The sequence below is a fragment of the Pholis gunnellus genome (assembly GCF_910591455.1).
Source record: "Pholis gunnellus genome assembly, chromosome: 19".
Lineage (NCBI taxonomy): Eukaryota > Metazoa > Chordata > Actinopteri > Perciformes > Pholidae > Pholis > Pholis gunnellus.
In genome coordinates this window covers 16298981-16428352 of record NC_136546.1, presented here as the reverse complement: position 1 = coordinate 16428352, position 129372 = coordinate 16298981, and the positions used below count along the sequence as shown (strand labels likewise).

Genomic DNA, 129372 nt, shown 5'->3' with positions numbered 1-129372 from the left:
GAGGTAGCTCTCCCTAGAGGAGGTATGGCATCACTGCAATATGGTGAGGATGTAGTTTAATGTTTTATTTAGTTTACTCACGTTTAGTCTGGACTTTTAACAGGAAATTGCTGATCTAAAGAGCAGGTTACATTTTTTTTTTTCATTTAGTTTTTAAAATCAGTGTCCTCCAATTGATTTCATGCCAGAATAAAGCCAAAATGATGTTTTAACAGAATTTCCAGGTGTCTTTGATCTCCTGTTCAAGACATGTTTCCTCTCTAAAAATCTTAAAATTTATTTTTAATTTTTTTCATTCATATTTTACTTGCATTTAGCATTGATAGAGGTTGATTAAGCTCATCTGTTTTTTCTTTGTTTGTTCGTTTTTGTCTGCTTTGACTTAACGATATTTTCTCAGCCAGTTCAGAACTTCCAATTCCTCTCTCACCGCTCACGCCAGACACATTGCCGATTAATATACAACACAAACAATTTAATCCAAACGTGGTGCTAAGCCAGCATTTGATAAACACTGCAGTGCAGTGACATGAATATTTATGGTCGGTTGTCAGCCGTGACCCCTTGATGAAGCTACCTTTGGAAACCGTCTGGTGTTCTGTAAGTCACACAGTACAGAGACATTTTAAGTTTGGAGCACCTATCTGTCTCTTTAAATGCACACTTGACGATGGACACATTACCTGACTATGTTAATTACTTCTCACACTTATTCTTTCTCTTTTGAACTCATTCTTACTCACACGCAAAGGACACACTTGTCATTGCATTACAAACAAACACACACACACACACACCTCTTACTGTATACCAACAACCCCCACAGATTAGCTCGAGTAATTGGCTTATAGTGTACAGCAGCGTGGAGATTTGGCATCTATAAAAGCGGTGGAGTAAACAACCGCATAGAAACATCATCTATAGACTAATACGAACAACTATAGGAGAGAGTGAGTGAAATACTAATAATACGTACTCATTAAAATCTTTTGAGACAAAAACTGGCAACAGAAAAGGACAATTTGATTGTAAGCTGAAAGAATCACATTGTGCAGCAGGTAGCGTGTGTTTCAGTGGACTCACCATTAGTAGAGCAGCATGGATCCAGCAGAGGAGCACAGCCGGCCAATGGAGCGAGCGCACACACACACACACACACACACACACAGAGGAAAACAGAATATCAGACGTTTATTTGAACCCTGAACACGTTTACATGTTTATTTTATGAGCGGCATCTGCTACAGTTGTAAACCTCACATTTTTATTAAAAAACGAATGACGGATTTTGATATAATTTCCCGCAATTACATTACAGAGATCAAACCGTTTGGCTGCAGTTACGTGATCCCTGCATCCTTAAGAGAATGAGGCATGAAGTGACACATCTGACTCCCGTCTACCTGTGAGTCTGAGCATCCAGACCAGCCACGAGATGAAGACAAAGAAAACAAACACGCAGCACATCTCCTCTGTGGCGTGACAACAAACAGCCAGGTATCAGTCTAACGTTATTGACACAAGGTCCACATGTTAGGAGGGTGAAAGGAAACACACCCACACTGGTGGATTTAATCACACAAATAACACAGGGCTGATTGAATTAAGGTCTCCTCCCTCTGTCCCTGAAGCCATCGACCCTTTTGGCCTCGCAAGTCCTTAAATTGAATTGCAACCTTCTGAGGAGGAAGCGCAACAGAACAGCTTGACCTTTATCAGTCAGTTTCATGATCAAATCAACACCGGCTGCCTGGAGGCTTGCATCACTTCATCAACAGACCACACAACCACGCAGATTTAACTGTAGAGCACTGACGTCATCATCTTGGTCGTCCTGCACTTTATTTTACCGCCCAGTCACAAGCTATAACATTTAGAAACAAGGTCACAGTGAAGACACAAAAGCCAGACATATAAGGCCACCACAGAGCTACTGCATGCTGTTCCAGATCTCTATGATGTAGGAAAATAAAAGTAGAGAAAGTCAGAAAGGTGTACCTGATCAAAAGTCCCATATTGCAGAAATAGTTCCCACACTGAGATTAAGTCTTGACCTAATCAGCCTTATCTAAGATCTCTGCTGCTCTCTCTCTCTCTCTCTCTCTCTTTCTTCTCAGCTATGTCTCTCCACCTCCTGTGTCGCCCCAGCAGAAACCCCTCAGCGCACACAACAGTTGCCTCTTTGCCTCACGCTGAACGCCTGGTCTCTCTCAGAGCGGAGCTGATTTAAAACCCTCGCCGTCAACCAAACAGATTGACCATCAGTGTCGATAGGCGTAACAGGCTTGGCTGTCAGAAAGGCATGTGTCCTACAGCCAGAGAGCTATACAGTAGGGCCGGCCGTGCGGTTTTCTCCTGCAGGCATGAGATCAAGCCAGCGCAGATTCTCCAGAGGATTAGTGGCGAGCCCTTCTGAGGGGAATTACCACGACACAGCCATCTGGACAGCAACACATTGCCCACTGCACCAACTATCGAGCCAAGTCTGTGCCCAGATTGTTCTATACCCTGACCTGAGAACCCTTTACCCTGGTTTTTAGAAACGTGGGTGTTCGTGCTTGAAGCAAGTGGCTTAAAGCTGCATTTCATGTGTGAATTGCACAATTTTATTTTTTTACGTTTTATGTTGCTTGTAGCCAAAAAGTTATATCATTTTTTGTTTTTCTTTCAGAGATTGTGATTGAGTTAAATCATTCACAAATGGAATATAAAATAGTAATTCATAATCAGTCTGAGCTTTGTGACACGAGATCAAGGAGACATTGGTATAATAATTGAAGGTTATAAAGTTATGTTTCTCTCGTTTGGATACCAAACTTGAGAACGTCCTTGCATGTATTTTCATGAAAAACTGCTAGTGTGCAGGAATGTTGTTCTCCAGAGTGCCTAACAACCCACAAACTGTAATGCAAGACAGCCTGGTCAGTATTTTGTGGGCTGCCTTGATCACAAAACGTTATGTGATTCAACAAGTCATTCAGATTTGGCTCCTCTTCGTCTCTTGCAAGCTCATTATAATACACCATCCCCATCTGAGTATCTCCACCCACAGCCTGAGAACTACCATATTTTTCTCGCAAGCCAATCAGAGCAGACCGGGCTTTTTTCAGGAGGAGGCTCTTAAAGAGACAGGCGCTAAAACAGAGCGTTTCAGACAGAGGGTAAAAACAGGTATATTCAGACAGACGGTATAAGAAAAATATGTTTTTTTTTAAACATTAAAGTATGCAAACATGATCAAGTTGAAACCCAAAATACAAGTGTGGACCTGAAAATGAGTGTGATGTGTCCCCTTTAAGGCTTTTGTGAAACATCAGCTGACGAGATATTCAGCCAGGGGATGCTACAAATTTACAAACTTCATTATTGAAGTGAACATGCAACCAGTACAGTTCACATGCTCCATACGAAGTTAGCTGACTTCATTAAGATGCCATTAGATAACTCCGCTAATGCCACCACACCCTCACTGCCCATTAGCCAGTTCACTTGAGTGAAGTCTATTTTTTACTTTGTATTCGGTGTATCAAAGGAAAAAACATATATTTTCTTTTACTATTAATACTGGGAAAGTTCCAAAAGCTTATTTTTACTCTGCACAAATGATGCACAAATAAACACATATCGGGATAATCATTTTCAACAAATTTACAAATTTAGACACCCTGCACACACACTTTCAAACCCTGCGCTCAAAACATACGAATACAACACACAAGCATCAAACTGTAGTTTACCTGATTACCACTTTATAATCAGCTGGAACAAGCTGCTTCACTGGATTGAGCATTTCCTCGCCTGACTCCGCTTCCCTCACTCGCTCTGTCTTCTCGTGTGTCACGCAAATAACACAAGACACTGAACAAATACTTCTCTCTCAATTCACACCTGTTTGTTTTATGTAAAGTCAACCATGACTACCTCCCTCCCTCTCCCTCTCCCTCTCTCTCTCTCTCTCTTTGTCTCTTCCTCCTGCATGTCTCTGTGTTTGTTGTAACTCTACACTCCAGGATCAGGTGTCAGCCAAGGAAGAGAGAGAAAGAACTTATTAAAGTGAAGCAACCTGGTCAGAAAGATAAAGGATGTTGAGAGAAGAGTGGGCACGCAATAGAGAGATGGAGCTTTTTGCAGGGTGCACCCATGGGTGGCACCTCTTCTTTATCCCTTACTTGTATTAATCAGGTTGAGGAAGCAGAGTGAAGCTTAAGGGAATTAATTTAAGGTTGTTCAATGTCCTCCTATGTGACAAAAGAATGTGTGTGTGTGTGTGTGTGTGTGTTTGTGTGATGGAGTAAACAGTAATAGGTGTGTCTTGATTTAAGAAAAGCTTAAGCAGAAAAATACACAAAAGTGTGTTTGTTTTGCACGATCACAAGTTTGAGTACGGCAACTGTCCAGCACCTCAAACCAACAAACCACGAGCTGCCTCTCAATAGAAGCTCTGTGTTGTCCTGTGTTGTGCCGTGTCAACATGCATGAGAAGCCTGTAATTGCGAGCATATTAGGTTTCAACATAATTACACATTAATTAAGCGTCGACTAAAATGAAGTCAACCACGTTTCTCTATCTCGTAACCTTGTGACCATGTTGTGACCTGAATGCACCGCGACAGAAGAGGTAGTACTCATATCATCTACAAGTATGTAGTAGTATAGAGTAGTATGTAAATGCACAAAAGTTTTAACGTCAAACTTTACTTAAAGTATAAAAAAATACAAGTGCTCATTATGCCGTATGGCCCATTTTGGAACAACACACATGATATTATTGGAATATGTTTATTTTAGGGGTTAGTGTGAGTGTTTGTATAAAATATTTGTGTAACACCTGCTCTATCCAATTCAATATGTGCTTTATTGGCACAAATGTAACAAAAACAATATTGCCAAATTGTCAAGTAAGTTTATAATAATGAGTTTATTAAAAGGTATACATCCTAAAATGAAGAACATAGCAGTGTGCCAGTACCTTTACAGGGTCTGGGTAGTTGTATATTTAGCTCCTATACATTCAACCCCCGACATAATCGTATACAGCAACCTCGTTATAATAGCAAAATGTGATCATTAAATTATCTACAAATCAAATAATGTATAAGTCAGGTTTTAATAAACTAGATTCATTTAAGGCCTGTAGCCATCTGTATGTTTTATTGTATAATGCTGATTATTTTTACTTTAAAAATGGAATGATTTGTCACAGTTTCTTTCTTTATCTCAAGGCCCTGTTGACCGTCCTGTGCTGAAGAAGAGCGGCGGTGCGGCCTCACTGACAGCCTGTATAATCTATAACACTGACAGACCACTAGAGGTCAGCAGCTCCTCTTTACAGCTTGAGTCTCATCTGAATCCATGACAGAAAAGTGGAGGAAAAACCTCTAATAAACACAGTGATGTATGTCCTGAAGAGAGCAGATTCTCTTCATTTAAGAACAAAGACTTGAATTCATTTGTCTGTGAGAAGAGCCTCGTTTTCCTCAAGTGGAAGACCACTGGATGTGGTTTGCTTTTTCATTCTTTCACACTCTACACAAAGTCACACAGTCAAGCCTTCCCAGACAAATATTTGAGCAATTTTGTGTATTTCATACCAAGAGAGTTCAGAGGAAACACATCTCATACATAGCTGATCATGCTTGTGAGACACCCGGCTCATGTCACAAGATGTCCCTGTTACTGACTTAATGAAATGCAAACTGAAGAACAGTTATGTTGTTATTGTTAAACTGGTTAAAACGACGCTATTATGTTACTTGACTTTGACTCTTCATGTAATAACGCCACTGACCAGTACATAATACATAACCCATCCCATATGTATTCAAACTTCATGACCCATTTAATAAACTGACATCTTTGAATAACATCTTTTAAAACATTATCTTGATTAAATTAATCACAGTTAAAAATTCAATTTCTCTGAACGTTTCCATCACTTTCAGTTTTATTTCGTTATTGCTTTGCTTTTATTCTGCAAACAGATGCAACACAAATCTTTAAACTTATAGACGTAATTATCGCAATCTTTACTTTGATGATGAAGAAAGATTAAGAACATTGAGCAATGCTGTTTGTTTCAGCTGGAGGATATTTCCAGTAGTTTACTTTTACTTTTACATCCGAGCTCTCCAGACCCGTCGTCCAGACTCTGCCCCCACACGTCTCTCACACACGCAGAGTGTTTCTGGTCTCAAATGGAAACAGTGGAGAGAACCTCATCCTCCTGTATCCATGGATACAAACTCATCCACAGTTACAACTTTCACAACCAGGATTGATTTTTTGACTCCGGGGTTTTTAATAGTCTTTAATAGTCCCATGAGGAGACCGCAGTGTGATCTCCCGACACTCAGAAGGACGTTTTCTTGACATCCTTTAAAATAAAAAGGTGAAACACTCTACCAGTCACTATCGCCCATATCTACAGACGCTACACGATATTGAAGGGGAGTGTGCTTCCTTTAAGTGTTCCTTGAATCAGAGGACTACATCCACACCTGTGGTCAACACTACTCCACCCCTGATAAAACCAGCCTGGGCAAAGCCATAACCTCGCCCTCCTGACTTGTCCATCGGTGTGCCTGGACTCAAATGAGGCCAAAGTCCTTTCACGTTGGCGTTCTCAACCTATCTCCAGCCGTTCTTTATACCGGCACACAAAACACTGAGTAGATATTAAATCATGGACACGTGGCCACCAACACACAACATAAATTCAATGAATGCCTGCTTTAGTATGTTTAAGGTAAATATTGTAAATTAGATGATTAGTAATACAACAAACTGATCTGTGCTTCTGTTAGTGACTGTTTTCTATATTGATTACATTTTCGGGTTTGAATATCTATTGGATAAACAATTAAAAGAGGGAATACAGCAGACTAAACAAGAAACCGTAAAACAAGCTCCTTCCAAATCGGCCTTCTCCTACTTTACTATTACATTCAAGTTGTCGTATATTTTCTTCAATTGATTGTCTGTCATGATTTTGCCCTCGGGCAAAAACTGAGCAAATCTGAACCTGACTCGAGGTCTAATTAGCCGGAGTACTTGAAACACCTGTGTGGGTGTGCGGCCTTTCCACTTAAGTTGCTATTAATCACTTCACCACAAACAGCTTGCCACTCAGTGACCCAGCCTTGATTGTGTAGTTGTATAGTCTCGTAGCTTTTAGTGTGTGCTGTATTCCTGTATATAAAGTGGTAATATACGGACCATGTGTTGTCTTTTGTTGTCACTCAAGTGTACTTGTACTTTATCTGAGTATAAATGTATGTTTCATTTCGGAGGGTATTTGACGAGTGTAGTTATTTGTTGCTTTTCAGATTACAATGTTACACATTAAATACAAATCAGTTTATGAAATATGATCAAATATTGTAGATTTAAAGGAACAGTGTGTAGCATTTGTGGGGTCTATTCAAATGGAATATAATTTGTATAATTATGTTTTCTTGAGTGTATAATCACCTGAAAATAAGAATTGTTTAGTTTTTGTTACCTTAGAATGAGTTGTTTGTATCGACATACAGAGCGGGTCCTCTCTCCAAATAAACCCATATGTGTTTTCACGTCAGCCACCGTAGTTCTCCTACATGCTTGGCACGTGGGAAAAGTTTCAGCTGGTTGCAATCTGCAGCCTCACCACTAGATGACGCCGCATCCTACACACTGCACCCTTAAACTACTAACGACATCAAAAAACAACAACAAACAACATCAAATTAGTGTTACATGTTAATAAAGCTGTACGAATCCAATAACATTATACAGCTAGGCCAAATATACATATAGTAATTAAACACAATCTGCATAGTGAGCACGTTTTGATACTTACATTACATGCTGAAGTGAATTCTACCTATAATAGCCGACTTGTAATAAAGTATTTGGTGTATCGCCGTTGGTAGAAGTACTCAGATCTCAGTTTCAGAATGCCACATCACTGGATTATAATTAATTAGCGATGCATTAATGGGCACCTGGGAAGTAGCACAGCTTTAAGTCTGCAGAATCCCTACCAAGTACCTCGCGCGCTTGTGCACACATAGCCTTTTCTGAGGGCTTCCCCGCACTGCACGTGCGTGTTGAAACTGGCGACAACAAACCAACGCGCGCACGGTTTTCCAGTTTCAGTGAGTGAACCAGAGAGAGAGAGAGAGAGAGAGAGCGAGAGCGACAGAGAGAGAGAGAGAGAGAGAGAGAGAGAGAGAGAGCGAGAGAGAGAGAGAGAGAGAGAGAGAGAGAGAGAGAGAGAGAGAGAGAGAGAGAGAGAGAGAGAGAGGCTGTCTTGTCGCTTCCGGCTTCAAACTCACAGACAAACAGCGCTTTACTACGCGCACAGTGGTGTCGAGCAGCACACATGACTGACAACAGAAACCTCCCAAGAAACTATGTATGCAAACTGAGAGAGGACTCCACTGTTCGGCACGAAAGGCTTTGAAGTTCTTCCTAAAATAACCAGAGAGAAAACATTCTCTTCTTCTATCTTCTTCTTCTGTGGAGGAGGATTTTTTCTTTTTGGGTGAAAAGGTGAAGAAAAAAGGTCCCGCGGCAGCGTCGAAGAAGTTCGTTTATGGAAAAAGAAACACACACACACACACGCGCAACCCAAGAGGAGCAGATCATACGTTTGTTTTTTTGGTGCACGAGGAGCCGTGTCTTTGTGGGAGTCAGACACACAGACTGAGAAGAGCCATCCTCGGTTTACAGCTTTTGGTGTCTGTCTGCAATATCACTCCAGACCAATAAAAGTGTCCCGGAGAAAAGCGTCGGAGAGGACGGCCCAGCGCTGAGGTAAGGTACCAGGACCTCCATCCGAGGAGGTTATTGTTTATTACACTTTAATAACACCACCTCTGCTGTAGATGGAGAGGCAACTTGGTCAGGATTACAGGCCTACCCGATCAGTAGGGGAGAAAATCAAACTAATTAAGTAGTTTTAAAAACATTTGTGTTCTTATTTTCAATTAAAAATGTGCATTAAGTAGGCTACACGCAGAGGTATGTAGGCTTCTCGGGACTTACTTCTTAATATATGTTTTGTGATTACAGATGAAATACATTCATGTTTAGCTTCTAACACTGTTGCAAATGTTATCTCAAATATTGACATCCAAACAACTGAAACTCAGCTTTTTACAGATTTTGTACACATTTGCTCTTCAGCTACACCTGAATGTTTTGTACATCACTGTTTGATGATAAAAACACAGCTGGAGGAGACAACACACATTTGTCACACCTGGGGCTTAATTGATTATTTTACCAGTTTGCAACCAGATCCACAATGGGACCAGCTACAGGAACCCACTTGCTTCACATTAGCATTAGATCATTAGCATTTGGTTAGAGGTTATTTCTTGGGATGCAACTTTCATTATCGTTTAGTCTACTGAGTATTTTCTCCATTGATCGATTAATGGTCAATAAAACAACAGACGATAGTGACATTTTTTTCCAAATGTCATCTCGTTAAAAAGAAATCTTCACATTGGAAAAGATGGATCTGTCAATGTTTTGCTTAAAAGAAGTAATTAAACAAATAATAATCTATTATCAAAATAGTTGCCAATTAATTTTCTGGAAAACTCTATTGAAGAAATACTGTATTAAATAGCAGACAGGAGAGCATCTTTTGGGGGGCTAATTTAGGAAGTTAAATACCAGACTAATAAGGTTACATTATAATGTTGCAAAACGTCATTTAAAAAGCCAACATTACCACAGATTAGTCCTGAGAGATATAAAATGGATTTCAATAGCATAAACAGGATGGCAAAATATAGGACCGGGTGATAATTCAATATGATCATTTATCATTTATCTTTATTTGGATGAAATGTCCTATATTGAGATATCGTGATACACAATTACCTTGTTGATAATAACAAGCACATACCAACTGAAATTTCTCAGAAAATCTGATTGTTTTGCATTAAAGTTCTTATTAAAATGAGAAAATACTTAAATTTATTACAGAAGTATATATAAAAAAACATTTATTATTTATTATTAATTTAATTATTGAATTACCAGAAAACCTGCTATATTGTGGCATATATTGCTACAGAGATATCAAATTATTATATTGTGATAGAAAACTTTATAAAAATATCTGACTCATTATTATATCATCATACTGCCATCTGCGTTTGAATTTCAAGGAACTGTCGGCCTCAGCATCTTTTAAAACCTTTTCTGCACTGCGTTGCGCTCAGACGTCTGTGCGTAGGTTTAGTGCCCACTTGTGTAGGCGAGTGGGCAGTTTGAATGCTCAAGCAGTCCCACTCAACCTGACATGAGGCCGCGCTGAAACACGGACAGCGTTCAGAAGGTATACGTGCGGTTAAAACAGACTCATCAACACCGGAGTCTGTTACCTTTTAGAGTGCTAAATGCTGCATTTCTATAATATCATTATGGCAAAATAAGTCATAAGTCATCTCCAGAGCCTTGATTTGCTTCACTACCCCGCTTCATTGCTGTTGTTAATTGGTACTAATATGACATCTGGAGCTGTTTGTATAGTGTCAATATGGTGAATCATGAATACCCGAGCGTATTTTCTGCTGACACATGTATCTTTTTGGACATATTATGCGTGAGAGAGACGGAGACAAGTGGGCGTCAGAGAGGGATCCAGGAGACAACATGTGTTTTATGTAGGCTGTAGGAGACATCCTCTGTTACATGTTGTCCTTCTGTTGAGGCCTTCTCTCTTGTGAAGCAACTTTAAACGTGAGACCGACCACACCTGAGAGTCGAATCAGCTCAGGGTTTAATTATTTCATACTTTCATATTGAAAACTTTTGACGATTCCCGAGCACAGAATTCAGAGAAGTCTGAGCCTGAGCTGAGAAAAAGTCTTTGGGATGCAGCTAACCATGTTCAACATGCACTGTGATGTGTGTTCCCGGTGCCCAGTGCCGCTGCTTCATTACTGAAAGTAAATCCGCTACTTCTGCATGAAAGATTCAGAATAGACGACGGAACCAAAATAGCCCGTGAACACCTCTCTCTTTCCCTCCTCGCTCCTCTGTCTCTTGGTCCTTGTCCTGCACTGTGTTCTCTCTTCCCCCCCCCCCCCCCCCCCCCCCCCCCCCCCCTCTCATTTTATCTACTCGTGAGGCCTAACTCGTGTTGTTCTCACTGACACATAGGGGATATAAGTGTAGTAAACTACTCAAGAGAGAAGCCATCAAGATTGTTTCCTGCCTCTCTCTAACTGCGTCACTCCCCAACAAGGAAATCCCTTGTTTACCCTCTAGTTCATGACCTGATGTCTTAACTTATCTGGAGTCAAAAACACACCCCCAGGGCAGTTTTTGGCAGCTCAGCACACGATGACAACAATACCTGTGTGCTTGAATGAGCCCAAGAACAGCATTCCTTTTCCCAGATGTCGGAGCTTCAGTTTAGTTTTGCGGGTGATCACATGGTGCAAAAAAACATGTCAAATGTGTTTCTGTTCTCTGCAAACGCACACGTCGCGTTTAAGATGAGATAGAACTTTGTTCATGAAAGGAAAAATGACTTAACATCTCATCAATTTCTGTGTAAAACGCTCACTTGGCATTTGAAATACATAAAGGAAAAAAAAAAAGATTTGCCTGTAGTCCAGACACCAGTAATGGGCGCTCATGCTTATCTCACATGTTATACAAAGCAGACTGTAAGTCAGCCGGCTCTGGGTCATCACTCGTCCGTCTGAATCAAATACGAGGCGCTGGAGTTGTGGACGTCGCCGCATTTGGCATTTTTTAAGCTTGAAAATGATAATAAGTTAAAAACACATTCGGTGAATCCGTTGTGAAATTGGGCATTTCTGCAAAGTGTTGCGCAGCTTCGACAACACCACTCGTCGACTCCAGTGAAGCTTATTTGCATAGCTTGTTTCAGCTGTCTCTACCTGTTTGGGAGCAGGACGTGATGCTACATGTCGCTCCGGTTCCGAGTGTGGACTCGATAAATGATGATCGACATCTGGCAGTGTGGTGAGTGGGGCCCCCGAGGGTCCATCTAAATCACCCTTAAAACAGCAGACGTCAGAGCAGCTCACCGTCCAACCCTCCTGATTCAGGAGCTACTACGACCTCTTTTGGTTCGTGAAGGAGTTTCCTACCAGAGTACTAGACCCCGGTTGCCGTGTTGCACAGCTAAATAATGCTCTAGTCTGTCTTTTGCGGAGAAAAAAGAAGAGAAGCACTCATTCATCGACATGTCTCTCCACACGTCTTTATCTACGTCAAAGAGATTCCTACAGCTGTTGCCTTTCCTCCATGTTTTCCCCACTTTCAAGCTCTCCTTCTTCTTCTGTGTTTAAATCTGCTGCCACTTTTTGATCTGTTTGCCTCTCTCTCTCTCTCTCTCTCTCTCTCTCTCTTTCTACCTTCTGCCCTTTCTTATTCCCCCTTTCTGCATGTGTCACCATAGCTCCATCTTTTCTGCCCTTTTCCACGCCACGCCCTCATTTTCTCCCTGAAAGAATGTCACTTTTAGAACAAAGATGAGTTGGGCGCAGCTGTGAAAAGGTTCCTACAGTTAAATGTGTGGAACTCTTGAAGACATTCTAGTGTAGATTTACTAGATGGAGAGGTGGATTGTAATAAAACTGCTGTTTGATTCAAATTAGCCTTCTAAAAATCTCAGCCTCTATGAAACATTAACAGGAGAAAAGGCAAATTATTTGAGTGCGTGGAACATGTCCATTCCTTTCACTTTCTTTCTGTCATTTAGTTTGAATCCCAGCTGGAACAATGATATATTTTGTCTTGAGTTAACAACAGCACGACATGAATAATCTTCTTTGTCCATGATGACGTGGTTAGGGATGGAAAATTGAATTTCCAGCGTCTGTCCTTTTTTGAAACGGGGCTTTTATTTAGCTGTTTCCCATAATAACCCTTTGATTATTATGAATCTAAAAGGTTAGACTCAGTAAAATGAACTCTCTCCACTTGTTTTCTTTCTCCAGCAGTGTGGAGCTGCCGACTGCCGACTGAATGCAGACGAAACACTGAGCGCTCTCCTCCAGACCTCCAGACCTGCATCTTCAGGGGACATCGTCCGATGTGTACCCAGCACTCCAAGCCCCTGGCCTGGCCGCGGGGATGGCAGCCTCTGCCCTGAACCTGAACGGCCTTGGAGTCATGAACAGGTCCGTGTTTTTGTTTCTGTCACATTTATTGGCTGTTATTGCTTTTAGACCGCACTGTTTTCTGCATACTTAAAACATGTCAGGTTGGTATTGTTGTGTTGCAGCTGGGAACCTGTCAGACCGGACGGTTAATCAGATTACCCATAGTTACCTTCCAGTCCTAGTGCTGAAATGTGTAGCTTTGTTACGTCATACTAGCATTATGTAAGTGTTTGATACATAACCAGCTACTGAATTATATTTCTGGGTGTGTTTTTTTCTGTAAAGAGGCCACAAAATGCAAAACTTATGATAGTTATAGCCTGAACACACAGAAACCAACCAGCCCTCTCCTCTCCGCAGCAGTAATCAGTTTCACACCCAGCCAGGCTCCTCTAGTACCACCTCTCGATCTAGAACCAGTCCAGTCGGTCGACCTGTGCTGCCGGTTCCAGATCGCAGCACCTACTGTCCGTTACTGGGTGGGGGAGCGCCGGGTGGAGGTCTCTACAGCCCAACCAGCCCTAAGGTAACTAAATCTGAAAACACTCATCGTGTTTTTTTAGATTGTTTTCTAAAAGTTCTGATGGTAGTTACATGAGGACAGTGCCCTTTAAAGAAAGACGTTATCACTTTTGAAAGAAGAAATATCACATATATTCTCTTACAAATGATGCAGTTGAACTCATTATTAGGTTAAAGGTTCGGTTCGTTTGTGGTTTGAACCAACGGCAGGATTTTATGATTTTATGGTCAAAGGCTGCTGTGTGTGACAGCGATCTCTACAACTCGTGCACATGTCCATGCACTAGTCATCTGGGAGCCCACAAAGGTTCTTTTGTACAGTCTCTACTATTATTCATCATAACATGCAGTCTAATAATATAATTATTTTTTATAATCAGTTATTAATCAAAGAACAACAATAACAAAAGTACTGGTCATTTTTGCAGTATAGTGGCAAATAACCGCGGATCATTTTCTCGCAATTCATTTAAATTCACTAGAACTTTATTAATTCACAAAGGCAATTTTGGGCAAGTAAAAACAAACATGTACAAGCAAAGGAGCTGTTTAAGACCATGTTGGGCTGATGGTGCATAATATATATGTTTTTAAAAAACAAATATGAAATAAAAGTCATAATTAAAGTATAAAAATGATGATCCACATGGCATTTCCACCGGTAAATTACCATCACTTGATAATCCCGTCTTGTGTGTCCGCTCCTAGACGAGCCCTCGGACCCTGGGTCGCACCTTTGTCTTCCCCCCTTCATCCTCGCTCTCCCCCGGCCCCCACGCCCGCTCCCCCTCCCCGCGTAGCCCGGAGCTCCTAGGAGTCAATGTGGGCCAGCGGGTCCGACGGCTGAGCTCGCCCGGCGGTGAGGAGAGAGGGGAAGGAGAGGGGCAGGAGGAGAGGGGAGGGGAGACGGCTGAAGGAGAGAGGAGGGAGGAAAGGAGACGCCAGGCACAGCTGCTGCAGATACACCGAGAGCTGCAGAACGTCGAGGTGATTTTACATGTGCAGCTCTTCTTGTCTTCTGTCTTTATCTAGGAATGCTGGAGCCACCGTGTATCCAAACTGAAGAATTTATGGCCTAATTACAAATTTGTTGGGCAAGTCAGAACAATGCCAGTAAGCACTACTCTCACTCTGCTTCGTTGATCCTAAAACGCTGCAGTTACTCAATCTTTGAAAGCTGAGCAGGGCAAAAGCAGAAGAGGGAAACACCACACGAGTGTTTGAACGGATGTTCACACAGTAATCGGTTTTTCTTTGTTGTTGTTACGATACGGAAAGCTGGAAACTCGGACTTCCAGTCTTTGTCATTCCGAGAAAGGGCTTTTAACTCGATATTGTCATTTTAAATAATGTTTCTCAGCTTCATCTCAAATTAGCATCTCCTACCGTCATCATCCATCCTCCCTGAACTCAGATTACAATCTCTCCAGTAATCAAGTTTGTGAGTCCATGTGACTAGTCGGCTTTTGTTTTGCTTTGGACTGTTTGTATCTCCTAATGTAAATGAATATGCATTGATTCAACTAAAGATAGACCAGAATGTGATTATCAGGTTCAGACTACTTGGACTTTAAATTTGATGATCAATGTACAGTGTAGAGCATTACAACATTATACATTTAGTTCCTTATTTGTCCTCTTTTTTTCTTTTTTGAAAGCCAACCCACATTTGGCACTCACGCACTTATTTTGAGAAACTCTAGAGTTAGCTTTTTTCTTTTCCATTTTCATAACATTGGTAGGAGATTGTGATGATATTTTGTTATATTTTGTCACGTTGTTGATCAGTGCACCTGTGAAATGACCCAAATGTGAAAAAATGCATCAGAGTAAACTTGCTTATAGTTAAACCAAGGAAACCAAACCGTAGTTGCATTTAAACCTTTAGTTTCTCTGTCTTCTGCGTCTTCCAGGTCCGGGGAAAAGTGGGCATTTTTGAGGCCCACATTTCCGGAATTCGTGCCCAAGTGCTCAACACTGAGCTCCAGCGCAGCCCTCGCTCTCCAAGGCGGAACACAGCCCCTGAATGCCCAATGACCCACCCGCTAGAGAGTAAAGGTCTCTGTGTTGTGCAAAATGGAAGAGAAAGGGAGGAAGAAACCATAGAGGGAGAAAGGAGAGGAGTAGGAAGGAAACAAGTTGAAAAGGACAACAGTGCTACAAAAACAAACGCAGAAAACAAGACACTGATCGGTCAAAATGGCTGCCATTCAGAAACGACAACGCAAACTACCAGTTTAGACGGACCGTCTGCCGTTCAGGGTTTCCTTGAGACATTAAACCCAGATGCAACAACAGACGGAGAGAAAAAAGAGGGAGGGGAGGAAAACAAACAGATGTTGGGAGACGAAAGAGAACGGACAGAGAGAGAAGTGAGAGATGAGAGAGAGGGCCGGTCGTGTCTTGAGATGCCGCTCCAGACAGAGGCAAACATGTCGGAGGTTAACCCAGAAATCAATGCTTTTCCTCTGACACAAAGCATGGAGAGCCCCCCTTGTTTGCCGGACGCTGATCACACCTCAAACCACTCTCCTTGCATCCCTCCCTCCATCCCCGCAGTCATCATAACTGACCACGGTTTGGAAAGCCAGCCTCAAACTTCTGAAGGCCCTGGCTCAGACCAGGGACTCGGCTGCAGCCCTAGCCCCGGTTCTAGCCCCGTCCCGGGGCCAAACTTCTCCACCCACTCCCTCAGGAAGCTGTCGTCCTCCTCCGCCTCCTCGGCCGGTTTCTCCTCGTCCTGGGAAGAGTCGGAGGAGGATATTTCCAGTGATACCGAGAAAGGGGAGCAGCTTCTCGACCCTGCAGTCCTCACGTCTCAACAGAGAGCAGTAAGTAGAGCCAAGTCAGCTAGTGTGTGTGTGTGTGTGTTCAGTGGAGACCTTTTGTAGTTGTGAATGGCGATGACCTTTGGAAACTGCATTCGCCTGGATTGCCAAATATCATTCACAAAGGAAAAGTCAGACAAATAGAATTGTCAAGGGATATCTTTACAGGAATATTCCAAAATGTTCTTAGACAATGGCAAAGTCGTTCGGTTCACCATTCTGGTCCAGACTGAAATATCTCAACAACTATCTGATGGATTGACCTGGAATTCTGTGCAGACATTCATGGTCCTCAGAGGATAAAGCCCTCTGACTTTGGTAATCTCCAGACCTTTCCTCTAGCGCCACCAACAGGTCAAATGGTTTATCTATCCTCTGAAATATCTCTTTAGATTAATTTAAAGTAGATTTAATTTGGTACAGTGTTAATTAGCCAGTTTAGCATGATGCTAAACTAAGATGGTGGACGTGGTACTTGATAAACATCAACATGTTTAGAATTTGAAATAATCAAATGTTGACAAAGACTAGTGAACTGGCGATTTTGCAACTAATCTTGCCAGATCTGGTTAAGAGTCTGTCTGTGGGTCTCTGTTAACGATTGTGCCTCAAAAGGTGTGTGTGTGTGTGTGTGTGTGTGTGTGTGTGTGTGTGTGTGTGTGTGTGTGTGTTGTGTGTTCGAATGTGCCCGTGCATGTTGCTGGGTGCTCCTGTGTCAAATTGGCCAGAGCTCTCTGCCTGAGTAATGGTTGACATTCAATGTAACAAAGCTAGCTCTGTGCCCCAACCTGTGTGTGTGTGTGTGTGCAGGGGTGTTATTAGTGTGAGGGTAACATGAGGGTGTGTGTGTGTGTGTGTGTGTGTGTGTGTGTGTGTCTGTGTGTGTGTGTGTGTGTGTGTGTAAGAGAGAGAGAGCGCACGGGTGATTGAAACAAGGGAAAGCAAGAGAATTTGCCAGTCACACACACTTAGGCTTTGCCTGCATTTGGAGGACGTTCAAAGAGGAGGCTGAGGCCTGTTTGGGTTTGTGTGCGTGTGTGTGTGTGTGTGTGTGTGTGTGTGTGTGTGTGTGTGTGTGTGTGTGTGTGTGTGCATGTGAGTAAGTGTGAGTGTGTGTAGGTGGGTGGGTGGATGTCTTTTTGTTTGTAGCCAGGATGAGTTCACGGGGCCATTTCACTTCTGCTTTGAAACACGATCTAACGAAGGATTATATAACAGATTTTTTACCAGTGTTTCTGAAACAATGTCCCAAACGTGTCGCTTTATTTAGGGACTTCAAACTGTGGCTTCAGGAGGGATGTGCTCATCATGTTTACTTCCTACCAGTCGAACCATCATGAATCATCCATGAGCTCTAAAACGAAGAGGTGTCCCCCATGTGACTGAATACTCGTCACCCTGCGATCAATGCAGCATCTGCATATTTCCAGACATATTTTGGAGAGATGCTAATCATTCAAACCTAATTTTCCACGTTTGCTCTCATTATGAGAGGCAGCAGCAGAGAGAAATGTAATGTTCTTGTTATGATTTTCAAGACTTCCAGCTTAGGTATTGCATATTTAATCAAATGACCCCTCCCTAAACTAATGACCCAGCTCTCCCCATTCCAAACGATTTGTTTAAATGAATTTGGCTGATGGAATTTGAATAGTGTTTGTATCGCTCTTTGCATATTTGTGGTCACTCCTCGATCCAGGCGCTCCTGCTGGAAGTCAAAGCTGACTGAGGGGGCGGGGCTTACTGTTGCTATAGCAAAAGTATGGGGAACCCCCCCCCCCCCCACACACACAAAGATGTCAAACATGCGGCTTATTCGTGCTCTTTGTCCGTAGATTTTGAAGGAAACCTGGTGTATGTATGCAGGAGGCAAACATGCAGAAACACATAGAGCTTGTGTGGGAGGTGTGTAGGAAAGAGGAGAGGAGACGGAGAGAAGAGGAGCGATACTGAGAGAGGAAGACTGGCAGAAGAAAAGAGAAGCATGAAAGGAAAAGTTGTTACAATATGTGCTGCAGATTAGCCAGGTTGAAGTCTTCTTCTCATTGCTATTTATTGCAGGAGTGACACGGCTTTATTTGGCATTTATCATTAAACACTTAAAGGACAGTGTTCATACTCAGATACACACAGATAAGTGTAGCTCTGGTGACACTACACACACACAAGAGTAAGACCAGAATACATGTATCAGAGTTAAAGGGTTACATCGATTCCCCCTCCACCGTAGCTTTAATTCATTAGTGCTCCTTTGTGTTATTCACTCAAGTAAGCGTGACATTTTAATTTCCTGTACAAACACTGTTCAGCTGTGGTCATCAGCTTTTGGATCATATCAACTCATTTCTGAGTGTACACGCTTAACAAGTCGAGGCTGGAAGCTGAGCAGAGCCATATATAGACACCGTCTGGATGATCTTTTGACGGCTGGGCATCTCTCCAAGGTTAGAAGGCACAAATGTACTGGCGGTATATTTTCCTAGTAAATTGGCAGCAAAAAGGGGCACCTGCAAAAGATTGGCATCTGTTGTTTTTTTCTTTAGTTGTTTTCAAAATTTCAGTTGAGTTGTGAGGAATGAGAAGAGAAGAATCTGCCAGCAGCAGAGTTACTTCTTTGCTGAGGTGCTTTCATGTGCACTTCTCTTCTTTAAGCATCAGCTCCACGCCCATCACAGCAGTTTCACACTAAACAGCTACACATCAGACCTCACGGACATACATGAAAAAGCAAAACGCTCGAAAATTGACTTTGCTAAGAAGATATCCCAAGACTGTTTTTCTTAATTACAGGATTTGACTACAAAATGACGAGTTCTTAAACACAACTTGCCTAATAGCATTAAGACTAAAGATAATGCCCATGAATACTTGCTAACACTTACAGAAGATTACTGCTAGCTTTGGTAATGGGTCAATTGTTTGAATTATTTATCAAACACAAAAGGCCAAACATTCGCAGGCTCTTGTCTCCCAATTATGAAGATTAACTGCTGTTATCTGACTTATATCACAATGAGATGAATGTCTTTGTTGATGGACTGTTAAACAAAGAAAAGGCTCTGGGTAACTGTTATTGGCTTTTTTTCCACATCTTTTATGACATTTTATATTCTAAAAGAAAAAAAGATAATTTGCAGCATTTTTCTTCACCCTCTTCAACTGCAATTTAATTACATTTTTTTGTATCATACTTGCTGTGAAAACTTGTCGGGGAGCTGCTCTTAAAGCTGCACATTGTACAGAAAACCCCACCGTCATGTTTCAGCTCTTCACAGAGATTGATGAAAGGAACTTCAGCTAGCGGAGCAGAAGCTGCAGCACAGCGGAAGTGGGGCCGGACTCGTGAAGGCCTCACCGTGAACATAAACAGAAGGTGTGGTGATACTCCGTACTGTCAGAAGAGCTCGGGAAGCGTTCCGATACACGTGTTGTTCTTCATAACGTGCTGCCATTATATAAACAGATGCGTCTTTTGGAATGCGGACTGCACCCATGCTGTGAAACACACACACACACACACACACACAAACGGCTGCTAACGCCGACACACCCTCTGCAGACACATAGTTGCACAGTCATGGATGTTCTTTACAGCCACACTGTCACTAATGTCGCTCAAATTCCCTTTTTCATCACCCAAACATGAATCTTCACCTGCACTTGTTTATCCAACTGTGAATGTGAGCTCACCTCCAACCAACACAATAAAAGAGTGTTTGTTTTGGACTGGAAGAAAACTCATTCTTTGTGTCCTGAACTAGACCTCGAGCACAAAAAAAATAATTCAGCTCACACACACACACACACACACACACACACTTAGACACACACCGTGTTTGCACTGCAGTGGAAAATCTTCGCTACCACAGCGGCCGGTTGCCTAGCAAAGCTGTGACGTCAAACTGAGTTTCCCTCTCACAGCTGTGTGTGTGTGTGTGTGTGTGTATGTGTGACAGAGAGTCTGTAAATGTATGGGTGTGTGTCCAACTCTTGTTTGTGCGTGTGTGTGTGTGTGTGTGTTACAGAGTGCCTGCTTGGTTTATTGTGAGAGGGGGGGAAACACCGGTCAATTCTTCGTTTGGTGTTTCTGTGAGAGTTTGCTGGTGAGAGTGAGTGTATGTTCAAGCCCCCCCCCCCCAGTTAATGAGGAGTCGGGTCGGCCTGCAGCGCCTGAAGCTGACATTTTGGGTGAAGGAGTGTCTATTAGTAGCACGGGATCCAGGGCAGACGTGAAGTGTGGTTTCACATGCTGTCACACTCACTGGGGAAACCCTGCTTTATGCATGAATGCAAGTGTTAGTGCAGAGAAAAGGGATGTGTAGTTCACACACTGGAGGTTGCATTTCTAAATGTAATGGACGATATTGACAGAATTGTTTTCTAGACCTCCTGGTTAATTTGTATACATCAGATTCGCTGCATATGAACACGAGCGCTCGTTTACAGGTTATTCTGCTCGTTAGTGAGCAAGAGAAGAAACCTCCCAAAGTGTTTCATTTAGAGTGTTTCAGAGCTGCGGCTTGATCTAAAGTCAGAAGTGCTCTTTAATGTTCCATAGAGTGACCTCAATTTGGAAACAAGTCATCCTTATCGCACTACAGTACGTAGCGACGGCGTAACTGAACAGCCACATCACGTCTAACCACCGTTTCCTTATTTTAGGTGTCCATTTCTCGCCTTTATGTAGCCGTCACTTTTCTTTTTGCAAAGCTATTTTTCCACTCGCCAGCCTTGGTTGCTAAGATATTTATCGTGCACTCTCCAAGCATCTAACACACACACACACACACACAAACATGGTTTAGCCTGCATCACACTCCTTGCAGTTTAATTTTGTCTGCATGTGTCTGTGTGTGTGTGTGTGTGTGTGTGTGTGCTTCTCAGTCTAAACGTTGCAAACTCAAGACAGTTGCATTATTTGTATCTGCAAGGGGACCTTGTGGTGAGAGATATCAGGCTTGTTGTTTCCTCAGCACTTCTCCGTTGAAAACAGAAGCGTGCATCAGTGTTTCCCCTTCTACACACATTACACATGTGTAACCCAGAGTTACCCTTTGCCCCAAATTGTTGTTTTTTCTACCATTCTCACCAATCTCCACTCTCTTCTCCTACATGCAAATGTGTTATGTGATATCGGTTTGCCCTTCGTCGCAGCAGATCTCTTGGTGAAAAAAAACAAAAGAAAGATCTGTAAGTGTCCTTACTTCTACAACTTGTCTTGTGCAAATGCACGTTGCGTTAAAATGTATCTGCAGACGTTGAAGAACATGATGCACATAATATTCAAGGGGCCGATATAAACTCTTTGCCTCAGTGCTTCTTTTTTTCCCTCCGTGCTCTTTCTGTTGTTTACAGAGGGCAAGGCCTTCTTTCTTTCTTTCTTTTGTTTGTAGTCAGCGGCGGATGTGGAAAATACTGTCGCTGAGGCAAGCGGCAACCCCCCCCACTTCCTGTCTGCAAGAAGTTCCTTCTCTTACCGTTTCCTCTCTCTCTCTCTCTCTCTCTCTCTCTCTCTCTCTCTGTCTCTCTCTCTCTCTCTCTCTCTATCTCAATGGAAACTTCACTGTTTTTCCTGCTCTCCTCTTGTCATCCAACTGGTCTGGGATTAGCGATAGGAGACACAGAGAGGACGTCGGAGAGCAACGAGCCAGAAAAAAAGATGAGAGGCTGACTTTTTTCTAGGCAGAGATAGAGAGAAAGAGAGAGAGAGAGGATTTTTTTGAATTGTATCCCAGTTTTGGGTTCATGCATGTTTGCTCATTGAAAAAAAATTCAAATCTTTCTATCATTTTAAGTCCATTTCAAGAAATGAAATAAAAATGAGCTCCCTTACAAAGAAACCGAGGTGACTGACTGAATCGTAAGACGTGTCTGACTGTTAAACACTCTGTGAAGCTGAAGAGTTCTGAGGGATTATTTCCTGGTGGAGACCCACATACTGTAACTTCCTGTCCTTATCCAACGACTGAGAGCCAGCTCAGCGTAAAATAATGCACGCACTGATATGGAAAAACACTGGAACACAGACTCTGGCAATACCAAATTACGGCTTCATGTTTGTTCGGATGGATTATCTAGAAAAGCCATTTTTGTTTTCATGCTGCACAGGAATGAACAGCAGCAAATGACTCCTGTAATGGTAGGAGTGTCTCCAAGGAGACTATACTGTATGTTGATTGTTTGCATAGACCTAATGTAAATGACAACAAGTCAGAAGATTATTTAACGGAAATAGTAGTATATTCCCTTCAATTCAATCAGGTAAAAAAGCTCAAAATGGCAGAAAGGTGGAGTTACCTGTAAGGAATTATTCCCCCCGGACACAACTGCACATATTGACTTTAACTGGACGGTAACACTTGATTTTTAACGGGATATTTAGTTATCTCATTGGCCAGCTGTCTGGATTGCTTTCACACATGGTTTCCTGCTTTGCATCTCAGATATTTATAAAAGTGTATCTTTTTTTGTCTTCAATCTTTTGAGCACCCGAACCTCACGGCTGAAATAAGTGTTACACATTCCTGAAATGTTCCGACGATCGCAAATGTTTCCGACACAAATCACCTCTGTGAGCACAATTTGAGCACATTTCAAAACTTTCCACGAGTCTCTTGTTATCTACATGTCACACGTTTGGACACGCTCATGCTCAAGGTTTTTATTTTCACACACTATTTATCGAGTCATCCAGCCAGCTGTGAAATTATTGTTTCACAAGCTGAGAATCCAGATGTATTTATGTGCTTGGCTCATTTTTTACTTGATAAGAAGCCAGATGTGACGCTTCATAAACTCACCATGAAGCTGTTTAGGACGTTTCCTTTTGTCTGTTGCTGCTCGTGTTGTAACTTCTGTCACAACCTTTCTGTTTCTGCACATTCGAGACAAACGCGAACAGGCTCTCGTACGCGCGAGCTCAGAAGTACATGAGCAGAAAAAACGTGTATGAAAGTTATTGCTATATTGTTTTCCTCGCAGCCTCTCCATTTTCCCAGTACTCTGTGTGCATTCACACTCACACACCCACTCACACACACACACACACTTAGCTCCGTCTGTGTCTTTCCAATGCTCTGACCTGTGTGGAGATTTGCATGTTCAGATTATGTTTGTCCTCTGTTTTGCCAATCAAATGATGCACAATTGTTTATCTCTGCACAGACACACACACACACACACACACACACAAATGCGTGTAAATCTCGTGGGGCATAGAAAGAGGAGCATGCGAGCCTGAGGTGCTTGGCTTTTTAAAAGCAGGAGGGTTTTGGTTGCGCTGCAGGACAGTTGAACAGATTATCCGTCTGACAGAAAACCCATCGGCCATGATGGGGCCTGCGTGGCTGTATTCAGTGTGGAGTGTTGTTGTGTCTGTGGGAGCCATCTTTATCATTACCGTCATCCACCTCCGCACCAGCCACCTTCAGGTACTGTCGCCCGTACAGTCAGTGTTTCTTTTATTCCAGCTGTGCGTTGACTGTCACAGGAGGCCGCTTATCCCTGGATTTAGTCCTTGTTTAGGGATGTTTGACAGCCCGACTTTTGGAGTTGAGATTTTATTGAGCAATAATATATCTGGTAATGGTTGTAGTCACTTTTTATTTCATTACATACAAACCAAACCTCTCCTCCTGCTCCACCTGATTGCATTTTAATGTCTCTAGTTCCTAAATCTTCACACGTTGACAACTTCTGTTATTACTCACACATGAGATAGACCAGACTTCTTGTCTCTTTCTGTCTCTTGCCCTCCACAGCTCTCTCTCTCTCTCTCTGTCACACACACACACATACACACACACACACAGCAGCTGTAAGTGGGCAATGTCGGAGATGGATGACAGTCTGAGTTGACAGAGAAAGCGCAGATCCTGGCTACTTACCAAGCTGTAGTCTGATACTCTTGCGCTCTCTGCTAAACTGGCCAAAGATGGTAGAAAAAAGGAGTCGGGGGTCAACAGTCAGCTTGACTTTGTCTTCCCTTTCTGGTGGCCTAGAAGGCTTCATCTGTATTGTATTTATCGATAAGAAGAAGCCAGAGCCTTCTGATGTACTGACAGTGGATCAGAAAGCTAAATATAACGGCAGGAGTTTCATTTCAACCTTTACTCAGTGAAAACTGCAAATGTTTCTAGTCATAACTACACATTGACACGTGGAGATTGTTGTTCTGTCCTCCTGCAAAAAAAAACATTTTAATCTACAGTTTCTCCACAAAGTGTCACATATTGGCACCACTTAAACTCTTAATTTCTTGGAAATATGTCATGCAGCATGAAAAAATCCTAAAAAACTAATAATCGACTAAAGAAATCGTAGTGGACTGACTAAGCTGATCGATAGGTTGACTAATCGACCAAGAGGGAGCAGATTATCTGTACCAGCTTCTCCTTCGTGTTTCCTTTTGCCTTCGTCATCCTACGTTAAACCACGTCGACTCTTCTGTCATTTTCTGAATTTGCAAAGACATCCTTCCGTTTTTGTCTGAGCAAATGACAAGAAATCTATTCAGTCGACTTCTAGAACTATTGAACTTTGCTACCAAACTTTCCGTTGTTGCACAAATGCCAGCGATTCTGATAATATCAGTTTCAAGCTCTCTCTGAGACTCATTGCAGCTGACCCTTCAGTTAGTTTCCACCATGTGATCTGCTCTCATGTGTGTTTGTGTTTTACTTTTTGCAGAGTTCTCTCTCTCTCTCGCTCTCGCTCTCCTTCAGTGGTGCAGAGAAAAAACCTTTCATGTGACTCTTCACCCCCTCAGAGAGAAAGAGAGAGAGAGAGAGAGAGAGAGAGAGTGTGTTTCTGAAGGTGTGTGTGTGTGTGTGTGTCTAACCATAGATAGTCATGCTATCAGCAGATGGATTTTCATCAGGTCCAGATTCTGTGACATGGGTTATATATCTCCTTCTATGGTCCTCCTCTCTCTTATCTTATCCGTCCTCTCCTCCTCCTCTCATCTCTCTTCTTCTCTGGTTATTTGTAGACATAATATTATGTCTCCTGATATTTGCAGACCAGAGGAAACCTTCTACGTGTGTGAGCCGACACCGTTAACATTCACACCTTGATATGGAATTTCAGTACACAAGATGATCACTAACCAGGTGTGATCCTTTAAAAGTGGATGTACACATCCATCATAGAGTAAAATGATGTCCATGTCCATCTAATGTGTTTTTAAGAGGAAACTCTTTCTCCTATTCTTTTAGTCCTGCTGCATCCACTTGTATCTCCGTCCCAATGTTGCACAGCCAAGCATTGTTTAAACCCACAGAACAAGACATCTGGAGTTTTTTCCATCTGATGTAATGCTGCAGACATAAAGACCATGTCTTTGAACACGTTATTCAATACCAGCGTGATTTATTGTAGCTTCAATGAGGTGGAATCTACTAACGGGATCATTTAGGAGAATCAAGAAAAGTTACTTTTGTCTTGTGTTTTTGCTCTTCTCAATGTTTCACTTGTGTTAAACTTCTCTTGTCTCAGTAAACACTACAGGTAACATACAATTCAGAGAGTTTAACAGTCAGATATTAAAATGTCTTTTCTTCACAAAGACAGAGAACTGCACTAAACCTGAATCGGTCCGTCGCCACTGAGATGAAAACTGTTGATGTTGAAAACAACTAGCAGTGTGTGTTTGTGTGTCGGAGACAGCGTGTGTCCCAGTTTGTCAATTAGTTTGTTTGTGTATGTGTGTGTGTGTGTGTGTGTGTGTGGCAGCATTCCCACGGTTCAATGCCTCTGCCAGGGACAGGGAGAGCCCTTGGAGAAAGTGTGTGTGTTTGTGTTACCAGGGGAAACCCCGGTTTGATCCTGCGGAGTTTAGTTAAAATGTCCTTTAACAGCGGGGGGGGGGGGAGTGTCAGGGATGCCCCACAGTGTGTGTGTGTGTGTGTGTGTGTGTGTGTGTGTGTGTGTGTGTGTGTGTGTGTGTGTGTGTGTGTGTGTGTGTGTGTGTGTGTGTGTGTGTGTGTGCATGTTTTAAAGACTTGTGTTTTGTTCTCAAGGCTATTTAACTAAACAGTAAAAAAAAGAGCAAGGTCAGCCAAAAGTTTCAGAGGAGAACTTGATCTCTGGGTGATTTTAAACAGACTGCACACTGCCATCTGAGGGAGTAATCATTTAGGACACTTCCTTAAATTCATCTTTCATGTTTGCATGGAGCTGGTAAACTCTGCACCATACCATCATCATGTGTCAGTTCAGTTTATTAAACACGCTCATGGACGGTGAACCGAAGGCCAACGATCGTAAATATCATAAATGAAATAAAACGCTAACACTTCTGGTGGAGCGTAAAAAAAAAGCACATCGTTGGCGAAACCTGATTCTGAAGGATGATCACTGATGTTTGTGTTTGTGTTTGTAGCACAAGTCTTGGAAGAAGATTAAGAACATGGTCCACTGGTCGCCGTTTGTCATGTCCTTCAAGAAGAAATATCCCTGGATACAACTGGCTGGGCATGCAGGTGTGTGGACACATTACAGATGACATAATTCATAAGAATACATAAAGAAGATGTGAGTCAATGTATTAGCCGGTCTTTGTTGGTGCTCTTTCTTTGAGGTGAGGGCCTGAAGGGGAAGTGTGTGTGTGTTTGGATGGTAAGCATCGGGGTGGGGAAACATCAGTCGATGCTAGGTGTCGTGGCGGTTGGAGGCTCAAGCCACATAAGATTAAATCAGCTCTTCCTCGTGATAAATCACGATTGTTGTTTTAAACCAGCTTCTCACCTCACTTTAAGCCTGACTAACCTGAGCCGAGCTACTCCCAGTGACTGTACCTTTACACGTTCTGCAGCTGCTTCACAGTTTAATGTGTGTCTTTTTACAGGGAGCTTCAAGGCCGGAGCCAACGGACGTATATTAAAAGTAAGTCGCTCGTTCACACCAATCACACCTTGTCTGTCGTTGAAGAGGAAGTTGATGTGATGCACTCTGGTTTAGAGCGCTGCCACGTGTTGTTGATACTGAATCAGTGCAGCTCGGGGTATAATATGTTGAGCTGCACCGATCCAGACATCTGATCTCAGGCCGATACCGACTCAAATAGCTGTATCTGGTGTATAACAATATGTATTATACACTGAAATTTGAATTGCTGTTTAAGTTTTGACCAAGTTGTTGCTGCATTAAAAAGGTTTATACTTGAGTTGCATCCACGCATTTCCTAATAAAGTGTCAATAACTCGCTGTGTATTTCCTTTAGAAACACTGTGAATGTGAGCAGCGCTGTCTGTCCCTTCTCATGAGGGACGTCCTGTGCCCGTACGTCCCTGGTTATCACGGAGACGTAGAGAAGGACGGCCAGAAATACAACCAGATGGAGGATCTGCTGGCTGAGTTTGACTTCCCGTGTGTGATGGACTGCAAGATGGGAGTGAGGTGAGAAGACACGTGACATGACATCATTCTTTACATAGCAGGTTGCTGGTTATTTTTTATAGTTTTGGCGATCATTTCTCTTTATAAGGCTGCTATTCTACTGACAAAAATAAAAAAATAAATAATAATCACTCACTCACTGCACAGTAAAACCGCAGCATGTCCTTCAAGTCACACTGGAGACGTTCTTTGATGGATGTTTAACATCTGACAGTTTGTGTTATTATTTTACCACTCGCCTTTGTTTTCTCTTCCGTTTCTTTAAAACCCGTATGATCGTCTCTCCAGACTTCTTGTCGTCCATTTCGCTGTGTTCCCAGATCTTAGCACTTAACAGCTGAAGAGACGTCTTCTTCACACCTTCGCTTTCACCCTCTCTCCTCCTCATCTCCACCTCGTCCTCCTACCTCTCCGTGCTCATGTCTGTCACCCACACCTTCTTCTTCTTCTTCTCCGTCTTCTTCACCGCTTCACACTCCTTCTTTTTTTTCTTCTTCTTCTTCTTCAGGACCTACCTTGAGGAAGAGCTGACCAAGGCTCGTAAGAAACCCTCCCCGAGGCCTGACATGTATCAGAAGATGGTGGAGGTGGATCCTGAGGCGCCTACGCCCGAGGAAATCCTCCAGAAAGCGGTGACCAAACCCAGATACATGCAGTGGAGAGAGACCATCAGCTCAACAGCCACCCTGGGATTCAGGATAGAAGGAGTCAAGGTAAGACTCACACAGAGAAAGGTGTTTGTGTGTGTGTGTGGCCTTCCTTCCCTCCTTTCTTCCAGTCTTCTGTCTGTGTGTGTGTGTGTATGTGTGGGAGTGTCCTTCAAGGTCATGATCTAACTTCCTGTTTTGAACAGAAACTTCCTCTGAAGTATATGTTTGTGCTTGAGATCCTTTGTCACACATGAGGCCTGTCCGTGGCAGCTCTCTATGTCTTGGCATCTGGCACTGACATTGTACACAAACACTCACACACACACACACACACACACAAATCTCTGCTGTCTTTATTTGAGGGGTTGTGGCTATATAAGGACATTCGTGGCCTCCCGGTGGTCTGTTGCCATGACACTGAGGGTTATCCCCAGAAACAGAGATGTGTGTGTGTGTGTGAAGAAATAAAAAGTGTGGATGTGCAGCTCATGCGGTTCATGTGCAGTTCAACCTAATTTTGTAAATATGCATCTGTGTAACCGTGTCTATGTATAGATTGTATAAGCTCGTATGTATGTGAGAAGTGTAATTCGGTGTGTGTTTGTGTGTGTGTGTGTGTGTGTGTGTGTTTGTGTGACATGAAATGAACCTTAAAGGGAAAAATAGTTGTGTCTCCAAATAGTATCTTGTTGCCTGGCAGCCAGCAGAGCAAGAAACACTCATTTATTCTTCTCTGAACCGACCGACTGGTTGGTTACCGCTGCTGGTATTCTGGAATCTACTTAATTAACTATTACAAGCCCCCAAGAAGAGCGCTGGGCTTTGGGCAAATTTTTACGTAGTGGAATTAAATCTTCCTGGTCCGTCACGCGATGCCATGGGGCCCGAAAATACTTTCCCCCAAAGACTTAAATTGATAAAGAGGCGTCGGTAAATCAACTTCCCAGTACAAACACTTGAATATCCCTTATTTGAATCATTAGCTCCTAAAAGTTGTGAAATACACTAATAGTATCCGGCATTATTTTCCGCCCTCGGTTCATGTGAATGAGCTGGACCGACGACTGGGAGGCGGAGTTAAAGGAAACGCTTCTGCGCCTGCTTTATGGGTCAAGTTACGCAAAAGAACGCTGTAAGATCCGGGTCGTTATCGTCTTCATTTTATATACGGAAGTCAAACCTTTTGGGCTTCATGCACCACTTTAATAGGAATTGAAAGGGGCCTCGCCTCCAACACGGTATCCAGTTCTCTTTATACATAAATGTACTTTTGTTACTACTGATTTTAATACTCCAGTCCTCCTACTGCTTATGGCTGTCTTCAACCACAGAAATTCTTATTCGACTAACACTCATACAATTTTGTCGACGAATTGATTAGCGGATTTAATCGACATATCTGTAAAACCAAAAAGAATCACACAAAAGCCTCACTTTAAATATCGTGTTTAGCTGAGATGAAATAAGTGGTAGGTCATAAGTAAGTAAGATGTGGAGAGTAAACTCAATGTGTGAATTCAAGTCCCATTCTTTATTATTTTCTAAAAATGGAACAATAGAATAATTACCAATAATTGCTAATTGTTAGTTGCCATATTGAAATTTCCGACTTGACAACATCAAGAGATTAAACAAAGTGTTTCTCTATATGGCTCTGCTCAGACCTTTAATTCACGGCTAAATCTCTAAAAATATATTTCCTTCCTTTCCTTCCCTCATTGTTTGTTCTGCTTTTCTTGTCCATCCTCTCCTCTGCTCCGTCTCCTTCTTCCCTTCACGTCCTCTGCTTCGCTGCTGTCTCTACAAGAAGCCTGGGAGTTGTAGTTTATGACGACAGAGAGTGGATATACTAGACAAAACATTTATTTGCATGCTAATTATCCCTAAAATTATAATTTGTCATATACTACCAGCTGTGTTGTAGTACTCGAGATCTGTGGGGATATCACCGGTCTGGTCTTGGTCTCAACCCCTGAAAGTCTCGGTTTAGGTGGTCTTGACTACAATATTGACTACCAGTACTAATAAACCTAACGCTGAACTCTTTGCTTGTGGTCTCTCCTCTCCTCTCCTCTCCTCTCCTCTCCTCTCCTCTCCTCTCCTCTCCTCTCCTCTCCTCTCCTCTCTAGAAGGAGGACGGGACAGTGAACAGAGATTTTAAGAAGACAAAGACAAGAGACCAAGTTACTGTAGCCTTCCATGACTTTGTCAAAGGAAATAAGGACGTACTGGTAAGTTTGTAGTGTGTGTGTGTGTGTGTGCCAACAATAGCCTTGCCCACTGAACGGTACAGAAAAACACATGAGGAATTACATTTCAAGATACATTTCCCTGTGCTGTTTTAACAATCCCATGGGAAACACACACACACACATATATGAACAGACAGATTCACACATATACAAAGCGACCTTCTGCTTCCTGGGTCAGAAGAAAAGGGAAGTCCTTGGGAACTCCCTGGGCCTCTTCACACACACACACATGCACACTATTAGTATTTGACAGCATTGGATACATGTGCATGCTTAAGAGTGTGTTTGTTATTTTTTTTTATTGAAATACATCAACACATGAATCCAACACCCATGTGTTATTATAAAACATGAGAATAGATCGTACGGCCCAGTTCTAGTTCAGACCAGAGACCGGCTGCATCAGGAGTGGGCCAAACTGGGTGAACAAAAAAATAAAAACTTGTGTTTCTTTTCTGTCCCCAGAACTGTTATCTAAGCAGGCTGAGGGAAATCAGAGACACTCTGGAGATCTCCCCATTCTTCAAAACCCACGAGGTAATATTTCTGCTTTACTGCAAATGGTTGATGTTGTAGTACTTGTTGTAGTACTGGGCTCAGTTCAGGGTGTGTGAATGTCCATGTTCGGTAGTCTGGCTGGAGACATATTTTCTGTTCTAAACAGCGTGCAGCACATCCTTTGAATTGGTGAATCAGTCCCAGTCCTGGTTAACATGTACTTTGCGTCACTTTATATTCAAATAGTAATTTATTGATTTGGTAGTTAAGTGTCATTTAGTGACACTAACTCACTCGAGCAAACACACCAGTGCACGCTCGGCGTAACAGGTCTCGTCATTGAAATTGGACAACACACACATTCAGTTCCACACACATACAAACTAACATGCGAGCGGACACAAATGCAAGACATTGTAACAAAACAGGAAGTGAGATCATGTTTTTGAGGGAAGCAAACACAAGAGTAAAGTTGAGTAAAAAAAGAAGAAAGAAAAAAACTGTTTCCTGTTTGCTTAGACACCCCATTGTCTCGCTGTGTCTCTGCAGGTGATTGGCAGCTCTTTGTTATTCGTTCACGACAGTAAGGGGAGGGCCAAAGTCTGGATGATTGACTTTGGGAAAACCACGCCTCTTTCTGACGGGGACGAACTAACCCACCGAGCATCATGGGTCGAGGGCAACAGAGAAGATGGTTACCTGTCTGGACTTGATAGTTTGCTGGACATCGTTTTAACCATGGGGAACTCTGAGACTTGAGGTCTGAGGGTTTAAAAAGGAAACAAAATCCCAAGTGAACATTTGGACACACAACAACCACTTCCATTCATTCTTCCTTTCTCTCGGGAACACTTCCTCAAGGATTCCTTCACAGATGTTGGAAACCACATCATCCCATAACAGTGGTGGCCAAATCCCTTCATGGATGCAACCTGGCTATTAATATTCTGTGGATTTCAGGTTCTTTCTCTTTCCCGCTCATATACTACTTTTTTGCTAAAGGAAAAACAGCAAATTGCTTCATCCGAATTGAAGTCTAAGGCTGGTTATATTTCATATTTTTGTTAAAAAAACAAATTCTATGAAAAGACCAAAAACAGTGATGTGTTTGTTTTCCTCCAGTCCATTTGTTTCTGCTGAAGACGTGAGTTATTTAAAGATGGATTATGAATATATAGTTTCATTGTTTTTTTTAAAGACTAAATCATTTTCTAAAATAGCCGGGCACTGTATATTTTAGCAAACATTACTCAAACAGGAGGAAATAGTGTGTTTTGTTCAGGACTATTTTCAGAAGCGGATTAATACACGTTTGGTTGTGCTCGTGAACGTTTGGGATCATCTAAAATAATATATCAAACCCAACGGTGCCCATGTAGATTGTAATGAATGAACACCTAACAGTGTGGCTCAAAGATGGAGCGTTATGACACAGAGGAGTCAGCTAAATCAGGCAGGATGACATTATTGTTGGTTTTGGTCTTTTTGTGGGATTTGTTGACATAAATATTTAAAAGATAAAGAAAATATCCCCAGAATTATCATTTAAAGCCACTATGTGTGGAATGTTAACCTTTTTGTCTTTTGCACTCCCTGGTGATAGAAAAAACAAACCCTGATCAGACAGAGGACGCTTTGCAGGTGGAAAACGTGAGACGCACCGCACCGCCTTTTTGTTGCCCGATCAAACAGAGCATTGTTTTGCAGTTTGGAAACTGCTACCTAATAGTTTAAAAAAATTAACAACATCTTACCCAAAATCTTAAGGACCGGGTATCCAGCAAAAGTCACCACAATGAGACAGAAATGTCACTGACGTCCCGCTTCTCCGCTCTGAGTTGAATATTGTTCAACTCGAGGCCTTCGGGGCGCTCCTTTAAAACAAGAGAGTCGCATAGAGCTGAGAAAAGCGAGGCAGCGTGCAGAACGCTTCACTTTCATTGAAAACACTTGCACGAAAGCCGCCCCAGGCTGCTAAAACGTGCTCTGTCTGTTCAGAGCCCGAAGACGCTGTGATCACGTCAGAATTGTACAAGTAGTGGCTTTAAAACATGCACGTTCAAACGTCCATATTTGACTTTAAATATCTTGTTAAACAGTTATACTCCTTTGTAACTTAGATATAGTCTATCTCCATTACATCTCAGTTAGATTGCATATCTTCCTAAGTATATCTGAACTCAGTTGTATTGGATTCTTTTGTCTTTTTGACCACAATTTCAGCACATTGCCCCTTTCTTTTAAAATGAATCTGCACTTGATTCTATTTTCACTGTTAGAGATTGTACGGTTGAGTGTGCTTCACAGTGGAAAATAAAACTAGTCCGTAGCTGTTTTTAACCTCTGTGTAACCATAGCCATACTTAGAATTCAGATACTGTAAGTCGGTCAGTGAGGTTTTCAGTGGCAGCCAGGCTTCCTCCACAATAACCTGGCATTATGTAAGGCTAAATGTTTCAGGTCAGAGTAGTTTCACTATGTCATGGAGGGCATTGTTTCATATGTAACATATTTGCAGTCCATGGTACTTGCCTGGACAAACGCTTCCCACCCTTCTCACACCTTTGTTGGGATTGTTCACAGTGTACAATGAGATATATTATGTTTGATGTAGTTTTTTTGTAACATTATTTTAGTGTACTCAAATCCTGTGGAACACTTACAGCCATGAACAACCTTATTTAAGCTATACAGTGCCTTGACATTACAAAGCCAAGTCAGACAACTGAAAATATGTTCTTATTTTAAATGTTACGACGGACTTTTATCCTAGTCTTAACTGTTTCAGTGCGTAGTCTCGGGTGCATGTTTATTATCCTCTTAAAGTTTGGGCTTAATTTGTATTTCATCCTGTTTTTATTTATAACATTATATTATGTTTGTTGTTTTTGTTAATGGAATACTGTGACATTTTGAATTGTGGGCTGTTATGTTGCTTCGTCTTCAAGCATGTGTTACAGTATGAGTGAAAGTCAAACAAAACGTTGGATGTCTACAGAAAATCGGCTATTCAGATAATGATACCCATTTATTTAAATGGGGAATACAAACGTTCATTAAGAAAGTGATTAGGCAGATAATGAAGAAACACATAATGTAACAGGTTCTTGATGAACAATAAAAACTAAACAGTATGTAGAATCCACTCTACCATATATTTAAAATGCAATGGTTTTCATTTGATGTGTGCAGTGACAGTAGAAGCAGAAAGAGATTATAATTCCATGCAGTGCCTTCTTAAAGAAGTAGTTCAACATTTTGGGAAATATGTATGCTTATCAGCTTTTTTGCATTAAACAAGATGATTGATACCTCTCTCATGCCTGTACGCTAAATATGAAGCATTCGCCAGCAGCTGGTTAGCTTAGCTTAGCATTAAGACTGATTGAATAAACATTCAATGTATAATGTGATCTAATATAATCTGCCCTTGATTACATTTCCATTGTTAGAGATTGTACAGTTTAGTGTGTTTTACAGTGAAAAAAAATGATCTTTTAGGTGTTTTTAACCGCTGTTTAACCAGCCATACTTTGAATTTAGATTATTTAAGTAGGTCAACAAGGTTTTCAGTGACAGCCACGTTCCCTCCACAGTGACCTGGCAAATATATTTATATGAATTATACAGATCTCAATAGTTTCATTCTGTTATGAAAGGCATTGCGTCGTATTTTGGGAAATATGTATGCTTATTAGCTGTTTTTGCAGAGAGTCAGATGAGATGATTCTCATGCCTGTACTCTAAATATTCATACTAAATATGAAGCGTTCGCCAGCAGCTGGTTAGCTTAGCTTAGCATAAAGACTGGCAACAGGAAAACAACGTTTCTTGATTAAAACATTCAAGATATAACGTGTTAATTAGTGAGCTTTAGGGTCAGAGGTCGGCAGATTGTGTTACCTTTGCATAGAGGCTAGCTGTTTCAAGGCTTTATGCTAAGCTAAGCTAACCAGCTGCTGTAGGATGATTGTTAACGGGTAGATATGACCCTGATATCACCTTTCCCAAAATGTTAAACTATTCCTTTAATACCTACCATCTTCGCTATTGCTTTTGCTCCCTGATGTGCACTTATCGGGTTGTTTGCTAGTAGTTAATATATTGTTCTGGTTTTTGCCGGCTTATGTATTTATTTGGATTGCTCCTTTAAAAAAGTGTGTATTTCTGTGAAAAAAACAATACTGCTTCCATGTGTGACTTCCCTGAATTTCTGAGATCATAGAGGTCTGAGCTTGTAGGAAAATGGTTCAGAGTATTTCATCCACGAGGGCACAACCTCTGGTCCTGACCTGAGAAAGCCCACAGTGACCCACACTGCTGCTGCTACATGGCCACAAGGATTAGTGTGTTTGCATGGGGGTCATTTGCCATTCAAATCACACCTGTCCACAACAGCAGCAGCATCCGGAGCTGGAGGGAAAGAGATGACATGATTTAGGAGCTGAGAGGTTGTGAATGAGGGAGACACTGCAGAGATGTGAGGTGGAAGGTGAACCTTTTAGTATTTTTGAACATGCGGCTCTTATACTGTAGACATTTCATAAGATCTTTACATTTTTCCTGCTCATTGTTCCGTTTGTGCACTTTTGTTTGAAGTGATCATTTCTTATAGATGTTATGAGTAAAACGTCCTACACACAATACTCTTTGCATTTTGGAAAATCCCCACATGATAAAAGTTGTTTGTATCCTTGAGCCTTACAGTGAAGGTTCACTCTTCATTGCCTGTAGTTTAGATCCCTTATGTGAAATAACCTGTTGTTATTGACCCAGATTTGACAATGTCCACTCTCCAGGCAGTGTGACAAGAGATGTATTCACTTAAGAGGACCATTGAGCTCATTCTAACCTCCCTTACATAACAAAAAATACAACATGCTGTGTGGATCTGTGGCGCACTCTGCTGCCACTTTAGTGTCACTGCAGATGGACGATCTCCTCTAAAGATAAAGTCAGAATCCAAATTTGCATTAAGATTTTAGAAGACATATTGGTGACACTCATTATGACGTCCATGTCTATAGAGCATTATAAACATACTTATAATGCGCTATAGTCTGCTTATAGCATTGTGTAAAGTTGTGAGCACTGATAGATAATAATGCTTTATAACAATAATTATAACCCATTATGAAGCACTTTATAATGACTTATACGGTCAAGTGTCATAGAATTGCTGGTCTCTCACAGACTTATTTTGCAAGGATCATAGTGTATTATAGTCTCATAGTTGCATTGCATTATAATCTTATGTATAATACATTTTAATCACTGTTATGATTACTCTAAGTGGTCATTGTTTGCTTATAGTAAAGAATAATGTGTTATGTTCTTGAATACATTTTATATTTGTTTCACTTTACTTAACGCAAACAATGAACACATAGAGTAACTCATTATCACAGTATAATGTATGATAAATAGTTTAAAATGTATTATGATGGGAATTATAACACACTATGACCCTTGCAAAAAAAGACTGACCAGTAATTATGACTTATTATGATAGGGAGCTCATAGGTCATTATACAATTATTTATAATGTGTTATTGTTGTAAAGCATTGTGAATATGTATACATTGTTATTATTAAGTTATAACCATAAGAGATTATAATGCATTATAATCATGCATAGAAAGTGTTACCAAAATGTTCAATTATTTTCTGAGGAAATGGCTTTTGAAGTGAAATTATAAATATCTATTGCAGTTGTGTCTTTACGTGTTCATTTTATTACAGTTATTATTATAACTGCCTCATTTTAAAGAACGGTAATGATTGATATTTCCAGGTAATCATAAATTTCTTTCATAATTTGTCCTGATAATTGATCCGCAATAACACTCAGGGCAGTGTTGAGGTTATGTCCTCCTACCAACTACAGCAGATGGCAGCAGAGGCCCATTTCAAAGCCGAGGTACAATTATGTTTTTACGGTTGGCACGTGTGTGGTGTAAATGTGTCTGCTCATGTAAAACCTTGTAAAACCGGAATTTACTCTCAATAACACAGAGTCGGGCTTTGGGACGCAGCATAAACACGCTCCTTGTTTTTCTCGCGTGATGAACCAATGAGAAGCCGCGTTTCAGTCCCCACCTCCTGTCAGCAGACGACGAGGACCAATAGGAGCAGAGCATGAGCAGACCCGTGCATAGATAAAGTTTAGCACGTTTGCGAGGGGAGATAAACTGTAACTGTACTGGCTTTATGATTAGATTTGAGGTCAGACTGAAGGGACGAATGTGACACAGACATTGCTGAGGATTGCATGCACATCTGCAAAAAAACATCACAGCTGTATCATTAAAATGCACGGCTCTGGTTGGTAAATACGGTTTGACCTCGTGGTGGAGACATACTGGATTAGACGCTGCCAGCCAGCAGCAGCAGCAACAACAACAGTAGGAGGACTCAGAGGGCAACCTGCAACTCCTGCGTGGAAAAGAGACCCCCGCGTGAACGTGCTGTTGTATGCGTTTATGCTAATTAGACAGTGGTTTGTTTAGTTGGACTCGCGCACACCGCTGACCTCGTCTGACAGAGTTGGAGAAACAAGCAGAGACGACAAGTACTGGTGAGTATCTGCTATCAACAATAAGCCAGTATTAAATATTAAATATGCTCTTTGAAATATTATTTTTTTCCGGTTAGTCCTGTTTTAACCACGTTCACAGCGTCCTTCATTAAATCCTTCTCCGCGCGCCGACCTGCCCGCGTCGTCTGTTGCTGCTCCGTCACTTCTGCAAACTTTACCGACGTGATTTATTCAAGTTAACGTTACTTTTAAATGATTTATTAAACATGCTTAATTAACCAGCTTTAATAACGGGTAGTTGACAGCGTGGCACGTGTTTTGTTGTGGCAGTGAGTCTCGTGGCTACACGCCCACAAGGAAGTTTATAATCACAGATTTTGGGCCACTTTCGTTGGCCTGAAGGATTTATTTATCTACCTATAGCTGCACGAGGAGTTCAGAGGTTTACGTCCGGAATATATGCAGAGGAGCCAGCGAATCCGTTTTAATACCATTCGTGAAGTATATTTGCACTTTGATTTGTTTAAGTACTAATGACATGTGTACTAGTAGTGTACTTTTACATAGTGTGCAGGTATCGGCACGTTTAGGGTGAGTGTGTAAAATCTGCCTATAATAATAATGGAAATAAATAAATAGGCTAAACTCTGACACAATATGTTGTATTAATGTGAGCTACCTCTTACATACAATAATAATAAATCTAATACATTTACACTGCATGTGTGTATAGTGTATGAATAACTTAAAACTTGAAGGAGTGTGTTATAACACTTGTGCATACTAGAGCCTGACTGATTGCACAGATGTATTAGTAGAGGTTGTGTGTGATAGCCAAGAAGTTGCAGCACAGAAATGCCAAAGGCACACACTGTCTGAGGTAATTTCCTTGAGATAGTTTTTTCCATTAAACAGCACCGACAAGTTTATTTTTGTCACGGCTCAGAAACAGGCTACACTTGGTCGCAATGCTTTCATAACCACAGTTATGGGATCCTTATCAAAAAGGTTTGTTTATATGACACAGGGCTGCTCCCTCTTAGTCGATAAGTTGACTAATCGGTTGTTTTGGTCTTAGTCAACTCAGATTTCTTTAGTCGATAATTTGTTTTTCACGTTGAAACAGGAGATTTAAAGTGGTACTGTTGTGTGATTCTCTGTGGAGAAACTCTGTTATTCTGTCGATTAAATAAAATAATAAAGTAATGGACAAAATCGTATGAGTGTTAGTCGACTAGTCATTGGATTTTTTTTAAAAATCTGAAATATTGACAGTATCCAAATCCAGTGTTGATCAGGCAATTAGCTGATAATTGCCGCTGTGCTGTGGCCAATGCCGGTACAGTAACTGTCCAAAAAGAAAAAGTAATTTACTTAACTAACTAAAAAAATAACTTAAACTGATTTATCGATAAGCCAAATAGTTCCATCAATCGCTCTAGGCGCTCCTCTGTATTGTGGTCTTGCAGGAAACGTGGTTTCCCTCACGTTTGGCTCAGGACCAGCGGTGAGGGGCAGTGACTGGAGGCTGTCTGTTAGCCGTCAGATGTACAGCTCAGATATAGACTCATGCTGCCGCGATGCCTGGCTATTTTCACAGCAGTGAGTCAACAGCTTGTGGAGGACAGAGGAGCCCAGACAACATCTGAGGCTTAGCTGTGTGTGTGTGTGTGTCTGTGTGTGTGTGTGTGTTAGCCTCACAATACCATGTGTAATCACAGGCTGGGCCTCACAAACACCTTGTAGTGACCTCTCGCCCACTGAGCATCAGAACTGGCCTCAAGTTACATTTGTATTCAGGTTATAAAACTTATAAGCATCCTCTCTCTTTTAGTTGACTTTTTCTACACTAATGCAGAGGAAGAAAGCAGCCTATAAACACATACTGAGGCAACACACCCACATTGACAAATGAGAAGTTGCTCAATCGATTTTCATTTAGCAATAAACAGTAACTTCTTCTTCATAGTATCAAGTTGAGTTTATTCGACAGTGTTCACAGCTCTGACTCCTGCAGAAACGCACGAGTATGTCTTACGCTTTAAGTATGTTGCTTCAAAAACATATTCGATATTTTTGTTAAAATTCTCATTACATCCTGAAACAATCAATGAATCAAATGCTCAACAAAAAAAAAAGAGAAAAATCTGGTGTCTGTGGCTGTCGCAGCAATGTAATAAGCCAGTAAGAGTGCTAACAATAGCCAAGTTCGTTGTTTACATTCATAATTATGTGTTTTACGTTCATAGTGATCATTTTCGGGGAGTGGCTTTGAAGGGACGGGCTGTCAGTGTTGTTGACTTGGCGACTTTCTTGCTAGTTTCTCAAGATTACCAATCCTAGTTTCAATAGGCTCCTTTGTCTCATGACAAACTTCCTACCTTAACTCCCAGCCGACGAGAATATCATGCAGGATCGTTGAGTTGACTCAGCACAATGCTGTGATAATAACAATAAAATAAAAAAAAAACAATCTTTTATTATATTTATTGATATTTCAAACTTGCTGGAGAAACGTTGTCTCGTCCAATCATTCATTTGTAAAGTGCACTTACTCAGTGCTTGTGTGGGACCATAGTCACCCGATGATGTCGTAGTATGAATCTGTGTGTCATCTGTAAGATATTTTGTTTTGCATGAACTGCGCCGGTGAGAGCACGTAGACATTAAACAGAGGAGCCTTAAATGTTAAGTCCCTTGGAGTTGTTTCTTTTCCAGAGTTCGGCCCTTATTGTGTTCGAGCTCCGTCACATGCTGAGTCAGTCCGTGGTTACCCAGAATACAACACAGTTCTTTTGTGCTGCTGTCCTCGGAGTTGCCAACATGAACGTAAAAGTCCCCAAAAATAACTACTACAGACAGCAGTTCATCAGAAAAAATCTAGCAACTTTAACTCTCTGTTAAATGACTTCTATTAGAGTATTGTTTTGTGTTTCTTTTTAATTTGAGGCTCATACTTTGACAAGTTGGGGTTGCTTTTGATCCTCCTTCTTGTTCCAGAGAACCAGCTCAATTCAAACCTGTTGAGGAAGGAAGTCTGAGATGTGTTTCTGTTAATTATCTGTCATGTGGTTAATTAATGATAATAAAAAAAACACTATCAGACAATAATAAGAATAACAAATCAGTGTCTTCAGTCTGGCGTCTGAAAACACAGTGCAGCCCAGGAGCAGGACGGATGACCCACTTTCTGACTCAGTGTGTGTGTGTGTGTGTGTGTGTGTGTGTGTGTAGCGGCACACGCACACACTCACGTACTTCTTTTGAAGCTTTCAGCAACAGCTTTTTCCATTGGCCCGAATCCCAGCTGAGCTGTGTTGAAGCATGTCGTCACACCCACAAAAACGGCACCTGTAACACACTCGCAAACACACTCGGGGGAAATACTGCAAATTGCTAGAGAGGAATGCAGCTCTGTTAAGATAAGAGACGGAGAGGTGAGAGAGGGGAACTGAACTTGTACCTGTGTCCTAAACGAGTTCATTATCACAGTTTCAGCTTTGTGTGGTGTGCCGACTGTTTGAGCTAGACTAAACAATTTAACAAAAGATAATCTAGATTGATGATTTGGAAATAAATTAAATGCTTCGAGATAAACCTTTCAACAGAAAACAAGTAAAGTGTGACGGCAAACCTTGTACATGAACAAAAAACGTGCACCCACATTCACTCATGCACAGAAATAGCTGGTACAGGCAGCACCCAGCAACCCTCCAACTCCTCCCTCCTAGTTTCCAGTAACACATCCAGTCCTGGACCTCATGCACATATCTGCACAGCACACATGCATGCACGGCATACCCCTTTCCTTTCTTGTGTGTGTGTGGCGCTCACACAGGGATTGGAGGTCATGAGTATTTATAGACAAAGTGTTATAGCCCCGGTCACCTCAAGATGTGACAGCTGTGTGTGCTTGTGAATGTTTGGCAGCAGAATGTGTGTTGACGACAGGTTTTATGCCTTCTTGTCCATCTGGATGTTTTTGTCTGTGCTCCTCTCATCTTTGCTGACAAAGTGTTGTCACACATTTAGATATCTGACCTGATTGTTATCTTCATTCTGGGTGAACACTATGTACTTCTCCACTCTACCAGATCTACTATGAAAAGAGATGTGGCATAACTAACGGTGATATTTTGTCTCTGTCTGCAGGCCATCATGGCAGGCGATATGATGCTACTGATGCGAGGCTTGGCTAAGTTGAGCCAGGCGGTCGTGGAGACTCAGAGCAGCACCATGCGCAGTGGAGCAGGTGAGTTCAACACACCTGTTGTTTGTACGGAACCCTTGAAAGAGGGAAGTCACTGAACTCACATTAGTGCCAAGATAATATTATTCTTTGTTATCAATGTCTAACTTTTATATGCCTCCATAGAGGGGCAAAGTCCCTTCTCTTCCCGTGTCCCTCATAGGACCTTATTTTGGAAGAAATATGAATCGTAGTCAACGGCAAGAGACAAATCATTGTTGATCCCGTTATAATTGTGCCATGAGTTACACATATATGATATTTGTCAATTTAAAAGATCATTTGGCAACACAAGAAAGTCGCAGTTTATAACGGTACCGTTTAATTTAGCGTGAAACCGCTCTTCATCTCTCATGTACGACACCAACATGGACGTTACCGTGGCTTCCTGGCTAGCTAGGTAACTCTGACGTGCACAAAGCAATTGTCAGTTTACTGCATTAAGATATTTAACTGACTTGCTCATTAGCTCATATAATGACAGGCGAGCTTGTGATTAGCTTGACACATTGGTTGAAAAGTAATGTTAGCAAAAAATGCTAACAAGCATGAAGAATTGATGCTACACTGTAGACTGCTGTACATATAAAAGGCTTTAAATACAAAGGAGTGGTGACTGCATTAAAACCATGAGGTTAGCTAGCTTGCTAACTGTAATACAATACCCTCCAATATGTATGTAATCCAAAATGTTTTTTAGCTTAAAGACTTGGTTTGTACTGTACAATTAATTAAAGCAAATCCCATTAAAATAAATGGTTATAAAATGAATTGTTGTTTTGTTTTGAAAGGGATTTGTAACACAGCTAGAAAGCCATCGCTAAATTTACCTAAATGGTCTGTAGATAGCATTTAGCTTATCTGATCAGAGTTTGACTTTAATTTGTATTACCAGGCACTTAGTAGGGGCAGTGAGATTGTTTGTAGTGTGCCGAAGAGCTAATAATAGTATTTGTTTCGTTAATTGTAACCCAGGGCTCTCAGGAGTTGGCGCTGCCGTCCAAAGTGTCCAATCGGCTGCCGAGCAAAGCCTCTCTGCCGCCATGATGACAATGCAGGTGTGTGCATGTTTAAATACTTCTGTGCAAATCGGCTGCATAGTTTAGCATTGACAAAGAACTGTGTATCGTTTTTAATGTCCAAAAGACTACTACGAGTACGTTTTGTTTTTGTAAGAGTCTTCATGTATATATGTGTCTGTTTAGGGGCTGACTGGCCAGCAGCAGACGTCCTTATCAGAGTCCGAATATGACTTCCCCGAGGACGACGGTGTGTTCGCAGCTTCGGAGTTCAAGGAGGAAGATGTGGACTTTGCAGTGGATCAAACAGGAGGTGGTGATGATTTTGCAGCAGCAGGGGCGAGCCATGTCGGCGGCAAACAGTCGCTGTTTGAGGGATACAAAGATTCCAGCAAACAGTTCAGTGGACACACCAGATCTTACCACCAAGATGCCAGGTAGGAATAGTCTCAGGTGCACTCAAGGGGTATACACGTTTGTGCTGCTTGTTCGGAGAATAAAAGTAAATCACTTTTTGCTTTGGGTGTGGCAGACACTTCTACAACCACAGTCTGAACAGGCATTTGTGGGGACATCAAGTCAGTCAGCTCAGGAGCTACCATCAGGACCCGACCACAGTGGGAGGACTCACCGCCGAAGACATCGAGAAAGCACGACAGGGCAAGAAGGTTGAGATCAAATCACACAAACAGATGGTAATTCTTGTTCCTATATTCCTAATCACAAACACACATTGATGTGAATGGAAAGGTGTCTTTTACTGGTCTTTCTTCTTCAGTTGAGCGAGAGAGCCAGAGAGAGGAAAGTGCCAGTGACTCGGCTCAGCAGACTGGCCAACTTTGGAGGTACAGTTACACCACTCTTTGTTGCTCTGTCTGAATGCTGGCTGATTCATTTGGCTGGTCTGACTGCGTGTCTCGGTGCACGTCTGCAAGTGTGACGTGTTCCGTGGTTGCATACAGCTGAGTCAGTGCAGACAGTAAAATGATGATATTAGTAAATAGAGAAGAGTCTTCAATCCCTAAATTAATATTTGACGGGTGCAAAATACTCTGATAATATCGAGGGAGGTCCCGTCCAAGATTTGAAATGACATTTTAGTGACAATTACAATTGACAAAAAAATGTCTTATGATTTTAGAGACTCCCCGAAATGTTGCTATTGACCCTTTCATGAGGTCTGAAGTGTCAATCAAGTGGTCATGGACCCCCCCAAGACTGATGATGTGGCTTCTCTCTGGTTAGTTAGCTACAATACAACAAATAGTTATTGCTAGTTTGTGCTCGTAATGTGACATGAATTTGTTGGAAACGTATCCTTGTAATCTAGTCTAGCTGTAACCTCCCACCTCCTCAACGAGCTGGGATCGCTGGGTTCAGGGCAGTCGGTGTTGTGCCACCAACACACGTCCTTCTCAAAGTCTGTACAGTCAATAATGTCAAGACAACACCACTGAATGTACAGGCATATTCAAATGGCAACAACATGGGATTTCACAGGAAATAAGACAAAACATAACATGCAGGAATGTCACTACAGCAGCTCAAAGCATGCGTGCACCTTTGGATTTTAATGACCTCCCCTCTAGCACCAAGCTCTTACACATAATACCTATAATACTGTAAATACCTGAACATAATTTGCTGAGTAAATTCATGCCTCCCACAGAAAGGTAACATGAGACTGGACTCAGTTAAACAAACACTTATCGTAGTTAAGTCGGGCATATGGAGCCCTTATCAATGGACGTTGTTATTGCCAAAATAAACGCCTTGATAGTCAACCACAGAAAGAGAGTGCGGCAGCAGCTGCAGTAAAATCTGTGTGAGTTTGCGCTGCATATTGTTGTGTGTTAGTTAAGCTTCTGTTTGACCATGTTGCCTGTTCTCTAAGCCTATTAGCTGTGACACAAAACACAAACATGAACTGCCAACTCGAAATAAAAGCATATCTGAAAACCAGAGATTTAAATACTGCATAAGAAACATTAGTTGTAAACATTGCTGAAAGGTTGCACTTACTGTTCAGGGCATGCTTTTTTATTATTATTTATGGTCTTATTTGTATGTCTACCACTGCTGAAAAATATTGAATCTAATATTGAAATGTTTGCAGATGGAGGCGAGTACAGAGATCTGGGTCTCCTTGTCTCAAAGACATATCTAGACAGGATGTGATTTCAGTGATAAGCTTGTTCAAAGGCTAAAACACTCATTCACGCGAGCTCGTTGAAAATCTCACAAGCGGCCGCGGACATAGTTTGGCATGGCGGATCAGAGCTTGTAAATCAGCAGCTTCGTTGCTTCACTTCAGGCAGGTGATGGAAAAGGTTAACAGGTGGCTCAGATTGTTGTACGGAGGAGCTAAAAGCAAAGGGCGAGGGTAACCAAAGCACGTCAACCCAGAACGAGAGTCTCTCGGCGAGTCGGACCGGACTGCCAGCACAAATAACACGCAGCAGAATTTAGCCGCGGCTCATTCTAAACCAACGTGACCTACGCGATCTACAACGAGACGAGAAAGGCAGAGCCGCATGTTGACAGTGGTAACATTTAGAAGGGTTCGTGGAGAGGGTGGGGGAGGGATTTGGGCCTCTTGTCTGTCCTTCACTCTCCTGCAGTATTTGTTGACCAAGTTATACAAGTTGTTTGACTCACAGCTTACGAGCGAGTGGAGATAATGAATGCAGGTTTTAGGCAGTGTAGGTGTGAGAACAAGCAGCAAAGTGATTTATAGAATCATAAGTTTGCATGTTTCTTGGTCAACAGCGATTATTGCAACCCTGCTTAGACATCTCCATCGGTTGTATAACGCCATGTTTGAAAGGTTTTCCTGAGGTTTTTGAAACAGGAATATATATTTTTATGTTTTTTTCTGGTTCCGAATGTCAAACGAGGGAACAGAAATCATCTGCAGCTTGTTTAAAATGCTGCAGCTAGAATTTTACCTGGCACTAAACGTAGAGAGCGTGTATGTAAAGCACTTTCTAAACATCGTTTTTAGAAAACTGCGATATAAATACATCTTTTTAAGCTTGTAAGTAGTGCACAGCAGTCCGTCTGTAGACACACACAAAGAGTAAGATAACACAGTGTCAGGTTACACGAGGCAAACAATCTAATTCTCTCTGACAGTCGGACAGTCTGACTTGTCCGCAACAATAGAGCGGATTTCACACGTTTGACCGGAGAAGAAATGCTCGGTGCACTTGTAAACAAGGCACTGAAGCAGGCTGTGTCCTGATTTGTCCATCCACCGTTCTTCGGATCTCGGATTTGTCGCCTCAGAGAACGCTGACTAACCGATTATGTAATGCTGAGTTATGTAAGGTAGAGACCACGCTTTGGAGGAACTGGCTCACAAACAGTCCAACCATGACTCGCTTGCTTTTCCTTTTTATCATCTACTAAAATAACCCTGTAACTTCTTCAGAGGATTCAGTATTTTTAAGAGCTTAATTGTTTATGTATTTAGATTTCCATGTGCTCTGTTGGGTTGGCAGAAGTGCAGCTGTTACAGTTCCGTCATTGCACTCTGCCGATGTTTATTTAGGGTTTATCTGCCGATGTTTTGTTTGTCTCATATGTTCTGTTTCACATTTTATTTTGATGAGAATAACATTCCTCAGAGGCGACACTGGTGATAGGTTATTTGGTCATTTTACTAAGTTTTACATTACGTTATGACATTGTGTTGTTTGTCTGTGTCTCCACCAGGTCTAGCTGTAGGTTTGGGGATTGGAGCACTGGCAGAAGTTGCTAAGAAGACCATGAGACAAAATGGTACAGCAGGTAACACTAACAAACCCACTAACACACCCACACTTGCTCACACAGCATCAATAGGGAGCCTCTGTACCAAACATCTAAGTTATTTATGCAGGATTTAAATGATCCAATAGAGTACACATCTGAGAGTTCTGTGCCTGTAAGGACAGGTATTTCTGTTTATTGTGCGATTTTACAACTGCCTTCCTGTAAAAGATTGCATCCTTTTTCCAATACCCGTCTTTTACGCATGTTGCTACATGCTACACACGTTTTGCATGCCAGCAGAGCACAATTAGCAATTCAGCCGCCTCTCACAGCAACCTCCCACCTAAACAAACACTGCTCTGCACAGTGAACCTGCTAACGTCAAAACAGAGCTAAACTGAAACAGCGTACGAGGGTGAATATGTGGCATTTGTGTGTCTGGTTGTGGGCGTTTATCTGTGTGTGTGTGTGTGTGTGTGTGTGTGTGTGTGTGTGTGAGAGTTAATCCTAGCAGGGAGGCTATGATCTCCTGTAAGTGTGTGTGTGTGTGTGTGTCTGTGGTAAATCTCTGCAAAAGCCTCTCAAGGCAGCTTCAGACGCACTAAAACACATTAACCGGTGACCTACTGACACACATACTCACAGACACATCTACAAACACATGCACATATTGTATACAAACCTTTAAACTATTGATATTGATCAATCCAAATGACTTCACCTGAGCACAAACTGAAAGTGTTACATAGTTACAATAATTGACACATGTATGTGGCTCCACACTGTGACTTTAGTCTTGACACACTGGTGTAAAAGGAGGCATTGAACCAACACCCTCTCTCTTCTGTGCCACTGCAGGTGACAATAAGAAAGGCGTCCTGGACTCCAGCCCCTTCCTGTCCGAGGCCAACGCCGAACGCATCGTCAGAACACTGTGTAAAGTCAGAGGTGCGGCATTGAAGCTGGGACAGATGCTCAGCATTCAAGGTGAGCGACAGTGATTTACGACCGGCGGCTCGACGCACAGATGCCGTGGAGTTTTGGGGGAGCTGATGTTTTTTCTATTCGCTCTGTGACATTGACTTGTTGCTGCACACAGACAACAAACATGCAGGTAGCAGCGGCTGAGAATAAGTTGTAATGTAATTTGAAGCTGGTTTGTTATTCGCACATGTAAGCCAAAGTTCAAGGGCAGAAAGCCAGCGTCGGTAAACATGCTGGTGGAGAGCTGGTGCGGCCGGATCAGGTAACGGGACCAAACTACACCTCGTTAAATTAATTTATCGCGGTTTTCCTCACTGCCTGATTTTGGCTGGCGTCATTTTGTTTTTTGCCAGTGGAGGTCAGAGCATGTTAGCGTATACTTCACACACACGGTGCAGTGTCGTAAATTTCAAAAGCCACAAAACCAGTAGGAGGAGAGAAAAGGACGCTGGCTGCCCAGTGTTTGCTAAACAGTTTTCAGCACAGTGGGTTGACCTTGTGTGCGGTTGTTTTTGCTGAACGGGCATAGCTTTACTCCATCTCTAAGGTAGTTACAAGTTGAGTCTTCAAACTAAAATGATTGATTGGAAAATGGACAGAAAGGTCAAAGTCTTCTCCTACAGAGAGGTTGAAAAAAAGACTTCAAAGTCTTTACAGTCAACTTTGACCACTAAAACATGACTGGAGTCAGTAAATCTGGAGGAGAAAACGTGCCTGACACTGACTGATATTTATCTGTCAGAGCAGGAATGCAGATGATTGTGCTTCCAACCATTGTATCCTTTACCACCGATCCAAAACACTGTTCACCTTGAGAGGTCAGAAGCTATTTTAAAACTGATAACAAAGTTTCTAATACTGATTTATTGTCATTACGTTTTCTTGGTTGAAGTTAAACCCGGGATCTCAGTGATTCCCCTTGACTCAGTACGATTCTTCGGCTTACGCTGTCAAGTGCGGTTTAACACAACTCAGTTAAACAATGAAGTTGTAGGTGGGAAAATGCACAGACCGTCAGTGTTGTTTCATAAAAGCTATGAACCCATATTCACGGTGTGCCTTATGTCATGTATGGCAGCTTTCCGGGCATCTCAAAGCAACGACCACACCTGCAGTAAAAATGCTGTTTAAAATGCCATTTGCTCGCGTAGCCGTAGTTGAACACGTAGTGTTTGTGTATTTCAGATGATGCATTCATCAACCCTCAACTCGCCAAGATCTTTGAGCGCGTTAGACAGAGTGCTGACTTCATGCCAATCAAGCAAATGACAGTAAGTGTCTTCTTCTTTTATTTAATTATGATTGGATGGATTGGAATCGGCTGTCACACATTGTAACTGATGATGTAATAAGTATAGCAATATCAATTCTACCTTTAGCGCCTTTCCCACAGCCTCTTGAAGGCGGGTCTGTTGTTATTCAGCCTCGCTGTTTGGTATGAAAGGTACAACGTCTGTGTGTTGACAAGCCGGCACAGCGGAACCGGTGTGACGCTTAAATGACGTGTTATTTATTTATTTATTATTAACTGTGGATCTTCTTCACGGCAGTATTGCAGAATGTGAAAGTTGCTTCTGATAGTATAACATTATTGTTATTATTATTAATATCATCAAGCCCGCTGTAAACTCACCTGCAAGTCCACCGGGGATGAAATTATTAGTGATAAATTCTGAACATTGTGTCCGTCTGCAGAACGCGCTGAACAGCGACTTGGGTCCTAACTGGAGAGACAAGCTGGAATCGTTCGAGGAGCGTCCGTTTGCAGCAGCGTCCATCGGCCAAGTTCACCTGGCGAAGATGAAGGATGGCAGGGAGGTGGCCATGAAAATACAGGTACACTGTGAACGTGTGTGTGTGTGTGCGTGTGTGTGTGTGTGAACACAGAGTTTATCTCACACAGAATCGGATCTCCGGACTTTGTTTACAGATCAGACCTGAGTCAGTGAGAAAGAGTCAAAACTAGAAACATCTCAGATCGTTATTTTATGCATTTACAGTATTTACAGATTATCCGTCTAATTGCCGTCTTCAACGTTTAAAATAAATGCTTTTAGAATTCATGAAGGATTCAACAGTAAAATTACAAAGAATTATTTTAATCTCACGATAGAGAATAATTTCAATCCCTGTGAAAGCTGTAGTTACATTATACTATAAAGATGCGTTAACAGTATTTCAAAGTGAGATTCTGAATATAAAGACCACATAAACGATGGCGTTCCCTCATTTAATGATCAAATTACCCTTTTTTTCCGTTCCCAGTACCCCGGTGTGGCTCAGAGTATCAACAGTGACGTCAACAACTTGATGACGGTGCTGAGGATTAGCAATGCCCTGCCTGAAGGTACACATTCGTAGAAACTCTCCGTCACGCGAACACAAGCATGCTCCCCTTCTCTGTCACGCACAACTTCACTCTTCGTTTCTCCCTCTGTAATCGTGTGCACTGTATCCCACTGTGTGTGTTGTCTGTGTCTCTCTGTAGGTCTGTTTCCAGAGCACCTGATAGACGTGATGAGAAAAGAGCTAGCACTGGAGTGCGACTATATCCGAGAGGCCCAGTGTGCAAAGAAATTCAAGTGAGTCTTATGTCGGATGTGTTTTGGCGTAATTGACAGAGCCCCCACAAATCTTTCCTTTCCATTGTATTGATCCATAACATACATGTTTATAACCATTCAATTGTAACCGGTGGAAAGTTGATTACTTACACTTTATTATGTTAATAATCAGAGAAAAATACCTAGAACTCAAATGTAAAATGTGTAGGGAGATGTGATTACAATGTGATACTGGTTGTGCTGATTAAAATACTAGTAGAAGGATTAGAAAAATGTAATATCCAAATTGATAAAGGGCAGTTTGTAGCTTGTTTTTGTTGCTGTGCCAGGAATAAATGTATTACAAAACCCTTAAACGCATGGTCAACTGTATCTTTGTTAGAACCCCGGCTTGTTTAGACTCTAGCACCGTTGCTGCAGTGACTCCAATATGCTGTCTCTCTCTCATGGAGCGCACAGCAGGAGAAAGACTCATGTTACACCTCTCTGGTTCAAGGTTATCAGAACCACTGAAACTGCCAGCCAACTATATATATATATATATAATATATATGGACTACATGCCTACTTAACCTGGATTTATGTCTTTGTATCTAATCCTCGTTCTGACCCAGGGAGCTATTGAAGGACCATCCGTTCTTCTATGTACCAGAGGTGATAGATGAGCTGTCCGGGAGCCATGTCCTGACCACAGAGCTTGTCCCCGGGTTCCCCCTCGAACAGGCCGCGAGCCTCCCACAGGACCTGAAGAACGAGGTACAGCCGACAAATCTTTCTGATCAATGAGTGCATAGATTGAATGGGTCTCTGTCCTTTTTACCATGCTTTCTCCCCTTCTCCTTTCCTTCCCACAAGTCCCTGCTTTCCTCGCCCCATTACACTCACTCTCTTTCATAGTTGACCTCAGTGAACTTCTTCCACATGTTTTTTTTCTTCCCCCCGTCTCAGATCTGTCACAACATCTTGCTCCTGTGCCTCAGAGAGCTGTTTGAGTTCAGGTTCATGCAGACTGACCCAAACTGGTCCAACTTCTTCTACGATCCGCAGACGCACAGGGTGAGTCTGTCTACAGGCTGAAAGCTGCTGTTACTTGGCAGGGAGATTTAGGAGTAATGAAAGTTGATCATTGGATTGTCTCTCTAGGTGGCGCTGTTGGACTTTGGAGCCACGAGAGGATTCGATCAGAGTTTCACAGATGACTACATAGAGGTAAGACAGTCAGCCACATTTGTTTTATTTCAAACAGTCATTTATACACAGGATCATATTTCCTGATCAACAAAAAGCTTTAGTTACTTTAACTCACCCGCTGTTTACACACTTGTCGCACCCCTACTGCTTTTGTTTAGGTTGTGATTTCTTTTGAAGTGGAAACAAAGCTGACATTTGTACTGAAAATACCTCAGTTGTACAGATTGTGTTGCCATGCGTGAGCTGTTAAAACATGTCTCAGAGATGCAGAGAAAGAAGTGATGGTGGTAACAGTCTTAATCCTGTTTGTAGGTAATCCGTTCAGCCGCTGAGGGCGACAGAGAGGGAGTTCTGAAGAAATCCATCGATATGAAGTTCCTGACCGGATACGAGTCCAAGGTAAATATCTCTTGATCTGTCTACTCGACATGTAAAGTAAAACGTGCGAATGTGTCGGAACCAATTTGTTCATGCAGCAAATATAAAAGTGACCCATTTAACTGTGCAGGATGGTCATTGGCTGAGACTGAATCTGCGGTGTGTTTTTTCCCCTCCCTGTATCCAGGCGATGATGGCCGCCCACGTGGACGCAGTGATGATCCTCGGCGAGGCCTTTGCCTCCACAGACAACTTCGAATTTGGCTCCCAGTCCACCACGGAGAGGATCCACAACCTCATCCCCGTGATGCTCAAGCACCGGCTCACCCCGCCTCCCGAGGAGACGTACTCGCTCCACCGCAAGATGGGCGGCTCGTTCCTCATCTGCGCCCGGCTGGACGCGCAGCTGCAGTGTAAGGACATGTTCCACACGGCGTATCAGAAGTACTGGGAGGGCCGCACGCCTCCCTCTCACTCGGCCTGAGCCCACCCCCCCCCCCCCCCCCGAGTGTCAGGCGATCTGGCGATTTCACGGACAGATCCTGGGGCCAACGGAAAAAAGGGCAAGTCAGTGGCGAGGTCGTGGTGTGATGACGCACAACTGCAGAGCGGAGGCCATGTTACCCGCACTTAACTGGTCAGTCAGCAGCAGCTTATCCTTCCCACTTTGGGCACCCCTCTACCATGAGCTTTTGATAGGCACTTATTCGTAATTACAGAGATCATTTCTTTGCTTGAGAAGGGAACACGGCGTCTGGAGAGCTTTAAGACCAAACTCTATATATGGCCCTGAGAGCACAGACACGACTTGAGGTGGATGGACGGAGAGAGACGAACAGCCTTGCGTTTAGTAGTTGAGGTGTCAAAAAGAATGTAAACAGGTTGGAATTTTATCTCTTCTCTGATGATTTATGCGTTTTTTGCTTTGCTGTGTTTTGTTGAACTTTTTGGACTGTTTGCCAGAAAATTCATGGGTGAAACCATGAAATATTGATTGTATTGAGGAAGAGGACTGAACTCTGAATGTAAAGCCACAGTCATATGGTCAGTGTGAGGCACAGTATTGGCCAGGACCAACATAACTGGGAAGTTTGATTAGATTGGATACCAATCACGTTGCTTAGTCTAAATGTAGACAGCTAAATAAATGGGACAGTTTTGATGAGAGCAACATTATTTGTCAAGATGTTGGCCAGTTTAGGTTGATTTATTCATTTGTATGAAATGTGAAAAACTGGAATCTTTCAGCATTCACACACAAGAAAGGCTGACTTTTAACTTGTGTATTTCCTGTATCAGTGTATCCATTCAGATTTGTGTTTATGACGTTTAGGTTTTTAGGGAGACATTCTGTGGGCAGAAAGTTGATTCAAACTATCGGTCTGTTTCAAGTGACCATGAACATGACTTTCAGGATCTATATGTTTAACGAACCTCGGGTTAAAGAGTGATTTTACTAAGTTTGTGTCTGCGGATAAAAAGTCTATATAGAGAATCTGCTGTCGATTTGTATTCTTTGTGTCACATCTGATGTTTTGTCCATATGGGGCAGATTTAACTCGTGAATTCCAGTTGATTACCAACATGTTGGCATAAAGGCTCAGAGTTTTATTTCAGATTCCGTTTTTTTTGTTTAGTTCCAAAGCATTTATCTCCTAAAATATGGACGTGAAACCATAAGAATCCATGTTGCTCACTGTAAGAAAGACTGAGCACATCAACCTGTGCTTATTCATGAATGTTAATGAACTGTCGAGATGGAAGAAGCTCATCGTGATATCGCACAAGCTCAGCTCGTGGGCTCACCTGGCTTCCACAAGTCGGTAATCTCTCCACACCTCATCGGGTGTGAAATCCTCCGTCACCTGGCTGATGTGCGGCTGTGAAACTTCTCTCTACTCTGCTGTGTGAACACAGTTATCACAGTCTCTTGTGTGAAGATGAAAAAATGGGGGGGGGAGGATAAGACAAGGTGCCTGTAGTCTCCAGTGGAAGGCTTTTATCTTTAAATATCTTTATATTCCATATCAAGAGAAGACGGTTTAAAATGTTCGAATCAAACTGAAAGTTGTGATAAAGACATTGAATGAAAAGAATAAACGTTTGATCTATACTTGTCATGTGGCTCTGTGTGCTCTTTTGTCTGTATGATATTAATTCTTTCAAACAATTTAAAAGAACTGCCGCCCTTCAGAGAAACATTAACTAGTGTGTCAGTTGAGTTGATAAAACATAGATCTCAGTGTGAATACAGCCCAGTTTGTGTTCATGTATCCTCTACTGTAGGTGAAGAGGTTATAATGTGTGTTTGGAAGAGATCAAAACAGAGAATATACAGTAGGGAGAGATTGTCTTCCTTATTTAGCAATGTCTGGGCCAGCAACGGGGGAACTGGCAGAGAGCCTGGGAAACGAGAACACACACACACACATAAATATTCACAAAATATACACATGCACGTAAATATCCAGGCACATTAATCATGCCAGTATTACAAGTGGAAAGCAAGTGGTTAAGAGTGAGTGCATGTAGATTGACGCATTGACACACACAACCCCTCCCCAAACCCTTTTCCTCTCTGAATCACCCTCAGCTACCATACTTCTTGCATGTTCACACTTTTTCCCCAAAGACTGTGAACTGTTGTCTTTCAGTGCCGAAGTCTGTTGTAGTTCACCTCGGTGTCCAGCATGCGGCGCTGATACGTTTCCACATAGCGACTAACCGAATAAAAGCTTCATTAGTCCCTGAAATACTGACATCAGCCCAATAAAAGAGCAAAACATAACCAGCCTGAGGCCAGACAGATAATGATATGAAGCTGGGTTTAAGAGTGTAATCTCTGCTTTATTAAACAATATCCTGTAAGCAGAGGTGGGAGTGGGAAATGATTGCACAAAGCAGCAGCGGTCATTAGATGCTCGTAGACTACTGTATAATATTGATAGCACTGCGTCTAAATAATCGGAGCCTCATGAGAGGATGATAGAACTATATACTTGAGGCAGAATACGCTAATCACAGAATGCTCTCATTTTGTGGTTGCCAAACCTGATAATCTACAGCATTAATGAAGTATATTTTTCTCTGCAAGGATTTCATATTCTTATGGAAGCATAAGCTTGCCAAGAGATTCATGCAATTTCATTAGTTCCAGTCAAATACCATCTGCTGTTTTCCCAGAATACATGTTCTAAAACTGTTTTCTAGAGGCCACATTTGACTCTCCCATGCAGGTCTCTGCAGACAGAGAATCTGAACCACGAGGTCAGGACCCGAGACAGTTTAAGCCACTGTGTAACTATATTGTGATTTGAATGGTTTGTAACGAGGCTGGGATGTCGACTGCAGTTTGGGTGGAAACGCTTTTCAAAAACAGTGATGTCGCTGCGTTACATCTCGATGACCTGAATGTGTTTTGACGTTGCAGCTTGCTGAGCTGAGATGATAACAACTCACCACTGGGTGTTTACACTGTAAGAGAGGAGTGTGAGGGGGGAATGTTGTGCACCTATAGTTGTCTGGTCAGAAAGAGCAAGCAGAGAGAAATCCTTATTTGGTGAGAGGGGGCCACTCAGCAAGTCTGGGCACAATCCTCAAAGGCAAACACTCTCACAACTCTAACTTTAGTAGTTTTCTTCTGTGTGATTTGTTTTTAATCCTCATCACCAGCATCCCTGGGCAGATGGTTTATGAGACTATTTCCACAATTGCCATGGAGACTGATTTTATACAGTTTTGATGTGGAGTAACCAAGAAATGTGCTTCAGAGCCTTCAAACTAAATCTGATCAAATCCCTTCCCAACTGTAAGACAGCCGAACACAGGCGGCACTCAGCTGAAATGTGGAATTAACCAACTAATAACTACAACTAAATAGAGATTACTACGACCTGCTGTGTAACAATGACAAATACTGAATAAATGATATGTTATTAATGTTTGCGTTCACAGGGCCGGAGCCACTTCAAGCACAATCAAATTAAGGACCACATAGAGGTTGTGGTTATAATGAGATCTATTGTACCTCGGCATTGGTTAATTTTTTTGTTGCATCTTTCTTAATTAATGGTTTTAAAATACCACTAAAGGAGCTAAGTGACACACCTAGCTAACATGCTAAATGCTAACATGCCCTGGAGGAGCATCCTGCGGGGATTTCTGTGTTCACGGAATAATTTTTACACGAGGCCGAGTGTACTGGGACAGACGGACCAAGTGGACTGGTTGTAGTGGGATAGAAGGACCGAGTGGACTGGTTGTAGTGGGATAGAGGGACCGAGTGGACTGGTTGTAATGGAATAGAGGGACCGAGTGAACTGGTTGTAATGGGATAGAGGGACCGAGTGGACCAGTTGCAGTGGGATAGAGGGACCGAGTGGACTGGTTGTAGTGGGATAGAGGGACCGAGTGGACCGGTTGCAGTGGGATAGAGGGACTGAGTGGACCGGTTGCAGTGGGATAGAGGGACCGAGTGGACCGGTTGTAGTGGGATAGAGGGACCGAGTGGACCGGTTGTAGTGGTATAGAGGGACCGAGTGGACCGGTTGCAGTGGGATAGAGGGACCGAGTGGACCGGTTGCAGTGGGATAGAGGGACCGAGTGGACCGGTTGCAGTGGGATAGAGGGACCGAGTGGACCGGTCGTATTATTCATTGAGAATGAACGAGCAGTAAAGTTTAACCTGGCGGTGTGGGGGGAAAAAACCTGCAGTTTGTGGCTGCAGCATCTGTGGAGTTTATATTACTTTTACATGTCGAAGTTTGCTCCTTTTGTGAAGTTTTATGCTATTGTTGAAAAAAGTGAATTTAGAGCAAATTGTCGAGCAAAAGGAAACATGATGAATGTCAATCATACCACAGTATCAACAGTTTTCTTCATGGTCTGTATCAAATGCATTAGCCATATTCAGAAAGATATGTTTATTCATGTGTCAGCCAATTTAGCAAAGTCACAGAATTAAGCTACAATCTTAAAATAGTTAGTGTGTGTGTGTGTGTGTGTTAGTCTACAGTGACTTGACAACAAAGATATGCATGCAGATAACTGTACATGGCAGTATGTTCGTCTACTATCCAAAAGCTAACACAACACCACCATCGTTATAATCAAGTGTCCAAATAACAATTATTTCATATCTTTAATTGCACCCAAACCCACACAAAGCAAATAAACTCCAGCGTCACTGCTACAGAAACACCTCTGGGAAAACATTGGTCATGTGTAAGGCCTAGAATATATCATCACCATCACAGACATCGTCATCATCATCTGTGTCACATACAAACACTGTACAACATATACACAGAAAAACATTGGCGTCGTCATCCAAACTACAGAAGTACTCTTAAAAAGGCATTTGGCTACGATAATGAAGATAATTAAAACCAACAGGAATAATATTCTAAATCAAAGAGTAGAAAAAATAAATGAAGAAGGGGGTAAAATCGTGAATTATGCACATGAAGTTTGGTGTCTGTAGAGGCACGACCGTAATGGGAAGTCATCATAGACTAAATGTATCTCCACTTTCTCCCAGAAATGCTGCGTGACATTTGCTGAATCTGTCCCATATTACAATAATAATCTGCATTTCTGTTTTTTAAGGTGGACTGTTTGTAGCATTTTGTCAGTTCATCCAGTTGGAGTCCATTGAGTTTATTCAGCAGTAACTGAGCTTCCTGTAAACACTTGCAGTGATTTCGATCCACTTTCCATTATTGTTGCGGCTGAGGCTAAGCTGGTTTAATTATTTTTGTTTGAGGCTCTTTGACTTTTGAAACTCTTGGATAAGCTTTCAGGGAAGCGAGCCAGCGAAACAGTGCATGAGAAAGCCGATGTGGCATCATGGGAAAGGCTTTGTTTGGATCAATAGTTACAAGGCAAGTTTTGTTAAATATTACAACTTTTTGATTGAGTCTTGTACATGAAGGAATTGTCCATCTTTACTTATGTGACCTACACACCTTCATGGTTAAACTGAGGCCATACCATTGATTCTCCAATCTCCATTTCCAATATAGCACACTATCACTCACACACACAGACACCCACACAGTAATATACTTATAATAATACAATTAATATATACATCATTTACACACAGAACAGGGATTGAACAAACTATTTTTTCTGTTTTTATAATTAATCAAATCTCTTTATGTGAATTTTCAACTTATGGATTTATGATCCTTATACCCTTAATGTTTGTAAACAATTATGACGTATGTAAGTGTGCGCACGCAGTTTGGCATGGAAGTGCAATAGCTTGTCAAGCTATGGAAGGGCATTAACCACCAAAGATCGCGAATGCAACCTAAACATATTGACTTTCCAGATCGGTGCGCTATTAGTGAGCGGGTAGAATACATTAGCAGGTGGCCCAGTATTTACGTTACACCAGCGAGAAATTACGAGCACACAAGTCACTACATTCTTCCATCTACATTATCTGTGGCCAAGTACAGAACATCAAATACCATGACAGAGTTTAGTTAGTTTTAAAATGGGCACTAAAAACACGAAAGATTTTTTATCAGTCCGTTGGCAGTCAACACGTTTAATAGCTTGCGGCCATAGACACAGCCAGTGTTTCGTGTTAACTGGTGACTCTCTCTTTGTGACGACGGCTGTTGAAAACACAAACAAAACATGTCGGCGTCCTCGTCAAATCAATTTTAAACACTAACTTATCTGTTTCTATAATCTACGCCAACCATTCATGGAATGAGCAAACATGGAGGCATTCGGCCAAGAGTCACCAGTTAACACGGTCACTCGTTAAACTGAAACACCTGTTGAAACGGTTGTGATCCTGTCGAAATTCTGTTGAACATGAGTCCGCATATGTTTGTGACGGAAAAGGGTCTATAAAGTTCAAACTAAATCACATCACAACCATGTCTTTGTCATAATGTGACAGGCAGGGCGGTGACATTGGTTCCCTAGAGTGGAATATTGTTAATTAGATACCATGTTCTAATAACGTGTAATATCCCTCTGACACTGATTTACACATTGAAGAGGTATGAAAACTCCAATCCAATAATTGCCAGGAGGCGTGAATCATCGTTTCACACAGCCCTGTAATTTTAGGATGACACGCATCTTGTGACCAGCAGTGAGACACGGCGTGTTAAAGATGTGTTTGCTATCACAGTAAAACAGTGCCTTAAAAGGGAAATATTGTAGCTACAAAATAACTACAGGCTGATCGATTGATGACAAATTATTCTCCCCATTATTAACTCACTATGCTGAAAATTGCGTTTCTGAGCCATTCATAGTTTGATCTCATGCTCCAGTGGAAGACATGTTTGCTCCCCGTTCTTGAAGAATAGTTGATTCAATGCTCAGTGATTGTCAGATGTAGTGGCCAGTCGCCATGATTTTGTACTGGCTGTAAGCAGTAACACTGAAGATGGAGAAGATGGAACGTGTTTTATATTGTACGTTTTCAGAGAGATATTGGCGTCAATATCACAATGAAAAGGCCACCAAAATAAACTGCTTTCAGCAGAGTGACTGCTGCACAGGGCAACCAATGTAGGGGCAATGGGAACTCTGGTTATGCTGGTTCTGTAAATACCGTTATATTGTTATGATCGATATGAGCCAAATAACTTTATTCTTTTATTTGGTCATTTTTTCATCTGTCAAAATGCAAATCAATATCTTAATTTCCTCACACAGTCCTTCCTTCTTTATTTCCTCCACCCTGTCATGTAGGAAACATGTAGTCCGGTCTACAAGTTTTATAGTTTTTATCAAACAGATCAAATAAAAAAATATCAAAATCACTGTTATAATTACTCAACAAAATGCAAAGACGTTGTTTTTCTCGTGACTGTACCATTTTCAGTCCCCTTTTTCCTCGTCCTGTTCCTTTTAAATTAAACGTAAATATGGTCTCAACCAATCAGCAGCGTTCAATCAGAAGCAGTCAGCTGATTCTTTCCTTCTTTCTTTCCCCATGTGGCTAATTTATTTTGAATGTCTCTGCTCCTCTCTGTAGTCCAGCATTTGAAGGACAGCACACCACAAAGATAAAGGTATTGCCATCCGGCATCAGGGAGGTTAAAGAGGTCGAACTGTCCATGTGATCCATCAGCAAACACCAGAGCGACCTTTCTCAGACATCCTGAGGAAGACTCTGGTCTCTGTAGCCTGAGGAAGAAAGGAGAGAGAAGTACTTTTGAATGCTTGTAGAAATAATTGTAAAATCTATATTCTGGCTTTTATAGCCCCAGTTAAGAGGGTTTTAAAGCGCTGCATGTAATTTCTAAGTATTTGATTTGAACTTTTGACAATAATTGCTTTTCTCCATTTCATTTAATTGAGAGAAATGACAGCAACAACTGAAAAGGAGCTCGGCTGGAGCATTAGGCACCAATGCTTTATCAAGTAGCCCATTGGCTGGCAAGCCATTACCCCAGCTTCCCCAAAGTGGGAAACAATAGCAGTCGGTCTGGTGTTATGGTTATAAATGGATTTGAAACTTTAAATTCCACCAGTGTGGAATAAGAAGCTTCTCTCATCAATGAGCCAACGTTTCTAAAAACAGAAGTGTAACAGCTTCACACAGCACATTTTCAATGTAGAGATAGCTTATTATTTTCCTGCGATTGTTAGTAGGTTATTTTTATTATTCTTTTTTTTTTTTGCTGTGGATTGTGCAGAACAATACATCCATTCACTTATCATACCAATAATTTAAAACTGTTTAAGGAATTAACATTTGTTTGTTTGTGGCTGCTGCCTCTCTGCAGTTACTATTGTTTAAACATGTCCACCTTGTGGATGTTTTCTTCTACTGTTTCAGGGACCGTGGCGTCCATAGCTCATTTATTGTCAATCATTTTTATTCAATTGCCTCCGGGTAATTCTTGTGAGGCTGCACTGAGGGAGGCAACTGTATATTTATTATTTAATCGATAATCCGTTGTATGCACAGACAGCATATCTCCTCTGTTGGTTTGGACAAACCCACTCTTTTACTTTAGTACATGTGTACGTTAGTACTTTTACTTTTACTTGAAGAGAATGTCTTTAAATTAGCAGTACAGTACTCTTTCCACCTCTGCTTTGAAGCCATGCCCGCACCTTTATTAGTGGATGGAAGCTGCTCAGTTGTCCTGGAGCTTTCAACCCCCTTACATGGTCTTCCTCATCAGATCATCACTGCTGATCAAGACTGTGATTGATACAAGCTCTAATGCTTGTAAGGGGACTTTGAGTTTGGATTGATTGACTTTATCTCTTATACCACGGTCATGAAGGAACTTAAATGCTTGAGTTACCGAGTTTTTTATACGTCTTTCTAAGCCTGGGAAATGTGGTTATTTGTTTTGGCTTATTCAGAATCAATGTTAAATTTAGCAATAGCTGACTATTCATTATTTCTTTTACGTGCTTCTACACATGACATGTGGGTTAGTGAGAGAAAAAAAAAGCGAAACACCTACCATCAGAGACTGGAGTTCATGAAGCGGAGGAGAGAAAGAGAGACATGTTACTTTTGAAATATCATCATACAGAGATTGACTAGACAAAAAGAGAAATTCTCACAGAGCACTCCGGTAACTTTCAAGGGAAAGGAAAGAAAAAAAAAAACATCTTTCAACATGATCTGACCTTTGAGTCAGACACATTACATGATCAAATGAATACACATAACATAACCCTGGTTTGTTGGATCGATGAGCAGAAACATGGAGACAAGGACGGGGGAAAAAAAACGAAGAACAAATTGAGTTGGAGAGGGAGACTGGGTAAGGGGGGCAGAGAGTAGGAGGAATAATGTGAAAGAGAGGGAGCGAGATCAAATAGGAACAATCATTAGATAGGGAAAGAGGCAGATCTTCCTCCCACTGATCGCCTGAAGGAAGGGCGATCAGTGGGAGGATGATAATACCATGATCATTAGACAGATAGGAGGAAGAGGAGAGACGGAGCGAGGTAGAAAATAGTAGAGAAGAGGGGATGTTTGGAAAGAAAGAGTCCATTGATCATATGCAACATCGTCTCACCGAAGACAGAAGGAGAAATAAATAGATATGCCACATTATCAGTAATTCATGGAGGAAGGAGGAGGGAACAGCTACAAAGAGTGTATTGTGGTGATGAATAGTTGAACAATAATTTATCTTATTGAAGCAAACAGCATGCATGATATCACTTTGGCCTTTAGTGCTCACATGAAGATGTTTTTTACTTCAATATAAATATTCACTACGCCACGAGTCGAAACAGGAGTTTTAATTTCAAGCAGCAACAATTGAATAAGACGTGTGCCCAGAGGCCTGGAAAACAGTGGGGAGCAGTGAACAAAAAACTCACCAGGGGGGGGCCGCTCACTCCCACAGACACACACACACACACCACACACAGACACAATTACTGTAGCTCACACACACAATCACTCAGATTCTTGCAGGCATGTAAATACCAACACTCTCTGGGTTGCACACGCAGGCAGCAATTACCTCACAAATGCACACTCGTACACACAAAGGAGAGAGCGCTGTGGTGATTCAAAGGCTGCCTCGGTGCAAAGAGAGAATTGTGACTTTTTGCGTGTGTGTGTGTGCACAGGGACCGAGGAGAAGAATGCAGTTAAAATAACCCTTTCTGCATCAACCGCTTTCTTTCTTTCTATCTATCTTTCTTATATCTGATGGGTTCTGAAAGAAAAATATATTAGTAGCATTGCACAGAGCTGCTACGATTTGCTGGCGTTATTCAACATCTTTTTCTAATTTTGTGGCAACATCCGGATGCAACACTGTGTTGACGTCTTATTAGCTGTCCCAGAAGGATCAGTTCGTTGCTAATCAGTTTGTTGAAAACTGGAAAAGTACAGAATACGGCTAGACTTGTTCTTCAAATGTTTTACGACAAACAACTTGTTAAGAAAACTTCTGGAAAACTTTAAGCGGTGGCCAATTTCCCACCTACTCTACCGGCTGTGGTAACCATAACATTGTGTGTGACACCAATATTAACCCTGACACTGGAAGACTATGGACTGAGTTTTTACACAAGTATTGTGATATGATTTTCATGTTTTTATAGTTGTTTGAATTCCCCCTTCTGCACGTCATGTGACAAACAAACAAAAGCAAAGGAGACAAGACAAAAATAAAAACAAAGAGAGGTGAAGAGAAGACTGTCCGACAGAGAGATAAACACAAATAGATGGGCACTGACTTGCCAGGATGACCATGTCCATTCCCCAGAAGATGCTCATGATCCATCCAACCATGACAACAGCTGTCAGTATCTGGATGAGGGCTGCCGCCATGTTGAGCCAGAACACACAACAAACACCTCGCTCCGAGATCAGCTCGTTGCGAGCTCCACACAGCACGGCGAACGCCGAGATGAAGGTACCTGTGGGACAAAAAGAAGAAAAAAACGTCCTGTTACCAACAATGCATTTGGCTCAGTGATGAGTTCAAACAAATATGACGAAATATGACTCTGGTTAATTTCCCTTTGAAGGATACCGGACAACAAACGTTCCATTGAAATAAACCAGAGGCGTGTACGTGCATGCCTCTACTGAAAACACGACACAAGTAAATTCCAGTGTAATCTTAGCTAAATGCTAACTTCAGAATATGCTCACAATGACGCACATGCTGATGTTTGGCGGGTTGTGTTAAGCAGGTTCACCATCTTAGATAGGCGTGTTAGCATTAGCTAATTAGCACCGAACACGACGACTGATGGGATTTTGATAGTTGTCCGGATGTTTCATTAAAAATCAAACGAATCAACCTCATGAAGGGTCTGGCTACACAACAGGACCCAGTCCCTGTGTAAATGTCAAGTGGCTGCTGTTTGTGAGTATCTGGCCACGACAGTTTAGTGGTTCTGTGCCTGAGAAAAGAGCACAGAAAAACACGGACACATCGTCACTCACACCCACTGGGCTTAAAACGGGACTATCTCCGTGGACAATCCTCGTCTGCCTGAATGAAATCTAATATCACTCCTTATCTCGTTATCCGGAGACCGAGACCTTTACAGGCACCGCTCACTGTACAGCACTGTGTGTGTGTGTGTGTGTGTGTGTGTGTGTGTGTCTCGGTGCACACAAATCAGATTATTTAATTCCAGGATGTTTCCATGACTACCTTCCCTCAGGAATAAGATATATGAATTTTACTATTTGTATAAGAGCTCTACCGCATGTTATCAATGGCATGCTCAGATTTGCTTACTAAGCTATCATTGTACCAACCTGCCATGTTTTCTTTGCCATTATTTCTAGCATTGTTTGTTACAGTCTATATGACGTCCTTGCATTCATTTTCGTGAATGGGACATGACCAGACAGCAACACCTGAAAAGTGAAGTGAATGCTGAAGTGACTTAAACTTGACTCCTCTGGTCAGTTCGTATAGACGTCTATGAGAAAATGACCCTATTTCTCACTTGAGTTATTACCTCAGTAAACATTGTGAACATGAGTTCATGATCTTAATTGCTAGTTTCAAGTCTTCTTCAATACAACATGATGTTCATTTAATATATTGTGATCCCATTTACAGTAAAATAGACCATAAAACAGGCTACCACTTCGCCTACAAATAACTTATTCAGCATTCGGTTGAACTTAGCTCCACCCTCTCGCTTCACTTCTGGTTCCAAAAAAGATAAGATGGCGCAGACCAAAATGCCAAACTCAAGGCTTCAAAACGGCAGTCCACAAACTAATAGATGACGTCACAATGACTACGTCCACTTCTCACATACAGTCTATGAACATGACATGATATAGTTTCAACTGTTTCTACCTCCTGCCCTGAAGGCAGTTCCTCAAAACAATTTGTCATCCAATAGTTTTTCCATCAGTGTCCAGTCTGCCAATGATTGCAGCCATTACTTAATAGATTTGCATTCATTAATATTGTGTTTTCTTTGATAAAAAAGAAAGAAGAATCAGCTGATGTTTAAAGCTTCTCTCTACAGGCTTTTTGTACTCCTTTGCAAATACTGAACTGAACACTGTGAATAGTGAATGCGACACAGGAAATGCCTTGTGGGCGTAGTGTGCATCATGGCCTTGGCCCTTCTCTTTCTGCTAGCTCCATTGCTTGTCACATTGGAGGAATTCAAATAACAGTGCAAGTCGAACAGGTCGGGGTGAGGGAGGAATAAAGAACGGCCGGGCTGCCGGCTGAATCTCGTTTCTCGGGAGCGAGGAAAGGCCAAAGTTGACTCATGTAGAAGTTTCTTATCAGTCTTTCCTCTGTCATGATGAATGTTTCTATAGAAACACAGACGTACCAATGTGTCCCATAATCTCTGACAAATCGAAATGCACACCATAATATTTACTTTCACATGCCCCACACTGCCTTATTTGGTATGGTCAAACTCTGGTACAAGCACAATCCCAGAATAGTGAGCAGCCCAGCAGAAGAAAAACAACATTAAAAAAAAACTGTTTATGTGGAAAAGGAGGGACGAAGATATTTACTTTTTCCTTTCAAGCTTTTAACCGATGCTCATTTCAAATGCATCTCACGGAAAGAGCAACAGTGGGCTTAATTGAGAGCTGATATGGTCTGATCAGACAGAAACATTCTCAGGTCGCAGAGGCCACGCCCACCAGCAGATGCTCTGGCTCCTGGCGAAGCTGCCCACCTCCACACATGAGCCGTGATTGACAGCAAGCCTTGTGACTGAATGGTTACACATCACTTCCATCTTTGTCTTGCCAAACAGGATTTATACGGTCTGGTATGTTTATTTTAGACAGCAGTCGTGTGTGTTACGTTCAGTAGGTTTCTATCATTGGTGTTCGTGCCAAAATGATCAACATGTACGTCCATTAGGGCTAAAAATTATTTTCATTAATATATATAAAATGTCAGTCAATAGTAAAAAACAATTCTGTAGAGCCCAAAGTGATACTTTCTAATTGCTTGTTTTGTTTGACAGTCCAGTTCAACCAATGGGTATCAGAGATCAGGGGTGGGTTAAGTACAGTTTATGGGTTTATTATAAGCTGTCATTAGTTGGACACCCAGTGACATTTTACAATACAGTTGTGCTCTAAAATACGTTATGGTTATTATTGGATGCCTTATAATGTTAGCAATATTTATACCCTGAGTAACGTATCTGTATAAAAATATCAATTTTTAGTTATTTAATTAAAAAGAAAGTGATAATAATTGTTTTGCATATTGAATCACAATAACCCGTTTAAAGTGATCACATACCAAACAACTAATCAATGCTGATAAATTATGCTAATAGATAAAGGAGTGATGCTAAAGTACGAGACTTGATCTCTGAAAGGTATTCAAGACTTTGGTGCATACACAATTTAAACATACTAACAAATACAAAGGCAACAACCAAATGCCTTAAACCTGCTATAACCGCTTATTTATCCACTTGGGGGCAGTGGAAACCAGCTAGTAAACACTTGACATATTCTCCCCTTTTAGTGGGATACAAGTTGCACAGATGTGATTCACAGTAACGATGCATTGCTTTATACTGTCTCCTACTAGTAACTTTATAAAAAAAAAAAAAAAAATGCTGTTTTAATTCACTGTCAAATTAAAAAATTAACAACATTTTTACGGTCTAATGCCAGGAAAATGTCCCCCTGATACGTGTCTGCTCAGTTGCACTTTAGCAGAGCAAAGCTCGTCTGCCTCTGTTCCAGTTATTGCATCCGAGCATCATTTCTTTGCTTTCTCATCATCCCACCAACGTCTCTGTGTTTCACGAGCAGAAGTTAATGAAACAAACGTTATCCATGGTTTCAAACACTGCAGCCGTCATTTAAAAGGAACGTTCCGTTAATGAAAGAATAATTCTGCCCCACAGGCTAAATCAAAGCAGTTAAAAATTATCTCTCTGTTCCACACTTAGTAGCTGCTGACCTCACACAGCGCCTTTCAAACTACACCGTTAATTGATGTAAACAAAGCAAGGGAATAGCCTGCTGTGTGTGAATGTGTACAGTTGGATAGAAAACACACTGTATGTGTGCTCAACAATCCTCAACAAAAGATTTAATATAAAGGTATATTAAATCTTTTATCTTCTTGGTTTGAGAAATCTACTCTTAATTATCCATCATGTGTGGCGAGCTCTTAGATTCCTTGTATGTTGCATGTGGGAGAAGTGTGTGTGTGTGCGCGTGCATAGATATTACCCAGACTAATGACTATAATTACACAGAGAACTCTACAAAGCACCCACTGGTATAGTGTGGGAGGTTAATGATGGAGTGTAAAAGACATACAGATAGAAAAAGGGAGAAGGGAAAGAAAGTGAGAAATTAAAGGAGAACGACAGGTGAAGCAGTGTGCTTTGACCCTTTTACATTTGTCTTGGACCAGAAGGATTACATTCATTTCAAGAGGGTTTGTGGCAACCAGAAATATAATGTCAACATGTTATTAGCTGTTCCTTGTGTTGTATTTGTTTAAAGTCTGTTGGGCCAGTTGGGCCGTCATGTGCAATAACAAAATGGCCTCACAGGCTTGCACTGCTCCTGGTGCACACATCTTCTGCATTTAACAAGAACAACCAGGAAGTTCTTTATGCACTTTACACAGACGCTATAGTCTCACCTTCAGCCTCCGCGCTAAGCTAGCATGCTCCAGATGAATCTCTCTCCTGAACGCACAGAAATGAAAATGGCATCAACACCAATGAGTCAGCAAACAAGCCGACCCCCTGTGAAAATGGTAACTCCTGACGCAATTACTACATTTCAAATTACAATCCCCGACACAAAGCGATGCTGCTGCAAAAAAAAAGAGCACAGTAATCAGATAAAGTGGTACGGGAGAACCAGAACCAGTTTGCGCAAAGTCAGACACCTGCTCCAGTAAAATGCATTGGTTGAATGGTTTGAAGGGACTCTGTTGCTTGGAAACACTACCACGTTCTTCCACAGGGACTGCCAAAATCAACGCAAAAATGAAAATGTGTATGTATTCTGATAATACACACATTTCTATGTTTATTTTAAATCCGTCAATCACTATACAATTGTCTATGAATATCAACATCACTAATCTATATTCCTATCCTAGCTCAGGGACTGGTACTTGATCAGTTTATAGATGTTGGAGATATTGCTTAAGACGAGAGACATTAAACCATCCTGATGAGCTGAACCGATGCGGCGTCTCCAACATCGCATTTCATCAAACATACATGTGACCTCTGCCACCCACACTCACACTCTGGATAGAACCATATATTCACCCTCTGTGTCGCACACCGTCTATTCCACTTATGGCAAAGATCGTAACACAACTAGAGCGCTAAGCCGTTGCACATACACTAAGTATGTGTAATTACGTGCAAGCCGACAGCTCTTTAAGCGGCTAACGCTGCACTGACTAACAGCTTCTCTGGTACTCAGTGGATATTTACTCAGTCTTCAGGGGCAATCTTCATCACGCTGGCAACGTAAGGTCAGGCAGGATTCATGTGAAGTTAAAACAAGCGGACTCAACAGAAGGTATGTTGTGAGATTGAATCCTCACTGTAGAGCTCGTGGTGTCGAACATAGACTCTCTACATTCACACTATCCTGTTGAAATGCACACTTTTTCATCACATTTGAGGCTCGATCAGGAAGACATCAAACCTACTATATATTTTAGATTTTTTTGTCAAATAAAAACATCACGCCGCTGTGTCTTTGTGAAATCATGTACTCGAGTTGCACCAGAAATTGATCTTTTCATCCTCACTGTCTCAACAGTAACAGGAACAACAGTCAACATGTGTTACCTCTTCGCTCTAGCTCCATAGGTAACGCGCTAACACCAGAGTGGTACCTATCCTCTTATAGAACTCAGCAAGAAAGTAAATGTTGAACTTTTCCTTTGACTCCTACCAACACTAATTAATTTCTTCTAAATGAGTCGTTCTCTGTGAACTTTATTCACTTTCTTTATGTCGGATGAGAAGACGTCTGTGTGCTGCAAAGATGAAGCTTGCAGCCACGTACTGTACCCTATTAGTGTGAATGAAAAAAACGGAGAAGCAGTTAGTTCACATGTTAATTTTTGAACTCTAGAGGTGCTATTAGTCATATTTTGTCACCTTCAGGCAAAACCAGGCCAGACTTCTTTGCTATTAGATAAACGGAGCTACAAAGAAGTATGATAGTGGACGGATTCAGCCATCTGAAACATCTCAAACACATGTATGCCATCTCATTAATGTGATCTTCAGGAAAATGTGACTTGAGATTTGAAAGGTCAGCAGATCTTTTGAAGCTTCAGTTAAGCTGCAAAGTGTTTTGTGTTTTTTCACAGTGATGCACAAAATGCTTGCATTTTACAGCCACGAGGTTGAATAGAAGAAGCTGCTGTCTTCAGTCAGTGAGACCGAAAACGGCATTGACACACACACACACACACACACGCACACACGCACGCCGCACACACGACGCATGCATTGTGTTCATTTCAGTCAGCGTTGTCATGGCAACTAACCGCAGCTGTTCAACGAAATGTCAAGGCATTCAGGCCAACCTACACACACACACACACTCGTACTGTACACTCACACACACACACACCTAGATAAGGGTGTCACCTTGATGCTTTTCAAACACGTTGGGGACAATTTCTACTGCAACATGTCAGGGCAACGTTCCCGACAAAGAAAACGAGGGAAAAACTGATCATTCGGCTTGTTTTCTTGCACAGATGTTTGTGATTTTTACAAGCGGTCAGTTATTCAGCGTAAACTGCAGAAAGGTTTGCTGCAAACAGACTGCTGAATGTGTGTAAAAAGTGAAAGAAAAGAATGAATGAATAAGGGAAAAGATCACAGAGGAAGAGAAGATGGAAGAGATGACAAACACGCATAAGTCTCTGGAGAGCTTTGACCAATAGATCAGAGGCGAGAGGAGGAGGGGACACATCTGAGGTTATTTGGTGAGCGCTATCGAGACATCAGTCTCATAATTACATCAGATTTTTATATTTATATTCTATCCTAGACTAAAGCTCTTTTCATTCTCATTGTAGCTGCTGCTTTTGAACTGATTTACTGAAGTTATCCAGATTAGTGAATGACTGCGTGCGGGTGTCTGAATGTACGGAGGTGTGTGTGTGTGTGTGTGTGTGTGTGTGTGAGTCAGTCATGGCTCCACAGGTTTTGTGCCATCTGTTTGTGTGTCTTTAGCCACCAGATGTTGTTACATAATCTTACTACACACAGAAATCCATGCACAGACATCCAACCAAGTGGAGGATTAAGAGGCAACTTAACGAAAGAAAATGATCTGGATGTGCATCAAAGTTCACAAAGTGAAAGAACTAGACAGACTTCCTTAGAATACCTAAATCTTGAGATTATTAGGGCTTTAAAAAACGGGTGGATTGCTCAAAGTTTAAAGCGAGTTAGACTCAGCAAAACTGAGTTTTAGCTATTTAAACGTATCTGTGAAAAATATCTTCTAAGACGAGCTACTGAGATCACATCTTAAAGCTACAGTATCGAGATTTCTACCCATGATATCGACCCAAATATTGAGTCGAGCAACAGTGACGATGTCTCTACCAGCTGTTCAGATGCATCCGCCCACAATGTGTATTTACGCCTTGACACCTTTATTATAGCACAAGGTGTGAGCGGTGTCTCTCGCCATCTTTCTCATCCCTTTTCTCACACATGTATGCACAGAGGAAAATTCACAGACAGCTTGTAGCTATACCTACAAAAAGTAATGCAAAGTAATTCATTTACATCCCAAACAATCAAGTTCCATGTAATCCACGTTACTGTAAACCAGGAAATATAAAGAGGTGGATGTTGTCTTATTTGTCAGAAAACTTCGGTACTTAAGAAAGTAACCGTGCAGTTTCCTGTGAAGACGGACTTCTACAAAACAATGAGTCCAGAATGAGAGAAAAGGGAAGTGTGGTTCCCAACTTACCGAGTCCAGGTATGAAGGTGTTAAGAAACAGACAGATGACCGCCAAAGGGAAAGGCATTGTGGGTATCGCAGCCCGCAGGGGTCCCTTCTTTTCCCTGACCTCCACCACCACTCCTCCACCTGCTACAGGGGCCCCAGCTATGGCTTTGGCCCCTAGATGGTCCCCGGTTTTAAAGCGCCCCTGCTCTTTTCCGCTTTCTTTCTGTGCCATCTTTCTGTCTTATTTTCTCCTATTTCTGGTTTGTGTCTCGAGACTTAAATAGATGGTGATAAGCAGGAAAGCTAGTTTAGGATATTTTGTAGATTTGAATAATTTCTCTCCCTCTGGACTAAGAAGTAGAAGAAGCCGAAGATAATCAATGTTGATTAACTGTATCCTTTAAGAATTAGATCAAATATTCAGCAGGGCATCTCAACAGTTGGTTAACAATTCACCAGCTATATGACATTCACTATGTCACTATTCATTCAAATGAATAACTACAAGTAGTGTAAGATAAATTGGTAAAATGTCCATAAAATAACCACAGTTGCAATATGTTCCCAAAGTCAACTAGAAAAACCTTCAGGCTGTTCCAGCTTTTGAAGTCCCACGAAACAGTCGGAAGTAAATCAAAGACTTTTTCTATCTGAAAATATCTTCAAGACTGTCGACTTATTCTCATTTGAATCCTTTTAAGTTCCTTAAGATTGAGCATCAGAAGTCGTGATATCTGCCAGTTGTTTCCATGTCCAAAATGTTCTGAAGCAATGTTAAATCACAAAAAGTTCCTCCTTAAAAAAAATCCCCGGCTGTTTTGAAGCGCTTTTTTTTTTTAGAAATTTCCTCTGAAGTCACTTTCGTTCTTTCTTTTTCTTTCTTTTGGACAAATCTCACTGACACACCTCTCCAAGACAAAGAGAAAGTGCACATAAGACCCCCCCTTTTCTACTACATCTCTCTCTCCTCTCTCTCTCTCTCTGCTCTCTCTCTCTCTCTCGACTCCCCATCCCCTCTCTCCATTTAAAGGAACAGTGCACCAATCTAATGTTGCACTTCAATGAGATGGCATTCAGCAAGCCGTCATTCAGTGAGTGAGTGAATGAGGGATTAAAGGCATGAATGCGTTCAACTGTCATTCAAATGATCAGTGTATATGATGAACATGAAAGAGGACCTTTGCCTTTTGTAGGTTAATGCTAATATATTACAGTTGTTTGTTAAATTTATTGAATTCATTCGTACATTCACAAAACAGATTGAAGCAAGAAAAAATAGATGATGGCCCAGAGAAAGGAAACATTTGCAAATTTACTGTGATCATAATTAATGTTGTAATGAACGGATTCAAACTTAATTGTTTCTCATTCCTGAAATATGATCAGATTTATATCTCTAAATACATATATTGACGGACAATGAAAGAAACTGGAAAGCAAGGTAGACATGGAAAGTAGAACAGAAAGAACGAAAGAACGATGGAAAGAAGGCATGAAATGAAAAGAGACCAAATAAAGACACATATCAGGACACGGAGGAGATAAAAGTGAAAGCAAAGCCGGGACAAAGTAGACGTGGAACTAGAAAACGATTGGTCCGGACGATGGCGAGATGAAGGCAGTATCAATGCCTCAGTAATTATTCATGCTACCAAATCCTCTAAAGACCAGGCATATATTTCTGTCCCCTCAACCCCCCCCCCTCCCCCTCCCCCCGTCCTTCTTCTCTGACTTTATTTAATTCCTTCACTTCTTCCTCACCTCGTCTGTCAGCATGAGCTCGACTTCATCACAAGAGGCAAAAACACACGAAACAATCAGTGCAACCCTGAAATCATTCTGAGCCTCTCTCTCTCTCTCTCTGTGTGTGTGTGTGTGTCTCTCTCTCTCTCTCTCTCTCTCTCTCTCTCTCTCTCTCTTTGTCTGTCTCTTCTTCTTCTCTTTCCCTCTCTCTCATCTCTGTTTGGTCTCCTAGCAACCCACGAAGCTGTAGGTAATTATACGGTAGATTTGATCTCAAGGTTTTTGGTCGCCTCTCTCTCTCTCTCTCTCACTCTCTCTCTCTCTCTCACTCTCTCTCTCTCTCTCTCTCTCAATTTCTGTTCAATTCCCGCTTTTAATTTCCTTCTAATCTTCTCTGACACACAAAAAGATAGCGGCCACAGAAGGCGGTTTCACTTCTTTTTTGTCATGCAAAGCAGCATTATCGTGTGTCTGACAGCGAGGGACTCTGAGAAACCTGGACCGCTGAACTCAATCATCACTGGATTGTTCAGCCAACGGCATGCTGTGTCATGTGCTGATGCTTATTACCATGACAACGTGACGAGAAAAGTTACTCGCCGTGTAGACATTTTGGTTTTGAGATTTTCAACAGTGACTCAGAAATGTACCTCTGATGGGTTTGTTCAATTTACAGTCTAACATCCCCTTTGTCTGTTAACGGTGAGCATCGTTATGAGCTAATTGTGTGTGTGTGTGTGTGTGTGTGTGTGTGTGTGTGTGTGTGTGTGTGTGTGTGTGTGTGTGCGTGCACAAGACATACTCAACAGGGTGTGATATGAAACATAACAGTTGCTCTGGAGACAAATTGGAGTAAATTGTTTGTTTTTATTTGTTGACTGTCGGCTATCATTGCCTTTATTTTGTTTGCTGTATCTGCAGTAGACCCTGGAGAGAGTGTGTGTGTGTGTGTGTGTGTGTGTGAGAGAGAGAGAGCGTGAGTGACAGGTGTTGTTGGTGTTGGCACATGCTGTAACACTTTTGTGTTGCTAAAAATATCCTTTGTGACTCTTTTCCTGCCCTGTCTGTCCTCTTTCTTCTGCACACACACACACACACACACACACACACACACACACACACACACACACACACACACACACACACTCCTCTCAGGAGTTAATTTGTTGATCCCATCTGTCATGAAAAGCTGACATCACACACCAATTATTTATATAGATACTGTATGTGTGTTCACGTGTGATTGTGTGTGTTCACATGTGTGTGTGTGTGTGTGTGTGTGCGCTCTTGCTGACATCCCATTGTGTCCGTCGCCCCCGACTGGCTCATCACCACAGTGACTGTATTGTTCACATTCACTTTTCTTTCTCTCGCCTTCCTGCTGCAGCTGACTCTCGCTTGCTTTTATGTTCGTCTGTTCTCTCGTCTTCTCTCTCCCGTAACGTCACACAGCATTCCCTAAACGAGTGTCTCACAGCAGACTGTGTTTTCATTCATCTTCTCGTGAACAAACAATCGTTTGATTGTTGTAAAGCCGCAGGAACGTGTTTTAATGTTTCCTTGTGCTCACCAACATTGGAGCTCTTTCAGCTTAAGAAGGTCACTGACTCACCGTGCTGTGGCTTCAGTGATCATTACATCTGAAAAATACCAAATATATCTTGGTTGACGGACACAAACACACATATCTGTAGAGGAACTTTACCACGTTTATCTGACAGCTAGTCACGACTTACTTTGCAGATTAAGATGTCACATCAATAAAACGTGATAATCTTATAGAATACAATGCATTGTTATAGATTAAACCAGTGGTTCTGAACCTTTTTGGCTTGTGACCCCTCACATAAAAGCAGAGTTTAGTAGCGGCCTCTTGTCACATCTCAGATGTCTAAAAGTTGTCAAAAAGTAGTTCCGCGAAAGAGATATTTTCCCTCTAAACCTGTGTAATTATTTCCCAACAGAGAAAACAAAGTCTGAAAATGGCTACAAATGTTGTGTATCAGGACTTTGTTTTTACTTATTTCCTACATCATTCTCTCCACCACAGACAGAGGGCCTGTGAGATGCGCATTGAGGAGAAAACTTGGGGAGGGGTCGCCTGTTAGTCATCCAAACAAACTGAGGAAGTGACACTAAGAGCTAAATATGCAGCAGTTTACTTTACTAAAGGAAGGAATGTATTTTTTTTTACTATAATACTCCCTTAGTTTGACAAAAATAAAAAATAGTGCCAAGTTGTGTACATCGAATCCATCGATATTCATTATATTTTTCATGAATTGTTGAAATTGTATTCATCCATCACATGATTTGGCACTTAGTCTGATTAAATAGCAAAGCACATCATTCAGAAAGATTAAAACGACAAACACAGAAATTGGGAAAAAATGAAACCCTAAATACCATCACATACATCTCACGACCCCTCCCATTTATCTTGTTACCCCATGGTGGGTCTTGACCCCGCGGTGGGACACCACTGGACCAAAGTACCAGCTGTTTATAGTATCTTCACCACAACTGGCTGCAACATTAAAATGATACAGATGCATAGCTGCATCAGTATTAACAGTCTCATAATATCCTATAAACTGTACTGATATCACATAATGAGTGATTTTACTTTAGATACTTCTTCCATCATTGGTGAAATCCTCGATCTGCTTGCTTGTGTCCTCATTTCCTTCTGCTACAGGTAGGTCACGCTGACTGACATGTTGATATGCTAATTTAAAAGGACGTCCGCACGACTCCCTCCGTTGTCTCATGAATGACCCAACCAACTGCCAATCCACAGCATTTACGTGAGATTTGGTGGCCTTTGAACATTTTTTATTTCAATTGTTGATGATCTTCACAATCGTGCACAAGCAGCACTCGAGCTGCCCCATCTCCCGCCTGATTATTTCCCCCTCATTAATATGCAAATCTATGCAGCAAGGTCCTCCACAGATCTAATCAGACCATCTCCTCTTATGGGTCAACTGTGCTGTGAGCGTAAAGCCTTTGACGTGAGCTTTCGATGAGTAGATGTCCTCATAAGATTGCTTGCGTATGTACACACACACACACACGTAGCATGCAGAGTGGCATTTAAATCTGGGTCTGAAACTATTTAAAGAACAGCTGGGTGGTGACGCCATCGCATTGACATCACTTGAGGCGTCATTCTGGAGCAGGAGGAGATTTTGGGGTCAGTTAGTCTAGAAATGTCGAACAAAGTTAGAGCACTGGGCTGTAATGTGCGTCGTATGTTCTCATTTTAGCATTGACAGAAAGCTTTAAGTTGTCACATTTGACTTGTACATAACTGTGGTTTAGCTGGTGAAAAACAGCGTTGAGATGCTTCAGACAAACATCACCTCACTGAGTTGTCAAGAGTGCAATTATTGTGCTCATTTTTGCTGCAGCCGACATAGAGCAATACAAATCTGGCTTTGGAAACTAACATGAAACTTGGAGAATGTGAAACAGAGTGGAGAAGAGTGGCATCTGTTGGCCGCAGAGGTGCATCACACAGCAAGCTGCAAGTGGAGATGATCTGAAGAGTTAAATAGTTTGTGCCTGACTATCGAGCCTTTGTAATGCAGATCTGAACTTCCTGTGGCTTTATCTACCAGAAACCACATCAACTCTGATGTGTCACTATTGTTTAACAGAACGTGTATGAATCCAATGTGTACTTGAATTCTTTCTGATGAAAGTGTGTGGTACGTGGTGAATTAAAACAAAGAGAAATCAATTAATAAATGATTTTTATATATATAAAAGCAGAAAACAATCTTTTCACTTTTCACTTGAAACCACATTAAAACAGACAAAAGCACAGATTATAAAAAAGAGGTTTTTTTTGCATAGAAATCTATATGAAGATAAATCACCAATACGCCTTTTTGAGTTTGGTGTTAGTTAGTTTGGAGCCTCTCTTTGGCCTTGATGATGAACTTGACCCACTGCAGAGACGGGTCGGCACAGATTTCAGCTCCGTTTTTCATCGTAAAGCTAAAACAGAGACAAAAACCTTTGATGCCAAGCAGATACTCTACATTCGTCACCATTTGTTACTTATCTATTATATCTAAATCTATATTCACACTCATGTCTGTACATAATAACTACGCTGTATGTATCGTGCCGTGTGTCTGTTCTCTTCACTGTGTGTGAAGTGATTTATCGGTTGAAGTTTAATAACAGGAGATAAGACACTCACGAGACACCTTCCAGTGAACACCGCTCGTCTGTGAACTTGTAGCTCATCACCTTGTCCTTCCGCAACCGTGTGGAGATGAAGTCAAAACAGCACTCGTTTGGACCAAAGCTGCCTGGGAAACAAATAAAGATAGAAAATGCCATGAACGTGTAAAGAGACTAAGTGGTATTCACCACAAAACCATCACATCAACATCTTTTTGGCTCATTCTCCCATTTACAGTTTTTACCCCTTCAGAGAATAATTCAGCTGTAATCTGAGGACGGCTGAGGCTTGACTCTGATATGACTCAACGTTTTGCTAAAACAAAAACAAATCAATTTAAATGCTCTTAACTTACTAGTATTTATATTTAAAAAATAGTAAATCTACTGCAACGTTTTTGCAAAATCTTTTAATAATGTTTTTGGACCTTTCCCCTCCAGACGTCTCAAACATATTAGGCTGACTCAGCCTCGAGTAGCTTTTCTTTATTTTTATTTAATTTCTTTATTATGGGACCGTATCATTGATTATTTTGACCTGTTATGAGGTAATACATACAGTAATTAGTCCCCAAGAGAGATTTTAAGAAATGATGACGGTGACCTGAAGATAGATTTAACCTTTTAAGAAATAAAAAGTGGCATCCAGACAGCTTACCTTGATATGCCAGGACAGCGAGAGACGAGAAAAGCAAGGTACAGGTCATCAGAGTCATGGGGTTCTTCATCATCATCATCATCATCATCATCATCATTATATTCAATGTCCTGCACGTCTGGCTTGTTGTCTTGAAGATGTCTTCTTTCTGTCCGCTTCACTCACAGCCCCTCACTTTTATTATGCTGTGTGTGTGTTTGTGTGTGTGTGTGTGTGTGTGTGTGTGTGTGTGTTCCATGATAAACATCATGAAGGCCATAACCTGAAACTACGCAGCATGCAAACTGCGGGCATGTGGTCAACACTTCTCAGTAAAAAGTGAGTGGCGGGGGACAGAAGATGTTGTGGATTTGAGAGCAGGTGTTATAAAATAGGAAACACATCCGTACCTCAGTAATTTCATGTGTGTGTGTGTGTGTGTGTGTATGTTTGTGCAGTGTGCAGATGCACTGTGGTTTAAAATTCCTTTCCCTGTCGCTGGTTCATGACTATTTATTTTTATCATTAATACTGACTAATAACAACATCAATTAACGAAGAAAACAATAGATGAGGTTAATTGACTTACAGAAAAGAAGAAGAATGTAGAGAACCACAATGATGTAATAAATTAGGGGCGCAGAATTTATATGGATTGGTATGTTTTGGGGGTCTAAAAAAAGCTTACGCATGTCATATATATGTTATATTTTTGTATGAAAAACATAATCTTAGAGATTTTTGACAGGAAATGAAGGGACGGAGGTGTATAGCCTGCGTGTATAATGTTACTTCTGCCACACGGGTAAAGAGACGACCAGATCAGTAACACAGACAGACACACTGACGGCTGCAGAAATCAACTCTCTGCAACCTCGAAGTGAAACCTGTGGTTTGTAACAGAGGCGTAATGCAACGAGAATGCACCAACATAGACGTGCATGTGCAAAAAATATCTCCTTCAGCAAGCAAATTTGACTCATTGATACCTTTACATTAAAACAGACGTGTGTTAGTTACATGTAGGCCTACAAGGCTCAAAACCTTCAGGAAAATATATAAAGGAAATACATGAAGATCTTACATGAATAAAAATATCCGATAACCTCACGTCAAATCTAAATATCCTCAAAGGAGATTTTGGTAAAACACTTGTATAAAGCCTTCTGCGGCTTCAGGTGGAACTACTGGGAATTTTTGCTCAGAAAGTGTTAAATGGAAAATCCACCTTACAAATTGCAGTGATGCGGTGGGGAGGATGGAGAAGGGGGCGTTATTTGCCAACATGACACATCGAGGTTCACGGCAAATGAACTCATCTTAACTTCCTCTTCTTGCCTCGCTTTTATGATTCTTTCCAGGTTTTTGTGACCTCGGCAAATGAGGTCTAAGTCAGCTAATTCATCAGAGAACACAAAGAACTGGCCAAAGAAGATTTTTAGGAACATTTGAAATTATAACAGCCACCTATTGGTGGAACTGATAGTAATGCTGAGGTTGTGAATTCAGAATCAGAATCGGTTTATTGCCAATTACGTTTGCTAATAAAATGAATTTGGCACGGTGATTGGTGCATGACAATAAACACAGTTTAAGAATAGTATAAGACATAATTTAAGAATAATAAATGTGAAAATTCACAATAAAATATGATAAATAAACAAGAGTTTTAGCTACTCTGGCACAGGTGAGGTTGATTTAAAAGAGCTGTGAAGACAACTAAGTCAGTGGGACAAACGATTAAGATATTTAACTATTTAATTGTTTTTTAAAAAACAGAGGAAACATCGATGATGAGTTGCAATTATTTTTCGGTACTTTTTCATAACTAAAGTAATTCAACTTATCACAAATATATAAACATTGCATTTAATTAAAGAAATTAAAATGTGTCCTAATATGAACATTGCAAAAAAAACATCTCTTCAAATAAATGAGAACAAATGTATTATTTGATTTACACTATATTTACCTCCTTCTGACCTAAATATAACACAATGTCACGGTAACTCACAGTAACTGAGTGACCACTCGGTGGCAGCAGAGGAATGTGGAGAATCAGAGTTCATTTATTTTAGTCTTTGGTGTTTCTCTCTCTATTCCTTTTTTTAGTTTCTCCCAGTCATATTTTAGATTTATGCATCTGTATGTGTGTTAGGTTCAACACCAGAAAGGCCGATCTGAGTAGAGAAATAGTGTGTTTGATAAATCATAGAGGGACATTTGAAAATCTCAGAAATCTTTACTTGGGATGTGTCAAATGTGGTCTTTTTATAGATCTGGAATACAATAGGAAATTATTTATACATCATAGGAAAGAAGAGAAGCAACTGAGGGTAATAGTGCTTCTGTCATTGTTTTTAATTGGACTGTCAACTTAAAAAATACAGTTTTTATTACCAGTGTGTTTATATTTTAACTTTGTGTGTGTTTTCTTTCAGGGAATACATCCTGTTAAGGAGGAAAGTGTTTAGCTAACAATAACTACCTCGCTGCACATCCTCTCCTCAGACTGTCTCTAGACCAGTCCAGATAACAGACGCTCATTCATCAAGTGATTCAGTATTCAGCCGGCTCTCCAGGACGACTACCCTGCCTGCAGAAAATGCTCAGCCCTTTCGCACAACTAAGCAAAATTAGACAATTAAAACACAAAGTGTCCAGGCTGAAAAAGTCTTGTAAAAATGCAGAATTAAACCACAAGTGGATCGATGGTGGGAAGTGACCTAGCACCTAATCTAATATCTAAGAATGAAACTGATAAAACAAAAAAGTGATATTAAAACTTCCAATAAAGTGGAAAACACTTTCTCGACTGCTATAAAAACTAATTGTTCCATAACTGCAACAACTAGGGATCTTTGCAGTTAGATGTACTTTAGTACAGTACTGCATCAAAATCCACTCAAAGGAGTATTCCAGCCATACACTATTGCACTTAAGTGTGGTATGTTCGGTTGGGGAACTCACAAGAGACTAATTAAAACAAGAATGGTCCAAATGGAAGCATCAGAGGACAAAATATTCTAACTCTTTAGACCCTAGTCAGACTCAAGCTCCAAAAACACTGGATACACTTCCCATGATGCAACTTCTTTCATCTTCATCTTTCATCAGACCCTCCTTGCCTGGTAAACATCAATATTTGTAATCCAAAGGCTGTCTGTTAAAAATGTGAAATCTGAACTTGATGTGTAAAATCGGTAAGTGACATTAGAATATAAATGTTTAGGATGTACTCAATACCTTGAACTCACTGTTCTCATGTTAATCATTAAGAATAATATTGATGAATGGTTAACTTCCTTGCCTGAATAGATAAGTCGTCTTCAGCTGAGTCAGTCTGGTGCCTGCTCTCTCTCTCTCTCTCTCTCTCTCTCTCTCTCTCTCTCTTAAAAAAAAATGACATAATGTTCCTTTAATGATAACGTATCCGAGAATTCCTCCTTCGGACATCTCTTGAATAACAATGATTAAAAACTCAGGAAACTGTTCCTGCATGTCGAGCACACGCACTTCCACTCACACGCATGCACACGCAGACATACAGGCGCACTTAATATACAGGAAGGTCACCAAATTTGGCATGAACTGAAGAGAAGGGAGTTCAAAAATACTTTTCATGAATGCATTAAATGACTTCAGAGGAAGGTACATTGCAGAAATGGATGGACACTAACATACATTTTTGTCTTGTTTTGACAAAGAAGAAGGTTAACTTCCAGGTCTCTCAGATAGAAAGTATAATACATTAAATATCTCAGTAGTGTGATGTGTTGTCTTAACGTGCTGTCTACAATAATGTGAAATATTGTTGTGTTGTCCATACGGGCAGGAGGCTAAACAATCAGAACTGACAGCAGCGTATGATGAGATGCTAGCGTTGTTTTGAAGATTTAAACTTTATGGAAAACGTTCTTAATTTAACACAACAATGAACTTCATTTGTCCACCCAAAAGAGTAGGAAATAACGTCGTAACAGTGTTACACTTGGGTTAAATTTACTTTCGGTCAAAAGGTGACGTATTTATGAAAATGGTTCCTGGTTTCCGAACAGTGACGCTTGTTATTTTAAAAGTCAAAGGTCGGATTTGTTTGGCAAGCAAAAGCCACGAGAGATTCTTTGCAAAATGAACAACTTGAGATGCGCATACGTTGTAGCATCCCAAAAAATGAACTAATGCATCAAGAGTGGGTGTGTGTTTTAACAGGATGTTGACCTCTTCCATGGACTCTGTGTTAGCCAGGAAGAGGTTCAAGGAACGGCCACCAGAACTTGGGGTTACTTTTAAAACAGACATTTTAACACAGGAGTTGTTTCACTCACAGGATACAAACACAGCAGAGACAGCTGACCCCACACCAGGTCATTGTCTTTGTCTTTATTTTTGATAGTTTGTGCCTCCTACACTGAGCTCAAACACCTTTTATTGTTAATTATGAGTCGATTATATGATCTAGATTCATACTTGTATCTCTCACTTTCAACATACTCGTCTTTTTTAAATCGCTTCATGATTTGACTAAATTCAGAGATAATTTGAATGAACCCTGGGGGTCACTTAAAAGAAGCAGTTTTGTTGAAATGTCCGTACAGTCGGCTCTACCGAGCGAAAAGTGTGGGTGTGAATAAATGTGTATTTGGTTTTGTTTTCGTGCCCTGCTCTCACACCTTCTGTCACCATAGAGACTTCCAATTAACAGAAGGGTGTCACCCCCTCGGCCGACCCTGTGACCACTCCACCCTCAAGCTCGCACGCACACACACACACACACGTCGAAGCAGCGATGACTTGTGAGTCACAAGTGGATGTGTCACGGTACTCAACTTCTGTAGTTTGAGCCAGGTTCAGTTCCCGGTGATGGGAAGCTGGTGAGGGATCATGTCGCTAACCTTGCGGGGATAATAAATCTGGGGAGATAGTTGGTGCCTGAAGAGGCAGTTACTCACAACTACTCAGTATTGGCCCTCTGATTATTGTCCACATAAGTACCCTGACTTCTTATCTGTACTGCCACCTCCTGGTGAGTCTCAGTGCTCACCCTCTAAATAACCAGCGTAACTGTGTCTCTGTGTAAACACACGGCTAGCTTCATGCTGAGAAAATAGTGCCGAAAAACGCCTTTGGTATTCCTTCACATTATCCAACTTAATCTGTAAGCAAACATATCATATTATAAATTAGTTTTTATTGTAGCAAGTATGCAATATTTTATTTGATGAGTCATATACCTACGAACTGTTGAATTAGGCCACCTTTGTTGGTCCAAGTCAGGCACTGGATTTATATATGTATGAGCACTTTGTAGTGGATCATTGTCACCAACAAACCCACTGAACAGTCTAAGTTACATTCAGAATAAATATAAATGCACTGAAGGAGACAATATGTTAGTACATACAGTGTATGTAGACTTGTACAATGATTTCTGCAGTTTCTAACAAAGCTCAGGATGATGTTAGCTTGTGTTCACAACAGTCATGACAGGGGAGATGCATGTGTGTTGTTGAGAGCATCGTCCCCACCCTGCGTTCTCAGATACCAGCTCCCCCGTGTGTCTGGGTGTAGACGTTTAATCCTGATGTATAGCTTCCTTGTGCGTGCCTCTCCACCAGACAAACACGCAGACGCACATAAACGTTCATATTTCACTGTTGACAGACGTCTTTTTCATTGACAAACCTGTTCAAGATTAACCGTGTTCCCTCCTGAAAAGATAAGATACCAACCCAAACCAGAGACAAACACGTTTCAGCTATCTTTGACTCTTTCTGCGCTCTCCATCTCCGTCTTTCGCTCTGCTCTCTTTCCGGTTTTGTGTCATTTCTCCACAATTTCCAGGAAAGACTAAAATCCTACTTTAAATAGCTTTCCTGGTTTTTTTTTCATTACTTTTTCCTATTCACAAATTAGTTTTCCTTTTTCTGTTGTTAGTTTTATGATTCAGAGCAACAGTTCCTGAATATTCACTCACCATTGTTACTAGTAACTGCTCTGTTTTTCACTATTTGTGTCATTAAAACATGAATATCTACTTTAGAAACCTAAACTCCTCTGGGTTCTGTCCCTCAAGTGCACTTTAAGAAAAATTATATTAATAAGAAAATTGAAGTTGACTCGTGCAAGACTGATCTGCTTACAACAAAAACATTAACTTTAGTATATGATAGAGGATGTGTGTGTTGGTGTGTGTGTGTGTGTGTGTGTGTGTGTGTGTGGGTCAAGGTGGGACAGACAGGAAACGGCAGACAAGAACAGAACTTCCTGTGTGAGAGGAGAGAGTGCTACATCTTCCCTGTGTGTGTGTGTATTTGTATATGTTTTAGGGGTCTCACAGTCCGAGGGGATGCTCTGATTTCCTGCCAAACACACACACACACACACACACACACACACACACACACACATATGGAAGTCCCTAGATGATAGCTGTAATGTCTAATATTTCATGCTATGTTTCCTGTCATTTTTCTTTTAGCTTGTGTCATGTTATGGTCAATGTCACTGATAATAACATGTACATCTGGCCCTCGTGTAAATACAGAACAGAACATTTTAAAGGACCATTGCACACATTCATACTGCAGTTAAAGCAGAATTATGTCTCATTGACTTACTGTAACACTGATAGAAACCTAAACTAAGGCCGAGATAAGGATGAACCCCTTCAGGCTAAACTTCTATTCCTTTTGCACCAAACAGTATCTCCACCCTTTTATTTTATTAGTTGAAGCTTAGCACATGTTTTTGTAATTCATAGAATCCCTTGAGTGCATCTCGTTGATACACGATAAAATAATGTTTAAATTCCTATCAGCTCTAGTGGTAAGTTTTGTTGCTTGTTTTTAGTTTTTAGTTTAGCCTGCGTCTGATTATCCTCCTCTTTTAGCACACAGTGTAAAGAAAGTCTATAAGTGGCATCAACTCTTGTTCTACAGCAGAATAAAATATCATTCTTCACATATGTTTGGACTTATTTGCTCCCTATATTACTGACAACGGTATAGTTGTCTAGTGTGAATCTCAGGACTTATTAGGAATTATTTCAGACAGACGGTTTAAGCCTCTAGTGTGATTTTCAAATAATTATCTATATAATATTAACATTGTTTGCTCCTTAATGAGTTAGCATTTTTGTTTGTCAGACAAGCTATCATTCTATTAGAGTGGAAAAGACAAATTTCAACATAAAATCTTGGAGATCTATTTAACTGTTTACAGAATGGTTCTTTACTTCCTCACATCCAGTAGCATATGATATTCTCATGGCTATCCAGGCTCAAGGATGTCTGCTTTACATACAAATCTATGTTTTTTTTTCATCTGAATATATAGCCACTCACCCCTCTGATTGCTCTAAACACAAACAAAACAATGCGAAAAAAGTAGAGTAAATTAATTTTTATTACACTTTTGGACAGTTGTTAATGTCGACAGAAAAACAGTGAAGTACAGATGTAGCAATGCAAGGCCACCTTAAAAAAAGAAAAGAAAAACATAACGCCAGTGTTTCCCCTCGGTGTATTTACCAGCACACAGGACTTCATGTTGCAATCTGTCAAGAGTATGAAAACAACTTGCGAATTTCAAGGACTTTGTTTTGCAGAGAATCCTTTTTTTAATATTTACTCTGTGGATCTGATCTGGCTCGTGTGTGTGAAATATGAGCAAGTGATGCATACGGCACCCGAGACGATGTGGATGATTTCCCAATCTGTGTTCATGGAATGCAAACAGTCGTATTATGTACAGCAGATTCACAGGAACGGCACACAGACGCACACAGGGATTCCAGTTGAGTCACTTCTGAAGCTCAAACTGGGTAAACGCTGTCTCACTCATAAAACACAATTTCTTATCACATGGGAACCCAAATTTAGCTTGTTTGGTGTTTCATCTTATTATCAAGATTCTCACTGGTGACAAACCACAAATAAAGTCCTTACGTGATGTGTGTGTATATATATATATATATATATATATATACACACACATGCATACTGGCATATCGCGACAGTGAATCCAATTACATTTATTAGATGTATACATTTTAAACACATAAATTGGAAAGCCACATTTTCATTAAAAAAATGCTTTGATTAGTGTTTTGTTATCATCACAAAAGAAGCACACCGCTGTGCTTTCACTCTCTGGACTGCCGGGTTAGGTTAGATTAGATCAGATCACTTTCACAAGGTGAATAATAAGTAACAACCCACTGAATACTCCCAACTCAGCAGCCTGTGAGATGCTTAAGACTTAATACATACACGTTACAAATAATAACACTGATACATGTGGTCATATGCATACATACAGAAGGTGAATGTCAACACATTCCACATTCAAAGTCAGCACAATACATTTATACTGAGGATGTCTGAACACTCCAAACAATACCCCATTGTATAGGTCCATATTATAGTCACAGTATTTCCAAACATGTGAATGATATTTCGAACAATGTATGAATCATAAAAGAGACAAACCACTTGTCATTCTTAATTTTCCCCCACACTTGTTTCCCATTAAACCAGGCGCTACAGTAAATGATGGCGATGTTATCAAGATCTGCGTGTCACATTTCAAAATTGTAAGAAGTGGATGTAGGGCATTTTTCTTTTTATAATAATTACACTCCTATAGTTACACTCCTCTGGTTACACATCATATAACCAGAATTGTGTTTATATTTGTGTGTGTGTGTGTGTGTGTGTGTGTCCGCGCTTCTACACGTTGGTTTGTGTATTCTCAAGCGACCTGACAGGAAACCCTTAAAAAGGAAATCTTCCTTCCAATCAGATATCTTTCTTTTTGTCTTCACATTGTCGAATCTCTCCCATTTTCCTCCAGTAGTTTGGATCACTTTACATTCTCCTGTATTCCAGTGTTTCTCGTTTCAGATTTTTTTTATTTGCTTTTCTTTACTAATAACCTTATCAGTCGTCCTAACATCTCTAACACCCGTCCTACCTAACAGCTCCCAATATCTCACCCTGAAATACAAAAGAGGGCACTTGTCTTGATGGAAAGACACTCATGAGGATTTTCTTCCGTGGTGAAAGCCATTTCAGTACTGCAGAAATGTATCATTTCAATCCACATGCTAACAGTACATTAGCAATAATTATCACTTTATTTTTAATTGAATGAAACTGAACATTTTGCTGTAATATTTGCCTCTTAGCAGTTGGAAATGGGGTACATTTTTTTGCTATAATGCTACAGGAATGTGACTATTTTAATTGGGGTAAGTCTACTTACAGGTTTTGGGGGCAGGGGATGATGTAATCTTACATTTACTCAGGTATTTTCCTCTTAGAAGGAGGAACCAGGTGTGCAGGCAGCTCCGATGGCAGTTCATGTCCCTCCAGCTTCACTTTTATCAGGTGATTGGCCAACGCAAACTCCTCATCATCAAGCATCCCGTCCTTATCGATGTCGGCCAGCTTCCAGATCTTTCCCAGCACCGTGTTGGGCAGTTTTGACTTCACCATCTCCCTCTTGGCGTTGGCTCCAGTCACCTTCCCGTTGACGGGGGACAACGTGTAGAAAATCTCGTCGTAAGCCGGTTTGTCTCGAGTGACGACCCAGTCGGCTTCGTCGATGCCTTCGCCGGCCCCTTCGCCGTACCCGTGGCCAAACGGGCCGTCCAATGTGCCGTCGAAGGCGCCGCCCTTCACGACCGGGTTGGGACGCTGGTTTTCTTCTTGGCGCACCAGCACCATCAGGCCAGCGATGTCGTGGGCCAGCATGTCGTCCACCGCCTCCAGGAGTTTGGGTTTCAGAGGCTGGAATTTGTTGAGATCCTGAGAATTGAGTTGGTCCTGAAGGAGACAATACAGAAAAAAAAATATCACAAGTTCAGATCTCATCTTTCTAATCCCTCTATCTATGAATCTACACAGCTCTTCCCCGTTTACCTGCATCTTCTTCAGACTAGGAAAATCTCCGGGTGATATCTGATGCTCTCGTTCGATGCGTTTGTAAATATCTCCAAGACTGACGATCAGTTCTTTCTTCTTGTTCTCCTTCCCAAACACAGCGGGCATCTCTTTCTTCAGTGCGCTGATGATGAAGGCATGGACCTGCACGGTGAGAGTGAAAGCTCATTTACTCAACGGAAAACGTATAGCAAGTAAGCAAGTCGGCCTCTTAAAAGTTCTTGTATTTTAAAGTTGTAATCCTTTTAGGGAAAATTCCAACCTTTGATGTGGATGTTGCTGGTAAATGCAGTCGATTGAGGGAATAAATCCCCCAGTGCGTGCTATATTGACCAAAATCTGTTGTTCTTCCTGCATCCTGCTCCGAACATTTATGAAGACTATCGTTAAATCAACTGGGACAAAGGATTTCACCATTTCACTCATACTTGCTTTGTTTTAATCACTGTCTCATCCTCAACCTTCATTGTAATAATCCTAATAAACATGAAACTAACATTGTAATTGGAGTCTGGGGACACTTAACACTCCTTTAACCAGATTAGTCACACAGCACAGCATATAACTACACATAGCAAACGTAACGGGAAAAAACATTTCTGTTATGTTGCCGTGGTGACATTTTTTTGTGGGTTTCCCTGAATCCACCTTGTGTCCTTGAAGCTCATCACAATACAAACACACACACACACACACCCATCAGCTGTCAGACAGGAAAGGACGCTCATCTCTCGGTTTGATGAATCTGTGTGTGTACTTGAGTGTGTGAGTGTGTGTGTGTGTGTGTGTGCATCCTCAGCGTTTCCTCGAGCTACAACAGGCAGTGGCCTGTCGCCTGTCATACCTGAGTTCCTGTGCGGAGAGGAAACAGGAAACAATTCACTCAGAGGAGAATGACCACACTTGTCTGGCTCTATTGGTTCTGTGAGAGCGACAAGCTTTTTCTGTCAAGGTTAACAGCTGGCGAGTGAGTGATGGGAAGAATAAATAAGGAAACACACACACACACACACACACGCACACGCACACGTGCTTAAAATATACACTCGTCAAATAACATCCCAAGAGAAAAAAATTCCCCTCTTGCTGCCGTTAGTCAGCAAGCCGTCGCAGATTCTCCATCAACGTGTGTCCTCTCATTTGTGCTTTACCTTGGCCAGTCTTGCCCTCTTGATCAGGTCGTTGAGTTTTCTGAGCGCTGCGTTCCTCGGTAGAGACTGAATGTCCTTAAATAAATCCTGCTCCTCTGCTTCGAACAGCTTCCTGTTGTCTGGAATCAACAGAGGGTGGGACCAAAACGAGCCGATGTAGACGCGGATCACCTGTCAGCGAGGGAGACGGACAGAAAATCAACAAGACAAAAAGACATAAAAAAGGCACAATTCAGCCAATAGCATCTCATGGTTGACTCTTAAAGGCAGTTCAGTTTGTTGGTACACAACCCAATAATACACATTATTGTCTACATCAGTCGTTCCCAGTCGCCAAATAATATTTCTGAATTTCTTCCATCATCTTTTAACATTTATATCTGCAGTAACACTCTGAGCCTGTATTGTAGCCTACCTATAACTTTGAATCTAAAATGAAACATTCTGTTTGTAAATTAAACAAATGAGATAACTGATAATTTCGCTCTTCTCACGATTTATAGATCAAGCCTGTTGTGAACTGGGTCGAAAACACTGATCTATACACTATTCAATCATTTCAAAATGTGGTGTTTTATAGATGAAGTCGAGGTATAAACAGAGGTGCATTACATCCACAACAAGCATCAGGACGACCAGTGAGTGTAGAAACGTTAAACCCAAACTCCTCCTGCTTACTATACCTCTGGGGTGTTGACTATTTTCCCCAGTGACCACATCAGGGCACCGTACACTCTCATCAACTGCTGGGTCTCTATCTGATCAGCCTTGTTCAGCACAACCCTGCCAAAAACAACAAGAGAGAACAGTGTTCATGTTTACTGAAAACAAAGCGCTGCTGACAACATAGTGTTGATACGAATGTAGAAAGAGAACAACTATTCTCGTCTCTTTTGTGTAGAACTGGATACGTCCGTAAGTCAAAGCAAACACTGCAGTACCGGATCTTGTCTTCGTGGTTCTTCAGGGCTTTTATCACCTCTGAGAATTCGTCAGAGATGTCCAGTTTGTGGGCGTCAAACAGTAATATGATCCTGTCCACTCGCTCTGCAAACCACTCCAACACAGCTGCAAAGTCATAGCCTGAGAGGAGGAGGATCCAAGAAAGACGTTAGGTTTTCAATTAGGAAAGACGGGAAGGTTTAGTTAAAAAAAAGAGAGACTGTGAGAGAAAGAGATAATTCATTGTGTATCCTTTTGACTTCCTGTTTCTTTGATCCCATCCCATACAAAATATGCATTTAAATTCATCCTACTTTTCAGGAACAGGTCAGTCCACTGAGTTTTTGGTGAAGATGTTCATATAATAAGAACATTCTGTATAATCCATGAACTGAGCCATGAACAACAGCTGTGATGTTGCAATTTTCCAAAGAAGAAACTATTACAATGGCTTCAGGTCATAGAGGCAATACGAAGGACAAATTACCACATGCTGGGAGGAAAGAATGTCTGTTTACAGATGGAGGCGGTTCTGCCAGGGCTCAACTAAGTGGCGTTTTAAAACAAAATAATGAGGGGGGAAACCAAAAACAATGATATTTTATTGTCTTACTTGTTGGCTCAGATGTGTTTGTGGGAAATGCAATCATGGCGGTAACGAACGCTCGAATGAGTGCACGAATGGGTTAATGCCTCCATACTGCATGAATAAATGAATGAATGATTAAGTCTGTCCGCAGGAATACATCATTGCCTCCTTTGACTTTCTATCCTACTCAAGGGCAAAACCGATGCTTGCATGGATAAATTCCACAGGATATGAGAGGAGAACAAAGAACAAAAGGACAGAACGAAGGATTAGTGAGCTAAAGTTTCCAAACAACACTGAAATACGCATAAGAGATGCAGATTCAATGGTGAACCTGCTACCGCTGAGATTATGGGAGAGAAACTAGGAGGCATTTGCTGTCAATTGATAGTAAGAAGCTTTATGTTAATACAGTGAATGTCAAATACATTTTACAAAGAGCATGTGGCTGAACTGCTGCTCCTCCCAGAAGAGGAATCGTAATACTCAAGATATACGAGTTCCACAATGGCTATGTGTATTTATGTATATTTATTCTTGTGCTGATGCCTCAAAGGCTACTTTACCAGCAATTATTAAAAAACGGTTTTGTTGAGTGTTCAATAATTCCTCACTGGGGTGTGAGCAAAGGTTTGGCAGCTGTTGCAATAAGTATGTAGAACATGGAAATTGGTTTTAGCTGTGTCTTCCTGTCCTAAATGAGCACAGCTGAGAGGAGACGGAGGACACACGGCTGCTTGAGCAAAGCTGTGGAGGGTTAAGAGAGAACGAGAGAGAGATACCTTGACATTTTGAATTTTAGTGGATCATTCTTCACAGGAAGCACTTTTCACATGATGTGGGGAAAAACAAGACTGAAGTCTGAAGCTCCACATTCGATAAAGTTGATTGTGGTGAATTTCCATTATCAGGATAACTGTCAATATCGTCACGTGTGTGACTTGAACAAGCTGTCTAAGACGCTATCATGGTAGAGAAGTGAAAAATAGAGCCTGATTTTAAAAAAAAATACAGGAATTGTCAAGTGAGAAAGAACAGACTCACATAATGTTGCTCGTCTATTTTATTTATTTATCCTTTATTTATGCAGATAAACCTTATGATTTCTTGGTTTTTCATAAAAAAGATTGTTCAATAAAAAATAATTCATTTATTTCTTAACAGAATGTAAAGTAAAGTGATTACAGTATGTTTTTTAGTACATTTTGATGATTATCGGGATAATTTCGTGAATCGTAATTATTTCGGTCAGTAAAATAAGTTAAGTTAAGTTAAAGGGATAAAATAAACGATCAAGTGTATTTTTGGGAGGCTCATGAATACCCAGACTCATTTTTTCAGTTTCTTATAAATTATGTACAGAGATAATAATTATGTCTAAGGATGACAGAGTAATGCTGTTGGAGTATCAATATCATCAAATTGAGAGGCCTTACTTAGAAAATGAGTTTAAATTTGTTCCCCAAAATATCATTTTGTCTTAGTTGTGGAAATTTAGCTTTAGGACTCCAAATATCCAAAAGAAATGTCACTAAAATACATCCATTAGTTGAGATATGTCATGGACAAAAATGTTCATCAAAATGAAAATATTAAACTCATTAAATTCATCCTCTCCGGATCATGAATATAAACCTCACAGCATCTGGAAAGTAATTACTGAAATATCCTTCCGAGTAAAAACCTAAAAGGAAACAGACACATATGACAAATCTATATAAAATATACATCTGGTTAGCCAACAAGGTAAACTTTTTTTCCCCCAAACCATGTGACAAGAGTCTGATGAAGAACGTGTAGCAGTCCATAAATTCTTCAAAGTATCACTTTAATTAGCCTTTTTGTAGCTGGTTGATGCTCAGGTTTATTATCTACAATACCTCCATATTGACATCTATGTAGGCTGCTATAGCCCGACTCCACATCTGGACACACACACAAAAATAAATACAGACATTGAAGATTATTGATGAAAACAATGCAACGGGGTGGAAGAAAACATATGATGGCATGAAGAGACACACAACATACAGATGAAGCATGAAAACATGACGTGCAAAAGACAAAAGGATGGGATGAAAAGAAAACGAACACACAAACAAAAGCCTCACCGTGCAACACAGCTGTGCTGACTCAGTAGATGTCGAGTTTAACCTGCGTTTTGTTTTTATATCCAACAGACAACCGCGGGGTCACACCTCACTGTGCTGTTTATTTGGTTTGACGAGACGTTCGCGGGACACTTTGACCGAACAAATAGAAAGTAAAACGGAGCCGATGTGGGTCTGCTTCAATTAAACTTCTTCCGATTGTGCTGACAGATGTTAACTGTTGATTCTCCACAGAAAAGCTGCAGACAGAAACGTTCTCATGACAAACGGTAATCCAGACCCAACCCTGCTATGAAGTCATGCGCTGAACTCGATGACCAGAATATGTTCCTTGTTTCTATTTAGCCTTTGTAACTTCATAAGTATATTTGTACATTTCATCACGTCAACACTCTGAATTTTAGATACTGTCCAGAGGAAATACTGCCTCGGGTGAGGATAGGAAAACAAACAAAAATTGCATGAAAAAAACCTTCATAGTCAAAGCATGAAAAATCATTGACTTATAATAACTAAATGGTGATATTGATGCTCTTCATGGCCTTTACGCCTGAACTGCAGGTAAATGCTATTGAGTCAAGACCTGTTACGACCAAGTACAGCTCTATTGATACTGTCACAGTGTTGTGTATTGATAAAAGCACCGTTACAACACAACATATTTATAGTGTTTAGATGTAGAGTCGATCATGAATGCCAGCCTCCCTATGTTTAGTTTGTGTTGTTAAATCGTTCAACATACGAGGGATGCAACGATCCGATTTATTCAGTCCTGATACCGAAACCTGGGCTGTGTGCCTCACTGTGTGGAATTGATTGGGATTATTCTTCTCATGTGTAAGGCCTGTGTCTACACATCTACTCCCACAAACAGGCTTTTTGGTCTTTGTTATATTGGTTTCTGTCTGACATATAAAGCTCAGCATGGACAGACCGAGCCAAAACAAGCATCACTTTCATTTTCAACATGAAGCGCTTAGAGCGGCCGCCCAAAAAAAGGCCTAGCGCTCAGAAAAAAAGACGCTGGGTGCAGCGAATATATGGGCCCCACTTGTGACCGATACCCAATCCAGCTAGTTGAGTCAGTATCGGCCCGATATCGGTACCGGTGCGTGCCTACAACATACAAAACCTTCCTTCTTTGTGATACTGTCAGCACTCACTGATTAATGCACTGTGGTGACAGCCAATAGAGTGGGTAGAAGAGACACAATCAATATGGGCCCAACTTGGTACGAGAAACCTTCAAAACAGAGCTAAATGAACACGAGAGTACAAACAAGGGGAGAGAATAGAGAGACGAGCAGAGGGAGAATTCAAGGATGGACAGTGTAAGAAAGAGTGGGTGAATGTGGGAAAAGTCTAAATAATAGCCGTCTTTTATTATCCCAGCTCTTTTGTTGCATGTTAGCGGTTGGTATGGCAATACCAGCATTTAGCTCCGGGAATGCCAGCCATGCCGGACACACATCAAACTGTAAGAAAGCCCCGAGGAATTCTTGTAAGCCTTTCACACCTACACTTCTCTTCAAACTGTAGTCTCTGCGTTCAGTTCAACACCGCGGCTGGGATCGGCCCACTGCTGGTTCACTCACGTATAATTCAGAATCACAGAGCTTCTATTTCATTATTTCATCTTTAAACATGTTCCCATGAGCTGACCTGGGTGTCAAGAGATAAGCACCAGTGAATAATCAAATTGAGATAATTGGGTTTTTGTGTAAAAAGATGGGATGCATCAAGAAACAATGTCATCAAATTGAATGGCCATGTGACTCTCTCTCTCTCTCTTTTACATTCATTTCAATTGGCCCTTAAGGTGCAGCTTCCTATATTTTTCTAGTTTGGAAAATTTGTTACAAGTCATAGAAAACATCCTTATTTCCCTCCCTTAATGCAATAAATGAGACATTCCTCTGGTATCTATTATGCCGTCATTTCATAAAATAAACATAGCGTCTGTTTGTCTTTGCAATTTGATCACACTCAAAATTCAGAGTGTCTTGTTTCCTCAGTTCTTTTTCACAAAAACCTGAGTAATTGTAGTTAACGTGATAAATGTATCATGTCTCTAGTGATTCTGGGGGTTTTCCAAAATGTGCAAATGATATATATAGAGCGGCCTGCTACAAATAACATGTCCAAGCATTTCATGTGTTGTTTTTCTCAATGAATGAAAGTTGTCGACCCAGTAAAACTCACTAAGGAATGAATTGTAAACAAAGGGAAATCTAACAGTCCCTAGAATGATGTTCTGAACAGTACTGAACTGTAGTGTTCAAAATGTTAAATTTGAACACACACACACACACACACACACACACACACACACACACACACAGACAGAGAGATAGAGAGACAGCGAGAGAGAGAGAACATTTCAAAGCTCATCTTTTCGTCGCCGCTTCCTGTTCTTTGAAATGAATGAAGCATAATCCTCCTGATAGCTAAAAGCTCAAATAAACACACACACATCCAAAGGAAATGCTGACATCGTAGTTCAGAGTTCAGTGGGACTATAGGGGGCTGCAGCTGAATGGGTCCAGTGAACGAGCGCTGACACACATTCACACTCATTAACATAAACAGAGGAAGGTAAAAAAGAAAAGAGAGAGAAAGAGTCTTACCTCGACTGATTCTCTGTTTCTCTCCTGACAGAATCCCTGGTGTGTCAATCACACTGATGCTTTCCAGCACTGGGTTAGGCAGCTGGGCACACACAAACCTAAAACACACACACACACACACACACACACACACACACACACACACACACAGGAGAGGAGAGGAGAGGAGAGTTGAAAGAAACCGGACAGAAGTGTAAAAACGTTTTAACAACAAACATCGTCCCACACCAGGTCTCTTCCTCCCTCTCACCTCCTTCTCCGCTATCTCTCTGCCTCCAGCTGGATAAATACTACCAGGTTAGCGGCCATCCCCACTGTGAACCCCACTAATCCCCACTGACAGTCAGCGTTTCTTCTGTCTAGTTTCAGCAGTGGTGGGGCCCTCACAGCGAGGACACTACTGCAAGAGTAAATACTTTTTGCCACTTTTCCTTTACCAGAAGGATGGCTCTGCACAGATGACTGGCTGTGTGTGTGTGTGTGTGTCTCTCTCTCTCTCAAACACACACACAAAGACAGCCATTAAAAAAGGAAAAGCCTGACCAGTGAGCAGAGGGAAATTCAATCACGCAGGAATGTAGAGCTGTGGTGTGGATTTTCACTAGTACTCTCACGCTCCCTTTCTTCTCCCCTACGTCCTCGCAGCCACGGATCTCTTAACAGCATCTGCCATCGGCGCATGTCACCTCGCACTTTGGGAAAGTGTGCAAGTGTGTTTACCTGTTGAGGAATGCGTTTCCAAATGCGTTCAGCTTTCTGAAGGGCTTCTTGGGGTCAACCACCAAAGCGTTGCCGGGGATGACTCCTTCTGTGTCGCCGTGCATCACCGCGATGAAGGAATCTGTGGTGGGTTCGGGGCCGATCCGCATACCGGGAAAATCCTGCTCCAACAGGTAGCTGTAGGTGAGACGTAGCATTACACAAAACAAGGCAAGAGACGAGATGTTTTTAATAAACAATCCTTCCAGAAGATGCTATCCGAGACAATGAACAATAGTGTAGAGGGCATTGTGCGGTGAGGTGTACCGTAGAGTCACATTACAAGACATGAATGACTTTATAAGACATTAGCATTCACTTTTAAAGTAATTGTCTCGGAAGAAAATGATGTTGGCCTTGTATCATTCAGAGTGGACTGAATACTTACGGTCAACTGTAGGCAGCAGCAGGACAGATGTGTGCTACATCTGCAGCTCTAATTAGATTAGAGCTGCAGTGTCTGGATGGTAAGAAGAAATTTTAAAAAAATCACCCAAAAACAGATCTGCCTTGAATTATAAGCTACTGGAACAAAGATTAGGGGGATTTTACATCCTCGTTTGCGTCATAGGCACAAACTCAGCCGTATTGAGTCGATAGTGAGGTACTCAACCACAAGAGCACGGTGACTACTGTCAGTAGTGGCGACTGACATGCTGCAATCTGATAAAATAATAATAAAGAGGAAAGCATCTTGGACTCACTAAAGTGTTCCTAAAGGACAATTACCTTAAACACATGCCTTAATAAGGCTAAAATAAAGAAATGTAGACTGAACATAGAAGACGAATCTGTACAAGAATTTGGTTAAACTCTACCGGTGCCGAAAAAAGTGAACATAGCAGCCTGTTAGACGTTTGTTTTGCTTGCTGAAAAACAGCTGAAGGTGACAAAGGTGAAGAGACAGACAACCATAAATCAAAGTTTAGGCTTTGACCTGTAAAGAAATTCCCCAAACAACTCAAACGTGTTTCGCTGCAAATGGGTTATTATATTAAACTTACAGCTGATGCTGATCTAGGTGTGAAGAGTTGCGTCCCCATCTGTTAATTCTGTGACATCACACATGTTGCAAATTAAGATTAGTGAGTTTCTGTGTGAACGCAGGCCATAAAGAAGAGATTTAGGCAAAAGATTCACGGCTAAAAAAGGCCCATAAATTTAAAGTGTGAGTGTATATGCATTTTAACTGCTGCCAGATGTAAGGATGGTTTACGTATATGTCTTCTCAACACACACACACACACACACACACACACACACACACACACACACACACACACACACCTTGACAGCGGAGTCAGCCGTGCCTGGTAGAGCCATCCCTCTGCACACGTGTTTGTGCAGTGCGTCTGGTGGTCTGTGTGGAGGTTGTGCAATGCATATGCATCTGGCAGATTGTATGTTCAATATGCCGAACGTACTGTATGTATGTATGTATGTATGTGGGGGGAATTCACTTCTCAGCTCACACATTATACCATTTAATCTCTCACATTCCGCGCAGTACGCTGTCAGTGAGATAAGACTGACAATCCACAGGCACAGGCTTCACTAATTGTCAAAGTGAACCTTTTTAGAGGTTTGAAATACCTTCAAAATCACCTTAAAAGGAAAACTTGGATTCTGGGGATAATTAGCTTTTTTAAAGACTAAATAAATCAAATTCAGCCTTAAAAGAAAGACAGGCTCAGATTAATGACCTCTAAATGACCTCCAAAGAAGAGAGATTACACTACCCTCCATGCATCTTCTTTTCCTTTTAGCTGCCAGACATCCATGCACATTTTATGACTTTTTAAATTCCCATAAAGCCAAATGTGTTGTAACTAAACATCATTATTGTAACTTCTCCTTGCAACGTTTCAAAGAGCTGCACTGCTCCCACATCCAGAGTCGCTGCTATATGCAGTGAAAACGATGCAGAACCGAGGGTTACTCAGCAGTTTGTGCATTCTGCATCTTACTGTTACAATGTCCGCGGAGCGGGGGGACATATGGGTGTTGTCATCGGGGAGAGAGTAACAAAAACAGAGGGGGAGAGAGTCAGTGAGAGGAAGAAGAGCGAGCACTGCAGGGATGTCTGCTCTGTCCTGTCTTATAGCAGGAAGTCACTAACAGCATCCTCTCTCTGGCGTTAAAAGGCTTACCCCACTAATTACCCACTATGCTCTGCAAGTGCGTGTGTGTGTGTGTGTGTGTGTGTGTGTGTGTGTGTTTGTGTCAGAGGGGCGAGTCGTTAGTAGCATTCCTGCAGTTCAAAGAGGCCCAACACCCGGCTGCCACACATATACCAATACCGGAGATACTCCAGGTCACACAACTCTGACTAGGGAGTATTATTTTATTACGAAAGAAGTTTATACTAAATCTGAAGTTAAGTTAAGATAGGTGTGCATTTGGCACTCTTGTCCAAAATGACTTAAAATGACTGATAAAACTATCACTGAGGAACGTGTGGCAGGTCTGACGTGATGTCTGTCATGGTAATGAAAGAGTACTTCAGTCAGTTCTAAGCAAGCACACACAGCTTTTGCTTAATTCTTGGCTAAAAACAACAAGCTTTGTTATGTTTGTGGGGCTAATTCTAATCTCCACCTGGTGTTTTATAAAGTAGGTCCCAAGAACAAACCCTAATGTGAAAGATGTCCATCTGTCAGTCTAATCGTACACACACACATATAAAACATATATATATATACACACATATATTACGTTGGCACGCCTGTGTGTGTTGTATTGGCTGTCATATAAACAATTAATGGATTAAATAAAGCTTGCAGAGGTGTGTCTCCTAGTAGTTCAGTTGTGAGTGTTTGTGTGATGACTGGTCTTTCATATTGCTCTTCATGTTTTGTTTTTTTCTATCGCATGAACTCATCTTCCTCTCTCTTGACAAACTTCTTCTGGGAAAAGTCAGTTTGGGTGTGTCGACCTCTCCCTCTCTATCTGTCTGGTGGCCTCGTGTGTGTGTGTGTGTGTGAGTGTGTGTGTGTGTGTGCTCGCTGCTTCTCCTCACCGTATGAAACTCGTCTTGCCGGTGGAGTACTGTCCCACCAGTAAGACCATGGGCTTGTTGTCGAAGTCTGCATCCTCCAGAGCCGGAGAGTGGAACTCGTGGAACTTGTAGCTCTCCTCCAGCGGCAGGAGTTTGGTTTTGTAGAGCTTCTTAAGTCCCTCACTGACGGTCTGGAAGACTTCTGGATCCTTCTTCCTCCTGTCGTCGGTCCCGAGCCAGCTGAACATGGTTGCTTATTGCTTGAGGCTAGTAAAGCCTCTGATAGGTGTAACTTGTCAGAGATGCTGTTTGTCACTAGTGTCCAGGTTACTGCACTATCCTGAAAGGTCTACAAATGTATAAGGTCCTCGAGGGATCAGATACCTGTCCTCACTTATAAGAGGAGAGGAAGAAGAAGCTAAGATCTAACCTAATTAAAAAGCAAAGACCTTAAGATCCACCTTTATCTCCAAACAAGAAAAGATAGTGACATATATTAAAATAGTCAAAGTTATATCTCACATTAGAAAAATATATAATAATTGAAGTCTGTCAGTCTGCCGTGCTTCACTAGAATGGGTGGTGACTGTTGTTGTTGTTATCGATAGCATTAAGGCTTGGTCTGGTGTTATATTAAGCCCAGTTGAAGGTTATTTTCAGTATATTTTGTCTCCGTTAATATAAACAACTAAAAAAGAAAAAAAAGAAATCTAAATTGTTTAATTTTCTGATCGGAATTTAAAGCTGACCCTTCAAATGCGCTCTCATCATCGAGTCCATCGGTCCTCCCCAAGTCCAGGCCACTTCAGCTCCTGGGCCAAACAAAACAAAATAATCGCATTCAATGAGTTTGTTTTCGTGCCCAATCTATTTCACTAAACAAACACGTTGCCCTGTACAAGCCTAAATCATTCCGCTCATGCACAACATCACGTTACCGCTATTCAATTCCGTCCGACAGCGAGCAGAGGAATCCCAAAAATGATGCACCGAGCTGCTGTCAGAGCGCAACCGCCGTTATTGTTCAACGGATCCAGCTCTTCTGCCCACAAAAAAAAAATAAATACACAACAAAATCTCTTCGGGATCAACTATTATGTTGCGTACAAAGAAAAACCCCAAATACGCGAAGCCTGTTTTGCGAGTGCTGTTGGTTATTTTCTGTCAACGCGCAGCGCTGAATGTAGCAGCAGCTGATGTCCTGCAGCTCAATTTAAATGCCGAGTCGAAGGAAACCCGAGCCCGGCGGAAGTGCCCAACGACTGGCAGTAGCTACCGACCCCACCGAGGTCCCGCCCTAGTGATGCGCGAGCTGTGGGAGCTGAAGCGGCACAGGGCGGCGCCATGATGGATGGAGGAGAGACGGAGGAGAGATGGAGGAGCTGCCGCGTAACGACAGCGCGCCACCTAAAGGCACTTGAACGTTACATACATTTTAATATGTCTCTCTCTCTCTCAATTAACAACACAGCGCTTATTTATTATAGGCCTACACTTTAGTTTTCTGTCGACCATTTCATAAAAACTGTAAGTTTGATCCCAAAATAAGAAAGGTGGAATGTAATCAATTAAGTATTTCTTCTTGATGATTTTTACTACATACGACATATATACCAATTTATAAAATAGTTTAAGCAGTAGCATATAAAGCAGGCTATAGCTGCAGCATTAAAGTGTTATACACATGCAACACTAAATATAATACATTAAATACGATTCTGAAATGGGCAATGCTACAAATGAGTAGGACTACTTTTACTTTTGTTACTTAAAGTATATTTTTCTTTTAATACATTTGTACTTTTGAATGCATGGCTCTTACTTGTAATTGAGTATTTCTATACTGCTGCTGTTACGTTTGTACTTAATATGAGGCCTATTTCCAATTTGTGTAACGTTTTACTTGTAATTCACAAAAAGAAAATATATAAAACAGCTACCAGTTTATTTTAAGATTAAGATTTTCCACACAAAACAAGATTTAACAAATAGTATATGATGTATGAAGCAAAACTGTAAAATGCTACTTAATCATGTATGCGTTTTAATCCATTAATGTGGCATAATCATAACTCTCAGGGGCCAATTTTCGTGATTGGGGTTTACAATTTGACCAGCAGATGTCTCTACTCACTCTCTTGTTGCATCTTGTGGAGGCAGGTGACAGGAATGAAAGTTGAAGTTGAACCATGCTTCTATTGTCTGAATATTTTGAAACAGTAGATTCGTCCTGAGAACATGTAAAAGCTGGTAAGTGAGTACAAACCTCTAGCGAGAAAATTGTACACTTTTATCAGAATATTTAGTTAATAACAAAGCAGAACAGAATAGTGAACAAGTTCACTTTATTATCATTTCATTGAGTATACAATAATGTTGTAGTTTTGAAACATACAAAACTATGAAAAACATATTACTGACTTCTTCCCCAGAGTAAAACCATTTCATCAAAATAGATACGACTTCATGCACAGCATCAAACTCAACACCGCATTGCAGATAACAGTTGTGTAAATACAAGAACCTAAAAGTACCTGTAGAGTTTTATAAATTCCTCATACTGTTGCTTTCGATTCATGCAGATTACCAGTGAACAGGAAGAGATTTTACAGAATTTCATTGCCAAAAATGTCCCCAAATGAGACCGTGAGGAAGCACAATGTCGGTAACTTCTGAGTTAAGACAGTCAAAGTGTAAATTTCCTTCAAATAACGTTGAGGTATGACTTAATGTGGGCTGCATGGCAAACAAAAGGAATTAGAAAGAGGAACAACACCGACAAAAGAGTGCAACACTTCCATTATTACATGAAACAATTTATGTAGCTTTCTTTTGAATAACAAACAAAGTGCAAGTGAACTGTGCTTTAATCATCTATATTTTACGCTTGTGTTCATGGAATGCAGACAAACCTGTTGTATAACTTGTAGATGTTACAGCGTTAAAAAAACATCCTGCCAAGCTTCTGAACACCTCGGTAATATTGAACTGCAGACAGTGTTTGGTTGGAAAAAAAGGAAAGAAAATTATGACAGAAAATGAATGTTGCCATTTTATTTTTTTCAAAGGCACAAATAATATTAACACATACTGTCGGTCAGTCAGCTTCATTATTTATAAAATCTCTACTCTGAGTATTAAAAGAATGACGAGTTAAGTGCTGTAGCTTTGACTTCATATATGAACACATTAATCACAATGATAGATACTGTATTTTCTATCTGAACGTCAGTATTTCCTTCATATAACATAGTCAGCAGTGATGGATTTGTATTAAAAGGAATGCTGCAATCACAGGCGGACACAATGAGGAAATAATTACATTATGATTCTCAGACTAAGACTGGAACGGACCTGAAACCTGAAACTACCGACAACTTCTACCGCTAGACAAGTAAACTCGGATGTGTACAGTCACGGAGTATCTGCAGTAAACTGTGATCACAAGTAAACGCCAGAGTAATATTTCTTAGTCGCATTTTTCGTACTACCACTAAATCACTGGAACTCACAAAGATTTTGCAATCTGTCTACAAAAAACATTTCAGGAAGAATACTTTGGATGACGGTTACCCCGAAGAAATGAATTGATTAGTGAGCTAGGTTTTGCTGATCATTTTATATGTATTCTAAATAAAACAATTTAAGTATACATTATAAGTGAAGAAGAAGAGCTTTTTTTTTGTAGTAATGGGGTAAATCTATTGATGAATATCATCTACTCGTCCATCGAGATTACCAAGTTCCATCTGGTGAAAAAGTCATCACCTCCCTCCATCTCCCTCTGTGCCTCTGCCTTTTCCTCGGACCCTTGTCTTACAAACACATTTTCCAACCTCAAATCAACCTCCTCCTCTTCCTCTCCCCCTTTCTCTCGCTGCATCAACCCAGCCATCTGCGGCAACACTAGGCTCCCGGTCTCGGGATTCCAATCAATACAAATATTTGCCTCCTCCTCCTCATCATCATCTTCGTCTATTTTGTGTGCAGAAGCCAGTGTCAGAACACCATAGTCATCTGGTAAGAAATCGGACTGGTCAGAGTGGGAGGTAGGCATGTCTGTGGTGTTCTGACAGGAATAAGCAGAAAGAAGGGGCACCACCTCATTATCTATCTCTCCATCTCTTCTTACTCTCCCCTCTCCATCCATCTCTTTCCCCATTCCTCCCCCCTTTGTCGGTAGATTTAACGGAATTCGGAAGAGGCCAGTTGTGCTTACAAATAAACCAGGAAACTCTCTATCCTTCTCCTCTCCATCCACCTCTCGCATAGTTGCTCCCTGCAAAGGCAGTAACGGTGCCTGAGTTTGCGTCACCAGCCCTGCATGTGCTTGTGTAAGTGTGCTCGTCTGTGTCCGTGTGTGTCCGGCGGAGTGGCCGTCCTCAACCCTCCACTCCTTTTTCTCGTAACTGACTCTGGCTGCGCATTTCTGGTCGTCACCTTTCAGATTATTCCCATCTTCTCCTCTGGTAGCGATTTTAGGAGCAACGCCAACAAACCCATAGTCGACTGACGAATCATCCCAGGGTTCCTCGGGCTCCGGCAGTATTTCGGGCCCCTGGGAGGCGTAGCCTGGTGGGTGATGTGCGAAATGTGGCGGGAACTTGGGGCATGCCGGGTCTGATATTTCGCTTTCTCGTTGTATCTCTTTGATGATGGTGATGACGATGAAGTTGGGTTTCTCCGGGGGAAACGTCAGAACGGGCGGATGAAAAGCAGGCGGGTCCTGGAGGTTGAAAGAGAAGGTGTGTGGCATTAAAAGAATGACCTTTTAGCTTTAGAAACAACTTTCAAATGAACTTTACACACAATAGTCAAAACTGTATTATGGAATTATCACATAAATTAAGTCAAAAACTAAAAACTATCAGCAGAGGCAGAGATATCTTGACTTTTTAGTCCCGAGCATGGGTCAAACACACAAATCACTGCATCCCACTTTGTCTATAACACACCTTTTGTCATGACAAGTAAACTGGTCTTCCCGTGTAAAATTGGTGGAGTGCCTTTTTAACCCTTTAACACAAGTTTTCATTACATTAAAGTTCCAGTAAAACGGAAATCAGAGCTTCTTTAGCTTTTGTACTGTGAGCATTCCCCAGTGAAACAGAATATCTGAGTGGTGTACAGTTACAAGAGGGATTTAAATGAAATCCTTTAAATTTTAATTGAGCCGCTAAAAGGAGGGAGTGCTTAGAATATAGCAACCTGTCAATCACAAGGTAGCAACGTTCTAAAGCATACACAGCTTTATCGTCTATTTTACTCTAAATGTGACCATAATTCACAAAATGAACATCATACTGTCATCAGGTTGGAAACTAGCGAATGAGAACATAAACTCAAGGGAGAAGTGGGGTTTCTGTACAATTGGACTATAAGAGCACTTTATTGTGTAAAAGTGTGTGTATGCATTACCAGTATATATGGGCTCTTCTGTCCTTTCCCCGTCAGGTAGCGATAGAGATGGTAGCCAACCGCCGCCACCATACATAAGCACACAGATGGAACAACAATACCCACAACCACTCTCTGCAGCTGGACAATCACAGGGTCTGGAGGGAGACGGGGAATCAGGAACATGTCACACAAATACAAACAGATGTGTGTAAAAGTACATACAGGAAATACTATGTAAACACCAGGCCGTATCAGAACTCATTGTTTAAAAGCTCAAATCTTCTTCTTTTTTTTCTTTTCATTTTGGAAATGTACCAACTGATTCACCAACAACAAAAGACCGCGGGCACATACGTCATTTTATCTTTGGCTTCTGCCCCGTGTTTAGTCACATTCCTTTCTACCTGTCAAACAGAGAGCTAAATCTTCTCCCTGTCACACAGACACACCTAATGGCCGTACCTTGAGGCGTGGTTATGCAGTGCCATGCTGAAGACTGGCATTGGGCCGGCATGGACAGGAACCTTGTCGTGGCAGAGAAGCAGTACTCTGTATTGTAGTCCATCAGTGGGTATTTGTACGAACTGGAGACCACTGGGACATGGAGCTACAAACAGACATGCACAAAGATGCTTGATTTACCTGTCTGTGCCAGGAGGGTGGGACAAGTTTTACATATTTGTACTCACTGTTGTGCCGCGATGGTGGTTTTCAATGGAGAGGTTGTAAGTCATCTGGGGGTATAGTGTTGCCATGGACGTCACTGGGGTGTGGTTGTTAGACTGATATCTCATTGGTCCCATCAGAGTGATGATGGCGTTGCTGTCCTCTATTTCCACAGAAACCAGTGGAGGGCCAAAACTAGCTATACAGATAGAGCAAAATGTTTAGTTTTTCAAGTCGGAATGTTAACTAGCCTTCCCATGTGTGTCACTTTTAGACAGAATGTCACTTTAACTTACTGTCCGTCTTTGGATCGAATCTCTTCCGTGTCCAGGCCAACGCGGAGATTGCTCCCCGAGTCACAGCACGAACCCTGGCATGGTATCCCTGCTCCAGATCCCACGTCTCATTGCTCAGATCACACCAGCTCCGCACTATTTTAGTACACCGCCGCACCGCCCTCCAGTTCACCTTTCTTCCTTTGCTGCCTTCCACGCTGTCCCCGTAGCTGAGAAAGACAGAGCAGACCCACATAGATCAGACGATGGCTGAGTCCCTGCACAAGCTGGGAGGATATAATGGAGGGAGTGAGCTCAAAACACATTCATTTCCTTGTGCATTTCCCCCTCAAGCAAGGAGCTTCAGCTTACACAAGTTATTCGTTAGATCTAGTTACTTTTTCTTTTGTTTTTTTTGTCTTCGTCTCTTTTCTTCGCTTCTTTTTGTTTATAACTTCCTTTGAGAATTGCTGAAGAGCGGCCTATATGAAAACATTAGTTTCATTTTTAACCAGGTAAAGTCCAACGTAGTTACAGTAATGCGCCAAAAAGGAAAGAACTTAAAGTATATGCAACTGGAAGACAATACATTTGTTCTGAGGGTCACTTCAGTTAAATAAACTAATTTAATTCGGGTTTTTTAATTTGTTTTTTGATTTAAAGTCTAAAATCTTTACTTACATGGCATACTCCACTCTAAAGTGTGTGTCATCCAGTGTGCCATTTCCTGGGATCCATTGCAGCACATTCCTCAGATTGACTGAGTAGAAGGTCACATTGACTGGGCTGGGGAGCGAGGAGGAGACTGAGGAGAAAGAGGCTAAGAATGATAAGAGACACATTTAATATAAACTCATGTTTGTCATCGGAATTTCGAACAGTTTCTCGTTAGCAGATTTCTTCTTTTTTTTTCGCAGACTGGTGAACTGACTTCCTCTTTTATTTACATTATCACAAAAGTACTTGTTAATAATCTTGTGCTGTGATACTATTGGCTTCTCATAAAACACAATAAAATATAAAGGAGTAAGTTAATCAATGCCTTGGCAACTATGTGCATAGTAACAGTGGCTAGAGCTGATGTTTACTTAATATGAATCAATAAAGTCTTTATTATTGTGTCATGCATGTAATATGGCAATCCTGCAGGGGCTTAGAAGACACCATAAATGAATTTTTTTCTTAACAATATTTGCGTAATGTTTCCAATGCAGGTTGTAAATATGAAACGCTTTGTGCTGAGATTGCCTTTTTTAATTGGATATTTGGGTTAATTGGCCTATTGGGTAAACATCATAAATCTACCTGGACAAAGAATGAGCCCTAATAAATCACATCTGCTCCACAGTGAGTGTCAGGTCAGTCAATTATTTATTGAATCTGCACATTTCACTCGATGCCATATTCAAAGCCTAAAAAGTAGTTTAATTATACTTCATTTAACTTTAGCTGCTACTTACAGTCAATCAACCTAACGTAAATAATTGGTAAAAGAGCAGATACGGAAAAACAACAATAGTACTCATAATGTTAGTTAAATGCAGTCATACCTGTACAGTGCAGAGCTCCGAGGTAGAGAAAGGTTAACACTGTCCACATCGCTGTAAGGAGCGCTCATGTTTTCACAATTTCACAAGAAACAACAACATTTCCGACCCTCCGGCAGCAGCCGCGCATTGGCCTGGAAACTCCGTAAACTTCCTCAGACAAAAACACCCGTCAGTGGTCCGATAATCCCCAAACGATCAAAATAAATTAGCTAAAACAAACAAAACACGTTCAGAGCGGATTAAGTCGGAATGGTTGTCCCTCAACGACAGCTACTGTAATGAACACTTGGCGTGCTTCCGCGTGTGAGGAAGGAATGTGACCTCACCTGTTTGTGCACATTACACATGTTCAAGTGACTGCGTATATCATAATATAAGGAAGACTCGTAGCCTAGCATACGTATGTAAAAGTAATACTGTGTAAAGAACAAACAAAAAAACATTAAAAAAAAGTCCTGCAAACGTAAAAAATACTCGTTAACCAAATGGAACCAAAATTATGTATTAGTCGTCTTGTTGGAGCGAAGTATTCGTTAGTCTAATATTGGCTATAACAGCAGAGTTGAGTAGTTTGATACATAAGAATGCAACATATTTTCGTTCATGTTTGTATGTAGTATAGTATGTTGTTTATCTTGCCTTGAACTTTTAGAAGAAGCCAAGCTTTTAACTCTACCACTCCGGCACAAGCTTTTGTTTTTTAATTAATATATGGGTAAGTATAAAAGTGGGTCTGAATGTTAAAGTCTTTGGGTACATTTTATATCTTTTATAATATCTGCAAATTCACGCTATATTAGCGTAAAAGGGCAGACTGAACTCTTTATTATTTAAAAAAGACTTGCTGACTGTAAGAAGTACTTGTGAAAGTACGAGATAATGATCATACGTTTTAATTACATGGGGATTAGGGCAAGGCTACGCATCATGATGATAAAAACATGAAGCGGAACTGTGCATCGTGTGTATCTTGTGTGTCTCCGGATTGTTTATGAGGGTGCGCGTCTCGCGGCGCATTCATCCCAGTGCCTGTTAGCATTTAGCTTGTTGATAGCATTATCAGCGCCTACGCTGAGAGGAGAAACTTGCTTCATTTGTATGATGGTTCGCTGAAATAAATAGACTATTGTTGATGCAAACATGGCACTATCGATGGAAACGCAGCTCCAGAGCATCTTTGAGGATGTTGTGGTAACTTGTGTCTTTATTATTAACTGGTTTTAAAGCTAACATTAGTTAGCATGTCAGACAACGTTAGCCTTTTTTCATTTTATGTTCTCTAATAAACCTGCTGTGCAAATGCATAACCCGAACAGCAGAGCTAAGGTTAGATAGCATTTGCCCCTAAATGTAGTTAACGTTACGTTATAGCGTATGTATGTTAGTATTTCAAAACAAATTGAGGTTTTTAGACTTTCTGCATTGTGCATAACCTTACAAGTGATGGTTCATTCAATGCATCTTTTAATGTCCATACTTTACATACAATGTAACGTTATTTCATACTCGTTACCTCATCTTAAAAGGTGTTTTCATGTTTAAACTATTTGCAAGATTGTGAAATTAAAAGTAATGTTTCATTCATAAGTTAGATAAAGAAAGTAGGATTATTAATAGAGCATATACTCGCTTTAAACTTGGTTAAGTCTGACATATGACTTCCATGTTTACTGAGCTACAGTCTGTTACTGAGGCAAAAGAGCAGATAACTGTTTTTATTGGGATTAATGTTATTATGAAAGAAGTGGAAAGCTGATACAAAAAAAATAAAACATTTTCCTTCCACATAATATTTTCTAAATTTTCTTTTTCTTCTCCTTTCCTCAGAAAACTGAGATGATAGAAGAGGCCTTCGCTGGGTAAGATGACTCCAATCACGCTCACGCCTCCTGTTGTTTTGTTATTATAATAAATATATCTATAAAAATATTTATTGTGTTGTGTTTTAGGATGTTCATGGACACTCCAGAAGATGAGAGGACCAAACTGATCAGCTGTCTGGGAGCCTTCAGGCAATACTGGGGGACTCTGCCACAGGTGTCTAAACACACAGAGACAGACACGTGCGTGCACACGAGATGACGAATGATTGGCTGGATGTATCAATTCCCTTCGTGTCTTTCTGCAGGAGTCTCATGACCAGTGTGTGCAGTGGATAGTGCGGTTTATACACAGCCAGCACAGTCCCAAAAGGATCTCCTTCCTCCATGACTGTCTAGCGATGGCTGTGGAGACCAGTCTGTTACCGCCCAGGTACACACACACACACACACACACTTAAGAAGGTGTACAGCATGCACAAAGTTACACTCTGGGGCTCAAATGTTATACAGTTATTTGTTTTATTGGTTTATGCTTAGCCTGCAATATCATTGTCAGCGCTTGCCTTTAAATGTAAATATAATCGATTAATCATCCTTAAGGTTTATGGTAATACCATAATTAACAGTATTACTTAAGATGTATAAAGTCTTATTAACATGTATCTGCAGGTAATCCGTTTAAAGCTGTGACGTAACACAAATGCATTGTGTGCACTCTTCTCTGTGATGTCACTTATTTGTCTTAATCGTCCGTCTAATGAATCTCGTCTGTCTGAAGGATGGTGTGTGTGGCTCTGATAAGCTCCGACAGTTTGGAGTGGGAGAGGACTCAATTGTGGGCGTTAACTTTCAAACTGATTCGCAAGATCATTGGAGGGATGGACTACAAGGTCTCACACACACACACACACACACACACACACACACACACACACACACACTCACACACAGCTGAGATAATTCATCTACAATGATAAGAACATTTCTGGCACAGTTGGACTTGCTTTAACAAGTTAATCTCAAAGTTTCATTATTAAACATTTTCTAGAGACTTGTTGCCGTTATCTCTGCCAGTTGTTGAAGTTTAAATCTTCCGTCACCCGATATGTTTTCATGTTGTGTGTGTGTGTGTGTGTGTGTGTTTCAGGGTGTTCGAGACCTGTTGAAAGCTGTGCTGGATAAAATTCAAACGATTCCGACCACTGTCAGCTCAGCAATAGTCCAACAGCTTCTGGCCGCCAGAGAGGTATTGTTCTTTTTTTCTAACTTGTTTGAATAATTATCTGTAAGCATACCAAATCTATCACTTACACCTCTTACTCTGTGTGTATTCCAGGTGGTGGAGTACATCCTGGACAGAAATGCCTGCCTCCTGCCAGCCTACTTTGCCATCGCAGAAATCAGAAAAATGTATCCGGAAGGACAGCTATCACACTGGGTACGGTCAAGTTTCTTGTGTGTGTGTGTGTGGCTATGATGTCATGTGTATATAATAAATCCTGTGTTTTTATTTTCTCTCTCTCGCTCTCTGTTTGTAGCTTCTAGGCAGTTTGATATCCGACTTTGTGGACAGTTTCAGACCCACAGCCAGAATCAACTCCATCTGTGGTGAGAGACACATAAACACACCCACGCGCTGACAAAATATTGAAAAACGATATCGAGTTTTCAGAGTTTTGTTGTTCTCAAGAGTTCTTGTTTTTGGCAAACTCTTCTTCATGCTTTGCCGAAGCTTTAGCAAAGTCCATTCCTTTTTTTTAAACCAAAATATAAACTAAAGGTGAGAAAGGAAAATCACATCTAACGGGTAAAAAGCTGAATATGCACACCTTCCTTTCCCCAATAAAAGACAAAATAGAGTTTCCATAGAGCAGTCTGTGGCTTACATTACATGTGACTCCTATACTACGTGCCCGTTTAGTCATTCCATGTGTGAACGTGTCCACAGGTCGGTGCAGCTTGTTGCCAGTAGTGAACAACAGCGGAGCCATCTGTAACTCCTGGAAACTAGACCCCACTACTCTCCACTTCCCCCTGAGAGGCATGCTGCCGTTTGACAAGGTATCATATTAACATGTGTTCTACGCAAGCATTTACTCACACGCACATAACACACAAAAGCAGCATTAAATGGTATTATTTTGTGTTTTTGTAGGACCTGTTTGAGCCACAGACGGGCTTGCTGCGCTATGTATTAGAACAGCCATATTCAAGAGAAATGGTGTGCAACATGTTAGGACTCAACAAGCAGGTACGACAACCGTTTCTGCTACTTTTGCTTCTATACCAGGCCCCACACCTGCACTCACTGTCCCTTTCACTCTCTTTAGTTTCTCTCCCTTCTCTTTTTCCATTCGTCCTCCTACCTGCTCCCGCTGTTCCTTTTCCCTTCTTCTCCTTCTTTTTCGTTCTCCTCTCGTCTGTTGTTCTTTTTCTCCTCGACTTATTCTTCGCCCTCATCCTATTCTGCTCTTTCTGTTTGTTTGTTTTTTTACCCGGTTTCTACTCTTCATATTCCGTTCTTTTTCTGTTTTTAATTTCTCGTGTCTCCTCCCCACCCTGGTAACACAGCTATATAAGACCATGTGTAAAGCGAGCCAATGCAGTGAGCTTGACCCATAATGCACTGGTGTTCGTTTTCCCTGTTGGGTTCATGCAGTTTCAACTCAGCCCAGCTCTCAGGAAGTTTGTTGCTAACTCAATAATCAACACTGACCCAAAGCTCCGGTTTTGATTTTTTTTTCCTCCCATTTCGGTTACAAACAAATAACCCAGAACCCAGTTTGTCTTGTTTGAAGTGGCTGAGTTGATGCTAACTGTGCTGAACGGACGGTGAACTACCTAGCTCCTTAGTCACCACTTTCTTTCTCTCTGTCTCTCCTTTTTTTCCCCTCCTCTGTTTCTTTCTCCCTCTTTCTTTGTTTCTCTTTTGTCCTCTGGTTGTGTGTTGTGTTTGTCTGTCTCTCTGCCATGCGCTCTCTAGACTCTGAACATTGCCCAGGTATGTCGTTGTTTCTCTTCCTGGTCACCTGACCCACCCAACTAACCAGCCCATTGGACGCTTAGCTTTTTTTTTTTTTTTTTTTTTTAATAGGCACGCTGATGTCATAGAAATGGGAAACTGGAAACAAAAAAAAGAACTTGAGATGGCGTGAAGAGAAATGCGACAGAGCTTGAGATGGTCACAGCAGGGCTTTGTTGAGACTCAGTAGAAAGAGACGGATGTGGCCGAATAAATACCGGACAGGTACACAAACGGAGTGTGACATGCAGCAGCAGGCTGATCAGTGTTTATGGGTCATTAAACAACCTTTTTCAATTGCTATCGTATCTCTGGTTTTAATACAGCAGCACAATAGGTACACACTACAGTACAATGTATTGATTGAAGCCTTAGAAGGCCAATATGTTCTGTTGATATTCAGCATCTGTCTATAAGACAATCTTCTGGGTAAAACAAGTAATCCTTCCCATAATAGAATTCCTGTCAAACTATAATAGTGCAGGCTTTTATAAAGGGAAAATAAGCCGTTATACTAACTGGTCACCATGAATGTTCATGTTTAATATTTTCTAATCCATCTTCTAGTATTTTTCTATATCTCATGTATATTTGCCGTGCTGCGGTCAATGTCCAATTCCCCCTAAATTGATCATTTAAGATTCTTTTACAACCCTGGATTGTCCTTTAAAGTCAACTGAGCTAACGTACGCTCATCGTACAGGTTTTATTTTAGACTGACACAACTAATATATTCTCTGGACTTTAGTTTTGAGCTCCAGCCATGTCTGTGGTTCCAGCTCACCAGCCTTACTTTAAATATTCCTCATTCAAACCCTGCTGTTGACATTTCAAGTGCTGCTGCACTGCATGTGTGAATGTAGTCTGGTGGTCCTTTGCCTGTTGTTAGTGAGGTCCTCTCGTGTCTGACCTCATGCTGCTTTCCGTTGTGCTGACCTGGGCAAAACTCTATTTCGACTAGACGCAATATAGATTATTTTGCTTTTAAATTTGCAATTCAAGTACACTGCAATGGCCAGGCAGTACTCACAGGAGGACCAGCTCTATATCTAAATCAGTATCAATGTGTTTATTTGCAGGGAGGCATTGTGAGTCGGTGGATCTTAATGATTTTCTCAACGGCATTTCTTCTTCTTCTTCTCCGTTGAAACTCACTTTCGACGCTGCAGTAAATTGACGCTTGTGCCATCCAGTCAATTCATTGCATGAGCGGAAAAGATAACAGCAACGTTAATTAGTGTTTGTGTAATTTGTAGAGTCCACGCTCTGCTAACTTCCTTTTGTAATGCTTTATGTACTTATCTTCTTCCCAAAGAGTGCCTCTCGTCTTCCCTTCACTTTGAAGCAGCGCACACACTTGCGTTGCACGTGCACAGACGGCTTAAAAGAATAGAAGACATGGAAACATTACAAAGCGAAGAAATGCTTCTTACGCTCGTTTTTTAGTTTTTTGATCAGGGTTTTGCTTCGGTCAGCCGATGAGTGATTGTGATTGGCTGTCTGAGTGGATGAGTGAACTCTGACCTGTGTTGTGTTCATTAGTTGGCGCGCTTTTCATTTCTTGTTTTTTTTTTTTGCATCATATTCTTCATTAGTGGCACTAAATGAACTACAACCAACAGCTTCTCTGCTCATTCATGTCAACAAGACTTTTTTATGCCGATCACAAAATAAAGAGGGCCTAAGAAGCTGTTCTTTCTTAAGAGAATTCATTAAAAGGTTAAAAACGCTTGACAAGATGACTACAGTTTTAAGTTATTTGGATATTTCATTCAAACATTTTATTGTTCTCAGGTCCTCGGATAATTGGGTTACATCATTTAGTCATAATTTAGATCAATTCCACTGAGAGCGGCATTTGAACACAGTCTGAACTGAACCGTCAGTGGCAGATGTTTAACTGTTTAACACTTGATAACCAGTATTGATCTCTAGCAGGGGCAGATGTTTCCTACTGGGGAAAGATATGGGTTGAGAGACGGTTACATTGAAATGTATTTGTTGTGGACACACATCAGTTGGTGGACTTGTCTGTAGAAGAGGTGGAGTATAAACCAGCCACACTGGTGTGGTTTCACTGTAACTGGCTTCGGGCCATTGGGCTGATTTCTTTGCACAGTAGACGGAAGATGTTCCTGTGGATCCCTCTCTCTTTCTCTCTCTTCTTCTTTGTTTTTCTCTTGCCCTCTCTCTTACTGTGTTTGCATGTGTGTGCGTGTGTGTGTGTGTGTGTGTGTGTGTGTGTGTGTGTGTGTGTGTGTTTGGTGGCAGAGGAAGAGAAGTGATGGTCAGCCTCACATTTTCTCCTCTTCTACCCAATCACAACACCTCCCCACCTTCCTCAACCCGTGAGCCTGCATGCAGGATGGTGTTAACTGTTTGGTGTTTGGTTTGCTGTGCCGTTCTTTGTTCTATTGTACTGCTGTGCTGTTTCTTGCTACGTCGTGTGAAAGGGGCTCTGTTGAGTCCTACAGTGGTGACCACTGCCGAGACACACACTCCTTCTGTCTGTCTGGTGGGTGAAGTTAAGTTCCCCACCCCATGGGTTAACAGGGAAATGTCTCTTTAGTAGGGATGCTAATTAAACAAATATTTGAATAATCATTCGTTGTTAACCAATCATGAACTTGTCAACCAACAAGTTTAGTGCCTTGTGTCGCATCCACATCGACGATATCAGCCAAATGTCCAGCCACGACCATCGAAAATCTTTACGACAGTAATCTACGCTTTCTGTACTTTCTGTACTCCATCGATGTCTGCCGGCAAAAGTCCCATGACACCATAAACAAACAGACGGGATGAAGAAAAGGTTAATAACGCAGTTTATTTTCTCTGTAGGGTTCGTTCCATAATGTTGTCGCACACTTTTAATAACAATCTGAGCCGTTCTTTCAGTGTCAGTAAATTGACAGTGAGGAATGGCGCCGAGCAGTTACATTGCAGCTCGTTTAGCGGTGTCGCTCAATACTGGAGCAATTTCAAGAGAATGTTGTCCCCGTTAGTCACTTAGATGCAAAAACCTTTTAAGACCTTGTTAATCTGTCTTCCTGTCTCCCCCTCTCTCCATTATCTCCCTTTTGGCCATTTTTTTCTGACCACCTCTTGATTCCCTCCCTCCCTTTCTTCACCCCTCTTTCATCAAGTCCCCTCCACATATGGAAGTCTCAGCATTGTTGGCTCAGAGACCCCAACGAGGTTCACACAGTATGTAGTTCTGTAAGGAAAATGTTTTGTTCCTAAATGATATGATCAGTCCAGAAAAAACGGTAATACTACAAGACTTCTGCTGACTTCAGTTTTACAATATATGCACATTAATCAACATGTAAGTGTGGCGGTGTTACGCAATCAGCTAGTCATTGACTTTGGCAGGATGTTCTGAAACCAATTACATTCTCGTCATGTTTCTATTTATTTGTCCGGATTAGCTTATGAGTTCGGTGCTAATTGGCCGCCGTGTGTTGACTCTCAAATATCACAACGACCCTCGAGCGCATGAACCTCCCTCTGCGATCGCTCCACGTAAGATTGTTGCTCTGGAGCTGCAGCAGAAGATTTGACAAATATCTCACTGGTCCAAAAATGACAACGTGACAATTTACCGGAGCTAAGCGGACACTACATGTTTCTACGTGATAACGTCACAAATGAGCAGAATATGGGGGGATAAAGGTAAATGTGGAAAGGAGGCCACAGGTTTACCCAGCTGACAGAGGCAGGAAGGAGAGGCCGTGCTGCATGCAAGGGATGGGAAGTGTTTTCTATGAAGTCAATGTCTAACAATTGTTTGAGCATTGAAATGAAAAGGTGTATGTGAAGTGATTTAACCGTGGTCTCTCCCTCCCTCTCTTTCTTTCTTCTCCCTTCCTTCCCCTCTGTCTTTCCACGTTTCCCCCCTCACCCTTTTCTCTCTCTGTCCTCGGACATCCTTTCCTCCCTTTCTCCGTTTAACTTCCTCTCTCTCACGCCCACTTTTTTTTCCTTATCCTTTTAACACTCCCGTCCTCCTCAGCATAAGCAGCGTTGCCCGGTGCTGGAGGAGCAGCTGGTGGACCTCGTGGTGTACGCCATGGAGCGCTCCGAGACCGAGGAGCACTTTGACGCCGACATCGGAGGAACCAGCCAGCTGCTGTGGCAGCACCTCTCCTCCCAGCTCATCTTCTTTGTGCTGTTTCAATTCGCAAGCTTCCCTCACATGGTGCTGTCGCTGCATCAAAAGGTGAGAGGAGGGGGACATGGCACAGGAAGGAAGGGTTGATCCAAATAATGGGTAAAAGCATTTTGTCTTGATTTGGGAATTATGTCGTATTCTTACGAATAGGCGAGAAAGCACTTTAATGTTGGGATCCATTAAAGACAAATGTAGAACCGTCTGCCAAAAGGAGTAAGTTAATACCAGTTCTCTGCTCTTTATTGCTCTGAAATGTTGGTAAACTGACGTGTTGAGTGTTTCTTTCTCTGTAGCTTGCAGGTAGAGGTCTCATAAAAGGGAGAGACCACCTGATGTGGGTCTTGCTGCAGTTCATATCAGGAAGCATTCAGAAGAACGCCTTAGCGGACTTCCTGCCCGTCATGAAGCTGTTTGACCTGCTTTACCCAGAAAAAGAGGTACACAGCTGCCCTGATTTCAGTTACTGTCATCGTTACTATATGTTTTGGTTGCAGTAGCAGAAGTAGACGTGGTAGTGCTAGTGATCCGAATTTATTCTGTAAGTGAGAGCTTTATAGTCTGTGCCGTCAGATGAATCCCTGTGTTCTCTCCCCCTCCAGTGTATTCCAGTTCCAGACATTAACAAGCCTCAGTCCACTCACTCCTTCGCTATGACCTGCATCTGGATCCACCTGAACCGCAAAGCTCAGAACGACAACTCCAAACTCCAGATACCCATCCCACACTCTCTGAAACTACACCACGAGTACGCAGCTTTAAATAACGGATCCTCAAACACTGTACTCGGTTAATAGCTGAAATATAATGGTAAGCACGCATGTTTCTGCTTCCCTCCCTCCTGTCTTGTTAGGTTTCTCCAGCAGTCGCTGCGTAACAAGACTCTCGGCATGTCCGACTACAAGATCGCCCTGCTGTGCAACGCCTACAGCACCAACTCCGAGTGCTTCACTCTGCCGATGGGCGTCCTGGTGGAGACCATTTATGGAAACGGGTCCATGAGGATCAACCTACCCGGCACCAACTGTATGGCGTCGGGGTCCGTCACCCCGCTGCCCATGAACCTGCTGGATTCACTCACGGTGCATGCAAAGATGAGGCAAGGGAACGCAAACGACGTACAGATGAATTACTGGCACAAAAAAAAAAAGATATGAAGATGATTTTAAGAAGAATAGGACATGCGGATAGCTTCACAGATTATCAAAATGCTTCTCTTTGTCTGCCTCCAGTCTGATCCACAGTATCGCCACTCGGGTCATAAAGTTGGCCCAAGCCAAATCCAGCATCACCTTGGCCCCCGCACTGGTGGAAACATACAGCAGACTGTTGGTCTACATGGAGATCGAGTCACTGGGCATCAAAGGATTCATCAGTGAGTTACAGACACGTTTTGGATTCACCGCCGTGTTGAGAAGTTTGTTCACTTCAGATTCAAAGTGTAATTTGCACACCTGACTTCTGTATCACTTCATTATGTTCCCTGAGGAGTAATTACCGACTGTTACAGGAGTGTTGTAACTCTTCCAGCATGTCCCCGTCTGATTTGAATTCAGTCATCACTGCATGTCCACTGGGTTGCATTTTAAGCAGACTGGTTCAGTGTGTTTTTTTGTCTCTTCGGGCCAGCAGACGCATGTTGAATAATGTGACACTCTCTTTGTCCGTTCAGGCCAGTTGCTGCCCAACGTGTTTAAGTCTCACGCGTGGGGAATCCTCCACACGCTGCTGGAGATGTTCAGCTACAGGATGCACCACATTCAGCCCCACTACAGAGTCCAGCTTCTGAGTCATCTGCACAGTCTGGCTGCTGTGCCTCAGACCAACCAGAACCAGCTGCATCTATGGTAAGGTGATCATACATTCAACACAAATACTGAAACACGCGTGATTTGTATAAGTAAACAAACTTTCCGGTAGTGCAGTGTCTTCTGTCGTGGCAGTTTCTTTTGAACAATGCACAAAGTCATCATCGGTGTGATAACAGTCTCTCTCTCTCTGTCGTCGTCTGTCTTTGTGTCTCCGTCTTCAGTGTTGAGAGCACAGCTCTGCGGTTGATCACAGCTTTGGGGAGTTCAGAGGTTCAGCCTCAGTTCACCCGCTTCCTCAACGACCCAAAGACGGTTCTGTCCGCCGAGTCTGAAGAGCTGAACCGAGCCCTGATCCTCACTCTGGCCAGAGCCACACACGTCACAGGTAGAGCACTCGCTCTGCTTTCACTTGTTAGCTCGTTTGCTTTTACTTTCTTTTCTTGCTCTCTGTCTTTTGTCTTTTGCTCTTTTCTTTCATGTAATTCTCCGGTTTGTTTCAAGTTCAAGACCTTTTATTTGTTCTGGTTCTGCCGAAGTAGCAATAAAAAAAGAAACATGCATAACTAACTCGTATTAAAAATACATATAAATACAAGAGTAAAAGGTGAACACAAGATGTAAAAAACGTTACAATATTCGAAAGAGAAGGGATGAATGAGGCATGGTGGGAGATGTGCTCATGCGACCCGTACTTTAGAGTTGATTTATATCTGTTAGTTTTGGCTCATCGTTATCTAAAGCGGGAACCAGAGGACAGGAACTTAAATTCTAAGTGCTGTCAGATGTAATGGATTCTGCCTTCTTTTACAACTGTTTGTTGTAAAGTTCAGCTGAATTGTTCTGCTCGGTGTCAAACAGCTTTTTGAGAGATGCATACCAGCAAATAAATGAAAAGTTGAAGACTCAAAGAAATATTATTAAATCAATGTCATGATGATCTGTCAACCTGGAAGTTGGCGTGGCGACGTCTGAAATCAATGTCCTTGGTTTTTTTGTCAAATTCAATTCTTAGCTGGTTTCTTTACACCGATTCATGAGCAGATAACAGAAGGATCATTAGACACTACAGCATTGTTCAGCAGGCTCACTAGAACAGCCTCTCAATACGCTGGCTGTCAAACTCTCAGTCATCGGTAAACATAGGAGGGAGGATGCAGCCTTTTAGAGAGATGTTCACTTCCTGTTAGTGACGAGGTCCACAATGTTGGAGTCCAACCCAAAGCGCTCTGTGAGCTTCTGCACCAGCAGGTGGGGCTGTGTGGTGGAGAAAGACAAATGAAAAGTCTGGTTTTTACTCCCCTCTATGTGCTGAATATGTAGCTGAATGACACGTGTCTCCATGTACAGATGATATATATATGATATATATATATATATATATATATATATATATTTTATGTGGCCTGTTTTGTGTAGACTTTTTCACAGGCTCCGACTCCATCCATGGGACTTGGTGTAAAGACATCCTCCAGACCATCATGAACTTCACGCCTCATAACTGGGCCTCACACACACTCTCCTGCTTCCCTGCTCCACTACAGGTGCACTATGGTCACTTAGGCATGAATGACGCTGACACATTCAATTTTATTTCACCTCGAATCAGATGCAATAATCCTGTTATCATGACTCCCTCTCTCTCTCTCTGCCCCTCAGGCGTTCTTCAAGCAGAACAATGTTCCTCAGGAGTCTCGATTCAACCTGAAGAAGAACGTGGAAGAGGAGTACAGGAAGTGGAAGTCCATGGCCAACGAGAATGACATCATTACCCACTTCTCCATGCAGGGCTCGCCCCCACTGTTCCTCTGTCTGCTGTGGAAGATGCTGCTGGAGACGGACCACATCAACCAGATTGGCTTCAGGTATGATGGCACTCAAACGTGTATTTATTATATACACAGACAGACACATTGTACACACAGATTCTATAAAAGGTGTATAGAAAAATACATTTGAAATATCTAATTAAAAGCAAATCTTCCAAATACATAGCACGAGTTCCGTTGCCACCATTTCTTCCCCTTGTGTTACATTCGATGTCTCAGACACTGCAGAGTGCCGTTTGATGCAGCATGTGGTAATGACGCATCTCACCACTGATGTTCAGGCATTTTGTTAAAATTAATTGGCCCGAGGGGGGGGGGAGTTCCCAAATCCCTGAACAACATCTGTGGCTAATTGATCCAGCGGGAGTATACAGTGTTGCTTTGACACGGTGAGCTTACTCCCGCCTTATTTTGTGTCCCTCAGGGTCTTGGAGCGTATCGGGGCTCGTGCACTGGTGGCTCATGTGCGAACATTTGCAGACTTTCTTGTCTACGAGTTTTCGACATCGGCCGGAGGACAGCAGCTCAACAAGTGCATTGAAATACTCAACGACATGGTCTGGAAATACAACATCGTCACCCTGGACAGACTCATTCTGTGTCTGGTGAGGAGGAACTTGCATATTTAGAAATATATGTATATTTAATACTATGTACAAGGTTTTTGTGTCTCACTTCCCTTTTCCTCTGCGTCCAGGCGATGCGTAGCCATGAGGGCAACGAGGCTCAGGTTTGCTACTTCATAATCCAGCTGCTGCTGCTGAAGCCCAACGACTTCAGGAACCGAGTCAATGATTTTGTCAAGGAGAACGCTCCGGAGCACTGGCTGCAGAGTGACTGGCACAATAAGCACATGAGCTACCACAAGGTACACAAGAACTCGCTGGTGGTTGTTTTTTAAATAAAGAGAGAAACCCAGGTCTGAAGTAAACAATGTTTGTTGTTTCTTTACCAGAAATACCCAGAGAAGCTGTACTTTGAGGGACTTGCGGACCAAGTCAACCCTCCCATGCAACTCCAGCCTCAGTACCTGCCCATATACTTTGGCAACGTCTGCCTGCGCTTCCTGCCCGTCTTTGACATCGTCATCCACCGTTTCCTGGAGCTTCTTCCTGTCTCCAAGTCTCTGGAAACGCTGCTGGACCATTTGGGAGGGCTGTACAAGTTCCACGGTGAGTAAGGACCGTCTCCTGGGATGTGAATGTGTAGGCCAGTGTTTGTGCATACTGATGTGTATTTACTCCTTTGTGTGTGTGCAGACCGCCCAGTCACCTATTTGTACAACACACTTCACTACTACGAGCGGCATCTGAGAGACAGAACCAACCTGAAGAGAAAACTGGTGCACGCCATCATGTCTTCACTGAAGGTAGGCGGACACACACACACACCTCGTTATGTAACAGCTTAGAGGGTTTATTATTGATCAAAATCATACATGTGTCTGTCTTGTTAGTCTCTTATATATGCAATTATATATGTGGTATCTTCTATCTTCTAGGACAATCGCGCCCCAGGGTGGTGCCTTAGTGAAACCTATCTGAAGTTAGGAATGACCGCCAGAGAGGACAACGTGTGGATCCCTGATGACACCTACTACTGCAAGCTGATTGGACGCCTGGTGGACAATATCCTTCATTAATCTCCCCCTGCTGGTGGAACATTCCTCTCTCTAACTGACCCTGATACTGGCGAATAAAACGTCCTGGGGTACCTGAATAATACATTTACCACCATCTCATTTCATTGCAGCCAATGTAGCTTTTACTACAGAGTGGGAAACAGGATGGAAGTGGTGTCTTGGTAGACGGCATGTAATTAAAACAGGGACACGTCACACATTCATGCCTCTGTTGGCCCTCGCGTCCTCCACTAGCGATGTTCAGCCTCCTTAACTCTCTCTCACCCATGGCTGGCAAGTCACCCGGTCCCTTCCCCAACTGTGACTGGAGGTTCAACGAGTTCCCCAACCCCGCGGCCCACGCCCTGCACGTCACCTGCGTGGAGCTGATGGCGTTGGCCGTGTCGGGAAAAGATGTCGGCAACGCTCTGCTCAATGTTGTGTTGAAGAGGTACAAAAGATTTAAGACGGTTAATGGCTGTCCCTGACTGTAAAATGGCTTTTTGTTTTATTTTGGTCATTGAGCGTTTTGGTTTTAGTGTTGCACTCATATTTTTGGATGTGTGTACCGGTGAGATAAGAGTTTAATGTTGACTACCGATGATTCAAAACATCTTTCACCTTTCAGCCAACCTCTGGTTCCCAGAGAGAACATCACAGCTTGGATGAATGCCATTGGACTTGTGATAACTGCACTTCCCGTAAGAATAAACGCTCACAAAAGATTAACGTAGTCCTCAACTATTTGATGAAATCACACTGAGATTGTTCCCCATGACCCACCTCCATCTCCCCTCCTCTAGGAGCCGTACTGGATCGTTCTCCACGACCGCATCGTGTCCGTGATCGGCTCTCCGGTTCTAACATCAGAGACCGAGTGGGCAGGTTATCCCTTCGCCCTGCTGGACTTCACGGCCTGCCACCAGAGCTACAGCGAAATGAACTGCAGCTACGTGCTAGCATTAGCGCACGCTGTGTGGCATCACTCGTCCATCGGACAGCTGTCTCTGATCCCCAAGTAAGGAAGTCTTCCTCCGTCTCTGTCCTATTACTCCCCCACCATATCGTCCTCATGTCATTAATGGTTGTCATGTCGTCATAAATGTGTGTGTGAAGGTTCCTGTCGGAGACGCTGAAGCCCGTCGTGCAGACGGAGTTCCAGTTGCTCTACGTGTATCACCTGGTGGGGCCGTTCCTGCAGCGCTTCCAGCAGGAGAGGACACGGTGCATGTTGGAGGTACAACAATAGTAATTAAAACACATAAAATGATGCACAATAATGTTCCCTTTAACTTCAGTTTTATTTGTTTAGCTTTACGAGTGCAGAGCCCGTTGAGAACTGACTGTGTACATCTATTTCAAAGGAAAACATTGTTCTACTAAATTTACTTGACAGAAATGTTTTGCAGATTTAGATTTGACTCACAAAATACAATTAAAATATGATGCATTATTATTCATTAAACTATCCAGCATATTAGAATTAAAAAAAAGCTCCACCATGAACGGATAATAAAATATATTGAATAGTCAATAACTAAGTATATTGTCTGATGCCTCTTTCACTTGATAGCTTTACTTTAGAAACATTTGAGTACCTCTCATACCATTATTCACAGTCAGAGGAAGGTTGAACAATGTGCAAGACCGTGTTCGTCTGGGGAAGTAGATCGGATGAGCGGTTCCCGAGATATGCATACGATAGTAAGATGTTCACTTTTTGAATATGTGCTCGTCTTTGTGTGTTTCAGATCGGCGTGGCCTTCTACGAGATGCTCCAGGCGGTGGACCAACACTGCCAACATCTCAGCTACATGGACCCAATCTGTGACTTCCTGTACCACATTAAATACATGTACACTGGAGACAGCGTGAAGGAGCAGGTGAGCGTCTTTTATTAAAATGTAATCATTTAAAAACAACAACAGTGTACAATAAGAAGATACAACTAAAAGTGGAGACAAAGAGACCTTCGTCACACAGACTTTAATTAAGATAACAGCTGTGAACCGGCAGCTCCTCAGGAGACAATTGTTTTAATTTTCCATTTTTAGCTCGAGTCTGTCACCACCTGCGCAGCAAGAAACGTCCCCTCTGGTGTCCAGACCTGACACCAGAGTTAATTGGAGTAGATTAAACTATAGCTCCGTTGTGCTTAAAGGCTTGGACCAGTGAAATTAATTTTAAAAAAAACAAAAGCCACTATTGAACACAGAGCTGTGTGTGTTATTTGGGGTGACGAGATAAATTAATGTGATGCATGTTGACCTGGTAATTAATCCGTCTACATCTGTGTATTCAATTCCTCTCTTTATCGCACTCCATCTTTCTCTAGGTGGAGAAAATAATCATGACTTTGCGTCCGGCCATGAAGCTGCGTCTGCGCTTCATCACACACAGCGGCTTGACGGAGTCTTCATCATCAGCTGCCACCGCTGCCTCCGCTTCCACGTCCTCGTCCTCGTCCTCCTCCTCCGCCCCTCAGCCCCCCACCTCCGCACTGTCAGCGGCCTCTGCTGTCCCCTCCCCCTCCGCCACGCAGCACGCACACACACCTATGTAGGTAAACACACAACCCAACCACAGACGGACATTTTGATCAAAGTAAGGTTTAAATAGGTTTATTGTACTTTTATAAACAAGAAACTTGGAGCTAATTGTATTCTCTGAACCTGAATCACAAGTACATCAATTCAATTTACAAAATCTCAACTTCTTTGACAGAATTCAGTAGTACTGACGTACTTAAAGTATCTATCTACACACTGTAGAGGAATCTGTAGCTCCCTGTATCTGCTGCTTTCAGGAGGGTCACAAGGACACATTTCTTGTTAATATCAATGCATCTTTTTTATTTTTCTGTTTGTAGTCAACTTTTATATTGTACATTATTGCTAGTTGATTAAAAAAAGATTTTGGTAATCTGAGTTCAGCTTTTTATTGATGCTTTCTACCACTCGTGTGTGTTTTGTTTGTGTTACTAACATTTCTCACTCTGACCAATCATGACCTAGACAACCCAAGAACGCTGAGCTGAGCTACTGTGTCATACGAGTTACATTAGAATAACACAGAAGCCTGTCTGACTCCTGCAGGGGGAGTCAGACCTTTATAGTTGCCTTCAGTCTACTCTAACCTGGAGCATAGAGTGAGATGCTTTACAGACCCCCAGTGGCCCCATTAGATTGTTTCCCCGTCTTTCTGCCAGAGGGATAACTGTAAAACATCTGAACAGATAGCCATTAGATGTGGTGGAAATCGTAGCATTGAGCCAAAAACACTTATGATCTTGGCAGCGAGTTGGATCTGGGATTTTTGCCATTTGACGATTGGAATGAGAGAAGGACTTGTTTCCAAATCCCGGGGGAACATTTGTTGGGTCAGTAAATCAAATCATAATTAAAAAGTTTCCTTTGGGTGAATGAAGGAAGCTGAGGAACTGAGGCACTGATGATGCTTTTCAGGAGAATTCTGTCCAATCAAAAGGTGTTATTTTTCCAAAACTTCTGAATGCTCAAATTAACATCTTTCACCATCTTAGTTTAGCCTGTTAGCATGCTATATTAGAAAAAAAATCATTAAAAAAGTATGTCTAAAAATGCTATAATGCTAACCGCTAGATGTGTAAATACACTATCTAAAATGTTTTAAATACTCTTTGCAAACAACTTTGACATAACTCATTTCTGCTGCCCTCTAATAGCAAAATATATATTTATATATTCCAGTATTAAGTTGTTTTAACACCATCAATCATGAAGCTGTAGAGCCAACAGGAGTGTCACTGTCAGGTTAGGGTCAGGGCGTACCTCCACCACCCTCCACCCTAACAGTCTTACCCTGGAAGACGCTCAGTAAGTCTCTCTGAGCGCTTCATCGTCTCATGCTGACGGCTGCACAGCAGTTGAATCCTGATGAAAAACCACGTTAAGACCGATAATCAATCATTCCTACTTGTAATTACATAACATATTCACCGAGTCGGCTGTAACTGAATTACAAGAACATTATGCAAGCCGGTACTGAAGCACATTAGAGACCTGATCATCTCTGGAGATTTAACTCTCTGTCGTCATTCCTTGTGGAGGGCAGCTTTATGTAAAGATATATTGATTTTAGTTTGGACGACATGGTGCTTAATGTCATTATTCCCCTTCGTTAAAGTTTCATGTATACTAGGTCAACAGTGATTTAATCACATCTCAACTAAGGCCATGTGCTCTGGGCATTTTAATCCCATTCTTCTTTCTGTGTGTGAGTCACAGCATGATCTCTCTATAAGATGGCTGAGATGTAGGTCATCTCCTGTGCTGCTGGGCCTGTGGCTCACCCATTACAAGTCTGGCCCCAAATGCAATGTGGCAACACGAAGGCCTGTGGGATGCGGACGCACAAGGAGTTTTTAATAATCACAGCATGGTCCATATGCGTGTGTCTGTTTCAGCTTTCCTAGCGTTGCGTGGGAGGTCCGTGTTTATATATAGCACGCGCAGTTTATACTGTTCAAGAGCTGTAGATGGATCGGTATACGGTGGGAATGTGTCATCTTGTATTGAACGTACACATTCCTATAACTTGAACCTCCTCGTGTTCATTGTTTGATTTTAGTGAGTGTGTTTGCCTGCTGCTCTGATTTGAAGTATTTGTGTGTGTGTGAGCGCGATGATCTCCTCACACCATCATTCTCAATCTCGTCTGACGATCTTATTGCTTTTGACAAGGAGACGACAGACGGAGGAAGAGGATGGAAGGGCGATGTGAAAGGAACAGGTGCGAAGCAACAGGGAGAAGCGCCGACGGGGGGAGAGTGACAGGTTGACCAAAGTGACAGAAAAGTGTAGTCCTTGGTGTTGGGTGTTAATTGTTGTCCTTCCTGGCACACAATTAAAAACAACACACCTGCTCCGTGTTGGAGATGCACCCAAAACAGAGCAGAAATCAAAGTAAGCTGGGACTCCAGATAAGAGTGTGTGTGTGTGAGTGTGTGTGTGTGTTTGGAGAATGCCGTGCAGAGCAATGATGCCAGAGAGGAAGCAATTACTGACATAATTGCCGTTAACCGCACAGCAATAAGGATTACTGCTTTGTCTGGAGGACAGAGGCAGATGGACAAAGACGAAGAGAGCCGCATCGGGTTCTTTAAGTCGTCACTGCAATCAAATATAAAAGATCAATCTGAATTAATCTATGGATAATAAATGCATTACATCCGATTGTATCACAGAGATGACGCTCTTCTTTTATTTGTTTGTTAAAGCCCCTTAAAGACCGTTTAAAATCCTGTACCACATTTGATATTCATGATTGAATAAACAGTATTCATAAAATCATACACGTCATAATCTGTAAGAGTTTAACTGTCATCACATTTTGATTCAGCGGTTATTAAATCCTGATTGGTGCGTAGAGGTAATCCAGCCCAAAACTGTTCACACTTTGGCAGAATAATGTGTGTTCATAGGATCACTACCGTTTGGTTTCAGGTTTTCAGGGCCTTTGTTGTACTAAATGCAAAAATACTTCCAAAAAGGTTTTACATTTTGGTCTTCATATCAATAAATCTCAAGCAGCACAATTAGATTAAATTCTATTGTTTTTGACTGTGCACACACTAAATATTCAAAGCCGTGCAGCGACAGAAATCTATCATTTCCATGCAAATGTGCTTTGCAACTGTGTTCCAGTTGAGACTGCAGATCAGCAGTGTGTCTCCAGCTGATTACAGCCGCTGTTTTCCAAAACCTCTGAAGCCGTTACACACAGAATAACTTTGTGGGATCGGCGCGTTGACGCGGCTGAAGATGCTGCCAATGAGGAATATGAAAGGTGAAGAATAGAGATTCAAGAACAAAAAGGAAAGCTTTAATTTTGCACTGGGCTGACACAATAACTGGGGTGCTAATCACCCCGCTACATATTTCCATCTACACACACACACACACACACACACACACACACACACACACACACACTACTGAAAGTGCATTAAAAGTGTTTTATTTGCAGTGCTTAGTCAGGGCTCACTTGAGTCAGTGCTGGTGACTAATTTCTGTGACTGTAAACCATTTTCAATTCACTACCTACTTAGCACTGAGTGTGTGTGTGTGTGTGTGTGTGTGTGTGTGTGTGTGTGTGTGTGTGTGTGTGTGTGTGTGTGTGTGTGTGTGTGTGTGTGTGTGTGTGTGTGTGTGTGTGTGTGTGTGTGTGTGTGTGTGTGTGTGTGGTCTTGTGGGGACATACATTTGATTACAGAGTCTTATTGTGGGGACTTGCCCTCCTTTCAGGGACAAACTGTAAGTCCACCCATGATGTAAATCATAATAATTTAGGGTGAAGACTTGTAAGTCAATGTAATGTCCTGAAGTCATGAAACTGTCTCTCTGTGTGTGTGTGTGTGTGTGTGTGTGTGTGTGTGTGTGTGTGTGTGTGTGTGTGTGTGTGTGTGTGTGTGTGTGTGTGTGTGTGTGTGTGTGTGTGTGTGTGTGTGTGTGTCCAGATGGGAGAGGAAAACATTCATCTGTTGCTAGGTGAATTTTCAGGGTTGAAAGTAGCCCAAGGACAAATTGAACCTCGCAACAATGGAACTCAGCAATATTGCCAAAGAAATTGTGATTGAGTGATTATGAGACAGAATGTACAGCCTGAAATGGCAAAGATAGACGTGCAGATAACAACCACGATGCGACGTCTACTCTGTCCTGAGGGTCTTAAGTTGGCGAGACGCTCTCCGGCCAAAACAAATCATGAACATAATCCACAAACTGTTAGTCTGCTGGGTAGAGGTTGGAGTATGTCGGTGCAGCTGGTGTCTGTGTGTGTTGAAGCAGCTTGGACTCGGGGAAACACTTCTTTGTGGGTGCCCTCTTTGTCAACAGCGAGACAGCAGCTGATATTTGCGGATACGTTGTGCGCTATGCACCGCATGGGCGGGAATGTTTGGGCACATTTACAAGCCTGTGTCTCGCTAGTAGGGATTAAATCTTTGAGCAGCTTTTTATGAATCTGACTTTTATCCTGATTGAGGTAAAGCAGAGTGCAGAAGGATTATTACTTCTGATGCAATCTTTAATGCTGGCATCATAAAGTAAATGTTGTGACTCCAACTGATTAAAAGGCTTCATTTACACAGAAACAGACTTTGGGCTCTTTAACAGGATCCAAAAATAGATTTTCTTGCTTTCAATGTTGTGTTTCTGCTGCTCATTAACACATGTAGTCAAACACATCCAGTCACTCAGACATGCCTGGTCAGTAACACAACACACACACTGTATATTCAGAGTAATTTGCTGGTGACATTTCCCTGCAGTGTAAATTGCAGCGGTTATGAACAGAGTCAACATAAATCACAATTTGAAGCTGTGAGATATAAATATTAAACCTTTGAAAGAGGACAAGACAAAAAAGAGCCATTAAATAAATCCTCTGCTTCCTTTTTCTGTCGCCATCTTCCCGTTTCTTATCATTGTGCACACCATACAAAGCCTAATGACTACACACACACACACCACAATCAAAGTGCAACATTCATGGCTTATCTCAGGCTCAGAACATACAAGCAGTTTCTTGGTTAAGCCCTTTAACGTTACGACAAACCATTTCTCAAGCACAGCGCAGGTTTCTGATTGAAGTCTACCTTCCAGGCACCACAAAGAAAATGACCCTGCAAAGTTTTTCACACTTGCTTCGTATCAGCAATCAATCACAGTTAACATGGATCCTTTTCAATGTTTTCTCAGTGGTAGATTATGATTTATTGCTGTGGCTGCAGCTTCCCATAAGCCCCTCGACACGCCAACAAAGAGTGTTTTCTAAACAGTTTCCAGGGTGTTAATTGGTCGCCTTAATAAAAAACAGGAGGAAGGCAGCCATGTGTTCACTTTGATGGATTATATCAGCGAGTTGATCTTAATGTTGTACTCCCATGAATTGAAACCAAGGCTACCCTGGAGGTGGAATGTCAAGAGAGTGATTTTAAAAGTATAATCCATTTGTAGTTAATGGACTTAGACAGAGTCTTCATTATGGTCCTTTAATCTGATCATGTGGCTTAATATGAAATCTAAAGGGAGTCTGTTTTTACCAACTGCTTTAAAGGCTGCATTTACACAAAAATAAAAACTGACTTTGAGCTCTTTAACAGGATAAAGAAACAGATTTATTTTGCTTTTAATGTTGTGTTTCTGCTGCTCATTAACACATGTAGTCAAACATGTCACTCACAGACATGCCTGGTCAGTAACAACACACACACACACACACACACAAACACACACAAATCACAGAGTAATTTGCTGGTGACATTTCCCTGCAGTGTAAATTGCAGCGGTTATGAGCAGAGTCAACATAAATCACAATTTGAAGCCGTGAGATATAAATATGAAACCTTTGAAACCTCGAGGACAAGACACAAAAGTGAGCCACCAATAAATCCTCTGCTTCCTTTTTCTGTCGCCATCTTCCCATTTCTTGTCATTGTGCACACCACACAAAGCCACAATGACCACACACATACATACACACACACACACACACACACACACACTACAAACAAAGTGCAACATTCACGGCTTATCTCAGGCTCACAACATACAAGCAGTTTCTTGGATAATA

The 129372-nt window shown here is 41.6% G+C and overlaps 6 protein-coding genes and 1 long non-coding RNA gene across 12 annotated transcripts; 3 read left to right on the top strand and 4 right to left on the bottom strand.

Annotated features, from left to right (window-relative positions):
* The first annotated feature begins 8358 nt into the window (after positions 1-8358).
* Positions 8359-35587, top strand: LOC306711841 (inositol-trisphosphate 3-kinase B-like). 3 transcript variants are annotated; one of them, XM_079180901.1, is made up of 12 exons: positions 8359-8796; positions 12981-13160; positions 13503-13668; positions 14373-14651; positions 15578-16495; positions 26874-26973; positions 27339-27376; positions 27714-27889; positions 28398-28602; positions 30669-30770; positions 31257-31328; positions 31839-35587. In XM_079180901.1, exons 2-12 carry the CDS (start codon positions 13114-13116, stop codon positions 32046-32048), a joined length of 2313 nt encoding a protein of 770 aa, XP_079037027.1. In that variant the 5' UTR covers positions 8359-8796; positions 12981-13113; the 3' UTR covers positions 32049-35587. The 3 variants fall into 3 exon arrangements, with proteins under 3 accessions (XP_079037027.1, XP_079037028.1, XP_079037026.1); XM_079180902.1 differs by having other exon boundaries at positions 12978-13160; positions 13506-13668; XM_079180900.1 differs by having other exon boundaries at positions 12978-13160.
* A 1899-nt stretch (positions 35588-37486) lies between these two features.
* Positions 37487-54086, top strand: coq8aa (coenzyme Q8A-a). Of its 2 annotated transcripts, none has more exons than XM_079179936.1 (17): positions 37487-37866; positions 41980-42079; positions 43052-43134; positions 43282-43532; positions 43628-43790; positions 43874-43940; positions 46813-46878; positions 47710-47838; positions 49021-49106; positions 49531-49671; positions 50101-50182; positions 50324-50417; positions 51014-51155; positions 51348-51455; positions 51543-51608; positions 51903-51989; positions 52156-54086. In XM_079179936.1, the coding sequence occupies exons 2-17, from the start codon at positions 41986-41988 to the stop codon at positions 52450-52452; spliced, it is 1956 nt and encodes a 651-aa protein (XP_079036062.1). In that variant the 5' UTR covers positions 37487-37866; positions 41980-41985; the 3' UTR covers positions 52453-54086. The 2 variants fall into 2 exon arrangements, with proteins under 2 accessions (XP_079036062.1, XP_079036061.1); XM_079179935.1 differs by having other exon boundaries at positions 46813-46887.
* A 6013-nt stretch (positions 54087-60099) lies between these two features.
* On the bottom strand, positions 60100-71125 carry stum (stum, mechanosensory transduction mediator homolog; the record flags this gene model as incomplete). The annotated part of the gene is made up of 3 exons (XM_079180727.1): positions 60100-60134; positions 63177-63359; positions 70915-71125. 3 exons carry the CDS (start codon positions 71123-71125, stop codon positions 60100-60102), a joined length of 429 nt encoding a protein of 142 aa, XP_079036853.1.
* A 5435-nt stretch (positions 71126-76560) lies between these two features.
* LOC306711076 lies at positions 76561-77616 on the bottom strand. Its single transcript, XR_013767509.1, has 3 exons — positions 77492-77616; positions 76850-76961; positions 76561-76641 (listed from the first exon to the last, which is right to left on the bottom strand). It is a non-coding gene; the product is annotated as an uncharacterized lncRNA (long non-coding RNA).
* A 9041-nt stretch (positions 77617-86657) lies between these two features.
* LOC306711520 (EH domain-containing protein 3) lies at positions 86658-98842 on the bottom strand (the record flags this gene model as incomplete). The annotated part of the gene is made up of 8 exons (XM_079180493.1): positions 86658-87300; positions 87397-87561; positions 88569-88739; positions 89252-89351; positions 89510-89651; positions 94838-94935; positions 95558-95734; positions 98616-98842. The coding sequence occupies 8 exons, from the start codon at positions 98840-98842 to the stop codon at positions 86773-86775; spliced, it is 1608 nt and encodes a 535-aa protein (XP_079036619.1). The 3' UTR covers positions 86658-86772.
* Positions 98843-101394: 2552 nt separating this feature from the next.
* il20ra (interleukin 20 receptor, alpha) lies at positions 101395-106785 on the bottom strand. 2 transcript variants are annotated; one of them, XM_079180397.1, is made up of 7 exons: positions 106486-106785; positions 105617-105755; positions 104957-105165; positions 104684-104859; positions 104457-104601; positions 104013-104149; positions 101395-103320 (listed from the first exon to the last, which is right to left on the bottom strand). In XM_079180397.1, exons 1-7 carry the CDS (start codon positions 106532-106534, stop codon positions 102313-102315), a joined length of 1863 nt encoding a protein of 620 aa, XP_079036523.1. In that variant the 5' UTR covers positions 106535-106785; the 3' UTR covers positions 101395-102312. The 2 variants fall into 2 exon arrangements, with proteins under 2 accessions (XP_079036523.1, XP_079036524.1); XM_079180398.1 differs by having other exon boundaries at positions 105617-105740.
* Positions 106786-107562: 777 nt separating this feature from the next.
* med23 (mediator complex subunit 23) lies at positions 107563-123657 on the top strand. 2 transcript variants are annotated; one of them, XM_079179933.1, is made up of 31 exons: positions 107563-107676; positions 108313-108344; positions 108435-108522; positions 108614-108738; positions 109087-109198; positions 109456-109554; positions 109645-109746; positions 109847-109916; positions 110257-110369; positions 110464-110559; positions 111292-111309; positions 115346-115552; positions 115798-115941; positions 116104-116249; positions 116355-116600; positions 116734-116876; positions 117174-117348; positions 117534-117697; positions 118729-118853; positions 118969-119174; positions 119563-119743; positions 119836-120006; positions 120094-120310; positions 120398-120507; positions 120640-120766; positions 121045-121210; positions 121388-121460; positions 121563-121777; positions 121876-121996; positions 122511-122642; positions 123095-123657. In XM_079179933.1, exons 1-31 carry the CDS (start codon positions 107626-107628, stop codon positions 123320-123322), a joined length of 4203 nt encoding a protein of 1400 aa, XP_079036059.1. In that variant the 5' UTR covers positions 107563-107625; the 3' UTR covers positions 123323-123657. The 2 variants fall into 2 exon arrangements, with proteins under 2 accessions (XP_079036059.1, XP_079036060.1); XM_079179934.1 differs by lacking the exon at positions 111292-111309.
* Positions 123658-129372: the final 5715 nt, after the last annotated feature.

Excerpts from the sequence above, each read along its gene's own strand:
- LOC306711841 (XM_079180901.1), top strand. The coding sequence starts at position 13,114 with ATGGCAGCCTCTGCCCTGAACCTGAACGGCCTTGGAGTCATGAACAG. Across the intron at positions 27,890-28,397 it reads GACTGCAAGATGGGAGTGAG|GACCTACCTTGAGGAAGAGC; the intron begins GTGAGAAGACAC and ends CTTCTTCTTCAG. Across the intron at positions 31,329-31,838 it reads CATTCTTCAAAACCCACGAG|GTGATTGGCAGCTCTTTGTT; the intron begins GTAATATTTCTG and ends GTGTCTCTGCAG.
- coq8aa (XM_079179935.1), top strand. The coding sequence starts at position 41,986 with ATGGCAGGCGATATGATGCTACTGATGCGAGGCTTGGCTAAGTTGAGC. Across the intron at positions 47,839-49,020 it reads ACAGATGCTCAGCATTCAAG|ATGATGCATTCATCAACCCT; the intron begins GTGAGCGACAGT and ends TGTGTATTTCAG. Across the intron at positions 50,418-51,013 it reads CAGTGTGCAAAGAAATTCAA|GGAGCTATTGAAGGACCATC; the intron begins GTGAGTCTTATG and ends GTTCTGACCCAG.
- il20ra (XM_079180397.1), bottom strand. The coding sequence starts at position 106,534 with ATGTGGACAGTGTTAACCTTTCTCTACCTCGGAGCTCTGCACTGTACA. Across the intron at positions 105,166-105,616 it reads TTTAGAGTGGAGTATGCCAT|CTACGGGGACAGCGTGGAAG; the intron begins GTAAGTAAAGAT and ends TGTCTTTCTCAG. Across the intron at positions 104,150-104,456 it reads CTGCATAACCACGCCTCAAG|ACCCTGTGATTGTCCAGCTG; the intron begins GTACGGCCATTA and ends GTCTCCCTCCAG.
- med23 (XM_079179933.1), top strand. The coding sequence starts at position 107,626 with ATGGCACTATCGATGGAAACGCAGCTCCAGAGCATCTTTGAGGATGTT. Across the intron at positions 116,250-116,354 it reads TCTCTGAAACTACACCACGA|GTTTCTCCAGCAGTCGCTGC; the intron begins GTACGCAGCTTT and ends CTGTCTTGTTAG. Across the intron at positions 121,778-121,875 it reads CAGCTGTCTCTGATCCCCAA|GTTCCTGTCGGAGACGCTGA; the intron begins GTAAGGAAGTCT and ends GTGTGTGTGAAG.